Source organism: Poecilia mexicana, unplaced genomic scaffold (assembly GCF_051168715.1).
Source record: "Poecilia mexicana isolate PSO_F unplaced genomic scaffold, ASM5116871v1 scaffold_19, whole genome shotgun sequence".
NCBI classification, from domain to species: Eukaryota; Metazoa; Chordata; class Actinopteri; order Cyprinodontiformes; family Poeciliidae; genus Poecilia; species Poecilia mexicana.
Window position 1 is genome coordinate 3,826,576 of NW_028263388.1, and position 140,172 is coordinate 3,966,747.

A 140,172-nucleotide genomic window follows, 5' to 3' on the forward strand; every position below is an offset into this window, starting at 1 on the left:
TTTTTAGTAGTTGTAGTTGTTTCACAAATGCAAATTCTGACATTATTCTACATTTTTAACTCCTCAACTTGATCTGAAAATATGGGTTTGTCATTCATTGCAACAGTGTCATTTATTGTTATATTCAAAATGTTTTATGAAGCTACAGTTTTGTGCTTATTTTGTTTTCTTATAAATTTTAAGTCAGATCTGCGATCCCTTTTTTGTCCCAAAGTAGAATAACTTGTTGAACTTTCTACAAAAGTATCTATTCCATTTTTCTTTTTTTGCAACAGGTTGTATTTCTCTGCATTCATATGCAAAAAATAGACCTAGAATCGCATAACCTCAAACATCAGGGTGAATGTTAACCACAGCATGCCTTTATTCCATTTTCAACAGAATATCCCAGTGGTGAACTGACCTAAATGTTGCATGTGCAAACAATGTGGGTGGTGAGTGGAGGGAGCCCATGGAGTGAAGTCTGAAAGTGACGGAGGCCATAATAACAGGATGTTTACAGCCTGAGGAAACACTGCCAGAGCAGAGTGACCACGAGCAGGCAGCAACCACGGCTGGAAACTCGAGTGAAGAGGAAATGCAGGCCGAGCCAGGTTTCCCCCAGATATGCCAAATATAACCTCTCTGACAGCCGTTCAGTTTACACACACACACACTACAGTACCTGCCCAGGTTAGATCAGGTGGATGTAGCAGCATGATGTCAGATCCTCTTTTAATACATAATGCAGCAGTGGTTAAAATGACTGTCTGCAGGTGACACCAAACACCTGCAGTCAGTTTTGTGATAAAATACTGTAGCTATCATATATTATTCCACGAGAATTTGGTGCTGACCTCCTCATTGTTGACATTGTTACTTTATATTTTGTACCTCAAGTGTTTTCAGTTGCAATGGAATGGTTCCTTCCAGACTCTAAAAGATACTATACCTGTTATTTATAGCAATTAAATGATGAAGTCAGACTTCATCCAAAGCAAACATGTACATTTATATGTAAGCCTTTTTTGTTGAGAGGCTACACAAACAGTGACTTGTTAGGATCCCGAGTTGTTCAGTTGTTTTGGAGTTTGATTTATTTATCCTAGTTAGATTTTTCTATCTTAATCTTTTCTTTGATCTTTTACTTCAATCTTTTGCTTCAGTTCTTCTTAATGTTCCTAGTTATGTTCATTTCTTGTTTCCAGTTATTTTTAGTTGCTCTAATTTAATTATTTTTCGTTAGTCTAGTCATTCCCCAGTGGTAGAATTATTTCTTTGTTCCCAGTGTACTCTGCCTCATCCCCTGTGCTACTTTCTCTCTCTCTATCTCTCTTTCTCTCCTCAGTCTCCCTCCTGGTCTCCCCTCACACCTGCAACTCGTTAGCTCATCAGCCTAGGTCTTTTGTCTCAGCATTCAACCTCCCCAATATTTAAGCACCTCATCCTCAGTCACGCCTTGCTGGATTCTCTCATCTACTCCTGTTGTTCTTCCTCTCTGTTCCCTGTCATCCTCTTCCCTCAGATTTCATGTTTGTGTTCCTATTTGACTTTTTGGATCTCCTAGTAAATTTGTTAATCTTTTCATTGAAATCACAAAAACTCAACTCAACATTACACACCTGCTGCATATGGGTCCATTCTACAAGACATGACTAACAATGAAAGACAAAGTGAAGTCACCCTTTATGAAACACACTGCAAAGTTTGACTTAAAAAGTTGTAGGAAGTACTTGTCTGTAACTGTTTATAAATAGGTCAAAATGTTGAATAATGAATGCAAAATCAGTATTCAATGAGATAGCAAAGCTTCTTGATAAAATGACACTATTAATCAGGTGTAGTTTACATCTAATCTTACTGAACACAAACTGAGATGAGATAACCTTTAGATTGCTGACAAAAATATGTACTTTAAAACACACAGTTAATACGGCTAGAAACCAGTGATCAAGCCTGAAATCTGGGCTAGCGATGAACTAAGACTTGAACCTTCAAAGTCACATCAAGACATTTACAATTTCAGTCTTCTATCACCTGAAGAACATTTATAGGATTGAAGGACTAATGTTTCAGCAAGATTCGGAGGAATTCATCCATGAGTTTAACTTTAGTTGCATTGATTACTGCGGCAGCATCTTCACAGGTTTGTCTAAAAATTCAAACCTCCAGCTGCAGCTGATCCAGAATGCTGCTGCTGGAGTTCTGACTAAAACCAGGAAGATGGAGCACATCACCCAGTTCTACAGTCCTTCACTGAGAGAATAGACTTTAAAATACTGTTGTTAGTTTATAAATCACTGAACAGTTCAGCACCACAATACATTATAGACCTGTTGTCATGGTATCACCTCTAGTGCTGCTAGAATCACTCCTAAAGTATTTACAGGATCTCTGCATGTGTCATGCACATCAAACCATGAAACACTTTTTTTTCTAATACTAGAATTGCCCTACTCATAGGAAACATGTTGGAGTAGCTCTGATACTTTCATTCTGATTTATTCTTTTTGAAGAGTTTTTCTTCTATTTTTTGTGGTTGTTGTTTTGGTTGGGCAGTTGCACATTTGGACAATCGTTCCTTCTGGTTTTGAATGTTGAGCAGCAGGAGGGATTTTTACTACTTTACTTTTGGACAGACAGCTGTGATGTATTCCTGTGACAACCGGGGATTTCATGGATGTGGAGCAAGGATCATATCCCCTACTCTAACATCTCTGAGTACAGCTTTCTAAACACACAGCAAGGCAGATTTAAAGAAGAGCAGCAGAAGCAAATGAGGTGGATTAGCAGTGCTTGTCAACAACTGATGATGTCATCCATGTCACTGTGAAATATCGCCTCAGCTGCCCACACATTGTACAGTTATCATGTTATGACAGTCATGAGACAGTCAGAATTTTACTTGAAATTTTTTCAACAGTTGGGCTTTCAATATGGACGACATAAACATATTTTTATATGGTCCAATCATATGACTGTGAAATATGAATATGAAACTTATTGTAGATGGTTTTTGTGGTTAATCTTTTGGTAAATGGCTTTTCCAATTATTTTGACCACTCAAAGCATTTACACTAGAGTCACATTCACCCATTTGAACTCACAATCACTCACACAATTGTACACCGATGACATGTGGCAGGAGGAAGCTGGAATTGAACCTACAACCTTCCAATCACAAGACAATTATGCTATCCACAGAGCCACAGTCGCCCAAATTAGTCACCCCAATTTATTTGATGAATAAATTATTTCGAACAGGGTTTAATGGCTCAGTAACAGGGATTTCCCAGCTTTTTGACACCTCGCTCTCAAACATGGTGGACAAGAACCATCATCGGTGAGAACAGAAGTGTGCAGACGGGATCCAGCTGGATCTCTGGCAGAGGGGGGACCAGGAGGCTGGTGTCTGGCACTGCTTCCATAGAGTCTTGGTGCAGGGAGGAGGCCGGGTCTCCTGCAGTGACCCAGGGGAATGTCTGGGAACGGGGTAGAGTTTCTGAGCCAGCCAGTTTACAGGGCTTCTGTCTGGGAGTCACATTTATTCACAGCTTTTCTTTCAAGGTGGGGGACAGTGAACAAGGGGGCCACATCTATTTCTGCTTGCAGCATAACTGAAGGAAAAGCTGGAGATTTGAGCAAATAATTTAAATGTAATTGCCTAAAACTTACCTAAAACCAAGAACATCATAAAAAAGGATGAAAAACTGTTTGATTTAAAAAATGTACAAATTATTGAAAAAATAAAATAAAATAAAAAATCTCCCTATGGGAAATGCTCCCTATAAGTAGGGAGCATTTCAGAATGTAACAGGGATGTTCCTGCACTGTATAAAATTACAGTCCTGCTTGATGGGTGTCATTCCTGCTGTTAGATATTTGTAATCCTATCACGATGCTGAAGACAGGCAGGAATAGTTACAGTATCTGTGGCTGAGTCGTTTGAGGTGAGGACCTCATTTAACCAGAGCAAATGTTAAAGGCCAAAAATTACATGTAGACAGCTTTTAGTCAGAAAGCCAGGAATCTGAAGGAATGTATGTTTTACACAGGGAGAGAATAAATTTAGAAATGCTTCTGCATTTATCATTTTCCTCTTACAGCTGAGACCGCAGCAGCTAGTGCAATTCAATGATCTAAAATTTTAAAGTTGAGTATTTATAAAGCGATTCTCCTTGCAACCGAAATGGGATTATTTCACTACTGCCACCTAATGTAAAAAGACACACATAACAGCCTGGACCAGTCCACCAGAGCAAATATGGCAAGGAAAGACCCCCGTGCTACTTCCCATTTTAATCTCATTGTTTTGGTTCAGGCTGTGAGCTCATTATGTAATCCAGCTCTGGTGTCTATGTGATGATGAGGAAGATGATAATAGCTACGATGATGAGATAGATCATATTAGCCTTTAAAGATTCCTAAAATAGCATCACAAATAGTTTCATCCCCATAAGGAGGAATGGACCGAATAAGTGGAGCAGGTCCAAAAATAGGAGCTGGCACAAAGCGGTCCAGTGCCATTCAGTAAATGATGATGATGATGACACGGTTAGATTGAAACATTACTGTTAATCCTGCAGACTGCTGACCTAACCTTATTTATCCTATAGTTGCCAAAAGGATTAAGGGTTTCTGTGTTTGTTTTTTGCAACATAAACTTTATTTACAGCTAGTGAAATGACAGTATTGTCTTGAAAAAGTGATCATATCCTTGTAACTCTTTCACAAAATACTCTGAAATACTTCAGATAACTTTTTTGGAGTTGATTTGACAAAATGCATAGCTGTGAAGTAGAAAGTCTGGCTATAAATGCTGTTGTTTTATGCAAGAGCTCACAGGTGTGTTAGAGAAAGAAGAGCATCAGCAGACAGAGTGTTCCAGAGTGTTAAAAGGTTTCTTTAAACCTTTTGCCTCCGGCCTGTAGCTGTTGAGGTCTTTTGGGTGTGTGATCTTTGGCACTGGTACCATGCAGGATGTCTTCCACAGCTCTGGAACTTTCCCTAACCTCAAGCTGAGATTAAAGATGTACCCGGTCACATCACACAACTCATCTGCACAGGTCTTGAGAAGCCTTGAGCTGATGCCATCTGGACCTGCAGCCTTCCTGGTCTTTATCTTCCTGAGCTCACTTCTCACCTGGAGTGCTGTGAATGTCAGGCTGGTTTGGGGGCGTGGGGTGGTTGTGCTGGAATGTATGTCAGCAGGAGAGATGTTTGGAGGTAGCTGTGCATTGAGAGGAAGGGGGGTGAGTGTGGGAGAGGGGAGAGGAAAGCATGTCAGTCTTGCCAGACAGGAAGGTGTCAGCAGTGCCTGAGTAGGAGAGTGATCAAACCTATTGAAGAATAGATTGATTTCATTCACCTACTTCTGGTCCCCACAATTCTGGAATTGTGAGGACAATCCCACAATCGTGGGATTGACTGGGTCTGACTGACCCAGGGCTGTCAGTCAGACAAGGTTGACTCCGCCCTATGGACCCACTTCAGTTTGCCTATCAACCTGGCATTGGAGTGGAGGATGCCATCATCCACCTTCTACACAGCTCTCTTTCTCACCTGGAGAATACTGGGAGCACAGTGAGAATCATGTTTTTTGATTTCTCAAGTGCTTTCAATACCATCCAACCCATGATACTGAAGGACATGCTGGAGTACATGGGTCTGGACCACCACCTCATCACCTGGATACTGGACTACCTCACAAAACGACCACAGTATGTGAGGACCCAGGGCTGTCAGTCAGACAAGGTTGTCTACAGCACGGGGGCTCCACAAGGAACAGTCCTTGCCCCCTTCCTCTTCACTCTGTACACTGCTGACTTCCAGTACAGCTCTGCCAGCTGTCACGTGCAGAAGGTCTTGGATAACTCTGCTGTCGTCGGCCTCATCAAGGATGGAGATGATGGGGAGTACAGAGAACTGACTCAGAACTTTGTGGAATGGTGCCTCTTGCATAACAATGAATATCGTCCTTTGTCACACCGTCACCATAGCGAATCAAGCTGGTGGACAAATAGGATTCATTGGGCCTAAATGGTCCTTCCGTCACTTCAGGCCTAAAATAAAATTCACTTGTGACTGATGGGAATGATAAATTTCAACTTCCTCTGACTACCATACAATTTGTGTGTCATAATCATTAATGGAAAGTCAAACATGGAAGCATTCTTTTATAATTAAGCGCATAAAAACAGAAACCATATAGACCCATTCAAATTAATTTAATATTACTGAAAAGTCAATTATTTCATGAACTTTATCACTTACTGAAACACATTATATTGAATAATTACACACAGGAAGCCCTGATTCCTGTGTGTGTCTAACATTTGTGTTAGTTATGATGATTTTCTACTTACAGTTAATGAAAGCATTACATTTAAAATTTTAATACTACATCAGACAAATAAAAAACTACCTTTTACAGCATAAATGTGTATGTAATGAAAAGTATGTTTACCGTCTGCTTAAAAGCTGTTATTGTATAATGTAATTTATTAAATTGGACTGTAGATTGGAAATGTGATGCTTTGGATTTCATAGTTGCTCTCTTTTAAGAATAATGCTTTAACTGCTGCAGTCCTGTCACAACAGCAGCATCTTCCTGACATAGCAGGTTCTATATAATAAGTCAAACTGTCATTTAGAAGTCCTACCAAAACTATTTTAAATTAATTTGAAGACATTCGGTCAATAGTCAATAATTCGCCCTTCTTTTTGAGAAATATTAAATTGACTGCTGCTTTGTTTCATAGTACAGTAAAAAGCTTGTTGAGCGACACAGCTAATGAAGGATCCAGACTAATACTGCTGGATCTGGCTGATTATATCAACCACCTCTTGATACAACTCTAGGCCTCAGATCGCTCTTCACTCAGCAGCTCAGATCAACAGGCTGCTAGCACAGTGTGTTTTACCCAAATCAGCAGCGTTTATTATTAGCCTGATGCAATATCAAGCACTTTCGCTTGGGCCCACACTTGGCCTACCATTTAAGCATCTTCATTTATGTACTTATAAATAGAACGGCTCTGTCTACTTGACACATTTTTTCAAGCCGACTTCTTCGCACACGGTGTCCGTTACATGGCCTATGCATCATATTTCGGCGGAGCGGAGCATATATAAGGCGGTGAGAGCGGCTGGGGTGTTCACTGCAGTCGGCAGATTCATCTGAGCGAATCCTCTCTAGTCTTAGAGATAACCTTGAGGTGAGTTTCACTGGAGGGCGGCAGACCTGTAGGCGAATGTGGCCTCTGGTTCAAAGGGTGTTCCTTCGTAAAATGGGATATAAATCAAACAAAGGGCCACAGAGGTCTGTTTCCTGAACATCAGGGGCCTGGTGTCTGACTTTGAACTGAAAAAGAAACAAAATAGGGGGGAAAAAAAACTCAACCTGTTGAGACCAAAAGAAGATTTGATCTTTTCTCTTGGAGGGTTTGGTTTCGGAAAAACCTGGATAACCTGAAATGATCTTTTTTGTTTTCTTGGATTACTTACTGATCCGGACTACCTAAGATGCTGAAGATTACTTATAGTTGTGTAAACTTTGTAAACTAAAAGTACATTGAGATGTTCTTTGGTCCAGACTTAATCTGTTTGAATGTGTTTGATGTTCCTAAAGCTGATGTCCTGGACTGATGATTTTTCTTCTGCTCTTCTTCCTCAGTTAAAAATGGCATTCGCCGGACTTCTGAGTGATGCTGACATTAGTGCAGCCATTGCAGCTTGTCAAGGTAAACCAAGCAATAAAACTGTCAAGTCATTTTTGTTTCACTTTCTTCAAGCTACTTAGAAAGCTGTACATGTTAGTAGACCTGTTATGCAAGGCAGAAGATTTAAAATATTATTTCAACCATTAAGTTAAAAGACTGCAGCATTTTAAAACACTGAAAAAGATGCAAAACTGACAATGTGGCTAAGCTTGTTTTACATCTGGCTTAGCATCTGACTGATGCTGAGACAGAATTGTTACAAGTAAATACTAGACCTTATAAACAGAAACCTATGCACCAGCAGCAGGTTTGTGTTGAATCATTTCTTGACTTTCTGATGTGATCCTCCTCTCTGTTTCCTCACAGCCGCTGACTCCTTCAAGCACAAGGACTTCTTTGCCAAGGTCGGCCTGGCTGCCAAGTCTGCTGATGACGTCAAGAAGGCCTTCGCCGTCATTGACCAGGACAAGAGCGGCTTCATTGAGGAGGAGGAGCTGAAGTAAACATTCTCTCTACGTCTTTATACTTTAGCTTTTGAAGGTTTACGATATGAACTGTCTCAATGAGGGTAAATTCAGAAAAAATGCAACCAAAGAAACTGTGGCAGCAACTCAGTGTCTCTTTTGCTCTATGGTCCAAGAGAAATCATAAAAAATACTTAGAAATATTTAACTTTCAAGCACTAAAGGCAACAGGAAAGCTCCAGCCGGTAGTCAATTCAAGGAATAGCAGGATTTCCAATTAATTGGTTCCATAAATTATGTCCTCAATCAAACAATTTTGTAAAACATCCCCAAGCAAATGAGCTAAGACACTTGTTAGGCACACAATAAAACATGTTGTTATATCACTCAATAAACTTCCCTCCCTTTCTTTCCTCTCAAGGCTGTTCCTGCAGAACTTCTCTGCCGGTGCCAGAGCTCTGACTGATGCTGAGACAAAGACCTTCCTGCAGGCTGGTGACTCTGATGGTGATGGCAAGATCGGAGTTGATGGTGAGGAAGCGCCTCCTTAGGCCAAACCCATTTGGACTAATGAGGCATGAGTGCTGAAACAATACCTTCCTTGTCTCCTCCATGCAGAGTTCGCTGCCATGGTCAAGGGTTAAATGGACAAACTGACCAACATCTGACTTCACAACTCTAAAGGAACAACTTGAGCCAAAGACATCCTCTTCTTCTCTTCTCCTCTTCCCATTCACTCTACCCCTTGTAGACTCTGCAACACTTTTATATATTTGACCTGTGACCCCCTGACCAGACGAACAACTCTTTCTCTCTCTCAGGCCGTGCTCACCCCAGTGCTATCCACGATGAATGTACCTGACTAAATGTATGGCGTGGCTGACTTGTGTCTCTCTCTCTCTCTCTCTCTCTCTCTCTCTCTTTCTCACTTCTGTCGTCGTTTTACTGTGTGGGATTTGCATGCTGTGAGATCAACAATGATGCACTTTTATGGAAAACGGACGGACGATGAGACAATAAAGGTTCTTTTTCAATAACAACGTTCTGAAACTGGTCTTTTAATAGGCTGTTGTGGTAAAACTGATAATGCACCAGCTGGACCAAAACACCAATCCATCCATCCATCCATCCATCCATCCATCCATCCATCCATCCATCCATCCATCCATCCATCCATCCATCCATCCATCCATCCATCCATCCATCCATCCATCCATCCATCCATCCATCCATCCATCCATCCATCCATCCATCCATCCATCCATCCATCCATCCATCCTTGTCCCTTACTGGGGTCGGGAGGGTTGCTGGTGCCTATCTCCAGCTGATAAAAAATATTTAAATTTAAAATAACATTGAATAATACAAACTATTACACATGGGAAAACTATTATTTTTATAGTTGCTGCCACACAAATAATTGTTAATCTTTTCCTGCTTTTGGCTGCTTCTACTATTAGAGAAATATAAGACATCAAACTTGTTTATTGCAAATTTAGTGATTATTAGTGTTAATTTCAAATTACTAAAATAATATGGCCTGCTTAAAAAACACTCAGCACTTCAAAATCCAATAGTTTTGGGAGGTTTGCAACTCCTGTAAGATTAAAATCATAACAGTCATAACAGCAGTATGATACAAGCTAATTACAAACAATGATAATGATTGTAGATATTTTTCACAAGTGGAGCAAATTAGGAATGATGGAGCATCTGGTGATGACATGTTGGTTTGGAGGACCCCACATGAGAATCTGCTTAGGGCCCCTAAAAGGCTTGGACCAGCCCTGCTCACAATCCACAGATCTGTTAATATAAATTTCCTTAAATGAAGGAATGAATTTGTAGATTTGTAATCAATCATCTTAAACATTATGAAATCATAGGAACAGTATATAAAGCATATCAAGCCATACCCAGAATCGCTAAAGATAGATACACTGTGTGCCATGTAAGACATAACAATCATATTTGTTCTTCCATGAGGCACAAAGAGGATGAGCAAATTAGATTTGAACTGGGAACACAGAGAACCCTTTGAGAGTGACACATAATCTCTCTTTCTCATGAAGTTATGAGGAAGTGTCAAGGTCTGCTCTACACAGTCATTCTAAGTCCCCTAGTATCAGGAATACAATGTCAGGACATACCTTACTTTAGAACTTCAATTCTTTATCAGAAGTGTGGACAAGCTCTGCGTTAATGTAAAATAGCCACAAGAGGGTGCTAGTAAGTCACCTATATTTTAAATTGGTAGTTTTGTTTGGGGTTTTTTTTTTGTGTGTGTGTTTGTGTGTGTGTGTGTGTGTGCGTGTGTGTGCGTGTGTGTGTGTGTGTGTGTGTTTGTTTTCCAAAATTAAATATAAAGACTAAAAATGTACACATTTAGTCATCCTTATTTTGTGTATCGGATTATTAGGTGTAAGATTTAGGAAACTATGGTGGCCGACAGGTGCAAATGCGCAGCAACAGAGAAAACATGCAAACAAAAAAGAGACGCAAACAAATAAAATGCAGCAAACAAAAGAAGAGACGCAAACAAAAAGCAAATGAAGCAAACAAAAAAGAGACGTAAACAAAAAGCAAATGAAGCAAACAAAAAAAGAGACGCAAACAAAAAGCAAATGAAGCAAACAAAAAGAAGAGACACAAACAAAAACAGCAAATGAAATGCAGCAAACAAAAAAAGAGACGCAAACAAAAGACCCTCCTGCTTTGCTCGACCAAAACAGCAGAAGATGCCTCATCACTGCGGGATATTGTTGATCAGATCGACGGACTTTTGACGTGAGGGCTCAACAGACAACTTTTCGCAAGTAAGATGGACATAATATTGTGTATATTTTGTGATTAGAATATTACTTTACTGTATTTATGTCCACCGGCGAAATACCAGCTAATGCTAGCTGGTATAGCGCTATAGTGCTTGGTGTTCAGCCCCCGCTCTGAAAGCTAACCGAGATTATTTTAAAAAGTTTATTCTCTAACATTGATTTAGATTATCTGATACAAGAGCCTACTATAGAAATGAAACAATATAATATATATTACAAAAATCCTAACATTACATGTTATAACATTCACCAGCAAAGTTTACACAAGTGGCAATGGCTATTATTTATTTATTTCACAGATTTGGGAGGTAAGATACCTCCCAAATCTCCCGTTTTTGTTTTGAAGGTTTCCTAAAGACACGATGTGAGGAAGAAGGGAGAAATGGACAGATTCACTGCACAGCACGGATGAATCTCGCATCGGATTTTGGACCCAGTCACTCTTAACCTAGAACTCGTCGGCTGGAAAACATGAAAAAAAAACCCTGTGTGTGTATGTGTGTGTGTGTGTGTGTATAAACATGTATAGCCTAATATTATTCAGTATTAATCATTGTTTATGTTTATGTTTATATAAATATGTATTGATAAGATGAGAGCTGTCCATTAGGCGTCTGTCCTTTTATTATGTCTATGTGAGAAACGGCCCGGTCTACGGAAGACGGGTCCTTCGAAGGCCACGAATATGGACGACCAGAAGAGAGAAGCTGTAGCCTTCGGCTAGCTGCCTAGCCTCCATCTCGGCGTTATGTTGCTTAGCAACCGAGACACCGTCCCAGGTTCGGTGTACCGAACCTGGGGCGCCCGGCCAGCTGACAGCTGGCGAGGGGAGCTGGCTGTTAATGCAGCGGGAGCAGACATCTCCGAAAACGTCGGAGCAATATTGTAATTAAGTGAGTTACTGGTGAACTGAGCAGATATTTCAGATCTATACATCTACAATCTCGCCTAAAAACTTTGAAAAAATCATTTTGAGTAATTTTAAGTGTAACACAGCACAAATTATTTTGCCGCCATTGTTGCTTTTCTGAACACCCGTTTTAAAGGATGCAGACCCTAAATTTGGACACAGCTGTTTTTGTTCGACTCCCTCTAGTGGTCTGGAGCACTTCCGTTTTCAGCACTTTTTGTTTGCATCTTTTCTTTTGTTTGCTGCATTTCATTTGTGGTTGTAATCTTTTTTATTTGCGTCTCTTTTTTTGTTTGCATCTCTTTTTGTTTGCTGCTTTTCCTTTGCTTTTTGTTTGCATCTCTTTTTTTGTTTGCTTCATTTGCTTTTTGTTTGCGTCTTATTTTGTTTGCTTCATTTTATTTGCTTTTTGTTTGCGTCATCTCTTGTTTGCTGCATTTCATTTGTTTGCGTCTCTTTTTTTGTTTGCATGTTTTCTCTGTTGCTGCACATTTGCACCTGTCGGCCACCGTAGGAAACAGATTCAAAAAGAATTCATTCTGAATGTAATAACATAAAAGTTGGAGGTGGAGTGGAGGAAACAGGATTTATTCCCATGATTCTCATTAGAAAAGCAGTTTTGTTCCTCTCCGCTGTTGCCATCACTGCATTACTGCTGACTGCAGTCTCCAGGGACGGCGGAGCGTCAGATGGGTTGGCAAGTTTCCTCTGGCAGGCAACAAGGTCATCAGTTTAAGTGCCCAGACTTTGGCATGAAAGCATCTTAGATCCCATTCTACTTTCTGAACATACACTAGCGTTTAAATATAATGTCATTTCTTAAATTATGAAAACACAATTTCAATATTTTAAATATGTTTGCTTGTTCTGGAGCAGTTGTGATCTGACTTTTCCCACTGAAGCAGCATTTAAATATGCAGGCCACCTTCAGTATCAGAAAGTTAAAGGGGCAGTATCATATAAAATCCACTTTTTTGAGCTTTACATCATGTTACAAAGTTATTCCCTCATCAAAAAAGTACCTGGAGTGTTGCTTTAACTCTTTCATCCATGTTTGAAAAATTCTTTAATCTCCATGGCAACCATTCAGCTGTGTAATCCCCTGGGTGGAACTAGCCCCGCCTTCAAGACCCAGCTCCTCCTCAAAGCAGCTCTATCAAACAGCTCCCCCACTCAGCTCCTTCAGACTAGCAAGCAGCAATTAGCAAACACCTAGTGAATCTGCACATCTTATTATTTAATTTCCCTTTTGGATTAATGAAGTATTTTTGAATTGAATTGAATCTACTGATCTCATTATAGGAGCAACGCTGGTAGAAATGTTGTTAAAGGGTTGATAGAGGAGCCATGTTTTGATGATTTCCTGAAGGAGGAGTTTCAGAAAAGGCAGAAAAAGAGACAAAAAAAGACAGAGGCCCGATCTCAAGGTGCTAAATTACAAAGTGAAATTCCTTTTAAGTCATGTTTGAAATATAGCATTTGTGTAATAACTGAAGGTTAAATATTTACTTGATTGTGCTATAAAATAGCATTATATGTCTGGAAAATGTAAAGATTTGTGGGATTTATAGGATGATGGCATGGAAATTTACGGAGAATACTAATACGGGAGCACACCAGGACACAGGGTCACAAGGCTTCTACACACAGCCGACTCACTTCACAGCAGCCAGGTAAAAGATGTTACGATCTTTTATTTTAGTAGCAAAATCTCATGCAACCTTAGAGAAATCTAACATTTATTTTAGCAAAGCTTTGATTATTGGCATCCAAGCTAGTAATACTTGTAAAAACTTCAGTGTTGCCATCGATTTCAGTTTTCCAGGGATCTTGTGAAATCTTAAATTCTCACCAGAAAATGAAACAGTCCCACAGCATTACAGATCCTTCACCAAACCCAAAACTAAGGCTTTAAAGATTTTCAGGAGATTTTTTATTTCTTCCTTCTTTGTTCCACAAACAGTAGACCTGGAGTGTTTGTTGTAAAAATTGTCAGTGATCAAATCTGACCAAAACACACACCACACTTTGACATGAAGACCAACTATAAAGTGAGAGTAAAGTGTGATTTTATTCATTTTCTTGCTTCTTTTTGTGTCTCTAGCCGGAAACTAAAAACAGGAAAAACATTTGTACCTGAAACAGAACTGATGACAGGGTTTGTGAAAACTTTGATCCCTCTCTCTCCCTATTGTACTATAATTCCTGCATTTACAATTTTTTATTAAAGAATTAGCTGAAATCCCTACTATACTGAATCAATATTGTAAGTCTTTTAAAAAGGGAAATGTATCACAGTTATTACAGGGTCTGCTAAATGAAGAACATTTCTTAAAATGGTTGACATTTGGTAAACAGGTAATGTAGTTTTCACTTTCCTGCCTTGTTTGTAAATAACCAATGTAATGTCACAAACAGGATCTAATATTCAACATTGAATATCTAGCCTGTATCTCTCCCAGGGGCGCAACTACATATTATTCAGGTAGATGCGAAAACATAAATCGGCGCCCCGAAGGAAGATACGTAAGGGTGAAGGAGCGTAGAAAACGTACGGTCGCTCTATCCGTATGAGCGATCGTATGTTTACCGCACCCCGAGACGAAGACACGTGAAAGGTAAAACTCGCTTTACATTTACATGTGCGCGAGGTGAAGGAGCGTAAGGGCGCGGTGAAGTGTATGCGAAGGCATCATCCAGACGGGGTTTTGACACCCCCTCTGGTGCTGCGCCCCTATGCGTTGCATGCGCTGCATCCCCACTTTTTGCCCCACTGATCTCTCCACATTTAGGATATTATTTGCTAAAGGTTCTAGATGCACCTAAACAGAGGGAGGATGGACAGGCAACAAAAGGGAGGGGAGTGATACAGAGACCAAAAAAAGTTGATTGGATAAAATCCACCCAGTAGAGTTAAGGGAATGCAGGGCAGAGGCAGAGCTGCACACTGGATATAAACAGGAAAGGTTAATAAGACAGGTGAGACACTCGGGAATCCGAGAAGCAGGCTGCTGTGACTGCAGGAGAATTTGATCCCCGGATCCATTAGAAACTCAAGCACCTTCTGAGCATTGTGACTGGAATATATAAGACAACTGTCAGCAGGAACCACAGAGTTTTAACTACTGCTGTTCCTGCTGCTCCTGCTGCTGCTGCTGCTCTGGAGTTGGACTGAAGCGAACGAGTCAACAGTGGTGAGTCCCACAGCTGCACAGGAAGTTGGTCAGATGCAGCATGACATTTATTCTCAGCAGCTTCAGCTGAACTTACTTCATATCTAAAGCTTTACCTAGACTTCTTTGTCAACATGCAAATGAATTGAATTAATAACATGGTAGTTAACAGCAGAGTAGGTTAGGCTGACTGCTGATTATATAAAATCTGCTGTTAAAACTGTAAAGTTACTTAGAAATGTTTGTTTTTCAGTAAGTTGACTGCTGCTACATACATTTAACACAAATTATTGTTGATACATTTTATGCATTAGGCATCCAATAACTAGGAACCTCCATCATGGTCCAAGCCTGATTTAATGCATTATATGTGCTTCATGTGGAGGACGGATGAGCTTCCTAAAAAAAAAACCATCATGTTGTCAGAACTGAGCGACTTCATTTTTACCATTTTAAAGGTGACATACTGTTTTTTAAGTCCACATTTTACACTAAAAACATTATGTGTTTTAGTGTAAAATTTATTAGTATTTAGTTCAACCTATAACCTCTGCAAATCATTAATTGAATTTTACTGAATTTAATTTAATTTAATTCAGTTTATTTATATAGCAGTAATTCACAACAAATGTCATCTTGAGCCATTTTAAAAAGAGTAATTTCATTTTAATTATACAGACATTCCAACTAATCCTAGTTATCAAACAGTGTATTAAGTTTGGTACATTATTCAAATTAGTTTAAAAGGTTTTCTATCTGAGACTTAAAGTGTGGAAAGTTAATGAGGAAGCCCACAAAGCAAGCATAAATGCAAAAGATTTGATTACAGTTTTAAAACAGATAAAATACATATTTAAAATATATTTTTCAAAAGTATGTTCAGATGTAAACAGGTCTATGTGGATACTTTATGGGATCCTGATGTCAACCTAAATACAGCTGAGAGGTTAAAACACTGTGGTTAAAACACTGTGACACAAAATTAGATCCAGAGGAAACACATAAAGCATGACGTAGACAAAAATGAAAAAAAAAATATATATATAATGTTTTGTGTGGTCATGCTCATAATTTATTATTTTCTTTTGTATGTTACAGGACCAACATGTCACTCACCTCCATTCTTTCAGCAGAGGCCATTGAAAATGCAGTCAAGGACTGTGAAGGTACCTCGTCTTGAAAATACACCATCCTATTAAATTCAGACAATTAATAATCGTTCAGTCAGTAATTCAGCTTGATTTTCCCAACAAGATCAAAAGTCTTGTAAGATTAAATCAATAAAATAATAAATACTTCAAAATGTGATGCCTCAGTGCTATGCATATCTTAAACACACTTCCCATCATATAAGAGTTTAATCCTCTCCACACTTTGTTTTATATCAGAGTCTGAAAAGATTCATTCCGTTTGCGGCACCGGACACGTCTGTGGGCTTTTAAAAATGAAAAACAAGAACACAGCCACATGCTGGTTTAATCCTCACAACCGCGACCAACCAGGTGACTGTCAGGGTCATGACAAACTCTCTGTGTTTGCTTTACGTGTGTGCGTGTGTGTGCGTGTGTGTGTGTGCGTGCGTCTTTGAGCAGCTCCAGAATCGTTCTGCCATAAGAAGTTCTTCCAGCTGTGTGGTTTGTCCTCAAAGACACCCAAGGAGGTGCGAGACGTGTTCCAGATCCTTGACGAGGACAACAGCGGCTTCATCGAGGAATCTGAGCTCAAGTGGGTAAAAACTCACCTGGGAGACAGAGAGCTTGTTATTCCTCAGATACTGACAATCCCACTTAGTATTTACTGCAGTTTTCAGCCTTTAGGCAATGTTTAGCTATTGTATTTGTTTGGAAAATATGAATAAATTGGCTACTTTGCAGTGCAACATTTAACTCAGATTTAGGAATTGTCATGGTTTTTGGAATATTCCGAACCCACATGCAGCAGACACTCAGGAGAAAACTGAAGTTTTAAGGGTTTTATTCAGTAACGGAAAAAGGTGATTCGAGCGGGAGCGGCTTAGAGCTGCAGACAGGTCGGAAACGCCGGGGCTGGGTTCAGGGTCCAATGAGCTCCTGCTCAGGGGAAGTGAGGGAGAGGCGAGCGACTCGGTGCTAGCCGCGGTGCAGGGCCCTCCAGGCATCCAGATCCCTTTCAGCGGGCTCGACTGGGTCCGGATCTGCCCGGGTCCAGGGCGCGATCAAACCTGAGGCGAGGAGACGAGAGGTTAGAACAGGAACGTATAATAATTCGAGGCTTTTCAGATTGCTTTTCAGATGGCTTTTCAGATGGCTTTTCAGATGGCTTTTCAGATGGCTCTTAGTTACCACAAGGGTCAACACTCTGGCGTGTTGACCCTCCAGCCAAGTGTTGGCTGGAGGGTCCTCTTATAGTCCTGGAACTGATCAGATGATCTGCAGGTGTGTGCAGACACCCCCGCAAGGTGGAGCGTCAGGAGAGGGACTGAGGGGGGCCCCTGGTGGCGAGCTGGCGGTAGCACGGAGACGGAGGGCGACAACAGGAATGAAATCTGATGAACAATACATTCAGAGACCAGATTAACTCCCAGCAATAAATTAAATTAAATCCAGAATACTTTCTTCGTAAATTAAATGTTTTTGTAACTCATATTGTGCCATTTTTTTAAAGAGTTGCTGATGTTGATGGCTGAGGGCAGAAAGCATCTCCCATAGCAGTCTGTATTACTGCAGTTCAGAAGAAGCCTCTGACTGAAGCCATTCTGATGTTCTAAAACAATCTCATGAAGAGGAAACTCTGGATTGTCAGTAATTTTCTTAAAGGAGGAGAATGCTTTATTTTGATGCATTTTATTCTCTCAGTTACCATGGCGACATGTTCACTAATGGAGAGTGAAGAAAACATAAAGTGAGATATGAATGCTGTACAACTTTGAGCAAATTAAGTCAAGATTAAGTCAATAATCTTGACTTAATCTTGATTTAATCAATGTGTCAAATCCAATCTTGACATATTGGATTTGGCTCATATTAGATTTGAGCCAAATCCAATATGGCTCAAAAGCCATATTGGATTTTGAGGTCTGGGTTGAAGAGAAAACTGAGACTTTCCCAATCAAAATTCAGGCTTGGAACCATTCTGTTCATTTCTCAAACTAATTACTTGGGCTTTTCACCTTCACACACCAGGATAAGCACTCTTGTTATATTTTGTTATATAATTCAGCTGGTGTGATGAGAGCTCAGTGATGAGTGTTTCAGTGTCATGTTTTGTTGTGTGTGCGTGTGCGTGTGTGTGTGTGTGTGTTTGTAGGTTCTTCCTGCAGCGGTTCGTCCCTGGGGCACGGACCCTGAGCGATGCAGAAACCAAGAAATTTGTCTCATCAGCCGATGAGAACAGTGACGGCAGAATTGGAGCGGATGGTTGGTGTCTCATTTTTCACATCGTCCAGGTTTAAAATGACAGGAAACGCTGAGTCCATTAACTCTCCCATCATAGAACTAAAAAAAAAACACATCCAAGCAAATTTATGGCAATAAATTTGCTCGGGAAAATGTTGCCTGGTTTTCAAAATGTTTCACTTCAAATTGAGTCCCTTTCCTTTGATACGCCCAATCAGAAAGCTCTCCTTCCGTCAAGAAAACAATTCTAAATTCACAGCTGGAGTTTAAACAGAAAGGTTCAGATCAGACAAATTATAAACCTAAATCTGTTGCAGGACTGGAAATGTTGATGTTCACAGACATTCCCTCTCCAGTCTGACTGACCTTGAGCTATTTTGCAAAGAATTGGCAAACAATATCGTTTCTGGATGCACAAAGCTGGTTTTCACATTTTTGCTTGCACATAGTTTGAACTATACATTATTTTATTTACACTTTACAAAATGCATTAAGGTTTCTGGTCAATTTCTTACGAAGTTCACATATTATTCCTCATCACTGTGCATGCATTTACATGCAAGGTTAGAGGAGGAATAAGCATTTTACCCAGTTTGAAAAATAAACTGAACTTAACTGTTCAGTTTATCAAACTGTCATTGTTTGATATAGAAGAATTGTTATGTATAAATGAACAGAATTTACTTTTTTGTGAAATTTGTTGAGATGACGTACTTTGAATTGAAGCTAACTAAATTTACCTGAACTGGAAAAAAAAACAAAATGATTTTTTTTCCCACATAAACCCAAAAGCATTATGTGCATAGGACAAGTTAGACATACTAGTTTTATGTTTTCAGGCTATCAGAGGCCATGTGTATAAAAATGAAACATCATAATGTAGGTTTGCAAACTTTTCAGCAAAGAACATAATTAGATTAGAGACAAAAATTTTTGTCTTGTGGTTCATTTAATTCAGATGTTGAATGCAACATGGTTAACTCAATATGTTTCACTTTTCTCCAGAATTCCAGACAATGGTCCTGTCCTGAGGTCTACCAACAGAAAGAAGCCTCTGGCCATTCCCCGACCTCTGGAGTCCTCTGATAGGAGCGTCCATTCCCAGGAATTTCAGATGTTTTCTATTTAAATCTGTGTGTGCTCATGATTTTTAAATGACCTTACATGTCCTTTTCAAGACTCCAAGCTTCAGATTGTCTTTTCTCTTGGTCTGTTGTTTCTTGTCTATGCACATTCTGCTTGTAATAAAGAATGAAATAAATATAGATCTGAAAGCATATATGTGCATAGTCTTCATGCATTGATTTATTTTTCACACCTACCAGGTGTAGCAGTCAGAGAAAAGGCAATTTTTTATATTAAGTTTGATATTATAGACAGCTCAACACAGAGATACACTGGAACCAGGGAACACCAAAGTCATGTCTTCTAGTATCTTCTAGGTTCTTAAGCCTTTATATTCATCAGACCTTTTAGTAATTTAGTGCAAGCTATGGAATATATTTTTTCTACTGTTGTAAAATATGTCAAGGGTGAACATTTAACCAACTATTTTGGTTAAATGTCTTGATATGAAGACAGACCATATTTCTTAAATAGGTAATAAATACACAGACATACATGTGCACAAACAGTAATATTGCAATTTTTTGGAAATTATGTGTATTTTAAAGCTCCCACCTGAGGTGTACTTTTTCACTGATAAATATATACTGAGAAAAAAATAACACATCTGGAGAATGGAGAATACCCTCCTCCCCACCACCCCCTCACCAACTCCCACCCACCTGCAAGAAAATACAAGGAATCTTAAGAGCAATGAAGAACAAAGTGGTTGTGTCTCACTTGTTTGCACTTGGGTTCATGATGTCGCAAGAGATGCAGGAAACAAACTGACCAGCTAGCATTAGTTAGCAGTATGATGGAGGAGCAACATTTGAGTATTTGTGGCATCAATTCTGATGCAATTAAAATTGATTTGATTTGTAAGGGAGCCAGTCTTATGTTTCTTAGCCACAGTTTGACTTTGATGACCTTAAGTAAAAAATGGTCTCTCTAAATTCTCCCTAGGTGTGAATGTGTGTGTGCATGGTTGTGTGTCCTGTCTGTCTCTGTGTTGCCCTGCGACAGACTGGCGACCTGTCCAGGATGTATCCCACCTCTTGCCCGAAACATTCGCTGGAGATGGGCACCAGCACCTCTCCCAACTCCACTAGGGAAAAGCGTGTACAGAAAACGGATGGATGTATGGACCTTAAGCCATGAGCTGAAGTGGATGGAGAAGCTGAAGCAAACTGTAGTGATGAGAATGATCAACAGAACATGAGTTATTACTAATCTGTTTATACTCCTTCTTGAACTTTTCATTGGGATTGGTTTCTCTGTATAGTCCTTCCAAATGCTTGGCCTCTTTCGCCTTAAATAGTTGTGTGATTTCTCAGTACAAGGGCACTACAAGAAGTTTAACCCAATCATATTCTCTCTTTCTTACAGTTGAGCTTGAAAATCATCAATATGGATGCATCAACCAAATTCTTCATAGCAATATGATTTGAAATTGGGTTATTCCAGTCTGCTTTGGCCTCCTCACAAACCATATCATGAGTTTTATTGTTGCCAAACACATACATACATACATACATACATACATACATACATACATACATACATACATACATACATACATACATACATGTATGTATGTATGTATACATACATACATGTATGTATGTATGTATGTATACATACATACATACATACATGTATGTATGTATACATACATGTATACATACATGTATGTATACATATGTATGTATACATACATATGTATGTATACATACATATGTATGTATACATACATATGTATGTATGTATACATACATATGTACATACATACATATGTATGTATGTATACATACATACATACATACATACATACATGAAGTTTTTGCTGCAGACTTGCTGTAAGTCGTTCAAAATTCTCAGTTTGATTATGAAATAAATAGGAATATCAAGAACTAGATGAAAACTCGAATCAGACACCAGTCACTTACGGAAAGAAAGTTGTTTTTTGGGAGGGTTGAGGTTATCTTCATTGAATAATGTGATATCTAGCACTAACTGCAGACGATTCCAAGTGACACCAGATTTTTCAGATATATGCCTTGATCTAGATAAAACCATCACTGTTGGACAGTTCCTGACATTTTACTGCTAATACGCCGACTGGAGTCGGAACCTTTAATTCACTTGAAGTCTCTACTACCCGGACAACTAAGCCTGTAACCCTTCACTTTCTAAAGCAGGAACTGAACAATGGAAACTGCTATAATGTGAGCGACATGTCGTTTCATTAAGTTATTTCCATACTTTTCCCCTTTATTTACACAATAACTAGGTGCAGCTGGGCGTTTTGTTTGCATGCTTCGCGAGGTGAGTGTTTTTCATTGCGGTTGAGATGAGCTACAAGAACATGTTAGCCTGTTAGCCGGGGTGTGCTAGCTGTATCGGCGGCTGAGCAACAGGATTCTCGTTAAGCTCTAAACTACCTGACATCTGAATTCACCTTGTTACATTTTGATGCAACAGTAATGGTTTAAAGGACGTTAATGAATATTCTGTTTTCTTGCATATTTAGTTCTTTTTTCGTGAGATTTTGTCCCGGCTTGCAGGTTTTATTCCGTCTTGGACTTGATGACAACATTAAACAGCGAATTAACTGCTTACATGAGCAGATCAGTTCTTTTTAGGAAGCAGGACTTGAATACTTCGACATTAATAATGAGTTTTCATTCTGCGGACATGGAACTTCTGCCTTTAGAAGGGCCTTGTTATTTCTGGTTTACTTGCTCCCTCTTGAGCACATTTTGAGCACTTTTAAAGATATCTCATCACTGTTCGCGGATGATATTCAGTTCTACATTTCTTTAAGGCCTCATGAGGCAGCAGAACAGCAGCATTTCTTACACAGCTGCTTAGACTGTGTAAGATGTTTCTCGAACTAAACTAAGGTAAAACTGAACTTATTTGTGCTCCAGAAAAGGACACAACTCTAATGGAAACTCTTTGAATGTTCACCTCTTCTGCCAAGTTTTCCATCAGGAACCTTTAGGTGTATTTAGACTTATGAAATATTGCTAGGTTAAGTAGTATCATCTCTAGAACAGAACTGGAAATTGTTTGTTATGTATTTGTTTCTTCATAATGTCAATTTCTGCGAACAAAGCATCCCTGGGCCGTCTGCAGGTTGTACAGTGTGCCGCTGGAAGATTTAAGAGAAAATCACTTTTTTTCATGTCACATTGTTTCTTGTCCTGCTCCACAGGCCCCCCATCTATTCAAGCGCATCACTGTATGATCTTGGCTGTTAGCTATAGGACTTTGAATAGTAAGTTACTGGCATACATCTCAGAACGTTTCAATTTGAATGTCCCTAGGTCAGGGTTCAGCAACTTTTAACGTCCCTTGAGCCAGTCATGCTCCTTGCTAAATAAAATCAGTTAGAGCCTCAAATTAAATAAATAAATAAAACTATTCAAGCTGTACAACATGCCCTATATTGAAATAATTTTATTATGCTATTGTGTTAAAACTCAATAGCAACCTCATGTCTAAATAAACTCGCATAGATAAAGATCTTTGTTGCAGCCAGTCATCCTGTTGCATATGTATTAGAGACAACTCTTGTTTCTCTATCAGTTGTGGTCGTAGTTAAGAAGAGTGATTGTGAAGGGGCCCAGGGGCCACATGTGACTCTGGAGCCACAGATTGCAGATAAGGTCATGTGAGCACAGTCTCTGCCAGGGAGCAGGATCCCCAGAACTCTGAAGCCCTCTACCCTTTGGGGTCGGTGGATTCTGTTGAGCTTTTTGAAAACGCAACTAAAAACTCAATATACTTACAGGACTTTTGATGTTTACTGTTTAGTTGATGTCTGAGTGATCTGGCTGAAAAAGTGATGTAAATGTACTTGATGATTTTACCATCTTTAAGTAAAGATGCAAGTTATATTATAAACATTCCTCCTTCTTGTGCCAGTCCCAAAATCACTCATGGGAAAACATCAAATAAAGGTTAATGCTAGTTAATGTTGTCATGGGTCAACAAAGATGTGTAAAATTAAGATCACTTTTATCAGTCATCACATTTTGAGTGATGATTGAAAAAAAATACAATATTTGTAAATCCCTCAGTAGCCCTCCAACCCATTCAATAAATGAAAATATATAGATTAGATTACAGATTTATGTTATCAAGTTAATTGATGTTTCTGCTAACAGCTAATGAAAACATGACATTAAAAATTAGAATATTACATCAGACCAATAAAAACTATTTTTAAAAGCCGAAATATGGACTTAATGAAAAGTATGTTTAATAACTGCTTAAAGGTTGTTATTTACAAAAGGTACTGTTGATCTGATAAAAGGACTTGAATATTATATATATATATATATATATATATATATATATATATAGAGAGAGAGAGAGAGAGAGAGAGAATATGACTACTCTTCCTGCAGGCACACGGCATGGTAACAGGACTGTCACCTGAGAAAAGGAAACCATAACCCAAGTTTCACTAATGCTAATGATTAGGTAAGAAAGATTCAGTGATGGTATTGGGTCAGACTGGATGAAACTGAAGGTTTCCATGTCCAAACTCTTTGTCTTTGTCCTTTCCCAGTCCTAAAATGGCCTCAGGAGCACAAGACAAACAGTACACACCATCCCTTCTCAGCTTTTTCATTTATAACCCTACGTTTGGACCGCGGGAAGGAGAGGTGAGAGGGGGCTTTCAGTGGAGGACATCTCTTTGGCTTCTCTGCAAAACCTTGTTCTGGACTATGTTTCTCATATCACATTTTTTCCTTTCAGGAAGAGAAAAAGATTTTGTTTTATCACCCCAGTGAGATTGAGAAGAATGAGAAAATCAGAAATGTGGGCCTTTGTGAAGCCATTGTTCAATTCACCAGGTACAACACATCAACACTTGATTTCATGATGCCTCTGCAAAAACAATATTCAGGTCTTTTGTCACTAAAACCTCCAACTTCTAAGTAATTCAATGATTTAATGTGATGCACCAAGATGAAGCTGTACATAGTTGTGAAATGGAAATGGAATAGTTGTGAAAATCAGACACTGGGTTGTGTATTTGTATTCACCTCCCGTGAGTTAAAGGGGCATTATTATGTAAAATGTACTTTATTGAGCTTTATCTCATGTTATTCCCTCACCATAAACTTACATTAACTCTTGCTTTGAAAAATCAACAAAGCAACAGTTAATGTAAGTTCAACTTACATTAACTGTAATGTAAGTTACAGTACTGCTATACTGTTGCATGTTTGAGAAATCCTTTAATCTCCCGTGGCAACCATTCAGCTATGTAAAACACCTGGGTGGGCCTAGCAATGACTAGGCACCACTTAGAATTAAAATGAATATTTTAATTATAAAATATTACGTTGATTATCCCACCCAGCTGGACTTTCCAAGCTACCGAGCTTCTGTCTCACAGAGCATCCCCCAGCCACTCAGCTCCTTCAGACTAGCCAGCAGTAATTAGCTAACACCTAGTAGAACTGCGTATCAGCAGAGCTCATTATAAGAGCTACTCCTTAGTGTAACGCTAATAAAGTCGCTGTCAAAGGGTTAGTGGAGGAGCCATGTTGTGATGACTTCTTGAAGGCAGAGTTTCAGAAAGAGCAGGAGCTTTTAAAGAGACAGAAGACCACTTTCTAGGGGTTAAATTACAAAGTCAAATTTCTTTTAAGTCATATTTGACATATACATTATTTTTAACTGAAGCTAACATAATTACTTGATTGTGCTATAAAATGGTACCATGTTCCTGGAAAACGCATGACACTGCCCCTTTAAGACTTTGTACTCATTTTACTGCAGTTGCAGCCACAACGCTGCATGTTTGTAGGTACTTTGTGAAAAAACAAAAAGCTGGAGGGAATAGGGAAATATCCTTTAACATTTTAATCAATGTCTAATCAAAAAACCCACAATGGATCAGTTAGTTATCTTTTTTAATGCATCCTCTTTTTCACTTCTCTGTTCCAGGACTTTCTGTCCAACAAAACCAGCAAAATCCCTTCACACACAGAAGAATCGGCAGTTTTTCTTTGAGCCAGAGGAAAATTTCTGGATCGTCATGGTATACATCATCTACAGATTTCCTCGATTCCTCTGGACTTATTTTGATATTTAGTCAGAGTAACTTTTTTTGTTGTTTTTCTTGTGGTTTTGTTCCGCAGGTAGTTCGAAACCCAATGATTGAGAAACCGAACAAAGATGGCAAACCTCCCACAATAGAGTATCAAGAAGAAGAACTACTTGTGAGTTAATAAGGAATACCTGTAGAGAATAATACTGCAGTTTGCCTTCTTAGGGGTTTTTAACAAAAAATGTAAAACTTCCCATCTTATTGATTTTATTTAAGAGAAAAATTATAAATCATTCACTTCCTTCTAAACTATTATGTTGATTATCACAGTCATTAAATGTTATGTCTAAGGTTTAATTATTATATAGAATTAAATCTACAGACTACAGCAGAAATCTGTTAAAAATGTTAAAGGGTTAATAGAGGAGCCATGTTGTGATGACTTCCTGAAGGCGGAGTTTCAGAAAGAGCAGGAGTTTTCTCATTTCAATGTAATGCTATTGTTAGCTATTGACAAGCAGGTCAGGTTTTTGTGGAAACAGTATACATTTACCAAGGTTTAGCTTGAATTCAGAGATTTCTAAAATGCATCAATATTACAGCATATTCAGATTTATAAATATCTTCCTTCAACCAAGCAGTTTGGTTCTGATAGGAATTCAGACGGGCATCCCTTAAAAGATAAGGAAGAAATGTAAAAGGAATGTCAGTTTTTAAAAAAAGTAAGTCTTATTGTACTTTTTCTATATTTAAAAAACAACATGTTGAAAATAATTCATATCGTTCTTAATAATCAATGAATTGTTAGCAGTGAGCTCCAGCTCTTTGGAGTTGGAGGGCCTCCTAACCATCACTCTAATTCACAGATTGCTAGATTCAGTTCAGGGCTCTGGCTGGGCCACTCCAGAACATTAACATTACTACTATTAAGAGAGGAAAAATTCTAAAACTTAACACTTTTTAAAACCTTTTGACTCGTTATATCCTCTCTTATGCCCGGATTCAGAAAATGCTATGTGCAAAGACTGAGATCACAAAGAGATAACAGTGTCACAATAATCAGCATTTATTCAAGACAGATGCATACTATCACCAGAAAAGCACATCACAAAACATCAGAAAACTCAGAGCACAAACACATGAATTTACATGAGAGAGGGAAAAGACAAAAGATGGAAACAACAAACAAAAAGCAAATACGTCTTTGGAGAAATTGCAAAGATCCAAATCTGATTTGTTACTCCTGTGTACAAACTTTTATAGTAAAGGCGTATTCTTGTCTTCAATATATTCAAATAAGGCGTATCTTTGCTCATCCAACCAGGAGCTGTCTCAGACCCTCTTAAAAGTTAGAAACTCCCTGCAATTTGTTTTCAAGATCAAACACCAGTTGTCATCTTTATCTAAGCAAAGTGGAAGCAGAGCTTCTCCTCTACTGGCCTGAACTCATGCTGTTTTATGGCTTTTCACAGATTAGTGTGGAAGCTGGAACTTCTCCTGATTGTTTCCCACATGGGGAGTTCAAAAGATCTTAGCAAACAATCTGCTGTAACTACAGCTAACATAAAGGTAAATAGGACAGAAGTAGTTATTAATCTGAAAACTATAATTAGGCTATTTCAATCAAGACATGTTGCTAAGTTTTAAAACTAGCATATTTTAAATTTATTTTCTTAACACTACCAGTCAGAAAAATAATATGAATAAGTTTAGTCTCAACTGGAGCTGCTATGAAGTTTAATGTGGAACATGTTTGACAATACTGAAGCTGCTGTTGGTTTAAAACCACTGGAGTCACATGACAAAGATAAAAACATGAACTTCTGGTGGTTTATTTATTTTTTCCAATTTACCACCTTGTTCTCTTTTTAAAGGATACGGTTTACGGTGCGGTGGTCCGGCAGTGCTACAGTATGTACAAGGTGAGAGTTTTACACCGCCTGGTTCCAGTAAAAACAATGTTTCTTAAAATTGTAGTTTTAATCATTTTATTATTTCTCTGGTTCTGCAGCTGTTTAACGGGACTTTCGGTCGGGCGATGGAATCCGGCGGAGTGGAGCTGCTCATCCAGAAGCTTGAGAAGTTCTTCTACAGGGTAAATGTTGCCGACGTCTGTCCAGCTGGCCGCTGTTACTAGGTGTCTTTTTGTTTGGCCTTGTTTTGGATGGTACATATTGTCTTTGTCAAACTAAGTCCGGCATTGCTTCTTTTTTCAAGTCACCAGAGCCTGACGGTGTTTCCATAAGCATCTGCGTCTCAGTTCCAGAGACTTCGTCTGTGTGTGTGTGTGTGTGTGTGTGTGTGTGTGTGTGTGTGTGTGTGTGTGTGTGTGTGTGTGTGTGTGTATAAACAGCAGGACGCTGTTTGGAGTTGCGGTTCATTTCTCAGCCCTTAGCAACCTTCCTTGACTGTGTTCACTTCTCAGCATCAACATAATTGCCTAAGCCTGTTACATTGACCAATTAATCAATTAATTGCATGATAAATTTAAATAAGATAATTAATTCTCACTCTTTTTAATATGTTTGTTCTTTCTTTCCACTTCATTGTTTTTGGTCTTTTTTTTTTGGTTATTTAAATTTTCTGCAAGTTCCTGTGTTAAATGTTCTTTACAAAGTTGGAGCTTATCTATCATTTAGATGGTGAACTTGCATTTGTTTATTGCCATAATTTCTGGGACAATTTATTGTCCAGCTATATTTGTCATGCTGACAGGCCTACTCTTGCCTTAACCAACTCTGTATAAAAGTTTAAAAAATTCATTTTTAATTAGGGGAGACCTTAAATTGATCCAGGCTTCCCTCTCCACCGTGTAACCTAAACACAGAGAGAAAGTAGACGCTGCGGTGTTCTGTATCTGAGCTTGAATGTCAGCTGAACATCTTATCCCTTCTCTGATGCAGGAGCTTCTGCATCACATCGGTCAAGAACTTCTCAGTCTGCTCTTTTTCTTGCGTTGTAAACTAATCTTTTTTTTTTTTTTTGTCTTTTCTCGGCGCTGTCCAGTATCTGCAGACGCTCCATCTGCAGTCCTGTGACCTGCTGGATGTTTTTGGAGGCATCAGCTTCTTCCCCCTGGACAAGATGACCTACCTGAAGATCCAGTCCTTTGTCAACAGAGTGGAGGAGAGCCTGAGCCTCATCAAATACACAGCCTTCCTCTACAATGACCAGCTTATCTGGTACAAACTGTCAAAACTTTACACGCTCATCCAGCTAATCCGCTCTTTACCAGAATCGCCAACTCCCACTGCCTTAAAACAACCCTGCATGTCTGCAGCCACTTCCAACGGCAGAATCCCACGGTTAAGTCATAAAAACATGCTGAATAAACAGAGGTGGTGCTGAACAAGAAGTCTAATCTTCTTTATGGATTGCATGCGACCTGACAGGTCACACAATGTCAGCCTGCTAGATCAGTAGGTAAATACATGGATGTTAACTAACGGTGATTCACAGTAAACAGTCTACAGACAGGAGGGGGTTTATTTAGTTAGCAGACAAATACTCTGTCTACTCATAGTGTCCATTTCACGCCTCAGCTTCTGTTACAAGAAAAAAATATTTTTTAAAGGGTTTAAAAGTGATTTTTGTTGTTGTTGTCATGGTTGTGTGTGCAGGAGTGGTCTGGAGCAGGACGACATGAGGATCCTCTACAAGTATCTGACCACGTCGTTGTTTCCCAGGCACTCAGAGCCCGAGGTACATGGAGGTGAACCCTGGGCACAAGGCCTTGCAAATGTCTTCATACCTACTGGACGTTTTCACATTTTAGTGTTAACATGACACACTTCAAAATCACCAAGAAGAGAAGTGTCCTGATGTTAAGGACATTGAAGCCAAGTACAAGACAGTCAGCTCAGTTCAGTTCATTTCCACAGCACCAATTCACTAAAGATGCCGTCTCAAGGCACTTTATGAAGAAAGTCATTTCAGTTCTATCACACATGCATTCAAATTAATCCTACACTGTGAAAACACTAAATCTTACTAAGTAATTCTGGTCTAATTTCTAGAGCAAATATCTTAGTACATTTGAAATGGAAAAAATGTCTTTTTATAAATAAAATAGTCTGACAATAGATTAAACACATTTTCATCAATAATAAGGAATTACTTAAATTTCTATATCCTGCTGAAAATTTAGTTGCAAGTTAGTTTTGTCTTATTTCAAGTGTACTAAGATATTTTCTCTAGATATTAGACCAAAATTACTAGGTAAGATTTTGTGTTTTTGCTGTGAGTTTTCAATTAAGCTCAGTTTATTATTCAAATTAGTTTACAAAGTTTTCTATTTAAGAGAAACCAAGGAGATTGGATTGAGTCATTAACTTGCAGCATGCACTCCTGGATGAACATGTAGCGACAGGAGATGATCTCTTGTATTGTGTCGTTGACTTTTCAGCAACCCCTCATACTGAGCATGCATGTAGCGACAGTGGAGAGGAAAAACTGCTTTTTAACAGGAAGAAACTTCCAGCAGAACCAGAACCTGGCTCAGTGTGATCGCAGACACACAGAAAAGAAACAGATGAGCTGATATATAGATGTTTGTTTTGTGCTAATAACAGCAGGAGATGGAGAAGGTTTAGGTGAAGGCAGCGTTATGTCAGCTGATTCCCTCGTCCAGGAAGGAACCACAATCAACAGAACACCACACCAGGTGTAGCTTCAATGGAGAGAAAAATAACTGAGAGAACACAAAAAGTTGACAGTGAAATGACAGCAAATTATCCAAACTGGAGAGTAGTAGAAGAAGAAAGTAGCAAAGTGAGAAGAGAAGACTTGAAACTGGGACAAAGGTTCACCTAAAGTAGATACAGCCAAAGATACAGCTAGAGTTGCACTGGAATGCTAAAGATCAAAGCATATTCAAAGTCTGGACCTAAAAAAATTACAACTTTTTGTTACTCATTTCCAGACGTTTGAAGGTATGAAAAACTCCACGTCACCTCAGTAGAGCAAATCAGAATTCATATAAAATGAATTTATGAGGATTATTTCACAGGACGTTTCAATCCTGCATCAAGATCTTGCGCATTTAACAGTTTTTTTCATGTTCTCTACAATAACATGACTTTGTTAATGTATTGTACTTTTTAAAACTGAACGTTTTTGTGTTTTTCCTGTTTCCTGCTGCAGTTGGCTGGCAGAGACTCTCCTCTGAGGCCTGAAGTCACAGGAAATCTGTTGCATTATGGGAGGTAATTCCATCTTCTCTTTAATCCTGTCCTCTGTAAGAAAAAACATTTGAATTTATCTACTGCTGTGTTCCCCGTGCATCACGGCATGCACTGGATGTGCTAATTGAATTTTTGCATCATGTTTTTCAGCAGTCTGTTTGATGCTGCTGTATAGGCAGGTTTGGACAGAGGATGGGTGGATTATGCTACTGTACTAAAATATGGCATTATTCAAAACCTATTTACACATCTTTACCTCACTTGTTGATGTTACGGCTGCAGACTCCTGCTTTGGGCTCTGGACTATGAATGTTGAATATTTCATCATTTCAAAACCACTACATGTATTGTGTAACTTTTAACTCATGTAAAACTCCAGACCACCCAACAGTCCTCGCTCCCCTGTCTCCACTTGTCCTCAGGTTCTTGACAGGACCTGCTAACCTCAAAGATCCAGAGGCCAAATTCCGATTCCCCAAAATATTTGTGAGTGCAGAAGACGGCTATGAGGAGCTGCATCTGATCGTTTATAAGGTGTGTGTGGAATCAAACCTGACTCTGCTCTGTTTTTTGCTGTTGATCCATTCATATCCTCGCTCATATTATAAATGTATCAGTGACCAGGTCATTCATTATCAGGATGATTTTCTAACCTAATCTGTAATGGAGGGGATTTTGGTTCTTGTTTATCATGGTAGCTGTAGGATTAAATCTCTTCCTTCTCTATGGATGGATTTTTCTGGATTACATGGCTCAATTTTAAAATGAAGTACTTCCAGCAATGCTTATCATCCGATTAGTGTGAATTTTCAACCTTTTTGACCTAGATTCTGCATGAAACCTGCACTGATTTCCTTTTTTATTTCCATTGCAGGCGATGAGCGCAGCTGCTTGTTTTATGATCAGTGGTAAATTAAAGTCTACATTATTTATTTTAATGGATTCATGCTGTCTTCTTCCTCATATTGAGCTGACATAAGACATTTTATCCTGTTTCGACTGAATTTCTTCTGTCCACCATCTTTTCCCAGCCAACGTGGAGCTGACCAGGGAGTTCTGTGAGCAGCTGGACGGCTTGGTGGGCCCCCAGCTGACTCTGCTGGCATCAGATATATGTGAACAGTTCACAATAAACCGCAGGATATCTGGGTCAGTGCCTGCTTCTCTCTTTCTCCACTGTACAAAGATAGTTTTATTTAGTTTTCCTCCTCTTCTCAGCGGTATTTTTGACTCATAGCATGAATAACAATAGTCATGCAACTTATCATAAAGTGTCTTAGAAGCGTCAGTGTGACGTATGAACTGTGTCCAGTAATCGCATTGACTTAAAACTGGCCTTTTTCTTTTTGGGTCCTCAGTCGAATGTTTACATACTTACTGAAGACTTATGTTCACTTTGAGCTATTAAAGACACATTTAACATTTTTCACTGTTGAATACAATAAATTATTGTAATAATAGTAGCAAGCAAGAAAAGCGATTGTTTATTGCAGATATTCTGTGATCCACATCTGGTCTAAATCATGCAAACTGTCCCACTAATGTTGGCATAGAATTCACTTGGCAAGATGCAGACAAACAACACTCTTTATAGCAGTAGGTCATTGTAAACGGCATCATGGAGGAGTATTGATGTGATGACACGCTGAAGGCAGTGTCGGAAAGAACAGGAGCTTCTTAAAGAGACAGAGGCACAATTTTAAGGCATCAAATTACAAAATCAGTTTTCTTTTAAGTTATGTTTAATATGTACAACACTTTTATAACAACTTTTATAACCAACCCGGTAACACTTTATTTGAAGGGGGTTGAATAAGACTGTCATGACACTGTCATAAACATGAATAAGCCTTCATGAATATTTATGACTGTTGTCATAAAACGTCATTCGGTAAATTATGACACTTTTAATACAAAGTTGACATTATTCAAAATGTCTTTGTTATGACAACTTGACATTAATCAAGAAATCATTACTGATAAATTTGTTATAAAAGTATTACTGATTGCACTTTAAAAATGAGGTAACTTTATGTTATTAAAGGTAAAGTTTAAACAGTAATGATTTATTGGTTAATGTCAAGTTATCATAACAAAGACATTTTGAATAATGTCAACTTTGTATTAAAAGTGTCATAATTTACCGAATGACGCTTTATGACAACAGTCATAAATATTCATGAAGGCTTATTCATGTTCATGACAGGTGTTATGACATGTTTATGACAGTGTCATGACAGTCTTATTCAACCCCCTTCAAATAAAGTGTTACCACCCACACACACACACACACACACACACACACACACACACACACACACACACACACACACACACACACACACACACACAGCTTTCATAAACACTTAGCAGCTTTTACTTTTTTCTTCCTCAAACTGGCCAGTTAGGTGATTATTTTGTACTATTGCCTCTGTAGCCTATTAGCAAAAATAAAAAAAGACTCCATCAGGGCAGGAGAAATGTTTTTGTGGAATAATTAAATAGAGTTGGCATGCTGCTTTAACTTGAATGCTGTTGCTAAATCGAGGGCTTTGTGATTCCAGTTCTGAATATCACCTGTCATCATGTGTTAACTCTGCCTGGCTGGCAGACACAGACAGAACTCTAACATTACTGCAGCTCATCATGGAAGCTCTTAAAGGGTAACTCAAGCAAGGCAGCACTAAGGACTGGCATCCCGGTCCATGTGTCTTTGACCCCATCAGTTAGCTCCAGATCCGTAATCTTAGACCGGCCCTGGCAATTCGATGGGCTCCTCGTAATCAACTTAGTAAAGAATGTGCTGAATAAATAATAAGGTTCCAAATTCCTCAGCTATCATTCACATCTCCATCCTGAATTTGGGCTCCTGCTGCCTTCCACTCAGCAATCCACTTCCTGTTGGAATGAAACAAATTGATCCCAGTTTCAGAGGAATGACAAACTGCTGCTAAAACTCACGTTCAGCTGTTTTGGTTCATCCTGTCCTGTTTGTGTGTCTCCCATATTGTTGCTGTAGGCCAGAGAAGGAACCCCAGTTCAAGTTTATCTACTTTAACCACATGAACCTGGCGGAGAAGAGCACCATTCACATGAGGAAAACCGCCAGTGTGTGTCTGACCTCTGTCCACCCTGACCTCATGAAGATCCTGGGAGACATCAACTGTGACTTTGCAAGGTACAGCAGCAGATCCTGGAGTTTTATTAAACAAATATTCAGGGTGGTGTTTTATTTCCCAGTGGCATGTTGCCAATCTGCTCTGTCCTGAAAGCATCGAATAGATACAAGTTTCAGTTGGAGAAACTCAACCTTTTAATGCTCTGTGCTCGTAAGAGAACACCACAAAGAGCCACATCATTCTGAGAGATTTTTCATGTTGAAGATTCTATGTTGTGTGTTTTTACAAGTTTTCCAAAATTACTGATAAAATGGCTATAATTTTTATGGTAGAGTTTGTTTTTAAACAAACTCTACCATAAAAGCAGACATTCCACAAACCACATTCCACAAACAATTGCAGTGTACTTTACAGAAATGGGATCAATTCCTTGTTCTGTATTTTGAGCTGCAGGGTAAAAATGCTCATTGCATAAACAATGAAACCATATGTTTACATACACTGAATAAAAAGACACAAACACATTTTTTTCTCACTGTTTGAAGTTAAAGTCGACCAATTTCTTGCTTTAGGTTTGTTAGAATTACCAAAATTATTTCTACTTGCAAAATGCCAGAAAACCTGGTGATGAATGATTTCTTTTCTTATAACTTTCCTCAAATTCAAGTTTACATACATTTGGTCAGTATCAAGGGTAACTATGTAAATATCTGGTTTGAAATGTATGGAAAATTATGTTGAAGGAGGACAAAACCTACTTTTCTCGCACAGCGAGTTGTATGGAGGGGTTGTGAGCTTTTGTGTTGCCATTCGCAAAAAAAGTTGTTTTGTTTTTTGGAAATATATCAAGACGTTACATTTCAAGTTTTATTAAAAAATTAAAGAATAGCATAAATGTACAAAACCATTCAGCAGGACTTTGCTAAGGTCACCAAAATGGCCGAAGCTGCAGTTCTCCTCGTTGCCATCTTCTTAAAAAAAGAGATTGTTCTTCCATGCTTGAAGCTAAACTGTCTCGTCCAACTCCGCTGTCCCTGAAGGCGGTCTAAGGCAAGACTTTAGTTACTTCCATTTCTCTTGAGTAGAGCGAACATGAGCTGACTGACCGAACTAAGACCCTCCTCCTGGCTCTCATCGGTTATTTCTGACTGCTGTATTTCTGCGGATGGCTGTAAAGTCACAGGGAGACAGATAATCTGTCTCATGTTATTCAGTTATGACACGTTGACAATGTTAACAAATATGTAAAAAACATATTGCTAATGCAAGTTACATACTGCAGCTTTAAGCCTCAAAAAATCTATTTGTATACAAAGTACAATAAACATTACTGCATGTACTTCCTCATGCTGATTTCTACCAATCTGCTCCCAAGGGTTGATGAAGATGAGGAAATCATAGTAAAAGCTATGACGGACTACTGGGTCGTCGGCAAGAAGTCAGACCAGAGAGAGCTCTATGTGATCCTAAATCAAAAGAACGCCAATCTGATTGAAGTAAACGGTGCGTCCTTCAACAGGAAGTGCAGTTGTGTATTCTAACCAGAACATGCTGTCATGTTTTCAACCTTATCCATTTTCATTTTTGATTTCCAGAGGAAGTGAAGAGGCTTTGTGCGACGCAATTCAACAACATTTTCTTCTTGGACTGAGCAAACAAGATGGCGACTGATCACACTAAAACTGTCAGGGTTTCAGCGGCAGCATTAACGTAATGCAATAATTGCATTGTAAAATAAACAATATTGTTGAAAAGCTTTCTCACCAAGTTTTTTTTATTTAATAGACTAAAATTGTAATTTTATCTTGTAATTACTTGTAAAAAAAATAATATAGATTTTACTTTACATGTACTGCATCTCATTTTCTCTGTACATATTTGTTTGATTTTATCATCTGTTTTAAGTTCCCCCTTATATATTTGTGGATATTTTTATTGAGATCATGATGAAATTGTCTCATTTTAATTTAAAAACTGACATGTACTGATGTGTTCATTCCAGTTTTATTTGGTGATCAGTTATGGTTTCAAGATGTCATCATGTCAGAACTTGTTAGGGTTTGTATACAACTGCACTAACTTGAAATAATAAATGAAGTCATTTTCCTAAATGTATAAACTGCATTTTACTCTTAGCTTTAAATCACAAGTAAAGGCAATGAAACATGCATCTGTGGGTCACTATTAACAACATTAAGTTTAAACAGGGATTTCCTGGACACAGTAGATTACTGTAGAAAGAAATTGTGGCTTAAACACAGCAGCTTGATTTTTATACTTGTGATGTCAGCAAAAATACAAAGCTGAATCAGCTGTTTTGTTCTATTTCAGTGGGCTTTTTAAACACTTTGTATTTTGTGAAATACTTAAGTGAAAATATTTTTTATTAGCCAGATATTTTGGTGTCACTGTACAGTGGGGACAATATGCCCCAATGAATAGTATATCTAACTGGAATTAACTGGAAACAAATAAGCAGTTATATTTTGATATGGTAAAGTTGTACCTAAAATATAGAAAACACTCAATCCGAGGACCTATACTTTAAGTATATATTTTAAAAGATAGTTCTTAGCTCTCGGTCCTCGTCAATCTTGGAATTTAATTCATATCAGACAGTCTACCACTGGAACAAACATATTATCCAGCTAAACTAAACTTCCTATATACCATTCTGTATTTGATTTACTGATTCCAACAGATTCCAAGGAAGAGGATTACTTGTTGAAAATCTCTTCCTGCTTAGTAGTGAATTAACTAAAGAAAACGTCAAAGAAAATGCACCAGTCAGAAGTGTTTTATGCAACTAAAGGAGGATAGGGGGAAAGTAAGAGAAATACGGAAAGAATAGTTTAAAATAAATGTTAGAAACAAAAGACGATAAGGAGAAAATCAGGATGATAAAACATTTTTGTAAACAAAAATAAAACAGGGGGCAATGAGTTAAACATGTACAGCAGGTGGCAGTATGCACCTCTGAAGATCCGCCAAGAAAAAGAGGAAGATGAGAAGCACCAATCAGAAGCCCAGTCCTGTGGCAGGCAGCCAATCAGCGTCACTTTAACAGAATTTCAAAAATTCAACCGCCATTATTGTTATGTTTCTTAAATTAGGTTGCGTTCACTGTGTTCGTTGGGCTCGTTCGGATTTTAGATTTTAAGTTGCTATTTTGAAAAGAAGACACGGTTCTTGCGCATTATTCTTAGAGATAACATCAGGTAGAGTATTAATTTAGTATTTATTTGTTTGTTGGTGGCTGTTATTATGTATTATGTTAAAGGTATTTAAGGCTTGCTGTTAGTTTTCAATGAGTGGGCAGCTTAGCTAGCTTTGGGTTATCTTTGGTCGTCCATTATAAATAAATATATTCTAGTTTAATTTTATTGTTGTTAAATTACTGCAGCAAGTTTGAGTGAATTTAGACCGTCTTACCGTATAAGGGCTGATCGGGTGATGTGGATTCAGTCACATCTGCCCAGAGAGATGTGTTTTACTTACTATGTGGGTAGTAGGTAGTTGCATTTGCTAGTGTAAATAGCTACTTTTTACCTTTAGTTGACTAAAAGTATGTTGAAGAAGGGCTGCTATTACTGACGTATATATTTATATGACATGTAGCAACAGTGGAGAGGAAATCTCCCCTTTAACAGGAAAGAAACCTCCAGCAGCATCAGAACCTGACTTCATGTAAACGACCAACTGGGTATTTAGAGAACAGAGCAAATGCACAAAAACAATGAAGCACTCATCCAGAAGTATGTTTAATCCTAAATAAAAAGTAAAGAGAAAATAATTTCAGTAGTGTGTGGAGATGCAGTCAAACACCTAAAGGCAGGACCAACTGGGTCATCTATAGAAAGGGAACATGAAGTTATTGGCAGCCAGAGCTCAACCAACATTTATTTTTCCACTATCTGCTGTGTTCCACACACCTTGTACCTTTTGATCACAGCAGCTTACAGTAGATTTCCTTTATTTCATCAACATTTGTGGAAGCTGAAAGTCGGATACGTTCTGTCTTTCCATTCCTGCAGATCTCTCAAAAATGGATTCTCGATTTGCTGACCTTCGGCGGCGAGACTCGAGCGTGTCAATGCTCCGAGTGAAGCAGTCTCGCCGGAGATCTCAGTGCCAAAAAGAGAACCGGGAGCGGATGGTGAATACTCGCAGGCAGCTGGACAAACTGCCAGAAGCAGACGTGTCTTCCCTGGACGTCTCCATGGTGACTACCAACATGCCCACTGTTCAGGAGAAGACACGGATCAAGGCCACACCAGCTAACAGTATGAGCTCACTTTTCCACACACAGGCATCTCTAGAGATACTTTAAAAATCCATGTTGCATTCTGAATTCTTGGCTTCTTTGGACTTCTTTGCCACTAATTGTGGCTTATGATATTTGTTTTCCTACAGCCGCAGCAGTAGACAGGCTGAAGCGGCTGCAGAACTGGAAAGAGCAGAAGGAGCTGAAGAAGGAAAAGGAAAAAAGAGAGAGGGAGTCAAAAAGAGTGTTCAAGATTGGCCTCTACCAACCCAAAGACACGTTCAGTCTTGCTCCGCTGCCTGCTCTCCCGTCTGCTGCATCCAGACCCAGAGAGGTGCTGATCTACCCATCACACACACATCTGGCTTCTGTTTGTATATTAGATGAGCAAAAACACGTTTGACTAAAAATAAATGTCTGATGATGGCTTTCTTTCAGAGAAAAGTGAACGTAGCTCCACCCCAGAGCAGCAGAGTCACTCGCTCCATGAAACAGCCCCAGCAGGAACCACAGAGGGTAAATCCTGCGATTCTGATCCTGAGGATTTTCTCATGTCCACCTGTAATACACCAAGTAAAATGTAAAACATATTTTATTGCTCTTCTCTTGCAAATGTTTCTGTAGCCTCTGGCGATGCAGCATCAGAACACTCGAGCAAACAAAGGTAAGTCAGGAGCAAGCAGCTTATTTTAACACGACCAAGTGAAACGAGGGATTCTCTGATTTGAACATTTGGGCTGATATTAATATGCGATATATATATTACTGTTATAGCTGCTTCATGGGTGTCATGTAATACAAACTTTTTGAGAAACATAAGTTTGGTTCTTCCTTTGGATGTAGCCAGTAATCATCAAAATGGAAGGAGTGTATGTGACAACTTTTCCTTTGAGTTGGATGACTCCGACTCTTCCATGATGATGTTTTAAATCGATCTGAGCCATTAACTGACAGCTTCCCTCCTTCCTTTTCAGTCCAGCCGTGTGCTGAGCGCCCAGCCAGGAGCCGTGCTGCTGCTCTCAAACCCTCCACTGCCACCAATACCAGTGCAGGTAACCCTCTGGACGGGACGCCTGCCTCAGCAGCAGCTATAGTGTTTCCATATTAGCATGTCAATCTGTGTGTCTGTCAGGCTGTCCTGCTGCGTTAGGGCCAGGCGGCCGAGCGTTATCGACCAGATCGGCCAACAGGCCTCCGGTTACTAAAGCTCAGGCTGAGGTGAAAGACAATCCTAAGGCCAGAGGTACGTTACACAATCTAGCTGCTTCTTAAGAGCTGTTTGATTTGGTTGGTCCAGAAAACTGAATATGTAAAGTCTGTCTCTGTTCTCAGAAGGAAGAACCACAAGGAACAGAGCAGTTGTCAACCCTCTACCGCCCTCGTCTGGCGAAAGAAGGAACTGTAAAGGTACAAAGTATTTTCACAAAGGTCTGACCTGGATTAAAGGGGCAGTATAATGTAAAATGGACTTTTTTAAATCTATTCATCATGTTATAATGTTTCATCATCAAAAACATACCTTGAGTGTTGCCTTGATTCTTTCATGCTTACTTTAGAAATCCTTTAATTTTCGTGGCAACTATTCAGTTGTGTAAAACACCTGGGTGGATCTATCCCCGCCTTTGAGACGCTGCTCCCCCTCAGAGCTGCAGTTTCCAAACTTCCACTTCACACAACAAACCTCCCCACCCCCCTCAGCTCCTCCAGACTAACCAGCAGCAATTAGCAAACACCTGGTGGAACTGTGCATCTACTGAGCTCATTATGGCGGCTACTTCTCAGTTCAACACTGGTAAAAATGTTAAAGGGTGAATAGAGAAGCCAACGACTTTCTGAAGGTGGAGTTTCACAAAGAGCAGGAGCTTTTAAAGAGACAGATGCCTAATTATAAGGCATCTAATGTCCTTAAATTCTGTTTGATATATACAGCATTTTTCTAACAGCTGAAGTTAACATAATGACTTGATTGTACTATCAGATGGCTCTATGTGCCTGAAAAATACGCAATACTGCCCCTTTAAGACTGATTAAAACTTTAGGATAGATACATTAATTCCGCCTTGGGGATGTTCAGCAGCAAAGAGCAAAATTGTAAATTGTAATAAATAACTCACAACAACCATCAAATCACAATGAAAGACAGCATAAAATAAATGCAAGCTATACACCATTAAAAAAAAACAACAAAAACATATACATGTAAATTCTGGTGTTTGAATTTCTACAGCTCTGAGCACCACAGTCCAGCCTGCTGAGCACAAGGTGAGTGTTTTCCCTCAGTGTCCCGTAACACAGGATTACAGTGAGATTAAAGTCAGAGAGACACATCAGGTTGTTTGCCGCCATTTTCCTTTTTGTAGGAGACTGAGCTGACCGAACCTTCGGTCCAGGAACAAGAGAAATCAGTTTGTCCTCCACACCCCACGCCTGGCCCTGAGGACAGAGCCACGATGGTGAGGTCAGCTCCAGAGGAAGCTGCCCCTGCTCTTTCATTTGCTCCAGACGGTTTCGTCTTCCAGGCCCCTGCTGGCCTGTCGGCCTTCAAGTTTGAGCCTCTCACCCCCCGATCAGCAGACGCCTTCCTCACTCCAAGGTGATTGACATTCTAATTCGGTTCGATGCTTCAGCCTGAACATCGTAGCGCTCCGATGACCATAATCTTTCCCTCTTGTTGCCAGTTTTGGGTGTGTGAATGAAGGAATTTGGTCATGTGATAGTGATGCACGCAGGATGGTGGGGAGTTTACCTGAAGTCTGCTCTGTGTGTGTTTTTACAGTGACAAATGGGTAGAGAAGTGTAAACAATGCTGGTTATTGGCTGTAGCAGAAATGTTAATATTAGAGCAGGGGATACATTTCTACTTATATAAACTTGGGCTGGACAATAAATGTTTTGCGATAGACGTGATCAATATCCGTAGATATACTTCTGATAGAAAATAATGATTTCACTGAACTCTGATCCAGAACTGAACAGCATTCTGGGAGTTGTAGGCAGAGGAAAGGCTTTAGTTGCTTAACCTCTGACACCTTACTAAGATTGGTTGCCTAGCAACAACCTGCCTAGTAACTTGCTCAGCAGCAGTTTCAGATTTCAGCACCGTGCCTCATAACTCCTTTAAAAAAAAAAAAAAAACAATGTTATGGAGAGAGAACTGAAAAAACCAGGAAAAGGTTGTGGTCCAGCATGGAAGTGTTTCAAATATTTAAAACAAAAAAACTAATAATTATTGAGATAGACTGATAAAATAAAATCCTGACAGTTTTTCACCCCTGAAAAAGGGAAATTCTTCTTCTCACTAATGTCTGCTTGTTTTTAATAAGAATCCTGTGCTGTGGTTCTGTCCAGTCCCAGTTTCAGTCTCCCACCAGCCCCAGTGTTCAGTGATGAACCTCCAGCTGAGCCTGGAGAGCCCACTCCCCCGAAGCCTCCAGGCCACTCTCCTCTCCGCAGCGCTTCGACCTCCACCAGCCCGCATGAGTCAAAGCATGATGTGCCCTACTTCAGGTAGCGGCACTTTGACATTCACCGCTCTCTTCCTCATTTTAAACCTGGGAGAGTTGAAGCATCTTTTGGTTTCTGGTTCATTCAGATCAGAAATGTCCAGCGAGACGGACAGACTGACAGACCTTTGTCTCCGTTGGGAGTCCAGAGTGGAGGACGAGACCATCCCAGAAGAGAGTGAGTATAAACTTGAAGTGACCCAAACTTGTGTCGTTAGCTGAGTCGTTTTCACTCAGCGCTGCTGTGACTCTGTGACAGTGAGAGATCAAATGCGCACAGCAGTAGGCCAGGCGAGGCTGCTGATGAAGGAGCGCTTCAACCAGTTCAGAGGCCTGGTGGACGACTGCGAGTTTAGCCGCGGAGAGAAGCTCACCACCTGCACCGACCTGCAGGGCTTCTGGGACATGGTGTACTTCCAGGTACGGTTCCTCTGAGGGGCAGACAGGAAGTGGTTTTAGATTGAAACGCGGCAGCGTAGCCAGATGTGCGCTATCTTCCAGGTGGAAGACGTCAACAGGAAGTTTGATGCCCTGAGAGAAGCAGAGGGCCGCGGCTGGTTGGAGGAGCTGAAGCCGCCCCCACGACAGAGGAGAGCGGTGAAGGTGAGCTCTGCAGAACAGGCCTGGAAAAACAAATACCTCTGATGCATCGTAAAGTAATAATATCATACACACGGGATTGGTTTCACAAAGGTTTTCATCTTTCTGTTCCCCCCTGAGCATTTTAAACTGGAACACACTGATCCACTTTCTTCACTTTTGATACCGATACCAGGAGAACAACCAGTAGATAATAAAGAAACTGACAAACAATATGCTGTCTACTTTGGTCAAACATGAAGAAATAAACTGCAGCAAACCTTCTTTCAGTTGGCTCAATGGTGAATTCTAAATATAATGTAAAATGAATAATAAAGCATGACACTGCTCAGAGCACAAAGCATAGAACTAGACTAAATAGATATGCCCTTATGGATCGGACACATTGTCACCAATATCCATTATAGAACTTCTTTTTCAATATTTGGACTGATAGATATTAATATTGGATCAGTGCATCTCTAGTTTTAAACATTCTAATCCCATAGGGGGCAGCGTAATGCAAAGCTTAAAACCGATCAGCCAATCAGATTGCCACTGAAAAGAGCAAAAATTAAAAAAAAAAAAAAAAAAAAACTCCTCCTGAAATAAATGTTAAATTGGTTGTTCTTTGCACTGAAAACCTGCACAGCCTTCTGTACTGAACTCAGGGTCTAAACAGTAAAAATCCTAACTTTTCCTGATTGTTTTAAAGAAAACGTCGGCCGCTCCCACCAAGCCGACAGGAAACAAAGCTGCGGCCAAGTCTCGCCTGGCGGCAGTGAAAGCTGCCATGAAAGCCCGGCAGCAGGCAGAGGCAGAGGACACAGGGGCTGCTGCTGGCAGGCAGGAGCCACTGGGAGGTCTCACCCAGCTGGAGAGCCCAGCCAGACCACCAAGTGAGCAACAAATACAGCTTCACGTCTTTACACTTTATTGTTTATAATCATCTTTCTAATAGGCGCACATGTTTGTGTTTCCAGCCCGGCGATCCAGCCGCCTGAGTGCAGCGACGTTGCCCCAGACAGTGTTGGCCCAGGTTTCCCCTGCAGCAGCTTTCCCCTCACCCAGGAGAGTCACCCGCCGGTCCCTTGCATTGACCCAGACCCCCGTTCCTGCTCCTCCCGCTCAGCCTGTCCACTTTGCACAGAAACACCTGGACTACAAATCCCAGCAAGAAGCTCCTCAGGCCTCCCAGAACCAGAACGTTTCTCTCTGCTTCTCCCCTGTGAAGGAAGTTACTTCAGACGAGCCCCAGAACCAGACGAGTCCCAACCAGCACTCTGAACAGGAAACTGTGTCGGAAGACCTTCCAACTCTTTCTGTGGACAACAAACCCTGTGATGTCATCAGTGCCAGACTTTCCCCGTCTCCATGTCAAACAGCTGCAGTCCAACCACCGTCCCGTTCCCCATCCGATCAGGTTCCCATGGAGACCCAGCCGCCCAGCTCTCCCACTCCAGATGCTTCAGTCGTTGAGGTCTGATCCAGATACTTCTGTATTCATCAACACAAAGTCGTTTTTATGTTTTGTTGAGATTTTATTCTTTAACATTTTAAATGCAGGAAATTCCTGGTTTGGACTTTGAACGTTATTTCCAGCCGTCGCAGAGATGCAGTATGTCACCGGGGGACACTGTTGCCATAGAGCTGTCACCATCTGTGGGAGCGGATGTAGAGATGGAGAGTCCTAAAGGACAACCTGAGGAGCTTCCTGCTCATCTAGAACCGGGTATGAAGAACGCTGCATGAGCACCGACTACTGGTTCAGGCTTCATTAAGCAGGAAGCTACAACATTTATTCTATTTATTTGTTACAACTGCAAATTTTTAACTGCAGGGATTCTTTTCCTTCCACTTTAGCTATGCTATACTTTATTTAAATCCCCCAAAGATTACAAGTGAATAACCTTGAGCTGTATCAAGAACTTTACAAGAAAATTTATTCAAATTGCAACCAAAATTCTAATCTGTGTATTTTACGTTATTTTTCTGCTTAATGAATTCTGATTTTTTTTTCAAGTGTTCTCCTGCTTATTGCTGCCTGCCTGATTTGCTTTGGGGTTTGTTCACATTTTTTTTTTTTTGCTCATCTGTCACAACAGCACTCTCAGCGGTGTCGTCAGTGTTCACTCCTCAACCACCACAGGTCTTTTTTTTTTTTTTACTTTTCTTTAGACAAAAAAAACTACTAACTTAAATCGGCATACAATAGTTTTTTGTGGTTTAATAATTAATAACTAATAAATTCTGGTACTGGTTTCTTTCATTTTGAATCTATTTTTTGTATTTGTAGGTGCAGACTGCGCAGTCGGCCCTGCTGCTCTTTACCCCGGACCTGAAGGACCGGATTCGCCAGTCCACCTGTCCAAGTGACCTCATGGTCTTCACCCCTCCAAACATATAAAAGCTTCTCTTACAGTGATCTGTTTTGACTTAAATGTGTTCGTCTTTTTAAAACAAACAAAAAAAAAAAAATCTGAGTCATTTTTTTTATATTTGGTAGAAAATATTTCTTTTACTTCTTTTGAATTAAACGTTGTGTTTACAAACTGTCTCTGGACTTGCTTAACACGCCATCACATACCAGCTGTAAGCTTTTCCAAATATTTTTTTTGTACAATGGGGAGAACTCTGAACAGAAGCTTTTCTTTTATTTAACATGTCAAGTGTCCTCTGGTTCAGGTTGCTGATCTTCACATACGCTTATTATTGGCTCTGGTTCCTGCAATGCAATGATAGAAGATGAGCATAATTTAATATGCCCATAATAATTAGGACATTTAAATGAATGAAAATACTTATTGTTGTTTAAGCCAGTATAAAAAAAAGTCTGGAAATTACAGTAAGTACAAAGCTAACAATCGTTAGTTTTAGCTGCCCATGATGGTGTTCTTTTAGGAATTAAAACGTCTTAGCTTTAGTTTTCTATAAAGTGAAATACTTTGGTGTTTCGGGCTTCCTCAGCAAGCTTCTCCATCTCCCTGGTAACCAAAATGTGATGTTCAACTGCAGGGAAGAAGCAGTGGGTAAAAAACTGTTGGATAATCAGGATGGTGCTTGGTTCTTGATGGTCTCCGGATTCATGTTTGCTCATTTTCTCCTCGCTATGATCCTCCAAGAAGTCCTCTAGGAAAAAAATAGAATCAGACCAAATTTTTGCTGAATGAAACATTCCTGCAGATGATTTCTGAGGCAATCACAAGATTTAGCTCTTTTTAAAAACTGCTTTTTGATACTACAAACTAAATGTCTAATGTCCTTTCTATTCTCAATACAGTCTGTATAAAAAAGGATTTCTAAGATAAACTCCAGATGGAGGCAACACAACTAAACCAGGCTGAACCTGCAGGCTGCGGTTCCTCTGGCTCTTCAGGTTTCTCCTCCTCACTCTCCATTTTTGGCACAGTGGCATTTTCTTCCTACAACAACATGATTAGTTAGTTTATGGTGACTAATTGTGTGGATATTAATCAGAAGTATCAAAGATGGCATCCAGTAGAGTTTATTCTTTATTTGTATAAAGAATGTACACAGACAAAAAAACACAGCTGTGTAATGAAGTCTGGACTTCCACTACAAAATTTCACCAAATATGTTTCAAATAAAAGCATCCAGAAGGAAAAAAAATGTACTAATTCTGTCTTGTTTATTTGGGTTGACGTAACAAGAAGCACAAGTATAAAAGTGACACCAGACAGGAGCTGGTTTCAAAATGATTTGCATGTGATGTCACTTGAATGTGAAGCAACTTTGCTTTATTGTGATTATCAATAAAATACAAAACAAAATTTAACTTTATATATATATATATATATATATATATATATATGGTATCTAAAGTAGGTTTGATCAATTCTACAGAAAGTTCTAGCCAGTAGCTTTGCTCTTTCCACATAAAAGAAAATCAGTTAACCAGGTTTGAAAAATATTGATAGCTGCTGATCATATCAACATTATCTGATTTCCCACTTCAACACTTTCAAAAGGGAAATTTGCATATTAGACTGTCTGATGTGAAACACTCATCTCAGGAATTTTTATCACTCGTAAAATTTTTTATGTAGGACAGTTAACAGAAGAAAGATTCTCACTTCCTGAACATGTTGGGCTGCAGCCTCTGGTTCCTCCTCCCCTGTGGCTTCTTCCGCCTCAGGTGAATTCTCTGTAATTTGGCTGTCGGTCGCAATCTGGTCCACGGTTTCCTCCGGCTCATCAGAAACCTGCTGGAACTTGAACTCTGCACAGTCCAAAAGCACCTCGAAAAATTCCAGGAACACAATCTACAGATGAGATTGGCAGGAAAGAATTAGTGAAACGCTAAATGAGGCACATTATGATAATTGACTGGAAACGGAGAGGCGGACCTCCAGCTCCACACGAGAAGGCCAGTTGTCGCTTAGACAGTTCTCTGCAATGAGGAGCTGCAGTAATGTTGTTGTGGTGAGTCGCTGATCGAACAGTCTGAGGTCCTGGGAAGGAAACACAACATTATTAATCTAATGCCTTAACCATGTATTAGAGACATTGCAGGATAAGAAGACAATAACTGAAAACTAGATTTAAAGCCTATAGAGGGTGGTAGAGAGGTTCTTAAAGGGATTGATTATAAAACCATCTGCATTATATCAGTCAATCATCTGAAAATGACTGGAAGAGCTGCAGAGACAACCTGCAGGCAGGACGATGCTTCACTGCCCTGGGCTTTAAGGAGAGCAGTTCCATTTGCAGTTTGTTACAAACCATGTAGGAAAACCAGCAAACAGGGCTGAAACAATTAACCCCATGCATGGTGTTGAATTGATTATTGAAATAATCACCAACTAATTTAGTAATTCATTTATTATTAATTTAACTATATAGATTTTAAAAAGTCACATTTATTTGTAATCTGCTCTACACAGAACTCCTCAAGTGACAGTTTAATCCTGGTTCAAATTCTGTATAAAAAATCTAATATTAAGCACCTTTTGCTTTACAATTAATCACCAGATCAGCCAGCAGAAAGGGCAAAACTTTTCACATTGATGTCAGAATGACATTTTAGCTGCAGATGCATCCTTTGCCACAAATGATCAAGTGTTCAGTAAAGGAATGCTGCTTCTGCGTTTTAGGCAGTGACTTTTTTATTATTTGCAAAAGGAATTGAAATATTTGTTTATTTGTATTCTAAAACAATCCCAAGTAGTACATGAAAAATCTGCAGAAATTATATCTGATTAATCATCAGAATAGTCAATTACTAAAATGACACCCTGTGTGGCAGAAAACTAACATCACACACCACTCTGAAAAAACTGGATGGGCTTCTCTTCCCAGGAAACAGCCATATACTTAGAGGTGGCGGGAACTTTTTAACTTTAGCTAGAAGTAGCTAGAGCAGCAGTGGTTTTTATCAGAACATATTCATTTGTAAGAATGGTCCAGTCAAAGCACTAAATCTAATTAGAAAGCTGTGGCAAGGCCTAAAATGAAAGCCTCTCCGTCCAGTCTGACAGAACTTAAGCTGTTCTGAAAGAAGAACTGGCAAAAAAAAAGTTAAAAAATTAAAAAAATCACTCTGTAGGTTTACAGCACTGGTTATCAAACTAACACAGAAGTAAAAGAATGAATCAGTGTATGTGTGGTACTGATGTGTGTTCTATAGTTTTGTATTTGTGTGTGTGCTTTTACTGTTGTAAAGCACGTTGAACTGCCTTGTTGCTGAAATGTGCTATACAAATAAACTTGATTGATTGATATGCATGCAGCTTGTGGCACCTTGAACATCCACAGAAGGTGTCTGCAGGTCATGCATGTCTCATCGCTGTGGGTTGAGTAGATCCTGCAGAAATACTGAAAGATTTCCCAGCACTTGTTCAGGTACTTCAGAGCCTCCTCTGTGACGTCGGGCTGGCTGAACAGGAGGCCTGAGTTAAAACAGCTGCAGTTATTAAATCAGCTCAAAGACAACATGTAAGGCAACATGGGAATGACCTTTTGTTAGTATGAGTCCAACCATTCAATACTCTACTTATGTGTATTCAGTAAATGTGTTTATCATTGTTTTATGTAAACATTTTATATGCACAACTATAAAAAATATTCCAATATTTGGTAATATTTTATTTGCGGGGTGTGCATAACATGAAGTGAAGTGTCATTATTTACTGAATGACACGTCATGACAACGGTCGTAAACATTCCTGAAAACTCCTTCACCTTCATGACATGAGCCATGTCACGTTTATGACAGCGTCATGTCAGTCTTATGCACAGCCCATCAAATAATGTGTTACCAAATATTCATGAAGAAATTAATGTTGTCTGCATGAATACAATGCTGGGTTTCCCTGGAAACCTTAAACTAAACAACCAGAAAGGCTTCCTCCCAGCAGAAGTTAGACTCTACAACCATCACTGCTCTCAATAGAGTCTACCAGTCCAGCCATCCCTGCTGGCATTTACAGTCATTTACTCAATTTTAAATAACATTTCTGCTGTTATTGTACTTATGTTTTTTCTGCACTGCACTGATATGCTGTGTTGTAAGTAGTCAGTTGTCTTTAATGTTCCATACACTTACAAATTATGTACATAAAAAGAAAACTCATCCGACTGAGTTGCACGTCACTCGGAGTATGATGCTTCTATTTCTGATAATTGTAGTATTTTTTTTATGTTATAATCTTATATAGTATATTATTATTGTCAATCTTGTTTTAATATACGTTTTGATTTTTTATTTTGGGAACCAGTAAAATAAATCGGCACCTTTTACATTCCTGGCGTTTGGAAGGACATCGTTGGTCATCAGTTTGGAAAAGCAGGAGGCCAACAGATGCTTCTCAGACCTGCAGAGAAGACGTTGTGTTTTTATTTTTTTTTTATAAAGTTCTCACCTTGACTAATATTTCATCATGTCTTCTTTGTTTCTGCACAAATAAAAAGCAGGACAAAAGTGTTTCCTGGTTCAGTTTTATGCATTTCGGTCAGAACGTCTACTTTCGATTCTCTTTCTAAACCCAGTTGGATCAGAACTAAATGTAAGTTATTTTATTATTCAACAGGGCTGTGCTGAAGTATTTACACTGCTTGAACTTTTGATCACAGTAACAATGTGATTCAGATCACATTCAGATGAATGCAAAATTCATATGGTGGAATATTAAAACTGCACATTCCCAGTTGTAACACACGGCGGTGGCAGCATCATGCTGTGAGGATGCTATTTCTAAGCAGGTTTCTTGTAAAAATTATTTTCTTTTCTCTTCACAATATGACACTTTGGTTGAAGCTGAATGTTTTTACACAATATCTTCTGGAGGAGATGTTTTCCTTACACCAAATCTTCCCTGTAGATGTAGTAGGCCACTGTCACTAGACCCATGAGAAACTCATGGAGCGGCATGAATGTGAAAGGCGAGAAGGTCTTTTCTTCTGAAACACAGAAGGAAGACAACAGAACAAGCTTCCTAAATGTCTGCAGCAGCTACTGTAACCCGTCCTGGATGGTGGACGGTACAAACCAGACTCCTTCACCTCTGATTAAAGGGTCTATCTGTGTCAGCGTCACGCCGTGACGGTGGACATTGCAGTCCTTGAGCAGGCGCCAGAACTGCAGGTGGGACAGCAGGAAGATGTTGTCGGGAGGACTAGAGCGGCCGAGTCTGCTGTAGAAACCAAAGATGAGCCTCAGCTCCACATGTTGGCTCATCACCACAGATTCCACCTGACAGCACAGACGCAGCGTGAGGCGGGGAACAGCAGCGGAACGGGGTCATAACGGCGGAGGAGCTGACCTGCATGCGCTCAGTCTCACGGTCTCTCTGTGGGATCTTATTCAGGAGAAGTTGGATGTTGAAAGCCATGTCAGATCCTAGTATCTTGGAGTCGTTGTCTGACAGCGGAAGGACGCCTGCAAAGGCGACTGTAAAACCGTGAAAATTGTGAAATGTATTTTGAATGTTCGTTCAAATCAGGTATTTCTTTACCGAGGGGCGGTGGAGCTCTGTCTTCACTCAAGCTGGCTAAGATCAGATCATCATCAAACTCGCATTCAAATACACGGCCACTCCTCGCAGTGAGCTTGCCCTGAAATCCGAGGGACACACACATCTTAGAACGCTTCAGATATTACGGAAGCAAAATGATTAAAACTATTCCTGGCAGATTTGAGTAGCTTCACCTGTAGCTGCCAACAAGATAACTTCTTCTAGCATACCTCAACAAATGTATTGACAGCTCTGGTAAAGATGGATTAGTAAAGTCACCAGTGCATCCTCCTCAAAATGATATTTTTATACACATAGCTACTGAACAACCCAACCTAAAAGTAAAGCTTTCGTTTTAAAGACATTGTTTGTCCGTTGATAACAAATACTAAATACAAAATATGGAAGTGTGAGATTATATTACTCCAGTAAAACCTGTAAATGTGCTTACCAGGGGTACTAACACATCCGAGTCTGCATCTGATTTATAATCCAGATTTCAGTTCATTTTTAAAGCTTCTATATTTCTCAGATGAACACTAACCTGTCCGTGTTTTTTATTGTTCCTCCATTCTCCTGTGTAGATCGCACCGCCAGCGTAATAAAAGATTCCTTTTCCGTGACGCTGACCTTCAAAGAACTCCCCCCTGTACTGGTTGCTCTGGACATACTGGGATCCATCAATGCGCCTCAGAAACCAGGTGTGTGTTCCCAAACCATGCTGGAAGATTAAACATATGTAGATTCCAATCCAGTTCGTAATAAACATTAAAATATGGCATTGTTGCAAAATGACTAAAGTGTCCCGGCAGGTTCTTTCCAGGGTTAATTAAATAATAATAATAATTCTGTATCTACATATGTGTTCAGTTCACACAATGTAACTTTCAAACCTGCACTCCATCTTTCCAGCTCCCAACATACTGCTGTCCCAGTTTGGTCCAGTTCATAGTTCCCTCTCCATGCCTCAGATTGTTCTTCCACTCACCAGTGTACGTGTTTCCAGATGGGTAACTGTTAAAACACACTTAATATTATCTCACCAATATTAACAACAAGCTAGTAACCGAACAAGGACACGCTTACCCCCTCTCTCCCCATCCTTCTCTCTTGTTCACCACCCAGTCCCCATCATACCAGGAGGTCTGGTCCTCATCATAATACACTTTACCCTAAATAAACAGAGTTCAGGTCAAAAGCTGACATCCATCCATCATGGGGATAAGTGTCACATTAATGTTAAATTTATCAAAGTATGAATACAAAGTATGAATTATAAAAGGACCGGATGCACGGCTTAAATTTACCGAGGATGTTCCATGATCACATGGTCAAGCAGTCCAGTAGTAAAATTATCCCCAAAACATTTTTCGGATTGGATGAAGCGGGTTAATATTGAGCTGTAAATTTGAGGCCTACATTTAAAAGTCTGGTCTAGGTGACTAAATTAAATGAGCTTTACAAAATCTGTGAAGAAGAGCAACCAACTATTCAACCACGACCATGTCAGCAGGTTGTTGGTGGCTACAAAAGTCTGTCATATCTCTGTGAACTGCTAAGGAACATTTATCCAAACATCAGTGGGGTGTATGTATAATATGCCTGTGCATATTCAGTAATTTTGACATTCTGTGAGGAGAAAAAGAAACTACATTTAAAAATAGGAGGAAGAGTAAGATGAGTAAATCCTACCTTTCCATGCCTCTTGCCGTGATCCCACTGCCCACTGTAAGACATACCGGTTCTGGGACATTTGTAGGTTCCCATTCCATGTCTTATACCTCTGCTGATTTCCCCTGTATAGGTGCTACCATCCAGCCATGTGAAAGTTCCCTGGCCCATCGGCAAGTTGCACACAAAGTCTCCCTGCCAACATTGAACATTTTAACTCACTTTGTCATTTTTGTTGAGGAGATACAATGATTAAATCCACGTGTTTAGGCAGTGATTAAATGCATCACTTAGGGAACCTACCTCATATTTCACACCATTTGCCTGTGTGAAGGTACCAGATCCCTCCATGAGTCCTTTGGAGAAAATTCCCTTCACAAAACAATTTACATAACCGGTTACTCAAATTAAATGAAAATTATTTTGTGTAACGTGGAGGCAAATCTAAATATCCAACTTTTTGTGTGTCAGTTGATGCACCTTGTACTCATGTCCTCCGTGAAAAGAAGCAACACCTTCTCCATGGATCTGTTCTTCGCTGGTTTCTCCTTCGTATCTGTCGATGTTGACAAAATTACACACTCTATTTGCAGAGCTAGTCCAATGCACAAGCGAATTATGATGTTGCTTAGGGCCCCCAAACATTCAGGGGGCCTCCCATAAATGGATGAATTTCAAGAGACCATAAAGGTGCAGATTTGTAGATTTAGTTAGAATGAGATTATTATTACATTTGCAAAAGTATATTTTCAGCACAGATCAACAAAAAGTTTTTAAACTGCTTAGAATTTTTATTTAAGATGTAAAGGAATTGGCAAGTTTACTACAAAGAATAACTTCCCATCGTTTTGTAAATGTAGTTACAATCTGTTGCTGTTATTAATCTTTTCTTTATGTTTTGAGTTCGGTTAATCAGAAATACATCTAAACAAGAGATATCAAATAATCTGTAATTGATGTTAAGATCAATCAGTTCAACTTGCCTTCCCCACACCTTCTGCGTCCCAGAGTCCACCAGAAAGAGGGGCCCCAAATGTAAATCTTAAGGCCCGATATAACCTGGGGCCTCCACTGCCATTTTATCAAATCCAATTGAAAAAGTGAACCTTGCTACATTTAAAGGTTTGTCAGCAATTATAATTTGAGAACATTTTTAAACATTTTATTAAATGTTAATAACTATTTAAGCTACCTTTGTATTTCCAGGCAAATTATATCAGGGAGTTCATAAATGTCTTCAGTTTGGGTTCGGTCATCACTCTCTGAGTCCCGCAGCAGAATATTAGCTACTCTTTCTGATAAATTTAACAAGCTTTCATCTAAGTTTACACCGCCACTTTCGTTGTTTTTAATTTCTTCTTCTATACATATTTCTTCGTCGCACTGTTCAGCATTTAAAACCTCCATGGCTACGTTTATTCCCTCAAATGTCCTTCGTTTTGTTTCTCACGCGACCTGAAACATCTCTATGGTAACGGTCGAGAAAGCTTCTAACTACGGCAGCCCAAGTCAGTCAAAAAGTGCAAAACTAACGAAAGCTAAATTAAAGAAGTTCTTCCTTTTTAAAAACCTTTTTAAGCTGTTCATTTTAAATTGTACACATAATCAAGCATAAACAGAAACGTTTTACATTTAAATACAAGACGTTCACTTCACGCCAATTACATCAATACATAACGGCATATCAGGTTAGTTTTTGCCCTTTAACTTGAAATACATTTTAAGAAAAAAAAATACCACTTTACTTTTGCTGACCAAAACACGTACATTAAAAAGAACAAAGCTTCTATAAGTAAACATTTATGTTTATCTTTACATTAATTAACTTCCAATTAATCTAAATTTCACCAAAGCCTGCATTTACCTTTTAATTGACAAGAGTGAAGAAATGCTCGACCTAGCTTTGAATACAATTCAGGAATCTTTAAATGACACATTATAATCAATATCCCAGTTGAACCCACTGTTTATTCAGAATTACCGCTTTACAGCCAAGAATTGTAATAATAAATGATCTGTTACCTCAGTTCAACAAGAATAAGAAGCATGTGTTTGTGCATTGTTTATTGGATATAACAATAAAAAAATAATATAATATATTTAATATATATAAAAAAAATCAAACTAAATGAAAACTAGCATTAAAAAAAGAAGCACATGCTAGTAATTGAACCAATCTAAAAATCACAAGGAAAATCATTTACAGAAGTGTCAGACAGAACATTTACACACAGTCTGGTCTGTATAAAGTGAAAATATCAGAAGGTGTTTCACGTATTTCTGGGCTCAGTCCTGTGAGATGATTTCCAGGTTGGCGAGGTGTCTCATGGTGGGCCTGCCATGAGGACAGTTCCATGGATGCTCGATCTCTCCCATGTGAATCACCAGCTTCTTCATCTCACTGACACTCAGGGCTGTACCGATCATCACCTGGACGCGGATACCAGCAGAAACAAACAATCAGGGTTTTGAGAAAATACTGCGCCTTGAAACAACATCTATAAAAACTTGTTCAACTGTCTACATGTTGTTAGACAACTCAACAAAATGATGGTCTGACAAAGGGATTTTACAGTTCAGATTATTTCTAACTTATTAGCAATCTATATTTCTTTCTACTGCCTAACACAGTTACATCTACACTAGATTTCCTGAATTATTTGCCTGTCTGCTTTAACACACACTGATTTGAGTGATTCCCCATTCTTAGCCTATAGGATTGAACATTCTGATGGTCCACCTATTGCACCTATGTCATTCTTCCAGATGCACATTTGTGAGGTCAGACATTGATGTTGGACAAACTGCCCTGTCTTACAGTCTCAGATATTATTTCTTCCAAAGGTGTTCAAGTCGGGTTGAGGTCAGGACTCTGAACTCTGGCTGGTCAAATGCTTGCGCATCAAACTCTCTAATAAAAAATAAATAAAATAGATTATTATTATCATTATTATTATTATTAATCCATGTCTGTTGCAGTAATTTCTGCAATACTTTGAATACTTTGTTGGAGGGCCATTTCCACAGCATGAAAAAGTCCTAAATGTCTCTGCATGCTGAGTCTTTGAGAATTCCTGCGCCTGGACCAAAGGGGCCAAATTCTCTCAAGCAGACCCAAACCATCATCATTTCTGGACTGAACCTTAAACTTTGACCAATTGCAGCCAGGCGGAAGCTGCTCTCCTGGGAAATGACGGACCAGACAGAGTAGAATGATGACTCATCATTCTAGGGAACATATCAGCACTACTCTAGAGCCCAGGAGTAGTATGCTTCACATCACTGTATCCAGAACTCTGCATTCTAACTAGCAATGTAAGGTTTGGATCCAGAAACCCATAAAACCCATACCATCAAGCTCTCTGCACAATGTTCTTCAGCCAGTCTAGAGCTAATGTAAAGTTTGGTGGTTGATGTTGTAGACGTGTTGCCATGGAAGTGATGAGTGAACAAATGAACTCATTGATTGACAGTCATTTTTTATCAATTTCAGTCTCATAATTATGACTGAAGCAATTAGTTGAATTAATCCTGATGAACAATTGTTCAAATAATCGTCAACTAATTTAGTAATCGATTAATTGATAATTAGAGTATAAAGACTCAAAAAGAGCATTTGCTGACAGAACAATACAGTCAGAGCAATAATTAAGCCAAAACTGAACAAAATATACAAATATTTTCCATATAAGATAAAAATAAGCCTTATTTTGTATTTAAATATGCTCTAATTTCAGCTTCACATGATTTAAATTCTGTAAAAGAAATTCAAATAAACTGATAATCACATTTTGTGATCCAATTATAAATCAGTTAATTGAAAAAGAAAAACAGATCAGCCCAACAGTGTATAAATGTTCAGTCCAACAGAAAGGCCGAGCTTTTCACATGTTGATGTTAGAAGGATTTCTTTAGCTGCAGCTCTTTTGCTACAAATAATCAAGAGTTCACTAAAGAAATGCTGTTCTTGAATTTTAGGCAATAAGATGTTTATGTTGTTATTATAAAAAATAACAGAATTATTAATGTATTTGCATCTTATTATGTATTTTTAATATTGTATAAAAATACTTAAGTGGTCAAATGAAAACTCTGCAGAATGTGCCAATTTGTTTACCCGATTGTTAGCATAATCAGAATAATTAATTACTAAAATAATCGTTAGTCACAGCCTTACTAATAACAATAGCACTTGAATATCTGTCACAGAAAAACATTCGCACTTTTACTTTCATTATTTATCTCTATTAGTGTTGCATATAAAATGTAACTGTGTGAGGAATCAACTGGCTTTTATCAAACAAGGAACTGATAAAATAAATTGTAAGTTGTGTGTGTGTGTGTGTGTGTGTGCGTGCCTGTGTGTGTGTGTTAAAAGTGAGCTAAACTCAACTGATTTGCGACACGCTCTAGAAGCGAACATCTGCCTGACTCTAGACGGGCGGCACATGACGCCCGGACTGTCACTCAGCATGAAGATCAGCTCTTCGATGTCGGCCGGCCCGAAGGTCCAGTTCCTACTGGTGGGCAAGGAGACCAGCTTCACTCGCTCCATCACCTGGGCTAAAGGAATCACTTCACAGTGAGAACTTGAAGGAAAATTCTTCCTGCCTGAAGAACTCTGATAACAGTCATACCGTCTTCATCGATCAAGAACTCAAAGCCGTTCTTCTGGAAGATCTCGACGTTCTCTAAGAGCACGTTCTCACTGACTGCAGTCAGGTGGAGTTTCTGTGGGCTGGAGCCGGAGACACAAGATGGATTAAAGTCTCTGGACACAAAACCAAGTAGACTGCAGTATGCCAGCAGCTTACACAATGAGCCTCTGTCCTTGAAGCACAGTGTGCTGCTGCAGCATTTCAAAGTTGTATTTCTCATCGGTGGCGTGTTGGTCAATCATAAAGATGTCTGAGTTCAGCTTGGTGATGATGAAGCCCAGGTTAAACTGACCGATGATCTCCATTTCCTTAAACATGTCCTTACTACAAAAAAGTAGAAAAAAAAACAAAAAAACATTTGTACTCTAACACAAATTGCACAGAACCCCTGCTAAGAAAAGCCAGACATGTTGATTACAGCTGAACGTTTCCACAGTTGTCAGGTTATGACCCCAAACCTTTTATTGCTTAGTGGAATTTTATGAGATAGATCAACACAAAGTACTAATATTTGTGAAGCAGTAGTAGAGCAATACGTGGTTTTCTATTGGATTTTGGAAATAAAAATATGCTTAATGGTTCTCTAGCTCAGGGAGGTTAGATTATGATATATTTGGGATTTGACTGAGTTGTTCTGACATGAATATTCTCTCATCTAAACCAGAGCTATATTTTAGCATTAAATTAAAGTTGTTAATTTTACTATTTTCTTCACTCTTTATTCCATGACAGAAACAATAAATATCAGTAAAGGGAGAAAATATGAATAAATGCCATTACTGTGTGCAGTTTAGTGATAAAAATCACATTTTTTTTAAATAACTGGTTTTCAAGCAAATCATTTTACATGGAAATGATTTTCCCAAAATCGGATTTGTGGGACTATATGCAGTCATATCCATACAGTTACCTCAAACAGTAGGAAAAGAAAATTATTTTTAATCCTCATCAATATAGCAACAGAAAACATCACAATAAAAGTCTAAGTCCATATCGCCCAGCCCTGACTGAGCATCATTCAGTCCCACCTGATCTCTCTGCGGAGCTCGTCCTCAGCTCTCTGGTTTTCTCCAGGGCTGATGTTGGCCCTGAAGCGCCTGTAGCACAGCCTGTCTGCGGCTCGCCGTCTCTGCTGCTGCTGCAGTCTCTTCATGCCGGCTGCCAGGGCCTGCAGACAGAAATGCAGCGGCATGGTCCTCCTCTGCAGACAGACGGGGACGTCGGTCGTGGAGGAAGCCGAGTCGGGCGTTCGCTCTGCGGTGAAACGTGGATCGTCTCTTCTGGCTCTTTTAGCTTCAGGGATAATGACGGAGTCCTCGACAGGTGAACATGCTTCGGCCTGCAACTCCGGGTCCTCATGGAGGTTCTGGCTCACCGATGAGTCGTGCGTTACATTTTCAACAACTGGTTTGAAGGAGACTGGATGCTGTGGATCTTGTGATTCTACTGCCAAGCCTCTTTCAGAGTCATTCTCCCTGACTGACGCCCTTTCATTCCTAAACCTATGGAGCTCCGCCCACACTCCCAGGCTGCCTTTAGCAGCCTCTGTTCTGGGTTGTACTGGTGATTTAACTGAGCCCTTAAAGAAACACTGCAGCGTTTTCTGGCTTGGCCAGCTTTTGGAAGCTTTCCCCGTGCTTGACTTACTCCCAGAGAGGGCGCTGTTCTGGTTTGAGAAAGCAGCTTTGAGGGCAGCGAGGTTCATGGTTGACTTTGGGCTCGGAGTCCCAGGTTGGTTGGTCTCCGCAGGTTCTGCTTTGTCTTCAACGGGAAGGTGAACTTCTTTAGATGCAGACGATACAGCTAGAGAGAAACAGAAAACAGAAACTTTCAAAATAAGAGGCATAAAATGAAAAAAAGGACACAATAGAAGTATGAAAAGACAAGTTCTCACTCGGTGTATAGTTCAGGCTCATCTTATTTACTCCAGCTTCATACATGTTGATGAGAGAAGACTTTAGGATGGCGAGTAATAGCTTCTCCTCTTGAAGGAAAATCTGTCGTTTGTCAGGCGTTACATTCACATCCACGCAGTCTGGGAACAACAAGCAACCAAAAATGAAAGAAAAGACCCTGCAGGGTTACCACACTTCTTGTTAAGACTCAATCTACACCCTGAAAAAATGAGAATGTAAAGACAATGGATGGATCTAACTTTTAGAGATCACTAAGAAGACGTATTAGAGCCATTATAGATAGAAAAATAAAAAAGGAGTAAATTTCCATAGAAAAACTCAGACATTTTGAGAATAATATCAGAAATTTTATAGAAAAAACAAGAACATTTCTGAGTTCCAATGGGTTGAAAGTCAGAAAATTTCCAAAAGTCAAGAATTTTTGGCCGTTGAAACTCAAAGTTTTTTTGTAGAAAATTCCTGAGATTAACCTCAAAGTTTCTGACATTTTTGGGAGGAATTTTTTTTTTTACCGATAACGGCCCTACCAATACCAACACCAACATTTTTCTTCTATTTAACTACATTTTCATCTCACAGTTTTTTTTTTCATGTGAGGTTGTTAGAAGGTTTTGAACTGTTTGGACTATTATTACAAATGATAATAGTTCTAGCTTAAACTATTATGTACAGGGTGCATTTCATAAACAAATGTATCATTTATAAATAACTTGATTTTAATTAGGAAATATTTTATTCAGAAATGTTCTGTATCTAATTAACTGCTGTTAATGTAAGTGCATCTTTACCTTTATATTCAATATTTTGTTTATTTAACTAAATCATGTAATTATTGACCTTATTCTAATCTGAAAAAGTCAAGTCTCTCTTTCCTTGTCAGTCACAATGTGATTATATTTAGTGGACAATCTGCACCAGGCCCATGTTAGCTCAGCTCAGTGTGTCCCAGCCGCTTCATTCATTGTCTTTGTTAAATGTCTGAAGACGACGTTTAATTGAAACTGAATTGAATTGAGCTGGAAAACACTTCAATAAAATTTCATGGTGTTGTAGGAAGCGAATGAACCTTAAATTCAACAGTTCATTTCAGGAATAACGTTTTATTTTGTTAATTTTCTCACCTGAGGCAACAGCTATGTTCAGGGCAACAAATGGATACTGATGTCTGTTGTACATGTGGTACACTTCATTCACAAGTTTACTGACCTACAAGGTAAAAAAAAAGAACAAACAAACAAAAAAAAGTAGTCAGGCGGAAAATACAAACTCAGTTAAAAGCTTTCAACAATAATGACCTTCACTGGGTCACATGGGCGGCTGTTGATGAAGAAGAACTGCCGGTCTGAGGCGCTCCGCCCCACACCGTGGTCCCCGGTGGACACAAAGCCTGAAAGCCTGCACAAAGCATTTGGACTTAAAGCAACAACAAAAGGCATGGTGTCATTTAATAAAAACACGCCACTCACGTAAACAGCTGTTTGGGTAAGTCTCCATCTTTAAGTCCATATTCCTCCATGATATTCTCTGACGGAGAAACTTGCCGGAAAGGGAGAAGACTCTGCATCTGCAGGGCACGGAAGGAAAATCAGTGGTGAGGAAAACTGGCTTCGGGAATATCCTGGAGCTGCTGCCTTAAATTAGGGTAAAAGAAGCTAGAACCTGTTTTGGTCCAAATATGGCTCCGATGTTGTCTCTCATACTCTGGCTGCCACCGGTGCTGAGGACGGCGCTGCGCTTTCCCTGGCCCGTTTGGTTGGAGCATGTGATACGGACTCCTGTAGAGACGATGCAGTAGGCCTGCAGGACGTGGATCATTTTAGCAAACTCCTGAAAACACAGCAACATTTCAGATTAAGGATAAAAACAACTGGGTGGGTATTTACTACATTCAAATAAAAGGAAACGTAACACAGTTAAGGTCAAAACTGAGACAAAGCTGAGCACATTTCTGACTTCTAACCAGATTGTTTATTCAAAAGTTATTTAATTATTTAACATGATGACAAGAACAATCTTTAACTAGTGGGTGATTAAAGTATTATCAGTATCTGATGACAAGTTTTTAATCTATTTATACACTTTGGGAATAAGGATTGATACAGCAGGAAACTAAAACACCATCCATCCATCCATCCATCCATCCATCCATCCATCCATCCATCCATCCATCCATCCATCCATCCATCCATCCATCCATCCATCCATCCATCCATCCATCCATCCATCCATCCATCCATCCATCCATCCATCCATCCATCCATCCATCCATCCATCCATCCATCCATCCATCCATCCATCCATCCATCCATCCATTTATTTGTTGGATGACAGTCTGATCAAGCGGATGCTCAGGGTTGTCCAAAATGTTCTGTGTTTTATGAGGAATCCCTTTGAGCGCTGTCATCTCCAGATGCTCCAGAACAGAGTCAGACTGATGAGCCTCATCGTTTTGTTCTTTCTTTCATTTGTGTTTTTACCTGAAAGTTTCCTGGAACCTTTTGAAGATTTCTATGAAGCCAGCAATATTTTTGTCAAATAGACCTTCTGTTATACATCACATGTTGTTCTTAGTTCACATTGTGTAATATAATTCAGCAATTAGTTTTCTAATTGATTGATTGTTTTTTTTTTTTCTCAGAGGTTCATCACCAGATTATAACATAAAATCCTTTAAGAAGGGAAGCAACATACTGGATATTCTAAGATCTTTCCACCATGTTGTTGGTCATCAAGCTAACAAATTAACTCTACAACTAGAAGTATAAAAAAAAAGAATTAATTTAAATATGATGAGTTATATACATTCCACCATGGACATTCCAGCATAAACTGTTTCATTGCTGACCTTCTTGATATTCCGCTGGAACTCCTTGTGTCTGACAGGGAGCGTGTAGAAGAGCTGCTGTAGCGTTACCGTGGTGCCCTGCTGTCTGGGACAGGGGGACTGCTGCACAAGGTGACCTTTGTGGTCAAACAACAACTTGGTGCCTATTTGGCTGGACTCATGGCACGTAATCACACTCAGGTCACTGCAACCACAAGTTGAGACAAGGAGTGTTTATAATATTACTGTGGGCTTTGTGAACAAAATAAATGTGACTTTACCTGAGAGCACACAAAGAGCTCAGGGCTTCGCCTCGAAAGCCGAATGTTTCCACATGGATCAGGTCAGAGAAATCCCTCAGCTTTGATGTGTGATGCTTTAGTGCTGTGGAGCAGGCAGAAGAGGAAGACACAGCATCATGCACACACAGTTCATAGGTTGTTCAAAATGTCTTACTTTTTCTAATCCAGATTTCCAGAATTCAGACTTCAGTTCAAGTACAGTTACAGATCAAACTGACTTTCAGTTTGCTGCAGATAATTCTGTAGAAGTTTGACTTTAAAAATGGATGCATGGATGGATGGATGGATGCAACATTTAGACAATGCATAAGGGAACAAAGTCTGGAAATACTAGGAAATATTTGTCTATATATATCCAAAAATACCTAAATTTCATACATTAACAGATTTTTCTAAATTATTTAGAATTACAAAGACCCCACATACCCAGTCCTTCAAAGTTCGCCTCTTCGACACCTCTGCCATTGTCAGACACTTCTATTTGTTCAGCACCACACTCCTTCAGCTTGACCTCTGGATTAGAAGGAATGGGATGTTAATAAGGACAGACAAGTGGACATGTGCAGTCCAAGTTTCCTAGAAGCATATTAATAACACATCTAATGGTTTAGTAGAAATGTTGAGAATCGGATAAACAAAAAGTAAATCTGTAAAGCTTTTTGTTAAATACACAAAAACATATATATTCTAGAGTTTAGACTATAAGATAAAGCATCTGTTTTGTGTTTCAGAAGTACACTTTGTGCTCTGCTCACCAACGTTGGTTGCTCCTGCATCAATGCTGTTCTCCACCAGCTCTTTGACGGCCGTGGCCAGACTCAGGACTACTTGTCCAGAGCAGATCCGATGCACTGAGTGCTTGTCGATGGCCCTTATGGCTCCAGCAGGCTCAGAAGTGCTGAGAAGAAACAAGAACAGTGAGAGCTGCAGCTGGAAAACTTCTCATGCTAAAAACAGACCACAGACACCATGGCCTTTTACATGTTGCCATAGACAAAATTAGTAATAAATGAAGTTTTAAACAGTAATAACAATGAGATTAATTCATTTTACTTCAAAATGTCACCCAATTCATACGGACTCATTGGTCTGCATTGGTCTGATGAGACCAAAATTCAGCTACGTGCAAAAAAATGTGTGTAAAGGAAAACTAACAGTACACACTAGCCTGAACAGACACAACCCACGGTTACATGTGGTGGGACTGGGAAGCGAGTGTGAAGTTGATGAAATGAAGAATGGAGCTAGATACAGAGCACTGATGAAAGGAAACCTGTTAGACGCTTCAAGAGCCTGGAGAGCAGGGAGAATATTCACCTAACAAGACAAAGAGCCTAAGTAACACCCACTGTTATGGAAAGGTGTTCAAAGCATAAACGTATATAAGAATGGCCCAGTCAAAACCTAAATCCAATTGAAAGCATCTGATGACAAGTTGGTGCAGATGCAAACTGGGCTTGAAGAGAGGGCAGAAATTTCAGTCCACATTTACAGCAAGTAGAGAAATAATTAAAAACATCTGCAGTCCTAATTACAATGAAAACAGGTTCTAGTTTGTGATTTGGAGAATGAATACAATTTCACATTTTTCAGGTGTTTCACAACAAGGCAAATACAATTAAAACAACTCATTATTTTCCTGCTACTTTTCAGTTGCCAACCACCAAATATGAAAGAGGTCAAATATGAGAGAGTGTATACCTTTAGAAGGCAGTGCAAGATTTAGATAGCAAAGGCAGTTTCACAGAGTTAAGTCCCCTGGACTGTAGAGCACATTTTGACTTGAAGCACAGAGTGACTACAGCTTCAAGACATAAAAGACTAATAATTCTGAAGGGGGAAAACTAAAATGAGACGGCTAACTTACCAAACATCGGTCATCTTTCCTCAAATTTCCACTGGATCCCTCCTGTCCCCACAGCCTGAACTCAAACGGACCGCTGCATCAGCTGGTTATGTACCATGTAGTTTGTATTTACTTACTCTGGCTTCCCTGCGTGAGAAACACAAAAATGAAGCTCTCCCGCGCCGTTTACGCACAATGTTCGTGAGTATTACTACCGCGCAACACTGCGCAGCTTACTAGTACAAGAAGGAAAAGCATGTAAAGGTTAAGCTCTATAAAGAATACATAAAAAGTGTAATTAGAGCCCAAATATAAAACAAAGAATGCACCTTGTGGTACTTTTATTAAAACTATTTCCCAAACCTCTGTTGAATTTCATCATCGGATGTTAGGGCTCATGGATAATTGTCGTACATCCTAAAAATCGAATACTATTATGTTTAGTAAATAATTTTACCAAATATGCAAATTATTTTAAAATATTTGCTTTTATGATTAGATAATTACTTGAATGTTGGACGTGTTTCTTGTTTTGGAGAACGATTATTAAGGAACAGGCTGTTTGCTTATTATAGTGCACGCATTTTATGACGGTCCCTTTAAGCCGGCTGCTCCTCAAACATGGCCGACAGTTGACAGGGGACGTAAGGGACTTTTCCCACAGCTTTCATTTCTGACAAGTTCTATGAAAGTTTTATAAGCGACTCTCTATCCGTAGTTAGCGACTAACATGAGGTTAGCCGTTGAGAATTTGGTAACACTGTAGAAAAATGGTTTAGTTTTATTTTTTTTGTTATTCACGTTTAAAATGTACAGTTCGACGCCGGACAACGGTCTGATGCGCTCTGAGGAATGTTCTGGCAGCGCTAGCAACCTGTTGGTCCACCGGAACCTCAGATCTGTCCGGAGACAGCAGGTTGAGAGCAGCATTAGCTTGTTAAGTTTGGCGAGCGAAGAGGACGAAGACGTCCAGTTTGACAGTAAGGATCTTTGCTTCTTTTACAAGAGTTTCATTTTTGTCGAATTATTCGTTTACATCGCATTTTTAGATCTACTGGTACAATCAAAATAAAAAATAAAAATTTTCATTGATGCAGCTTTTCCAGATCTCGCGACGCTAGCTGCCACACATGAGACATCACTATGGCCTTATTTGATTATATGAATTAATTGAAGATATGTTACATTTAAAATATAATAGTTAATGTTGATATAACAAATGTGTTGTGCAGTTTTCTTAATGCATTATCTTAATTAATTCATATTTTTTGTGGAGTAAATAATCACAACTTTAATATTCAGCTATTACCTTTTTTTAAGGTGCAAGCTCTAAAAATCTTCAACTGTTAGGGAAATTATGAACTGTTTTCTGTATATTTTTAAATTAATTTACTATTTCAGAGGTGATAAAAAATTAACATAGATATATATTGCTCATAAATGGCATCCACAAAAACAACTTTACAGCATAAATGTTATTCATTATGGTTAATTAGCTATCTATATTAGGAATTTTATAGGCCATATTGACTAATTACTTTTCTTGATTAAAATTGTCAAAGTTGTGCATAATTTTATGTGTGAATAGACTGCCTGTAGTTGAAGCTCATGAAGAACATTATCCTGTTTGTCCTCTTTCTCCCCAGTATTATTAAGCTTAGTTATCCGTATTATTATTTTTTTTGTCTCATTTCATGACGCACTTTGGGCTTTTTGTTATTCAGTACAGGGTTAGGTAACGGATTAGAGATTATTATTCCAAACCAACAGTCTGCAGTTGGGTGTAATATCTACTATGTAATGAGATTTCCATGGTGATGGCAACAGTACCACTGTATCTTGGCATTTATAAAGTTCAAAACAAGTAAATGTACAGTTATAGCTACTGTTTAATTTAATTTAAAGCCAAACAGCTGTTGTTCAGTTGTGGCTGAAGTACCATTTTGAGAACCTCCTTCAGTGATCCAGATGGATCCTTCAGAGATCCAGATGGATCCTTCAGAGATCCAGATGGATCCTTCAGTGATCCAGATGGATCCTTCAGAGATCCAGATGGATCCTTCAGAGATCCAGATGGATCCTTCAGTGATCCAGATGGACAAAGGAGCGTTCCCAGGTGATACTCCTCTCATCAGGTGTTACACTGTGTAGCCATCACTCCCTCAAACTGACCTAAAAAATTTTCTACATTCCTATTCTTTGTACTGGTTTCCATACTAGTTAATAGTATTTTTGAAACAAATATTAAAAGCACAATTTGAAGAGTTTTAATATTCAAGTGTTCACCATTCATTGTGTCAGCATGTTGGAACAGCTCTGACTTGTTCTTTGTATAGACTTTTGTTACTTTTTTTTTGATGCAATAAAACTCTTGAGGAATTTTAGTCTTTTTCATTTCATTTTTTTTTTTTAAACTTTTGGACAATTATGTCTAACCATGGCAACAAGGTATAGTTTTTACAATTCTGATAAGCACCTGAAAAAGCTCAGTTCCCAGAGGAATTCAAAAAGAGACTTTGAGGATTCAGAGCAGAACGAGAAGGAGGAAGATCAAGCCGTCATATCCCGACTCCAATGTTTATCTGCCCGGGTTTCTAACCGTACGACCAGGCACAGATTTAAAGAAGAGTGGCAAAAGCAAATGAGGAGAATTAGCAGAGCTTTCCATGAACTGATGATGTCATCCTATATGCTACTGTGGAATCTTGTCTCTGCTGCAGGCAGATGGAGTTGTTAGGATATCATGATAGTTGGCTGTCATACACCAACTGTCTTCAGTCAGAGGCTTCTTCAATATTTGTTGTGAGACTGACTGCTACCAGAGATCCTTCCTGCCCACAGCATTCAATCCACAAAGCCTCTTAGAAGAGACTTGGACGTTATGAGTGATGACGACATTTAATTTCTCTTTGGTTTAGATAAGTATCTTTGAATTGAATCAAACGTCTTAATTTTTTTTATCTTAATATTTGTTCTTACAAGATATGTCTGCCATCATAATTATCATGTTTACATACATTTTGACATTACTGAGCAGCCTCTATTTTTTTTAATTTAAATTATTTACTTATTTACTTATTTTGCTACCTGTGTATCTCTGTTTACTTATTACTTTGCTTCTGAAACACTTAAATGTCCCCAGTCAGGGTCAAATGGAGGATTATTCTATTCTATCAACATTTATTTATTTTTGTTTCATTGCACAAATGCCAAGCTTAAGATTCAAAATTAAATATGGACTAAAATATAGTCTCATAGAATAGAATATTGTTTTAATTTGTTCCTCAGTTCAGAGATTTGGAACAGGTAAATAGAAGCACACATGTGCACACTTTAAAATAATAAAAAAATAGTATAAAGTACAGTAAACAGTCATACAAAAGCTGTACAGTACTACATAAATAGACAATTTAAATCCTAAATTATACAGCCCTATTGAAGTAAAACTCAGATAAACTCAGCTGAATGTAAACAGTTTGTTTATTCTGATATCTGCAGAGCATCGCTCTGTATCTCAGTTCTCTGTGAAGCCGGGGAAAGTTCTCGGTCAATCTGGCACTTCCTCTGACGTTTCTTTAACAGAGCCTGAAACTGTAGGATCTCTATCAGTGGATTTTAAAATGTTATGAAAAAAAAAAGGAAAAGCTTTGTGTGCTTTGATACCAGTAAGCTGCTTGTGTTTTTGTTGGTAAACTCCCATTTCTAAAGAATATTTATTTATTTGCTCCACTGGATTTTCTTTTTGTAGTATTTTGAAAACTTTCAAGACATACACACTCAATTGGTACACACATGCGCACACACACACACACGTAACCCTACCCTAACCCTAACCTTACCTTTACCCTTTTCCTAACCCTAACCATCACATACCTAACCCTAACCAAAACTCAATTCATACCTTAGCCCTAAATCTGACCCCTGACCCAAAAACAGGGTTTCCCCTTGTGGGGACCAGGCTCAGGTCCCCACAAGGAGCAATTGGTCCCCACAACGTAGTATATGTCAGGAAAATCGTCCCCACAAGGTATTACAAACAAACGCACATACACACACGAGTAAGCTGAGATGTGCCAAAAAGGGAAATAGGGTAGGGGGTTAAGGGGGCTAGTAAGGCACTCGCTCTCTCCTCATGATGCAGAATGTGTGTGTACGTGTGTACGTGTGTGCGTGCATGTGTGTTGAAGAGAGGGTGGGCTGGTCTCCACTGGACATAGCAGATAAGCCTGACTGCTGGGCGCTCCCTTATGTAAAAACAAGATGAGTTCACTTCATGTGCTGCAGTCAGAGGGAAGAATCATTAAAGCTTTCATTGTCAAACATGGACCTAGGAGACAGAAACATTGTTGAAATGATAGCAAAAGCAATTGAAGAAGGTATGTGGCTAAACTAAAAGTATACTGCGTTCCAAATATTACCCAAGGAACAGTTTCCTTTTCTTTTTTTTTTAACGAATATTCATTGTGTGTGTGTGTTGTGTCTATGCTCAGCTTCAGATTCGGAGAGTAACTGTGAGCTCCTGATGGCCGGCAGACATTACCCATCCATCCAAGAGTTTGCCTCTGCGATCCCCAACCACCTTCTCCTCGGCTCGCTGCTGGAACACTTGTGCTGTGTCTACGAGAGCAATCCGGCGCGCTCGCGGATGCTGTTCAAAGGTAGCCGCTCAACAGGCTTCATGTTTCATACACCGTCACATAAAGTAGCTATTCCAGTTGAATTGTTCTCCTCTGACAGTGATTGGCCAGCGTTTGGCAGCCTTGAACCTTCTGTCACCTTTGGCCATCAGTGATGAATTCAGCACCATTAGACTCCAGCACAACCGAGCGTTCACTGAGCTACTTAATGCCGCCAGCTCCTCGCTCTATCCACAGGTACTGTTCAGCAGTTCTGTAACGAACACATTATGTCTCATCACAACAGCAGAGTTTAATGTACTTTACTGGAAATCGATGTGATCAACACAAAGCATTGCAGGAATTGTTCACAAATAAGAATGTAAACACTATTTGGAGTTCACTTTTGTTCAGCACATCTGAGTTATTTATTTGTAGTTTCACAGTTTGCTGTAAATCTTGTGGGGAATGTAAATGCAGTTTTTGCTGCTTTGTGTTGCTCTGCCACTTCATAAAATGCATTGATGTTTGTGACAAAATATCAGGAAGATGAAGGTGTTATGGACTCTTAGATGTTTAATGAAGTTGTGGATATGGTGTTTGACACTTTGGGGTAAAGAAATGAAGTTTTGTTTTAACAAATTGGTTAACTTATTGTTACTTTTGTTTTATTCACAGGGCCAACAATGTCTTGGCACAAATCCACATAACCCAACTGTAAGGTAAAGTGTCTAGAGTTATTTGTGTTTTTCTTTGAAGCTGTTTTTTGTGCGCTCTAATAGCCTGATCTGACCACAGGCCAAAGGAGGGGCTGTTTCAAGCCCAGACTTCACGCTATCTTAGTGAGTTTGAAGAAATATGTCGTCTTGGAAAAGGATCATACGGAAATGTTTTTAAGGTATTACGCTGATCATTTCTTTTAAATTCTTTTAAAACTTTTTTCATGTTCAGATTTAATTTATTTTAATGTAATAGTCACTGTGATTTCTTGATCATCATTTTGTAGGTTGTGAACAAACTAGATGGTCAGAGTTATGCTGTGAAGAAAATTCTCATCAAAAGAGTCTCCAAGGAGGATTGCATGAAGGTTGGCTTCCCCGTCTTCTGTAAAACTAAAGATTTAAACTGCATTATATCACTTATAATGTAATATACCTCACTTTACTCAACAGAAAGTGTTTTTTTTCTTTCATCTTTACACATGGATTGAAATGATCCATGTGTTTGGTCGTCTGCTTCCCTTTTGGATGGGATCAACAGTGTTTTTGCTCCAGCTGCGAGAATTATTTGAAGTTTATTGATTGTAATTGTGAATTTTCTCAATTACTACCTCACAGTTCATTGTTTATTTATAGTTTTACTCAGAAATGACAAACTTTAGTATATTGTATTGGGGCTTTATTTAATAGACCAAACAAAGTAGTTCAGAATTGTCATGTGGATTTGACTTTAAAAATGTTTCACAAAACATTTTTTTTTGTTTTTTGGAAAGAACAGTTGGTAGAAATGTTTAAATGTTACTAGATGGACAAAGCTGGTAGAGGCATGTCCCAAACAGTGGTCCAGCAAAACTTTACCCAGAGGGTTTGTAAAAGTCTTAAACAATATTGAACAATAGTAAAATAATTGTGTGTGGGTCTTTCACAAAATATGTAAAAAAAAAAAAAAAACCTCAATGTGTGTGAATCTTTTTGGAAGGTGTTGTATTTCTAATGCCTGGTTCACAGATTTTCATGCAGATTTTTAGCGTTTGACCCAATTTTCCTCTTCTGACAATCTCAAGGATGCTCTGATTACTGTAATACTATAAAGATAATCTTTAGAGCACCACTCCTTTAACCAGCACCTTTTTTGTAGCGTTTTTGTCTCTTACAAATAGTCCACAAACTATCATCGTTGTTTATTCTCAGTCGGCCATGTTTATTTCCCCTGAACTCACATTTGATTTTGAGACTTTGTGTGAGATTTCCTGACTGTCATCTGAATGTTGGTGAGTGAAACCTGTGTGTGGTGTGTTGTCTTAGCCGTGTGGCTGAACACCACACACTGTAGAACCAAACCAGTTATATCTGTGATTTACTGTCATCATGTTTAAGCTTTGAAAATCAATCAGCAAATTTGAAATGTTCCCATGTGAACCAGGCACACAGCTACAAATTTAGATGGGGGTTTTATTTTTGAATTGTTTCAAAAGAAATGTTTGAGTTTAACATTTCTTCCAGATCTATGTGGGGCCTTAATCTAACCGGGCCCCTGTGTGTTCTAGGTCCTTAGAGAAGTTAAAGTGTTATCCAGCTTGCAGCATGTAAACATCGTGGGCTATCACACTGCATGGATGGAACATGTTCAGCCAACCGTCCGTGAGTCTTTATCATGAACAAGTTGACCCAACATTAACGAGAGAAGATTTAGACTGATCTGTCCTAACTCTGGCTTTGATAACCTCCTTTATTGTAGATCTTGAGTCCCACCTTCCTGCTCTGGAGTCCCCTGGACAAAAAGATGGGTATGATTAGTCATTATGTTCTCTCAATAACCTTTAGTTACATTAGCCTGCGGTTGTCCCTAATTGACAGTACACCTCCTGTGCTTTGTATCTTCTTTATTTCATTCCCAGTTTCGATGACAGCCTTGACAACAGTAGCAGCAGCAGCTCTTCTATAGTTTTCCAAAGCCACAGTCAAGGAGAGACTGGTGCTGCTTCCAGTGCTAAAGGACCGCCAACAGAGAGCCAGCCAATCAGAACGATAGTCTCAGCCCAGGACCGCCAGGTGGCGTGTCCCAAGACGGTGCGCCGCATCCCAGAGAACTACGTCCCCTGTGTGTTCCTGGGACAGGGGGAGCCCAGGAACGGCTCCAAGTGTCCTGCCATGGGCTGGGATCGGTCGGCCATGTTGGACGAGGACTCTAGCAGGAGCAGCATTGAGCTGAACAACAACTCCTACGTTGACAAGGACCATCAGCAGTGGGCTGAAATCCACACCAGAACATCCTCTAAAGATGTGGGTGTTTCAAAGGCTCATAACCACTACTTTGTCTTTTTTTTTTCTCCCCAATTTTTCTGTAAGGAAAACAACATAAACAATAGAGATGAACTGATCCGATATTAATATCTGTATCGGTCCCCATATTTTTCCAGATTGGGTGTTGGTAGGAATGTGTACGATCAGACGGGCAGATCTATTCAGTCTAATTCTATGCTTTGTGCTCTGAGCAGCGTCATGCTGTATTACTTATTTTACTTTATATTTAGAATTCCTAATTGCACTTTCTGAACCATTAGAAAGGTTTGTTAGTTTATTTTTTGAATGTTTGACCAAGGTACCCAACCTATTGATTTTATTACTTTATTTCTTTGTTATTTATTTTACATTGGTTGTTCTGCTCCAATTTGCACTGACTGAATATATTAAAGTTGTTTTTACATGTTTGGCCAAACTAGTGGAGCTGTTGGTGTATTTCAGTGTGCTGTACTGGTGCAGAGTTAGTAAATGAACTAGTAATTAAGTACATTTATGTCTGTTTAAAAAAAAAGAAACGTTTTGAATTAATTAATCTGTTTTTCTGTGTCAGATCGATATCGGTCGACACTAAAGCTCAGATTTTGAAAATGAAAAAAGTGGATCAATATATCCCTAAGTATCATTTAATATTAGTTTTTTTGTCTATGTGCAGGTTCAGTTCCACCTGATGCTGTACATCCAGATGCAGCTGTGTGAGCGCTCACTAAAGGACTGGATCTCTGAAAGGAACTCCAGGCCACAAGAGGAACACATCCCAACATGTAAATATTTTTACATTTTCTGCAGTCCACGAAAAATGCAGTTTCCTCATATCGATACAACTTGTTCAAAGTAGAGAACTCATTTCAATTTCCAGATTGCCATTTGGGAAATAAAATATTTTTGCTTAAATTCAGTTGCACTCTGGTATAAAAATGGTCTAAATATCCGTCTTCTGCTTGTGTCTGCAGCTCCTTATGACTGTGTTGATGCTGAACTCACACTGAACCTGCTGAGGAACATTCTCCACGGGGTCGAATACATTCACTCCAGAGGAATAATGCACCGAGACTTGAAAGTAACTGCTATCGATTTTATTTCTCATCTTATTCATTTAGGTTTCTAACAGCTTTAATTGTTTTGCAAAAGCAAATCTGGAAATTGTCCACAAATATGTGGACAATTATTTTTAATTTCTCCACACTTTGTCACACTACAGCCACAGATTTTAAATGAAGTTATTTTTTTAATGCAAACTTATGAGATAGACCAACAAAAAGCTTTGCTTTTGAGGTGGAAGGAGAATGATGCTTGTTTTATGGACCTGTTTTATAGAAAATACAGAGTAGAGTTAGGATTTCTCTACAGCTCCTCTATTAGTCAATACTCTGTTGATCCGCCTTTTGCAATTATTTGATTGATTTTGATTTTATTTTATTGATTCATTAACCATATCCACATTGATACTGATATGAATCTATGCATCTGTATATTTATGCCTACACACACACACACACACATAGTTGAACATATATACAAGAAAAAGAAAAAATAAACCATTGTAAGTAAATTTACCGTATTTTCCGCACTATAAGGCGCACCGGATTATAAGGCGCACCTTCAATGAATGGCCTATTTTAGGACTTTTTTCATACATTAGGCGCACCGCATTATAAGGCGCATAGAATAGACGCTTCATACTCTATTATTACACATCCACATTAATAAAGAAATGGTCCCCGAGTACTTTATATAGTAGGCTGGCCCAGCCGTTGTTTCACTCACGGTGTTGGTGTTGCGATATTATGCCCAACTGCTTTCTGGGTAACACAGACCAACCGACACGCTGCCGCTGCAGTCTCTGTCTCTCTTCCCCTGCCCCTCCCCCCCTTTAAATGTATTATCAAACTTTATTAACAAACCAAGTGTTCTGACAACTATCCCAGCATGCACCGCGCACTACTTCTTCCACGGGGGAAAAAGAAGTTGGCGGCTGCTTACCGTAGTGGACCAACTACGTAAGCAGCCTACTGCATGTCTGTGTAAACATGACGTCTTTCATTTCGATCTGAGTTAATTAGCGTAGCATTTCTGCCGGATTTTCACAACATATCAGCCACGACAATGGACAGGGGAACCAACAAGTTCATGTCATCTTTTTTGGACGACATCAAGGTGTTTGAGCCACTGGATGCCTCCAACATTGTGCGCGTCACAGCTAAAAGCTACCGATAGATGAGGAAAACAGCAGATCCTCACACCCTCAGCATAAATATAGCTGTGGACAAGATCACTGATGCCTATTGTTCTTGCAAGGCTGGGTAAGTCGGCATTCATGGTTTTGAATGTACATTAGCATATGTTTACTACTGTAGCTTGTGTTTGTGAGACAGTCACGCACGTGGTAGCTGCACTGTGACCTAAAATGGGCATTAGCCAATGAAACGCGGCCCCTGTGGTAAGGTCCGTTGCTGGACCTGTTGTGGCTCAATATTGGTCCATATATAAGGCGCACCGGATTATAAGGCGCACTGTCGGCTTTTGAGGAAATTGAAGGTTTTTAGGTGCGTCTTATAGTGCGGAAAATACGGTATATCAATCAATACATCCACTTTAACAGAATGCAGACCCAAATGAATTTCTAAAGTTTGTACATACCCAATGTGAACACATCTATCCATACATGCATACCCTTCTACATACACACACCCATCAATATACATAAATACAAAAATCCCATGTACACATGTGGTAGGAAGTGGTAGAAAGAAGTAACTGTTTTGTTACAGTTACATTTCTTGTAGGGTGCAGGGATTGTGACATTATCGGAATTAACTTCTATCTGTCCTGTTGACACATTCTCCCACCTGAGCCGTGAATCTCTGCAACTCATCCTGAGGTACCACTGGCTTCTTGACTGTCTCTAAGTCTGACTCATTCCTGTTGTGGAATCGCTCAGAGCTCCATGAGACGTTTAGCTTTGAATAGATATACACCTAACTGAGTACACATCACTGCTGCCACCAGCTGTTTTGGAGAAGAACTGCTTGTTCTGACAGAGTGAGTTATCTCCCCATGAGAACAACAATTTCCTTGCCAGTACTACTCTCTGAGGTACTCTGTCTTTTTTAATTCTGTGTCTTTAGAAGGTAAGTGGCTGTACTGGAGTCTTAATAGATGCATTAGGCCACAGGTCTGCAACCTGCGGCTTGTGAGCTGAAAGTAGCTCTTTGTAACATCCACAATGGCTCTTTACAAATTTGGCTAACACAAAAGCACCAAAAAATTTTTATTTTAATATAGATGTAACAACTGTAATTTTTTTTAACAGTTTTACAGTATTTAATCAATTCTGCATTGAGTTTTTACAACAAAATGACACAGCTGTCATTTTGTTGTGAAATCTTTTTTTTATGTTTTACATAATTTTCTACAACATTATCTTCCCGTAGAAGAATGATGCATCAGTTCTTTTTTGTAAATGTTTTGTTTTTTGTTGTCTTAAAGCCAAAAAACAGAAACAAAATCAGGATTCTTTAAGAACGACCACGCATTTCCCATGATTGATATTTATTAAAGCATTTAAGTTTGCCTTTCAGAGAAGGTTATATTACATCTTTTGGCTCTAAGTAGCTTTTATTTATCTGAGGGGAGAAATGGTTCAATAGAAACGCACCTCGGTGCTTAGATATTTTATTTGAAAAAAAAAAAAAAAAAAAAAAGTATAATTTGTCCTCCAGTTTAGTTATGTACTGCTCAGCATACAATTCAAGGAAGTTTGTGTTTTTAATGTGACAGGAAGTGAAAATCTCTAAGATGGAGGAATACTTTAGCAAAGCATTAAATCTTATCTCAGCTGAATGGATCAAATCTTGTAGCTCAGGTTCATGCACATTGCTATGCCGCCTCTTCACCCTCTGTCACAAACGGAAGGTTTTGGATCTCCCATTGGTTGAAGACAAAGTTGTACAAGCTTTCAGGAAGAACTTTTTTCAGCTCCTCCTTTCTCCCTCTGATGTGTTTCAGATAAATATTACTTTTGCAAATATCACGAAGTGTCTTTGGCTGCTGGGTTAGTTGGATCAGTTGCTCTCTCTGTTTAAAGAAGCATGGCTGAGTTAAGGTGGAGGGTAAGCGGCCATCGTGGCTGCAGACGGTGAGCGGAGTGCTCAGGGTGAGGAGTTTGATCAGCAGGGAGCCGTTCCTCGTGTTAGGCGTGTGGTTCAGGAACAGGAACAGACAGCTCTGCCCTGCTGCGCTCAGCTTGTTGACACTGGCTCCGTATCGCAGCAGCAGGTCCACCAGCTGCTCGTTTCCCAGGCTGCACGTTTGGTGGAATGGCGACATGCCGGCCTCGTTTACGATGTTTGGCTTTGCTCCGCGCTCCAGCAGTTCAGAGACGCAGCTCACGTCTTCATCCAGGACTTTGGTTGCTTTTGTCATCACTGCAACTGCAGCGAGGTGCAGAGGAGTGTTCCCAGAGTGATGCATCCTCTGAAAAACAAAGTTTCATTCCATAGATAGTTGAACATAGCATTCTTTAAAGCAGGGATATAATGTAAAATTAACCTTTTTGAGCTTGATGTCATGTCATGATGTCATTTCCTTGTTAAAACATATCTGGGGTGTTGCTTTGATTCTTTTATGAATGTTTGAGGAAGCCCTTGATCTCCCATGGCAACCACTTGGGGGTGCCTAAATATTTGCTTTCACAAAGCTCCTCCTCTGAGCTCTAGTCTCTACCTGAGCTTCACCCCCACCACCTTCAATTAGCTCCTCCAGACTAGCAGCAACAGCATTTGGCAACACCTGATGGAACTTCACATATGCTGAGTTTATCATCCCAACTACCTCTCAGCCCAGCCCTCCCAAGAAGAGAAGTACTGTTACGATGACGTGCTGAAGGTGGAGTGAAAGAGCAGGAGCTTCTTAAAGGGGCAGAGGACAACTTGGGGCCTGATGGTATGGCTGAAAAACATCACAATATAATTGCTTAATATCAGTTGATATTGATAGTTATTGATTAGTCTTTTGGTTTGAATATCTGAAATACTGCCACACTAGGGTCATGACCCTCCTGTTTTATCCAGTTTTCACTCAACACCCTTGTTTATTATTTTTAAGAAATGCAGTATGGCAGCCGAAACTGCTGTTCCAGCAAGTGTCTCAAAAGGTTGTTGCTAGGTAACCAAAGAATGAGTTAGTCATGCCACCCAGCTTGTTTAACTGGCTGACATACACAGCATCGTGGTTATGCTGTAAAATGGCACTATGTGCTTGGAATATACACGATGCTGCCCCTTTAAGACTTGTTTATAGGTATGAGTTGATATGTGTGAGTAAATACCGACCATGTTGACGTCAGCTCCGTGGCTGATTAAACTAGATGCTATGTCCTGATGGAGGATTGATGCTGCCATGTGCAGAGGTGTCATTCCACTGCCGTCCACCGCGTTCACGTTGGCGCCACAGCTGATCAGCAGCTGCACAGCAGACAGCGCTCTGTACCGCACTGACAGATGGAGAGGCGTTTGCTGACTCTGATCATCCATCTAGTAAGAAACAACAATTCAACATTGGCAAAATTCAGTTTTAAAAATGTTATTGTTTATTTTTTTATTTCATGTTCAGAACTTGCGTAGAACATGTTAAACCTCACCTGCGCGTTGACGTCAGCTCCGTGCTCACAGAGCAGCCGTAAACAGGCTTCAGCCTGACTGCTTGCTCTCGCCACAGCTGCCCAGAACTTGGAGGAGGGTTTTGTCGTGGTGATCGGCCAGTTGATGATGACCAAATGTAGCGACGTCCGACCCAGCTTGTCCCTGTGGAATAAACATAGTTCGTATCTTTGTTCCTAAACCAGACCAGTGCACTCACTGTCTGGACTTTGTGGTTTTGTTTCGTTTTTCGTGGTTGCTCTCTTAACAGGAAGTGTAAAAAATATGGTAGAGCACAGCAGCTCTCAGATTCTGGTCGCAACGTGTGTGAACTTGTAAACCTGTATCTGGGATGTTTGTACGCACTTGACTTGAGCATCGGCTCCAGCTGACAGCAAACTCTGCAGGCTGTGGACTCTTCTGTAGGTAGCAGCCAGGTGGAGGGGAAGGATGGCAAAGCCCTAACGCAACAAGAGACATCCATGGACCAGCTGTGTGCATGAGCTACCTTTGTTTTATTTTCAAGCACTAACGATGTAGTTCCAACATTTCTGCTAGCATTTAGCCTTTTTAAGGTGCTACTTGTTAATTTAAGTTTAAAATTGTTTCTCTAAGAAGCCATTTCCAAAAAAGGGCCTTACCTTCCAGAACACTCCTCTTGATGAACCGTCCTGTATCTCTATCTGACTGTTGCTCCCATACTTCTTTACCATGTTTTCTATTCCTCTAACATCTTCATCCAGCACAGCAGTGTAGAATTCATTTCTGTAAATATTAATAACTTTATCTCTCTTATCTCTGCTTTGGTCCTTGCTCATGGTGGAGGATTTCAGACTGACTCCATCGAGAGTCTTCTTTAAGACTTCCATTGGTTTGATTCTAGTTATTCTGGTTTTTCATAGCAAATACTAAATCTAAAAAGAAATGTCAACAACATCAACTTCCTCCTCCCTGTGTTTGGTGTTCTCATCAACTACTTCTCCTTCTGTGTTTGGTACCGAGTCATTCTGACCTAACATTGCCGTTGCGGCCCAGTCCCATCTGATAACCCAGGCTGCGTTCGGGGCCTGTGATGGGGGCTGTTGACACCCACCGGAGGAGTTTCCTCTTCTTGTTGTTGCAATGTTTCTGATGATTGTGTTTTTTATAGTTACTGCTTGACAAAAACTTTCAATATTGCTTTTGTTTTTTGTTTTTTTCCTTTCAAAAGTAAATTGATGGACGAACTGCTTTTTTGTTTTATTTCAACACTGTCATGAATGTTTGTCATAAAAATTGGGGCTGGAACTACCCATTATTTTACTATTTGCTTATTCTGACGGTTAATTGGATTATACAATTTTAGAAATCTATTTTATAAGATTCAAATAAACAAATGATTCATTTTTAAATAAAGAATAGAACATTGAACTGCCTGAACAGCATTCCTTTAGTGACTGCTTCATCATTTGTAGCAAATGATGCATCTGCAGCTAAAAAAAATCTGTCTGACATCAACATGTGAACAGCTCAGCACTTTCTGCTGGACTGAACATCAGTACACAGTAAGGCTGAGCTGGTGGTTATATTTGGAATTATCAGATAAATGTCTGAATAACAAAAGGTTCATAATAGGAGATTTTCTTTTTGCAGAATTTGAACCAAGGTCGAGCAAAACCTCTGCCACTGGAGGAATTCTGAGTAGAAGAGATTTACAGACAAATGAAGTTTTTTTTATTTTTTTTATCCTAAATGCAAAATGTATATGTGTCTTGGTTAAATTATTCTTCTGACTGCGTTGTTCTTAAATAAAATGGTTTTATGTTAACTTGCTTCACAAAAATATTCTCTATGCTGAGTAAAATTGCTGAGGCTAGCATTTATTTCTTACTATATTTATTATAAAATGTTGCTGAATTCTTTATCATTTCTGGCTAACGATATTAAAACCCCCAGTGGAGCGTCTTAAAGCCCACATGTAGACGTGGAGCTCCAGACTGCAGAGCCCTACTTTATAAAACTTAAAAAAACTTCTCTGGCCTTTCATTTAAGGATTTACAAACTGTTTGAAAGAATTCTAACTAGACTTAGAAAAAAGACTTAGATCCAGTTTTGTGGTTAAAATTTAAGAGTATTGTAGTATCTTAAAATTGTAGAGAATACTTTTTGCAGGGGCTTAAAAATGTATGTACTAATGTTTTATATCAATTGATCTTAAATTTACAAGGCCTTGAAAATATGAACTTTTAAGCAACTATTAGGGTTTAAAAAACTAAGAATAAGATCCTTTTTGTCAAAGTTCTGCACAATCCTACTATTTCATTATTTCTCAAAATGTGTTTCTCATGTCTCAGTGGTTACAAATGTCTCACTTTTTCTCTCTGAAAAACTGAATCCTACATGTGGATACATTATGCAAACTCAGCAGATGATGTGTTAGCAGCAGCATAGTTAAAAAATGTTTCCCTGAAACTTTGGATTTCTTCTCTTTTACAACTGATCACATGGTAAACTAATCCTAATAACTTTTCCTTCTTTTGGTTTTTCCAGCCCAGGAACATTTTCCTCCACGGTCATGAATGCCATGTTCGGATTGGAGACTTTGGGTTGGCATGCAGGGATATGATAGTAGATGACCATAAAAGAACAATTTCTCCTGGTGATGGTAAATTATTAAACTCTCGTCTTTTTACATTCTCACAACATACCAGTAGATGGCGCCATTTCCTCTGACTGGTTCTTTGTGTTTTCAGGTTCCACCCATACATCAGGTGTCGGCACGTTTGTGTACGCTGCACCAGAACAACTGAAAGGCTCTCATTATGATTCAAAGGTAATTAGAACTGTTACATTTTTTGTGTTGTGATTACATAGTTTATGAATGGATGATGTTTTAGATCAAAGGCATTCTTCTTTGCACATTTTGTTTTTTAAGCACTAAGTATAAATGTTGCTCTTGCAGTCAGACATGTACAGCGTTGGGGTTTTGGCTCTGGAGCTGTTCCATCCGTTTGGGACAGAGATGGAGCGGGTCCGGACCCTCGGGGACCTGAGAGAAGGGAAAATTACAGACTCCTTCTGCCACAGATGGCCAGTTCTGACTAAATACATCGTAAAGCTGACGAGCAAAGACCCCAGCCTTCGGCCAGCAGCCAGCCAGCTGCTAGAGAGTGAACTGTTCCACAATAAAGACATGGTAGTATGGGATAAATATCTGCCTAATACTATTCATTTATTTCTTCAGAAATCTTGAAGTATGCAGATATAGTTTAGGATTACAGTGCATGTGTATACAGCACATGTGTTTAGTTTGAAGTAGGTTTGGGCCAGATTCAGATATTAAGGCATAGTAGAGTTTACAATGTTACAAAATGACATACATGTGCCATCATCCAGTTCATTTAAAGTGTTTCAAATGAAGCGCCAGAGAAAGTTCTGGACTGATCAGTCTAGATCTAGATCTGTCTAGAATTCCCCCTCCCTAGGCTATTTCTGGACACTGTCAACTGGCTGAATGACAACTATTTCTACTACTACATTTTTCCCTCACAGAGACATTTTTTCTGTAGGATACACTACTGAGCATTGGGTACATCATACAGAAACGAGCTGATTCTTCTGAACGACTCTTTACCCTGTACTCTGCACACATTGCAGTGCCTAAGATTCTATTTCATTTGAAATTATATTTATTTTAAATGGCAAATAAATAAAATCCAGCAAGTTTTTTTTTTTAACTTAATACATATCATTGAACTTCTTATGTGAACTTCATCCACAAAACCAATTAATATAAAACTGTATTAAGGATAAATGGACTTATTAGAAAAATTTACCTTTTCAAAAATGAATCCTTTGAATGGCACTTTGAAGTAAACGGATCATGAAGGTTTGGTTCCTTTCAAAGAGTGCCATCACTAATTAACATTCAGCTGCAGGCACTGATAAGCTACTACTAGCGTTTTATGTTTTGCTTATGCCTCTTCTGTGTATCACTAAGAGATGTGTTGCCTTGTATACATAATGCTCCAGCATCACCTTCCTACACTTTCAGCACTGAAGCCTACACAGTTTAGTCACCACACAAGCCAGGCTGCCAAAAATATAGAAAAATTCCGTAGCTCTTACATGCCTTATATACTGTACGTTTGACACTGCAACAGTATTTACACAACTACTTCTCTAATATCACAGCAATGGCCAAATATTGACATTACTTAAACTCATGCGGCACTGTTCAAATGTTTGGTCTGCCCTAATCATGATCCACTCTCCTCTGCTTGAAACCGAAAGTAAAACTGTCACCATAACCTACTTTCCAGTATCACTGCTGGCCCAAGCCTAGTTTCAAGTTCTCAACTGTGACGCAAAAAAGTGCCATCTTTTTTGGATCAACAGTGCTTTGTTCCACTTGGAGCGAAGACACCCATAATAACTACCAACCAGTTGTAATATTTATTTTCTTCTTTTTCAGGTCATCCATGGTTTACAGAAAAGAGTGGAAGAGCAGGAGGAGGAGATCATGCAGCTGAGGAGGCAGATCAGTCAGCTTCAGAACTCTAAAGTCACTGTTAGCTTCACTGAACTGGACAAAACCTGAGCCTAAAAAACATCAACAGATTGTCTAAACTTAATTTATTGAGCCTCTAATTTCCTTGGTTTGACTTGATACAAATGCCTGCATGTGTGAACATCTAAGTGTCTTGTACTAGAGATGGTAGTGTTCTTTTTCCTTTTTTTATCCAGCTGCTAAATAAACCATCTCGGGTATTTCAAAAACACTGTGATATTTAATTTGATTTTAGTGTCTATGCAAAATGTCTTTCTTAGCCTGAGTCTCCCATTCTCTCCTGAGAATGTCAATGTTACGGAGCCCCGTACAATGTAAAAGTACTTAGATTTTTTTTCTAACATCTTTTTATGCTCTTATTGCTATTTTATTCAATCTCAGTTTTTAAAAGATGATTTTGTACAGGCTACATGTAATGCGATTTGCTCTGAACACAAAAGTTTTCGGAAAATATAATTTCATCGTAGTTGTGCTGAAATGTTCGTGTTTGTAGTGCTTGCTAGATTGTCACTGTAGTGCAAAAGGCACAATAAGGTCAGAGTTAAGAACATGCGTCGGATATTTCCGAAACACGTTCTTCACGGATATGTGTCGGATGGACCTATCACAGACGTCGTTTCATGGCAGGTACCCGGATGTAGCCGTGGGGCAATTAGCTACGTCATTGTTCACCGGCGGACACCCGCTGGAAATAAGAAATGGATTTAAAACCGCTATTAAGGTGTTCATAACAGACTCCAGGTGAGTGCTGATTTGTTTTTACGGTCTAATGTTAGAATTGGTGAGTAACAGAGGCACATTAGTTGACCCAAACCGCTGGAATTCGCTGTAGTAGCCTAACACCGGTTCTCTATGTCATGTCGGAGAGCAACGCAGTAAACGCACACAGCCACCGGTGTGGAGCCCATTCTTCAATAATCCTACTAGACAACCTGTTTGTAATCTTCACACGGATGAAACTTGATACAATTTAAAACCATGCCCGCCAAGGTCTCTTTAACATGCTACTTTTTGCCACGGGACTCATCACCGTGTCAGCTAGCATCAACTAAGACAGCTAGCTAGCTTGCTCCGTTAGCCCCATTAGCCGGATTGTGCCGCTGCTATCGTTTCTATCCTTCTCCTTTATAATGACTGGTTTGGTATCAGATTATTCATCACAACTCAGTCTTTTTTCAATGTTCGCAAAAAAAAAAAATTTTACACACTTCTCTGGACCCCTCCTCTTACGTGAGCTGAGCTTTACTGCGTGTTCTCTTTCGGTTTTAAAGACGCTGCGTGTTAAAGGCCTTGCTACCGTCTGTTAGCCAATGTAAGTCTGTCTGTTGGAGCAGGTGGGAGGGAACAGCTGCAGTTTAACGTGCTATGCTTCTAACAAGGAAATGTTCCCGTCTGGGTTGTGCAACTTCCAGGGGTAGTTGGGAAACAAGTTTCAAATTTAATAAATTTTAACAGGTAATATTTACTTTTTCTTTTTCATACGCCAAATCTTTACATAATTTTTTTTACAGACGCGTAAAACAAATTTAGACTTGCATACAGCTACTTTGCTCATTTTTCAATATTGTGATTGTGAAATAATCATACATAATTTAGTTTTGAAGGGGAAAAATAGCAAGTACTATGTAAGCGGCAAACTGATCAGGTCAATTACAGTGTTTTTTTTCTCCATGATGCCAAATTCAAATCTTGAATTGTCTAAAACATTTTCTTTAATCCAAATTTTGATTCACCATACTGCTGAATATTGCCTTAAGTGAATCAATACAAATTATCACAACAAAAATCTACATTTTATACAATCATACTGATTTAAAAAAAAAATAGCAACACATTTTGTCCCACTACTAAAATGTTGAATTAGAATTATCTTTACATGTAAAGTGATTACATGATGTTGTGATGCACTTATCAGTTGGCCATAGATGAGAATCGTCTATGGGTTGGCAGGTCAAATACTGATAAATCATTTGTTACTTATATTCATTAAATGTATCAAAATTGAGAACTCCTGCTTTGTTTGGGTTAAAATAAACAACAACCATAAGTATTTAATTTGAAGCTTTTTTGTGCTCTTCCAGTCTGTTTCTGGATTTTTATTCAACTGAATTTAAATTATAAGAACAGTATGACTGAAAATGCAGAAATTTTGAAGCTGTAACTTTTTAAAAAGTTTGCCATATTTTTATACCTGTAACTGGCCAAAGCTTAGTCCATCCATCCATTTTCTGCCCACTGATTTCCTTAGTAACAAAGCACAAAATGTCAGGAGAGCTGCCACGTCTTCTCCAAATTCATCTTCAGTACAGAAACACCATATTTGTCTTTAGTAGAGGTGGTTGTTATGGACTTAGTTTTATCACAATATTTTGTGGTATTATTGTGATAACAATATAAGTGACATTAAGATCTTTTTATTGCTGTGTTTTAGGTTAATGTGTGACTGTGACTGCATGGCACAGGAATCATAGCAGCACAAACACAAATACTTTTGAAAACATTCCCACTAGTAATCGGTCTCTTTAGGAAAAGTGATCTGTGTCACTACACTGCACACAGTAACTGCATCTAATCATATTTTCAGATTTATTGAATGAACAGTGTAAAAACAAATAGCATAACTAGTAATCCAAACAGTATGGATGGCTTTGGAGGGCAGGTGGTTAAACAACATTAAGTGGAATTCTCATGACAATAAATTATAATTATTATAAGAAATTAATCCTAATAAATGCCCACTGCTAGCCGTTAGCGCCCGCTGGTAGTTCCAAACCAAAGGAAGTTGTACCAGATGTCTCTTTTCTCCCAAAACAGCTGTAAGCTTAGATGTACAGCTTTATCTTTTTCACAGAAAATGAAGTCCTATTATTGGCCTAATGTCAAATTGTTTTGTTATTGATACCTTTATTCTTGCTGTTACTTCTTTCCAAAAACTACAGATTAAAGCTGCATTCTTGTCATCAGCTTTTAAAGTTGTATGATTCTGTGTCTGTCTCTGTGCAGCTATGAACAATGACCATAGTTGACAGATTGTCAGAAAAATCTGACCACGAGTCAGTTGGATTTAACCGATCCTTCACCAGTGGAGACGTGGGGATGGACGGCAGTTGTTCCAGCAGCTGGGCAGTGGGTCCCAGCATGCCCGGCGACTCTCCCAGGCTCAAGCCTTCAGGAGGCTGCCTGGGTCCGACCCCCGGTGCTGCCGTCTATAACGGCACACCCGCTTCTGTGGACCGCCCCAAGGACCAAGGTACGGGGAAACACCTGAACCTGCACGAGTGACACACACCTCTGTCAGAGCAAACACTGAGTTACCTGATGCATGTGGTCAAACAAGACTAATACACACCAAACCAGCTTTAGCTAATAGTTTGTTTTCCTAGTCTAGTGAAAAATGGTGATTTACAGTGTTGACTTATGCACAAATATACAAGATGCACTTCAGAAATACATATGCTGGTGTTTCTACAAAACAAAGTAAAATTAGTTGTATTATGACTTGTTAATAATTAAAAAGCTGCACTCTGCTAATGGTTTTCTCATGTGTGACACGTTGCTTCATGTGGGCGTTTTGTTCTCCTTCAGCTCTTTCATTCATCCAGTTACATAAGAGCTAGTTTAAAAACAGGAGCACAATCAATCAACTTAAGCCTGTGATGCAGTCGCTGGGTTGAGCTAAAATTAGAAACAAAAGAAACTTTCTGCACTGATTGTGATTGTAGCTCTTGTCATGTTTGCCCAGTGATGAGCAGTGAGGATGGCATAGAGCTGCCTCAGAAGGTCCTGTTTCCTCCAGAGCGGCTCAGCCTGAAGTGGATCCAGGTTCACCGCATTGGTGCCGGCCTGCAGAACATGGGGAACACATGTTTCCTCAACTCAGCCCTGCAGTGCCTCACCTACACTCCACCGCTAGCCAACTTCATGCTGTCAAGGGAGCACTCCAAAACCTGTAGGCTCAGTCTTTTGGTGTTTTTATTGCAACAGACTGACCTAAAAATAATCAGTTATCTCAGTTTTCTTGAGGTTTTTTAATGTAGTTTTATGTATTAATCTTTCTTTTTTAGGTCATGAGCCTGGATTCTGCATGATGTGCACCATGCAAAACCACATCATTCAGGTTTTTGCTAACTCTGGGAATGTCATTAAGCCCATTGGTGTCCTCAATGAGCTTAAAAGTAAGTAGGTGGTGTTGGTGCTAAAACTACTGTCACCTCTTTTCATTTATGGAGGGAAATCTTCTGATTGTGATAGAATTGGCAGACGCGAAAAATACTTATATTTTCAAGCCAAGTTTATTTGTGTAGCACATTTCAGTAAGATGATATAAACATAATACCAATTATGAAACAAGCAACATTGGAACAGTCCTGTATTTAATCACAGCCAGATATTTCCTTGCATTTTGATGATTTTGTTCTGAATGTACTCTTCCGTCCTTCAAAAGGAATTGCAAAGCACTTCCGCTATGGAAGCCAGGAGGATGCTCATGAGTTCCTGCGGTACACAGTGGACGCTATGCAAAAGTCCTGCTTACCTGGAACCAAGTAAGTGTGATTATCCTCGTGGCTAATTACTGCATTTTTTTAAAGGTGGTATTTTTACCCTCCAGAGCACCACATAGTTCTTGTTTAATTAAAGACCACTATCAAGTCTGTGTTTTTGGCCAAAGACACCATTCATAAATTTTCTTCTACTACTAATGGAAAAATCTTGAATGTAATTACAATTGCAGTTGAGGTGCTGAGTTCAGGTGGACACTTGTACATTTTCCAGTCAAAATGAATCTGATCCTCAGACTTGACTGATTTATAAAAAGCAAAATAAGTAGATAAATAGCCACAAAGCTGCTGCATTTGGGTAATTTCTTTTTATACTACAAGGAAACTTTAAACTTAGGACACTTTATTAGTGGTTTAAGTTACTCATCAATAAACCACAAACCTTTTGATTTAGTAAAAATAAATACTTCTGTGCTCCTTAGTTTTGGTAAGAGGCTAAAATAGGTATTTAGTCTCTAACCTGTTCAAGTTAAGATGTGAAAAATTAAAGACTTAAAAAACAGTTGTTTTTTTTTTATTTAGTCGTTTGGACAGAAATACTCTAAACTTTAAATTTTTATCTGAGAGCAATACTTCGTGTGCAGTTGATACAAGTTTGTTTCATGGGTATTCAGTGTTTTCCAATAACGTAAGATTGGGTCCTTTAAGGTGTATAACCTTATAACATCTGACAGCACCAGTTATTAAAAAAAAAAAAAAAGGATATGGGCCAACATCAGAATCAGCAGGTCAGGATTTTAAAGATCAGTGACAGAGCATAAAACTGCAATCAGTGCATCCTTAAAAAGAAAATCTATTAAATCAGTTGGCTGTTATTTTAAATTCCACTTTGTGTTCAACAAATTAATATTTAATTATTTTTCTATAGTTACAAATCTTTAGATTTCTGGAATATGATGATCGTATTTTTGGTTACGATCATTCTGTCATTGTTTATTTTGGGTAATTGTATCACATTATATATGATGCACAAAAACATTTGACATTTGTTAATTCTTCAATTTACCTAAACCCAAAATATTTCAAACAACACAAGGTGAAGAACTCTAATGAACTGCCTCTTCACTGTCTGCTGTGCCAAAAGGGTTTTATTGGGTTGTATTTGAAGGATCTCTGCCTGTTAGACATCCAGGAGACGTGCAGCTGTACTTCTGTAGCCACAAGCAAGTACATTTATGACTTACTTATGAAATTACTAATCCCGTTTTCCTGTGTGGCAGATTGGACAGGCAAACGCAGGCCACCACTTTCATCCATCAAGTGTTTGGAGGGTACCTCAGGTCCAGAGGTGAGATATTAATGCTGATTTGTTGTCCTGTTTTTTGATTTGTTTTTGGCAGAAGAATTGTTGAATCTTGTTATCTGGTTAACTTTCTAATGTTTCTTTTTCAGTGAAATGTCTGAACTGCAAATCAGTTTCTGATACATTTGATCCTTTTCTGGACATCACTCTGGAAATTAAGGTAATCTGACCACATTCGTTGAAACCATTGAAAATAAATCCAAAGAATTCATTGTTTCTTAATACTGAACATATACAATGTTTGTTTCTCCTCCTTGTAGACGGCACCCAGTGTCTCCAAAGCTCTGGAGCAATTTGTCAAACCAGAACAGCTGGATGGAGAAAACGCCTACAAGTGCACCAAGTAACTCTTGAAGCCTCTAAGCACAGACCTTCATTTTTTATGTTTCTGTTTATGTATCAATATGTTAATTAAAACAAATTTCTTTTTTTCAGGTGCAAAAAAATGGTTACAGCCTCAAAGAGATTCACAATCCACCGCAGTCCTAATGTGCTCACCCTCTCACTAAAACGATTTGCAAACTTCACTGGAGGAAAAATCACAAAGGTACAGGGCTTCCTGTATATTACGTCACATGCTGCACCGGCCCTTTAAGACCTTCATGTCAGAATAGTATTAAAAAGTATTGGCAGCAGTGGCAGTTGGTAGAGCTGTTGCCTTGCAGCAAGAAGGTTCTGGGTTATATTCCCGGCCACGGTCTTCCTGCATGGAGTTCGCATGTTCTCCCTGTGCATGCGTGGGTTTTCTCCGGGTACTCCGGTTTTCTCCAACAGTCCAAAAACATGACTGTCAGGTTAATTGGCCTCTCCAAATTGCCCCTAGCTGTGAGTGTGTGTGTGCATGGTTGTTTGTCTTGTGTGTCTCTGTGTTGCCCTGCGACAGACTGGCGACCTGTCCAGGGTGACCCCGCCTCCCGCCCGGAACGTTAGCTGGAGATAGGCACTAGCACCCCTCCCGACCCCACTAAGGGACAAGGGTGTAAAGAAAATGGATGGATGGAGTATTGGCGGCACTAACAATAGAGTGCAATAACGAGTCCCTCAAAAAATTATCATGTTTTTCAAATAAAAGTGATAATGAGGATTATAAAAAAAAATGTAAATGTAAATCGAAGCGTACCTGTCCCTTGTGGACGCTCATGGACCAGTGCTTTGTCAAAATACCTGCTGGTTAATGTGCCTTCTATTGCTGTTGGCTACAATATGCATTATTTTCATTAATGTTGTTCCCGATTAGCGAAACAAGGTAAAGTCAACAGTTTTTCTTGTCTTTACTAGGATGTTAAATATCCAGAGTACCTGGAGCTGCGGCCCTTCATGTCCCAGTCTCAAGGAGAGCCCCAGATCTACGGCCTGTACGCTGTGCTGGTCCACTCCGGCTTCAGCTGCCACGCTGGCCATTACTTCTGCTACATTAAGGTGAATCATCTATCAGAACGCTGCTTTGGCCTTGTACACACATCCACATACAGAGAGATGGAACAAAAACGCATCAACCTGAAAATGCATAGTTCAGCTTTGTTTTGTTTGTGCTGAATGTTTAGCTGCTTTCATTATGTTTTAACATTTCATTTCATTTTCTGGAACAGAATCAAAGTGTCCCTCTGTGTTTTGTGACAGGCCAGCAACGGTCAGTGGTACCAGATGAACGACTCGTCTGTCTCTGTGAGTGACATCCGCTCGGTCCTCAACCAACAGGCCTACGTCCTTTTCTACATTAAGTGAGTAAACCATGACTCAGCAAGGGTCCAACGTTACAAACAGGAAATGGACAGAACAGAATATTAATTGTAGGTAAAATGAATTGTGATAAAAAGACTCCAACCCCCTCCGATAGGTTAAGAAACTGGGATGGAAATATTAATATTAACAAACGCTAGGTGGTTTTTTTGTATTAAAATGTGTAGAAACAATTTAAAAATGATCAGATAATGTTGGGATGTTTATTAAGAAATGGCAACAATGATGCTTGTGAGATTTGGTTTCAGTTCATCGCTGCTCAAAGTGTTTGTTTTCTAAAGAAGTGATGTATGACCAGCACTTCCTCTTCATATGTAACACAGTTAATCCCCAATTTATCCACATTCCTGGCAGATTTAAATGGAAAGTTATTTCACCGAATCAATAAGTTTGTAAGTAAGTTAGAAAATGAGGTGGGCATTCCTCCAAAAGATCAGAAGAAAATGTAAAATATCTAATAATTTGATTGTCAAATATAATGTTGGACTGGAAATGAACAGGACAGGACTGGGTGCTGTGATAAGTGCACCTCTAAAAAAATAAATTTACTTCAAATTTTACAATGCAGACTGTAACCTTAAAAATTACTTGTAGTTATTAACATATTATTTCTGAGTTTGTCCTTTCTATTTAAGTGTTAATAAATGTAGATATTAACATAATCTACAAATGATTTACAACAAGATAATAAAATTAGATTTGGGGTTCAGCACATCACTAAGCAGTCAGGTTGAGAGGCACATAAAGAGTTTGTTATAAGTAACCAAACTGGATAATGTGTTAAATTATCTAAGGACTCTGACATTTTTTATTTTGTTTTCTCATTGTTAATGTCATATTAATTATAGTTTAGTAATAATAGATATTTCAGATGCAACTTTAAAAAAAATTTTCAAAAATGATTAATAAATATTTGCTTGCATTTTGTTGTGGTCAGGTCGTGTAATGTGAAGAAAACTGGGGAATTCAGCAATGTGAGCCATAACCCAGGTATGTCTGGTCAGTCGTCTCCCCGGCCGGTGGTAACCCCTCGCATCCACACCGCCGTTCACCACGGCAACACTGGCTTCATCGGCCCCCAACTACCACCACACATGACCAAGGTAGGGCTAACGAGTTCCCTCTGCTGTTTGAGGATGAGTTATTATTAAAGATTCAACCATGTGATCTTCTTTTGTTCTTTGTTTTCCTTGTGCCTCAGAACACTCTCCATGTTAATGGGAATGGATCTCTGAGGGACTATCCCAGCAACTCTAAGGCCAGCAGCAGTGCAGTTGGCAAACCCAGCCACGGCCTGGCTTCTTCCTCAATCTCCCACTCAATCAGCCGACCCACATCCATCCCAGACCAAGAGAAACGACAGAAGCTTTCATTTTTTATTGGACAAGGCAAACAGAACCGAGCATCTTCCTCATCCGCCTACAGCCACCCATCCTCCGCAAGCAGCTCCTCCTCCAGCTCGTTATCTTCCTCGCAGTCTACCTCAGACGTTCACTTTGTTCCGCGTCAGCTAAACCACTTTAACGGCACGCCCAGCAGTAATGGTGACCAACCCACCGGGGGCAACGGGTCGTCTTTACTGGTGCCGTACAGTCAAGAGTCCTCTGAAGAATCCGACCAGGAGAACAGTACCACTCAGGATGCTGGCTGCATATCCAAGTCTCAGACTAAGGGAACTAATGGAACAGGAGATGTGTGTGCCTCTTCTTCTAAAAACACAAACGGTGAAACAGATGTCTGTCATAACAGTAGTGAAGTGAATGGGTCAACCTCTGAATTTACTAAAACAAACCAAAATGGACAATTTAATGGGCACCACAAAGTTAACGGACTTAACACACATGAGAAGGTAAATTATACATGTATGATCTGTAAAATATGCAAAGGATCTATTGCTAATGTAGTGTAATGTCAGTAGTAACAGTGTTATGTGCTCCTCAGGGATCCATCCATAGTCAGGACAGGTCAGCTGTGAATGCTGTTGCCAATGGACTTGGCAGTGACCACAATGAACCCAAGTAAGATTAATGTGTCTGATTCATGTTTAAATTTCAACATATAACCACAAAGTCCCTCGCATAAGATGCCTCATGCACATATAAACATGTTGCAGTCCTAAGGCTCAAAGCATTTTAGGGATGTTTGTAAATAACTATTTTAGTAATCAGTAATCTATCGATTATTCTGCAGATTAAGTCCATAATCAAATGTAAAATTGTCCTGTTCTGTAGTAGCTACTGAAGTCAGTAAAAGAGAGAATGCTAGTAAGTAGTTCCTGTTTTAATAAGAAAACACTTTATCTATTTAATGTTTATTTTAAGCTGCAATAACAAATGAGAAATAAAACCATTCACAAGTTTTGTTTTTTAATAACAAAGCAAACTTAAATGTAAGCATTTAGTAAACAGCCTTTTATAACATAATTAATTTTGTCTCAAGCTTGAAGTATGGGAAAAGCTTTTTTTTATAAATATTTCTAATATAAAATGATTAACTTTCAGCATTCTTTCAAACAAACATCTGAAAAATGTGCTGTGCATATTCATTCAGCATTTATGAGTCGATACTTGGAAGAGCAACCATTTACTACAGTTCCATCTGCATAACTTACGGGGTATTTCTTTACCAGCTTTGCACATTTGACAACATTTTGTTATATTTTTATGACCGTATAGGATTGAGTTTTAATACTGAGATTAAAATACACATGATGGGTCTCTCCTTCTGATCAGGTGACCTCTGATGGGAGGCAAGCTCACTTCATTTTATTTAGACAATATGGGATGGAGTAAATGGGACCAAATACAAACTCAACATGGTTTGTCACAAACTCTCAAAAATATTTATTAATTTGAATGCTCTTGCAAGGTACTGAAATTAATATTGGCATTATGTTTTTTTTTTTTTAATTATTTTTCATCCCCTAAATCTTTGCTACCTAAAAAGCACCAATCGGTTATTATCAGTGTAATTGACAATGTGCCTGATCCATAAACACATCTATTCAGTCTAATTCTATGTTTTGTCCCCTGAGCGACGTCATGCTTTATTATTTGAAATTTAAATTCAAAAATACTTTATTGAGCCCTCAGGGAAATGAAATAACTACAAATTACCCACAACAAGAAACTCTTGTCCAAAACAAAAAAAAACACTATCTACTGATACTAAACCTTAGATATCTGTATTGGTAACGGAAGTGAAAAAAGTCCATCGGTACATCCCTACTACAGATACTCTATGAACCATGAAGCTTATCTGAACCAGTTCTGTTCTTTGTGTTCCCAGCAAAGAGCTCGTTGACCCGGCCTCATCGCAGACCTGTTCAGCTCATAGCGCTCCTCCTGCTGCTAATGAAAGAGAGCCCCTCTCTGCTGCTGTTGACGAAAGGGCTACAATGCTGCCTGAACCTCTTCCTCCTCCTCACCACACCTCATCCTCTGCTGTTGGCTCCTCATCTTCAGCTACTACTTCCAAGACGCACACTGTTGCACCCAGAGAACTGTCAGCCTTCCCCTCAGAGCCAGTCTGCTGTCAAAGTGCTAATGGGATCTCTGCAGCTGCTCAGAATATTAGCAAAACCGAGGAAGAAGTTAAGGATTCCTCACAGACCAATGGTCCATCAGCACGGCAGGACGGTGGTACGGAGAACAAGGAGCAGAGCCAGTCCAAGCCCAGTTCTAGAGGCCATGAAAGGCAGTCCTCCCATGACAGGGACAGAGACAGATTCTACTCTGACTATAGCAAAGATAGAGACAGACACTACAGGGACAGAAGTCCACCACGAGAAAGTTACAGCGATCGCCATCGGTATAGGCGAGACTACCGGGATCACCATCGCTCCTACAGAGATCGATTTCCTCCCGAACGGAGCTACTGGGACTTTGACCGCCGCAAGGAACGACTCGGCTCGCACTCCTGGGAGCACGATCGCGACCGGCGCTCGTACCATTCCAGCCATAGCTACCACAGGTATGATGGGAACCATGAGAGGAGGGGATACCCACACCCTCAAGAGTCTCACAGCTACTGGCGGTCGCAAAAGGACGGTCGGGAATACTGGGCAATGAAGGACAAAAGGAATGGGTGGGATAGGGAAGAAAGGAGTTCCTCCCCAGCTGCTACTGCTCTAGAAACAAATAAGCCCAAGGTTTCCCCCCCCTGGGACCGCCTCTGTAATTTTAACTCGACTCTTAAGAGGGAGGAGCCGAGTGATAAGAGGCCAGCTGCTCATCTAAGAAAGGAGAGAGAGGACAGCTCAGAGGGCCGCCGCTCCAAAAAACACAAAAAAAGCAAGAAGAAGAAGAAGTCAAAAGATAAAGACAGGCATCACGAGAGCAGGTAAGACCTGCATGAATAAAGGTTTGTTCCCCCAGCATGGTGCTGCCTAATGTTAGGACTCAAATGTCTTATATTTGAAATGTTTAGATGGCTCAGTGTAGCTGAGTCGATGAGATCTAGGACATGGTAGGACTCTCAGCCTTTTAGGTCAGGCTGTTGTAGACTTGTTCTGTAGAGTGGATCAGAATAGATCAACCCTACAACAAGATCCCCGACAACACAGAAAGGTAAAACTTTCACAACTTCCACACTTCACAATATTCACCTATAAAATCACAGTTACATTTTCCAGTCATCATGCAGCCCCAGTAAAATGTGAAGCACCACTGCAAATGTATGAACAAGTCAAAAGAGAGGAAATGGAGATTAAAGGTTAACATCCACCAATTTCTGAGAGTTTTTTTTTTGGCAAAGCATACTAGTTCAAGTCATGAAGAAACCAATCCATCCTTTAAATAGCAATTTCAGAGGTTTAAAAATTGTAAACATAATGTTTGAATTCAGTTTGTTTACAGAGTAAATTTGAGCTGTTTAAAGGTAAACTCATAGCTGATCAACATACCGTACTTTATTGGCTAAACACACGCTTTTGTTTTGGATTCACCCAATAAGTTGCAAGTCTAAAGTAAACACATGGCTCATGAACATCTCCAACACATCAGTCATCCCACTTGAAAACTGGACTTTATGTCGCTAGCACTTATCAGTCATCAACTCACAGGTGGAAGTGAAAGCGTTGTGCAACATAAATAATCACACGGTTGGAACATGGTGCACTAAATAGTAAAACATAATGTAACGAAGCTTCGAGGTAGATAATTTGCCCCAAGGAATTTTAATAATCGAGTTCTCAAATCATTCAAGGAATCGTTAGTCATAGTTTGACAGCACTGGAAAGATTAGAATCTACACATTCAGAATCTGTAAATAACTCAAAATGCTCCGAGTAGACTTGTTCATGTTATGTTTAATGTGTATTCCTTTATATGTATATTGAAATTCTAGAAAAATTCTACTTTTAGTAGTAATAATTAATTGTAGAAATGATTAAACATTTGTGTCGTTTGGCTTTCTATTGTAACAGAGTCAGCTTTTATTTCCTGACTTTGTATATGGGCCTTATTTAAACTGCATTACCTTATTAAGAGTGATAGGTGGCGCTCCTTTTGTTTCCATACTGACAGCTCATGGATTTTGTGAGCAGGAATAGTTCTAGTATGGCAGATTTTTTTTTCTTGCAAGCATTAAAGGAGTAGTTAGATTTTTCCAGCCGAGCAGTTGTGTACAGTAACATTTTTCTTTCCTCCATAAGGCCGGGGAGAAAAAATGATTCTATTTTTGGAAGGGGGTCATACAAAATGACTGACTCTTGAATTGTCAGATGGATTATTCTGTTTGTTTTTGTTTTTTGTTTTCTCTCTCTCTACTTGAAGCTCTGACCCGGATTCAGACAGAGCCACCGAGAGCAGGAAGAAGAAAAAGAAGAAGCGGCGGCACAGGGACAGCGACTCTGACTCTGGACAAGGCCACGCCAACAGAAGCAGCAAAGAAAGGGAGAACCGGAAGCGCCATCACTCTGACACCAAGGACTCGAGGTACGACAAAGACTTTTTACCGGAGAAACGTCAGCGCACAGACTGCAGCGATGGCAGCAGGGACCAGCCACTCCCACCTCACCACAGCGCCCTCTCAAACCATTCAGCTCACCAACATCTCAACGGTCACACAGGTACTGCCACAGTCACAGCTGATCACTGAAGTTAAACATGCTATGTGTCACAATTAGACCTGAGAGGTTATCCTGTTTCTCAGGAAATGGTCGAACGTACGGTGACTTCCATGGATGCTCCAGTGGCCTCAAGCAGTGACTGTGAGTACCGACCTGCTGTAATGATTCCACCTGGAGCTCAGCTCAGACGGTCAGTCAAAGTAACGACACCGTGTTTGTTTCTCCTTGCAGACCCCTCACCCACCCGCAACATTTGACAACAGCAGAAGAATGATATCACAAAACTATTTGAAGTGGTGCTTCTTCACTGGGAATAAATCCGTTTTTTTTTTTGTTTTTTTTTTACAGTACTATTGTTTTAAATGTGCAAAAGTACAAATTTTAACAGTGTTCCTTTATCTACGATTATTCTCCTACGGTTAAAAAAAATACAGAATCACCTGTTAAACATTTAGGACTAAAAGATGATGATAATATATAGTTATTTGAGTACAAACCAAGCCTGGAGCTTAAACATCTCAGTTGCTGCTCAGCGGAACTCAGGACTCAAACCCTTTGGAACAGAAATCACTTATCCACATACTTCAAGAAAGAATGAAACAAAAGGGAGAATGTGTTGTGTAAAAAGACTGAGTCGCTTCATGTTGTTTAGGTGTTGAAGATGTCACCATATCTGCACAGCTGCAATGTTTTTACTTCTCACCTGTTGTTTTGTTGTTGAATCCACGCTGTGGTCAAACTACCAGAGGGGGGCGTGTTTCTGAATGAGGCGAATGAATGCAGTGGTGTGAACATGGGTTTGTTGAGCGATACCTCCATGTTAACCCTGGACAGACTTGAGGACATTTATCTGCTTTATTTGTTTGTTTTTTTTGTTTTGTTTTGTTTTTTTTTGCAACAATGTCCATTTCCTCTCTTGATGCCCAAGACTCCCTTTTTAAACCGTTTGAGTTTTCTCTTTCTAAATTGCATTTCTTTCTTCTGTTTTCTTTTAAGGTGTTCAGAAAGAAAAGCATTTTATTTTTTTTCTTTCACGACTGTGGACCATTTGTGTTTAGTTTAAAAAAAAAAAGATAAAAATACAGTTTGTGTCTTCTAGCATCATGAAATATACTGTGAAGTTGAGTTTGAACTGTACTATCAGTTATTTTTATAAGTAAAAAGCCTGTATCAGGATCCCCTTGCTTTGTCTGTAGAAGGATTTGTGTTGATTTTTGACCATATTCTCTGGACATGAGTCACTAGTGGATATGGTTAGATTTTGGGGGTGGGATTGTGAGGGTGGGGTATGGGGGAGGGTATTTCTTTCTTTGTTTTTCAACTTTAGGAAGAAGTTGAGGAAACTGCTGTTATACCTTTTTATTTTAGCATGTCTGAATTTATACATTGTGTAAGGTAAAAGCCTTAAATACATTTGTTAATGTCAGAAATTGTAATTTCTGTCTTTGGACTTTGTTTACAAGCTGTGTTGAATGACAAGCGTTGATTGATATGTTGGATTTATTTACCTTTTGTATTATAGAGAATTGATTGATTGTACTGAAGCCTTCTTGTTGAACAAACATATTTTCTCGTTCCATTTAAATGTAGACGGTAAACTTTCCACACGTCCACTTTATTCAGGTTTGGTCAAATAACACACACGCTGTCTATCTCCCCCTGGTCAGTATTATAGCTCGTCACACATGTATTATTTCCATATATGAAACAACCAAAGACTGGTTATGTTTGATGAGTCAAACTTTTTCACTGAATTCACATGCACACAAAAGCTGTATGAGCATGTCCAATTTTTTTTATTAAATTGTAGATCTTTGCGCCATTTCCCCAACAAACCAATAACCGAGTTAATGTAACCTCTGCACCAGTTAGGTTTTGGCAGTTGTTTTTTTTTTTTTGTCTCTGCTCAGTAAAAACGGTGTAACTAGGCTTACGCTCTACCAAGAGCACCATACAGACCCTTTATTCTAACACATTAAGCTAAAATATTGAACGGGTAATGGCTTAAAGCCATGATTAATACTACATGACCATAATGATAACAAAACTGTACATTATATTGCATACACACTAAATGTAAGTGGGGGGGAGGGGCTGCCTCTTTTGTGAAACAAAGACAATAAAACAAATGAACTTCGATTGCAAATATGGATCTTCAATACAAAGTAACTATATATATATATATATATATATATATATAAAAAACTCACTGCAGTTTATATGCGTTCATATCACAACTGACATATCTAAACACTTTACAGGACATTCTTTTATAATCCCCAGTCCATTCAAGTGGAGTTTCTGTAAATCATTCCAGTGCAGTCTGTTCAGTCCAGCTGGAATGGAATCCAGTCAAATTCAGTTCATGATAAACCTGTTGTACAGTCAAAGGCTTGGAGAGGAAACTCAGCTCACTGCATTGAGGTTTTAGGAGGTCAGAGGTAGACCAGCTGTTCCCTGGACTGAGCTGAAACAAAAGAATAATTGATGGCAACAAAAATGCATTCATGCAGAATAGTGGTGGCCTAAACCCGTAGCCACACAACTGTAGGGCTAGTTCAGGATACCTGGAGCCACACCGAGCACGAGCTGCATCAAAAAACCTTTCCCAGTCTCAAAAGTAGACGGGGGTTTGCCTCATGGACAGGAAGTGGAAAAACCCATTCTACTTTTTTAAAACCATGAACCATCTGTAAACCTACATCCTGAGAGTACTAGTGCTCTGTTAGGATCATATGAAACATTCAGTTCTTTAATATAAGACAGAGTGTAGCTGGTCTGATTTTTTTTTTAGATTAAGAAATTTAACAGTGCAGAAGAAGAAACAATCAAATTAGAGATATATGTCATAGATATCTGTTTTTATTCCAGTCGGTCAGTCAAGAATATGGAATATCTTCTGAAGTTGGATTAAAAAGACATCCATGCCAAAGATACCACAAGGCACAAGAGGCCAAAATATTATCTAGAGTAAGTGTTTGATTAGGCTATTCATGTTTTTACTCTTACCCTGATCGCTCTGCCACATTTGGTATTGATAAATGTTCATGTTCATTCTGAAACCAGAGAGAGAAACCTCCAGAACGGGCCTCTGCAGCTGCAATGTTTCAGGTGGAACCAGAAGGCTTTTCCTGATCTGTCCCTGTCTCCCGAGCCAAGCTGAGTGACGGTACAGTGGAAGCTGCGTGAGCAGTGAGGCAGTTTTATCAGGAGGCTGAAACTCTGGACTCGGTGACGGAGTCTCTGCGACTCTCAACCTGGAGGCTGTGATGGTGAAGCTGGATCTGAAACGTTCAATTCCTCATCATGTTTGTCTTTCCTTACTCGGATCAGATGATGTACATTAGGGACAGAGCAAATGAATAAATATTTACATGTACATGTCACATTTTAGCCTTTGACTAATTTTTAGTTGTCCAAAAATAGTTTATGTGGGATGTGGTTCAGATGAATCTGGTCTAAACACATCTGTTATTTCTCAGACTGTGATATAGGAGCTTCAAACCTCAATAAATACCATCTATAGTGAACTTAAAAATTCGGTAACACTTTATTTGAAGGGGGTTGAATAAGACTGTCATGACACTGTCATAAACATGTCATAACACCTGTCATGAACATCAATAAGTCTTAATGAATATTTATGACTGTTGTCATAAAGCGTCATTTGGTAAATTATGACACTTAATACAAAGTTGACATTATTCAAAATGTCTTTGTTATGACAGTTTGGCATTAACCAGGAAATCATTACTGTTTAAACTTTACCTTTAATAACATAAAGTTACCTGATTTTTAAAGTGCAATCATTAATACTTTTATAACAAATTTATATCAGTAATGATTTCTTGGTTAATGTCAAGTTGTCATAACAAAGACATTTTGAATAATGTCAACTTTGTATTAAAAGTGTCATAATTTACCGAATGACACTTTATGACAACAGTCATAAATATTCATGAAGGCTTATTCATGTTCATGACAGGAGTTATGTCATGTTAATGACAGGTGTTATGACAGTCTTATTCACCCCCTTCAAATAAAGTGTTACCAAACATTCACACCTTACTGTTATGAACCAGAACATGTTTGAACTTTACTAACGCAAACCTGACAGCATGTCACCACTATATAATATAAATGGTAAATGTTTGAGGGGTTAATGTAACACTGCTGTGAAAATGAATCAGAAATACTTTGATGGAAGATCAAATCTGCAATCATTTGCTCTTCTTACCTGCAGAAGTGATTCTCTGAGGTCAGCTGGGTGTTGGCTTTTTGGGGAAATTGAGGAGAGGACTGACAGGAAAGAGTTCTGAGTAAATAACATGTTTGTCATTTTTGCCAGTTATGGGTTTGCAGTCAGTTTCCTGGTAAAGCTAACATTTTTAGAGTCTTTACCTGAAGGCTCTTCAGCATCTTTTCAAAGCAGTTTAGACATAAATCTGCAAAGAATTCTCTGAGCTGTGGGTGGACATGACGGTCAATGAAGTTGACTCTTCCAAGAACACAATGACAAAAACAAAATGGATGTACAGAATATTTTCTTGACAGATTCACTAGACCTCAACTGGATTACTCAACACATGAAGGAAAGTTTTTAAAATATAATCTGATAGAAAAGAAGCATTTTATCTGTGAGCAGACAAAAAAATGCAATGATTTCAATAGATTTTTTATGTATATAATTATTTTATTTCTCAGAATAAACTCTCATAGGAGTGAATGTGAGTTTAGTTATATGTGAGGCTGCAGGAGAAATTACAGATGCTCAGTCACCTGCTCTTTCTCCACTGGTATCCATAATGTCCATTTTCAGGTTTACAATTTAGCTTTGGTTGTATAAAATAAAGAATAAATCAACCTGTCCGCTGTCTGAGAAATCCTGACTTTCTGTCAATGTGCAGGAGATCCAGCATCCTGGAACTGTTCTCACCACATCTCCATCCTTAGTGCGTGTTTTAAATTCTCTGAAACTTAACAATTACTCAACTGCAATTGATTTTCTGGCACAAATTTTCTAGTTCAGGTAAAATGCTATTAAAAAAAAAACCTCTGCAGTGCTGCTGTAGTCACTGAGGAACTCTAGTTCTTTTTTTTTCTAGAAATTTCTGTGATTAATCTCAAAATTTCAGAGCTTTTTTCTCACAAATTTTTGACTTTTCTCATAAATGTTTTTGTTTTCTTCTTGAACATTTCAGAGATCTTAACATTTCTGAGTTTAAAATGCAGGATTAAGCATTTAACAGAGTGTGATAAGGATTATTAATTCCCACACAGAAACAAAACAGGAGAATTCAGAACTCAGACATCTACAGTTACCAATATGGTGGATAGTGATATTCTGTTTAATTAAAACATATGTGGTTGAAAAGGACAGGACATAAGCATTTCATATCAGTTAGTATCAATAATTATTTATTAGTATTTTGCTTTAAATATTTGAAATGTGACCTCTCCTGTTTTATCCATAGTTTCCCTTTGAGCTGCTGCTGCCATTATTGGATATTTGAGTAACAGAAAATGATCCATTTGGATTACGTGCTCATTTTTATTATTTACTGGAAGTAAAAAATAGGCACAAGTAAATTTGTTGTAGCGAGATACGATTTTTTTTTTCACTCAATATATAATCACTGCTTTTTTTTTAGGAGTTGTGTTTTGCAAGGAATATATCACAACAACCAAATATTAAAGAATATTAGTTGATATTAGAAAAAGAAAATAATAATCGATAATTTATTGGTTGTATTATGACTTCTCCAGGAGGAGCTACAGCGCCCCCTAGCGCCTCTGGTCAACACGACCGAATGGTTCTGGAGCTGAAGGGAGGGAGGGGTTCACTTGGAAATATGACAGGTAATCAGAATCACCCGCCACTTCTTCTCAGCCTCTGATTGGAGGGTAAATTCTATTCAGTTCTCTGGTGTTTGGAGGGAGGGCTGAAACCAAACTGTGGGTGGGGTTATAGCGTGCTACTTTAAATAAAGCTCTGTGGCTTCTGAGGAGCAGAAGGCGCTTCATTCCTCATATGCACCAGTTGTCCCTCCTCTCTTCCTGCCCTGGCCAACATGGCTCCTGGCGTCCACAGGTTGGTAAAATCAGCCTGGCTGCCGCTGCTGTCCGTCTTGTTGCTGTCTGAAGCTCGGTCTGTCCGCTGGACGCCAGGGGACTATGCGGACACAGCCTCGGATGCCTTGAGGTTCCTCAGTGACTACAACAGCACTGCAGAGGAGGTCTTCTTTAACATCACGTCCGCCAGCTGGAACTACAACACCAACTTGACGGAATTAAACTCCAGGCTGCAGGTAGAACATGGTAGTGTGATTTTTTTTTTTTTTCATTTTATTTTATTTTTTTAGACAAAAGCCATCAAACCACTCTGTTCCATCAAATATGGAGAAATAAAACATACAATATTAACTTGAGACACTTTGTGATACTTTTTTAACCTATAGAATTCACTACTCTACACTCCATTTAAAATTAAAAAAAGAAAAGGTAACGATTTGCTCTTAGTTTAGTTGGGTAAATTTAACACTGACAGTTAAAGTCAAATGCAGGTTGCATTATAATGAACAATCCTAGAGTTTGGTGGATTTTTTTAAAATGAACTTTTAAATGTCATAAATTCGATGTGTATTTTTCTCAGGTATTTTTCCTTCGCACGACACAAACTTCACATCACACTCAGAGCGCAGAAGTTAAACAAATAAATATAAAGTCAACAACTCTGAAACACCAAAGAAAATTAAATTAAATCTACCTGATATTAAAAATTGAGTAATTGTGACTTGTAATTTAACTACTTAATAATTAATAAAGGTTAACTTACTTGCCTCTGGAAAAATTCCACAGAATTGATTTTTTTAGACAAAAGTTTAAACCAACCTTTCATCAACCTTTTTGTCTAAAAAAATCAAGCCCAACCACAAGCCCAACAAATGGAGGCACAAAATGATCGTAGATGCTCAGATTCAAGTTGTTTGAACAGTATTTTAGTTTGGGGGCTGGGCGGGAGGAATAGTGGTAATAGGGTGTTTTTATTTATTTATTTATTTATTTATTTATTGTTTTTATGTAAAATTTATCTTTGAACCATCATCTCTTGAAGCTCCACAGCAGTCACTGATGGCTCCGATTCTGCTGCCCCAACAGGAGAGATGACATCTTTAAAAAGCTCTGATGGCACAGATCAAACTTTCCTCTAACTTTACCATGAGTTTCAAGGCGTTCATGTGAAACATTTGTTTAGAGTTTGACTGCGTTTCATTCAACCTCCCTATCTGTGATCATTGACTTGTGGTGCCTCTTGTTTTTAGGTAGCGGCAAGCCTTGTGTATCAAAATTTTTCAGAAGCCTGGGGAATGAAGGCCAAGCAGATCTTCTCTAAAGAAGTACTTAAATCTCTTTCTGAGAAGGACAGAAGGCTGTTTGCTGGTGTCAAGTTTCTGGGTAGTGCTAACCTTCTTCAGGCTGAGCGAGTGGAGGTACAGTAGCCCTTATGTTACTACAGTAACATTTAGTTACTATGTTACTACAGTAACATTTAGTTACTATAGTAAATGTTACAACAGTGAAGTTACTGTAGTAACATTTAGTTACCAAAGTAACTAAATGTTACTACAGTAACATTTAATCTCTTCTGAGCTATTAATGCCCATAAACTTGCTTCTCTTTGTAGTATAACACCATCCTGAACACCATGGAGAGTATTTATTCAACAAGTAAAGTGCACCCACTGCCAAATGTTACCTGGAACCTGGAGCCTGGTAATCACACATTTACAAGTGTCTTTTGTTAGCAACATCAATAAACTGCAATTTTATTATACTATGTTTTTGAGCTGGAAGTGGAGAACAAGTCATCATTATTTGTTTGTAAATTAAAAACACAAGTGCCTCGGCGTCAAATAATTACTAGAGGAGAAATGTTGACACAATGGTTTTTAAGCCCCAATCACTGGACCTTCTGTTTTGTCGGCTAAACAAGCTTAATGCATTTGGAAGGGGAAACTGCCATGGACAAGATGAAGGAAAACTGCTTCAGAGAATTACTGAGAAACTAAAATAAGATCCTTTTTGTCAGTGATGCATCTGTTTGTTTAGTTACTTTTGCAAATATAGGAGAAATCCAGTGTAACTTAAGATGCCATGTATCAACTTTCACATTTGTCTTAACCTGGTTGTTTGAAATGATATTTGGAGTCCTGACAACATGGCTCTGACATAACAGGACCTAATTTCTTGTTGCTAGGACTTTTATTCCCTTGATGAGCAGGAAGCTATACAATAAAGCTTTATAATTAAAATAAACATTTGTCTGTTATCTGACTCATGCCAGTATTGCAGAAACATGTTGGCTTTTCTATCTAACGGGTAACTGTCATTTATCTCAGAGCTCTCGGAAATTCTGGCCAAGTCCAGAAGCTATAAGAAACTACTCTTTGCTTGGGAGAGCTGGCACAATGTATCGGGTGTGCCTGTTAAAGAGTACTATTCCAGGTTTGTGGAGCTCAGTAACAAAGCCTCTCAAGGGGATGGTAAGAACTATGGGCTTGAAATAAAATGGCAAAAATCCAGACAGGATCTTTAAAAAAAGAAAATCATTTTCAGGCTTTAATGACACTGGAGCTTCTTGGCGCTCTTGGTATGAGATGGAAACCTTTCAGGAGGATTTAGAAAGGCTCTACAAGACAATTGAACCGCTCTACTTGAACCTGCATGCCTTTGTAAGACGCAAACTCTACAACCTCTATGGTCCCAAATATATCAACCTAAAAGGACCCATCCCTGCACACCTGTTGGGTAAGATGCATGTATAACAGACATGTGAAGCTCCATGCCACGATGGAGACATTTAATGGTCATTGACCCTTCTCTATGAAGATATTTCCATCAGTGCCAGTTAGTCTTTCACAGTAATTCAGGATTTCTCCACTACGTCTTCATCCTACTAGGAAATATGTGGGCTCAGTCATGGAACAACCTCTATGAGATGATGGTCCCATTTCCTGGCAAACCTTTCCTAGACGTGACTGATGAGATGGTCAGACAGGTGCGGATTGAGGACTGAGGTTGGGGAAAGCTAGTTCTCACGGTCTTTAAAATGTTCATTTATTTTCTGCAGGGCTTCAATGCTACACACATGTTCCGTGTAGCCGAGGAATTCTTCACCTCTCTGGGTCTAAAGGAGATGCCTCCAGAGTTCTGGGAAGGGTCGATGCTTGTTAAGCCTGAAGGTCGGGAAGTTGTATGCCATGCGTCTGCCTGGGACTTTTATAACCGCAGAGACTTCAGGTAAAATTTTTAACCTGTGACATTATGGTGGCTAACCCACTTGTTCTGCAACCTGGAAGACTAGCTGCTGGGGGTGTGGGGGAAGCAACTTCAAATGCCAGTAATCTGGTCGATGTTTCATTCCTGCAGGATTAAGCAGTGCACCACAGTGACCATGGAAGACCTCTTCACTGTACACCATGAGATGGGCCACATCCAGTATTACCTGCAGTACAAGGATCAGCCTGTGGGCTTCCGTGATGGAGCCAACCCTGGTTTCCATGAAGCTATTGGTGACCTTATGTCCCTTTCAGTTTCAACACCCAAGCATCTCCATGAGATTAACCTGCTGGAGTCTGTGACCTCTGACAATGGTACTGACCAGATATCCTCTCATTAATTCAGATGGACTCTTAAACAGAATAACCATTCTGTATTTTTTACCAGAAAGTGACCTGAACTTCCTGTTGAAGACTGCTTTAGAGACTATCGCTTTCCTTCCTTTTGGCTATCTTGTTGACCTCTGGAGATGGGATGTGTTCAATGGAAACACTCCTCCAGAGAAGTACAACTCTGCTTGGTGGAACCTCAGGTGAGACCAAATAAAACTTGCATTTTAGGATTGGTGGTTTTTTACAAAGTCACTTTCACAGAGAGTCTGAGCCACAACAACCTGTGGAAACTTTCTCTGCTGTCACTCTGACTGTGTGGTTCCAGATCTTAGCCTGACTTGTTGACCTATTTCTGTGATTTCTAAATTTCTTCACAGAACAAAATACCAAGGAATTTGCCCTCCTACCAGGCGTACAGAGGAGCACTTTGATCCTGGGGCAAAGTACCATGTCCCTGGAAACACACCATACATCAGGTAAAAGATCTCCCACCCATATGATGCTAACTTAAGTAAAATTAAGTAAGTGGTAAAGAATGTATTAATAGCTCTCTAATAACTCATTTCCCCCATTATTGGAAATCTGAAGCTTTTTTTTTTTTTTTTTTGTTCCCCAAACTAGGTGTTAGACTTCCACAAAAAAACACATGGGTGTTAAAATTGCATCTGGTTTTATCATTTCCACAACCTGTTCACTGAAAACAGTCCTGGGCCACACAGTGATTTCTTCCCTTTGTTGGCCTCATCTATCTTGGTCAACTAGTGTGAGTAGTCATGGCAGGCTTCAGTGTGGGTAACTGGCTGTAGTGTAGTAAAGAGCCAGGGGGAGGATGTGAGCGTCACATAAGTGTGATCGACAGCAATGAGTCCCTCCTGGTTTTGGTTTCTGATCAAGCCGTTTATATTTGCAGATAGATGTAGGAGCACAGGGAGGAGGCAAAAGAGCTTGGGGGATTTTTGTTTTCTGAAGTTCTTCTTTCCCCTGCAGGTACTTTGTTAGCTTCATCCTGCGATTTCAGTTTCATGAGAAACTCTGTGAGGTAGCCAATCAGACTGGTCCTCTGCACACATGTGACATCTACCGTTCTACAGAAGCTGGAGCCATCCTGAAGTAGGAATGAATTTTTGTTTCTGTTTTTCTTTTCTTTTTTTTATCCACAAATGAGTACATTTTACTTCAGTGTTGCAATATGTGTTCCTTTTTCCCTAGGAAAGTTCTCGAGGCAGGCTCTTCAAGGCCTTGGCCTGACATGCTCCAGGAGGCCATAGGCACACGTGAAATAAATGCCACCTCATTACTCAAATACTTTGACCCCATAACAAAATGGCTGGAAGAGCAAACTGCCAATGAGACCCTTGGATGGCCTGATCTCGACTGGGTTCCACCAATCCCTGAGGGCTACCCTGACGATATTGATGCACAATTACAAACCTCAACTCTGTAGAAAGAATTGAATGTGGTTTTATATTTCAGATGGGATGGTTTCTCATCTCAACTGACTCATTTACCTGGACATTAATGAAGCTAATAAGCAGGGAGTGGTGGTGGGCGGGTCAATTTAAAAGATGTCTGAAAACTAGACTGCTCCCATGCTAGCTGGAGCGCTACAGTTGCTGTGTTCTGGTTTTAATGCTCAATGTTAAGAAAAGCAGTTCAGCAACTTTGTCTCAGTGTGTTAAAGCCTAGGTCACCAAGCTCTCTTCATGTGCATATTATGAGGTGTATTTTCATGTTCTGTGATTGGAATGTAAAAATCCTCTTCATCATCATAGCCTAATTATGGGCTATTGGTGAAGACCACCCATATGTGGTTTGCAGTAGTTTTAGCCTAAAGCATATTTAGTTTTTCTCTAATTTAATGGAATGTTGGTTTACAATAAAGAAACTTCTGCTACTTAAGATCGATCTCTTTTAATATTCAAGTCTTGTTTTATTCTCAGTTGATGTATTAAGCGAGATACAAACAACTACCAGATAACATACAGAAATGCTTTACTGGTTCTAATATTAACGTTAGAACCAGGATGGTCAGGACAACCATGAAGAGAATGTGCACTTCAGTCAGTGGTGTAAGGATCTGGAGTAAACTCAGTCTACAATTGAAGCAATGTCCCAATATAAGTTTATTTCAGAAAAAGTTCAGACTGATGATTTTCATCAGGTAACGAAGATCTGAGATAAAGTTGAATGGATGTTTCTAATATGGCAAACAGAATTTTATATGTGTATGATGGTACACTATGTGTGGCTCATTTACCACAGCGTGCTTCTTCCTTCCCCTTTTCAGACACGTTAAATGGGACTTTTGTGTTCTGTATATTGCTGTACGTATGTAGATAGGTATGTATGGATAGATGAATACTTTGTCTCACGTGTATAATGGAAACGCAACTTATGACTTCAACAGCTCTACACAGGTGGTGTTCTTTAACAGCCTGTCGGTTACGTAGAACTACAACACCTAGAACTACAACACTAACCTGACAGAGCACAGCTTCAGGACTGGGTGCTTCCAGATCATGTCCCACCATGAAAAGGTCCTCACAGGTTCTGCTTGTGTTCCGAAGTGTGATTTCATTTAATATTTAGCAAAACAATTTCCATGATGGAATTGGTCATCATTGGTGCAATTGGTGCACACACTGCAGGTCTACACTGGCGCTCCATCTTCAAAGTCAACTATTAAGCAACATTGTGTTGCATTATTCAAGCTTAAATCATTTTGAAGTCCCATTAGACAAACAGGTGTGTCTTTATTGCAGAATGTGGTGTTGCAGTAGTTTTAAGCCGCAGGATGAAAATGCACATGATTTAAATATCTTTTTCTAAGGCTTGTATGTTGCAGAAGAGCCTGATGGGTTCACTGACCATGATTTAAAAAGCATGACTGAAACGGTTTCTAGGTTTAAAGGCTGTTATGTGTGGGTGGATTTTTCAGAGGTAAATATCTAGTACACTGTGTTTCTTTGACATTCTTTGTTAAACAGTAAATATAAAGTAACTATATCAATCCATTCATCCATGGATTGTCTGTTCCTCCAGCACTGGCTGGAGGAACAGACAGCTGCAAGCTGTGGAGAGAGAACCATCAGAGATGTCAACTTAAAGGTCCTCCGAAGTCTGGAAGCACGAGAGCAACTCCCACTGCCCTGTTACCATTTGTGAGGCTGACTTTGCATTTCAAAATGGCTGCTCCTCATGTCAGCATTTAGTACAATGTTGTGAAAACATGTTTATTTTACAAGACACCTTTGTGAGGGTGCGTCTAAAATCAATATCACATGTAGTGCCTGCAATTCTAAACTGAACAAATTAAAAGTGGTGTTTGCTTATGGAAAGTCAACATTAAAATGATGTTTGTAAGAGTTACTACAAACAATGTCTGTGGGTGCAACCAAGTCACAATTCTGACCTCTTAACTAGAACACTGTTACCTGGGGTGTGACGTCAAACCAGCTCTGAGTTCCCACGTCCCAGTTAACTGGAATGCAGCACCAGCAGCCAGGCCCGTTTGTTCAACATGTCAGGTGCTTCAGTTGCTGTGAAGTGCTTCCTGTTCCTTCTAGAAACTGAAAATGGGTTAATGCAATGCATTCTGGGATTAACAGTTGTCAGACTCTTTGTTTCCTGTATGTAGTTCAGTCCTTCATGGCTGGATCCCAACAGAAACACGTTTAACAATGAATGAAATGAGAAACAGGATGAATGTTGGGAACCAGAAGAGCTAATGAGAAATTTGTGGTCACATTTCATGGGACACTGAGTGACCATTGTTCTGAGCTAAGGAGCTGCTTTTGTCAGAAAGAATTTACAATATATGTGTAAGAATATATAAACGTATATTTTAATTTTGAAAATTTATCATCAAACTAAATCAGGCTACTAGCAATAATAAATATTCAAATATAGAGATAGCAGTTTGTTCAAATGAGCACAAAAACCCAGTGTACACCGTATCTAGGAAGTATTCACAGCACTATGCTTTTTCAAATTTTATGTTAAATTAATATTTCTTCAAAATTCTACACACAAAACTCCTACTTTGACAACATGGATTTTTTTGTGTGTTTTAAAGATAGGTAAACGTGATTTGGTTTCATCATCATCATCATCATCATCATCATCATCATCATCATCATCATCATCATCAAATAATGATACTAATTAACAACAACAACAACAACAACAACAATAATAATAATAATAATATATTAGTGAATTGTCAAGTGTGGATTATTTCTGGTTTTCGCCAGAAGAGGGCGGTGTTGTATTAGAAATGGCTGGTTATTGATGACTGAACTGGAAATACGTTTGTAAAAACTCTAAAGTACCTCAGCTGATTCTTGTATAAAGCTATAAAGAAAGTGAAGCCCTGTTTTATTTATTTATTTCATAAAATTAACTATAACTTTCTTGAGACACTTCTGAATTGGCGCTATGTTTTCCAACAGAAACCTAATTGCTAAAAAAAATAGATTTATCACTTCGTTACACAAGGAGGCGCTGTTCACCATATTATTAACAGACGCATAAGAAAAATAAAGACAGAAGAGCTGTTTAAATAAAACTGACTAAATATTTATATTATTTTAATGTGTAGAGGAATATCTCCTTTACCTCTGGCACTGTTCGCTTCAGTCCTGTCAACTTGTAGCAGTGCTGATTTGCATATTCACAAACAAGATAAGCAGAGCAGAGGAATTCACCCTCAGGACACATCAGTTGAACTATTTTTTTTTTTACCTTCTTCCTCTTGTTCTTCTCCTCCTTCTCTCGCATTTCACGCAAACTTCCCCGTCCTCTGCTGTCTTTAAATGACAACAGCAGTCAGTGGGAGGCCGGCTGGCAGTCTTTCAATAAAGTGTGATCTCTAGGCATTGTTAAGAAAACATTGCATAAAACATTAGGGAGACGGTCTGGCTGCAGGATTAGTCTTTAGAAAACATGCCCGCTGCATCATGTTGCAACATCACGGGGTTAAATCGGTGGTGACCTCGTTTTAATGTGTGCAGAGCCCGCGCGGTTCACAGGTAAAAGTTAAGAAAAATGAGTTTATGGGGGGCAGCGAGTGCATATGCGCCCCCGGCTGAAGGCTGGGTTCCATCAAGACTTCGCCCGGAGCGCAGAAGGAAGGAGGGAGGAGGGGGGCGAGCAGCCAATAGGAAGGCGAATTGCAGCTCGGCTCTTTATAACTCTGTGCCACAGAGGCTGAGCGATGCCATTAGAAAGTTTCTGCAGCTGGAAAAGTTTCAGTGGACTATATCCTCAGCAACACCCTGCACGTTCTTGGAGTGCACACACTGCTGTTCCTTGCGCAAAACCTCAAAGCTAATCAATCCAGCAGGAGGGGGAGGGAGGATTTCTTTTCTTCTTCTTCTTTTTTCATTATTTTTTTATTTTTTGTCTTCCTTTTTGTTGTTTTAACAATTCCGGAGCGCCTCTTTCATCATGAGCGCCGGACAGAGCTACGAGAAGAAGATCGCGAGTATTCTGACAGATCTCCCGGGATCTATGGGCTGCCACCCGAGCTCCAAGGACTCCCCGACTCTCCCAGAGTCCTCAGTGACGGACATGGGCTACTACAGCGGACAGACGGCCCACGGCCACCACGAGTACTACCAGAGCCAGCCGTACGGACAGCCCATGAACTCTTACCACCATCAGTTCAATTTGAACGGGATGGGAGCGGCGGGAGCGTACGCGACCAAATCCGAGTATCCCTACACGAACAGCTACAGACAGTACGGACATTACAACAGAGATCACCTGCAGGCCTCACCGCCCGGCTCAGGTAAATGAGAACACGACGCGCCAAACATTCCAGTGTTTCACCCTCCTGTTTTAATTCATTTATGCTTAAAGTGATTTTTATTCCAAATGTCCTCAGAGATTTTCGACACCGTTTCCTCTTAGAATTTTGGTAAAGAAATAAGAAAATATTTCATCCGAAATTGGAAAATATATTAGAACTATTTAATTGCGAATTAAATGAAATAAATGTTTATAACGCAGTTATAAACAGATGAAAGTGTTTAATAGGAGCTGTAAAAAAGAGACGAAATTAAAAATTGTGCTGCTCTGCTTAGTTGAAAATTTTATTTCAGGGAATTTTTACTCACAGTTTTAAGTGTTTTTTTTACTACTTATATTTGTTTTAGTTTTTCTTTCTTTTTGAATTTTCTTTTGTCAAATGTTATTAAATTTCATGAATATCTAATTTATATTTTTCATTTTATATTAGTGTATGACTAATACACTAATATATTAGTGTATAATAATAATAATAATAATAATAATAATAATAATAATAATAATAATTCTTACATTTAAAATCGCTTTGCAGAGAGGTTAGGCTTATTTTACTGTTCCCGTTCATCTTTCCTTCCTCTTAATTTTTTGACTCATCAGTTATGATGTGCGATCAGTTTGATTCATTCGGTCTTTTTTTTCCTGTAAATTTACAGTCAAAGAAGAACCAGAACCGGAGGTTCGTATGGTGAACGGAAAGCCCAAAAAGATCCGCAAGCCGAGGACGATCTACTCCAGCTACCAGCTGGCCGCCCTGCAGAGGCGCTTCCAGAAGGCGCAGTACCTCGCCCTGCCCGAGAGAGCGGAGCTGGCGGCCCAGCTCGGCCTCACTCAGACTCAGGTGAGCTGCTACTGACTGTTCCTGAATTAGAACCTTTTAAAGAAAAACTTCCCCCACGTGGACAAAAAACTGAATAAAACACATGTTTAGATTAAAAAAAAAAAAACTAGTTAAAATTATTACTTTTTTAACATTGTTTTTTTTCATAGCAATATTAGCGCAGCAAATGTTTTATTTATTTTTTTTTAAATTTTAGATCAGTAATTAACTCCCGTCTTTTTTTTTTTCTTTCTTTCTTTCTTTCGTCTCAGGTCAAGATCTGGTTCCAGAACCGGAGATCCAAGTTCAAGAAGCTGTACAAAAACGGCGAGGTTCCCCTGGAGCACAGTCCCAACGCCAGCGACTCCATGGCCTGTAATTCCCCGCCTTCCCCCGCCGTCTGGGACGGCAGCAGCACCCCTCAGAACACGCCGATCAGCCGGCCTCAGGTGCCGCAGCCGGCCCACAGCTCGTCGCCGCCCTACCTGGAGGATTATACCAACCATTGGTACCAGCAGGGATCCCACCTACAGCATCCGGGCACCGTGCACCACCCGGTGCCGCAGCAGAGCGTGGGAGCCGTTTACTAACTCGGACTCGGGCGCAGACCCACGTTGTGTTTTACGAGTTCTCCCCACAGTGACTCTGCAGAGCGAACTCTAATGGAGCCAGAGGAGGCCGGAAACCAAACACTGCTTTCTGCCTCTGGATGTCCGCAGAGAGTCTTCAGAGCTGGACTTCCAGATTTTTATTTTTAAAGCACATAAGGGATTTCTAATCACTTTTGGCAGCATATTTAAGGGACATCTGGCGTGTTTTATTTTTAAATTATTTATCACCTCTACCGTATAATCCTTTTGTAAATGATATGCAAAGTGTCTTTTTTTTCTTCTCCCAATACAAGTAGCCTAAACACAAACTAAATCACAAAACTGTGCTGCAACCAATCATGCATGTGGGTTTGTGGAGAGCTTGAAAAATAGAAAGAAAAAAAAAAGAACTCAGGACATATTTATAAGGATTTGTACAAAAATGCTGAAGGTTGTAAATAAATGTTTTTATATAAATATATATGCAGAACCACTATGATCATATTTGAACAAGAAAGAGCACTGTGGTGCTGTTAGACTGTTTTTATATTCATGTAATGAGTCAAACTGTTGCCTTCCTGTCTAATGAATAAAGGTGTTAAATGATCGCTGTGTCTCAAGCCCTTTTTAAAGAAACCCGTAAAGGCTCGGCTGAAGGATTCAAGACACCGTTTTAAAGAGCGCAATAGAAGCAAAGTTTGTCCGAAAACAAAATAAAGTGGTTTGGGAATTCAGAGACATCCATATGAACATGTTTAGTAAATGTGGTGACAAACTGGGACGTGAAAAATACGTCTGTTGTCGTCTAATTGTGGTGGGAAGGTTATTATTGTTGGTTGACATCAAAGCCTGGCCTTCAATGTCCTTGTTTAGGCAGAATTTGGAATGGATCCGTGGACTATTTGTGGGTACGAAGGCAAGATACGCCAACCTGAAAAACACACCAGCATGGAGCATGTACAGGGTATACATGCTCCAAGTATGCCCAGTACTTGGATCATGTGATTATGTATAAGAATAATTCAAAAACAAATAAATAAACAAACAAACAAACAAACAAAAAAACAAATATAAAAAAACCCCTAAAATCCAGTGGAAATTCTACTGAAGAAAAACACAAAGATTAAATGCAGATATTTATTGTGTAGCTTTTTAAATTTGTCCCCGATTCTGAAAATCGGACAATCTATAATAATAATAATAATAATAATAATAATAATAATAATAATAATAATAATAATAATAATAATAATAATAACTTTTTTCAGTGCTATTGCTGCAGACGTGCCGGAGTCATTGGATTTAATTGCTGTTCTGTTGCCGGATCAGAGGGCACGTTGGCAAGGAGACGGCGAGACGTCATAAACGCACGCGCACCTCTGAGGGTATTGGATGTGAATAAACAGTACAGCTACGTGCTTATTTATTAAACAATTTTGATTTGAAATACTACCTTTAAATACATACTCAAGGTTAAAAATGTATCTTTATTTCTACAGGAAGAGGACATTTTTACAGATAACAAAAGGCCGTACGACCGGAAGTAGGGGAGGTTTTTCATGTTATAATTGGAACGTGGGACACTGCGAAGCTCGGTAAGAAAACCTTTGATGTTACCGAGTTCTTTAGACACCATGTCACACTGAAAAAGGAAAAGACAATAAAACAGCTGCGCTCCTTTAAACTCCTATCGTTATTAATGTGAGCTATAGAGGCTGGTTGGCCATGACGTTCCAAACACTCTGAAAATAGAGATGATGGAGAAACTGCTGACTGTGAGTTCGTCCACATGGACCACCAGGGCGCCATTACACACGGAGAGAAAATGTACCCACGGTGGGTTTTTTTTCGTTCTTTTTTCTTTAATGAATCGTTTCTGCTGCTTTTAGTAGCTGCAGTGGTATGCGCTCACCCGTGGAGGTGTTGCTGTAAGACACCAGGGTCGTGTCTGTCACAACCCACTCCGTATCCTGGTGGTCTTTTTAACGGCTGTCCTTTTCTTAATTAATCGCAAAACGTGTGTTCAAAATGAAACTGTTTTACTCCACGGGTTTCGTTCAGACCGTAAAACCAGCTGAGCTTGGGAAGCTAATTTAATCAACCCTGACAAGTTGACTTTTTTTACTTTTCAACTTAATTCGACGTCAGTATTCTATTTTAACTACATATAGACATCATTAGCTATCAGATGACATTCAGCCAGCAGCATTTACAAATCCACTGGCATCTTTATATTTACTTTCAATTTTTTCCATAAACCACTTTTTTAGACATTTTCATAGAGATTACCTTTCAGTCTCCAACATCCATATTTTGACTTTCACCTTTCAACATATATATTTTGCAGTGTTTTCTGTTTGTATTTGACAATAATTTTCTAGACTGGGCAGGACACTTTTAACTTTCCCTGAGTTTTTTTAATAACCTAAAAATATGGCACCTATTGTGACCTGAGTGCCAATCCACCACTGTTCCTGAAGTGGCCTGCTTTTACAGGCAGCACCAGTGATAACTGTTATTACTGCTAATACTGTCAAAGCGTTGAATTATGATGCTATTTAAAATTAATTCTGAAATCGGTTCATTGCTGTCAGTCATGTCAAACTTCAAAAGATAATAAACCTTTGAGCATTTTAACAACTTCATTAAAGGCCTTTAAAGATGCTTTTTCAGCAGCTACAATGGTGACAAACGTGACATTAACACTCAGTGAAAGCCTTCACACCCTTAAATAAAATACGAAAGTGTTTAAACCTATCAAAACATATCTCCGTAACATATGAATGTAACTTTTCGTATCGCTCTGTTTTATTTTTAAAAAAGAAAAAAAATGTCCTGTTGTCACTTTTGTTAACAAGCTTTTTGTCCCTTCTGACCTGTAATTTTCTTAGCACATCTTTTTTTTTTTTTGCACATTCAGCTACAAACAGCTTAGCGTTTCAGAGCTCCTTAATCCCATCCCCCTGGTGTCCCCATCTTGTTTTATATCCATTGAACTCAACACCAGTTGTCTATGGCGTCAGTCAGCATGTAAATGTACCCAGTGCTGATTTGACAAAAGCGGCATGATTACTATTGCCTTTTGATATCAATGAAATCTCATCACAAAGTACATGTGATCCCTCCTGGCGGCTCCCTCAGTGTGTGTGGGCCTCCTGGACTGTGCGCCATCAGGGGAGACATTTGTGCCGAGGACAAACATGAATTCGCCAACAAGTGGGACGGGGGCCATCAGGCGTGTCCGTTTGTATCATCTCTGAACAGTCCAAGTGTGACAGCAGTGGAGGGTGTGTGAGTGTGGCTGGGGAAGAGTTGAACTTGAGTGTGATCCTGGACATTTGGGTAAAATTACCAAGGAAAAACGATGTAAACGATGTAAAAGACATTTACATAAAGACATATGCTAATGTGTGAATGTGGTTGAAAAGTGACAATTAAATAACCCAACAACAAAGAGGGTTGTCCAATATCTCCAGTGTCCAATGGGCTACAACATTATAATATGTTTTTTCCATGGCTCAATTAAATATAAGGACTTTCCAACCTTAGGTTGCTGTGAAATAGAAACATCCACAAATGTGGCATTTTGGAAGACCACAAATAAGGCCCTGTCCCTGTGACCCCTCTCTGCTGTCGACATGATGGTGTCAGAGTTTGTCTCTCGAGTGCATCTGTGTGGGTTGAGGCAGAGGTCGGCGGCTACGGAAAGACTCCCAGCAGCTGTCCAAGGCCGGGCTCGTCCTCAGCTGCATTAGCATCACTCAGGCTGGTCATTTCGCTGTAAACCTGGGTGAAGTGAAGGGAGGAAGGCACCGTGGACAGCTGTGGAGTCCTGAACCTTGGCTGACCTCTGTTTTCGGCCAATACGGGGCAAGTCCAGGCTGGAGAAGAAGAGAAGGCGCAGCATGCACCATTAGTGTGTTTTTGATGCCTCGCTTGCTTATAGGTCATGCTTATGTAAAAGCCTTCGTTCCACCTCCAGTGTATTTGTGCAGCATAGCCCCCAAACCAGAAAGTCACGGCCTATTTTATGAAACCACACATTCACATCTCTTCCTGCAGGGAAGCTGCTTACAATTACCCTACATGTCAGATCCTTCAAGTTAATAACAATAATCACCCTGGAGACCTGCTTTGCCATTCACCCATTCACAGCAACAGAGATTTAATAACAAGCTATTTTCCCTTCTATTGCTATCCTGCAATTAAAAGCCATCAGACAGCTCATATCTGATAACCCCCAGCATCCACATCATTGATACAGTCAGAGCTGCCTTTATCAGGAGCCTTCAGCCGTCAGCCCAGCCTTCCATCCACTCCTCTCAGCTTGTCTATTACACGGGGAAGGCCTTTTCACTTTTGCTTACGTGATAATTGGTCCCCCTCCGTTTGAAAGCTCCCACTCTTCTCTGTCCAACTCCACAGAGCCATTATTCTAATCTAGAGATGTGAAATTGCCTATAATTTTCCCCAATGCCCCCCTCCGTCAGCTTGGTTCAGCACACAAGCAGCGTTTGCCTCGTCTTCCCACATGTTTATTAACAAGGCAACATAATGATGAGGAGCGAGGAGGTAAAAAAAGGGTGCACAAAGAAGGAGATGTTAATATGTCACAAAACTGGTGGTTATGAGAGGAAAAATCAGCTCGGAAAGGGGTTCAAAAACTCGGCAGCTCTAGCGAGCGCTTTGTTCTTCACGGAAACACGGCAGATGGCTGAAGAGCTCCTGGATGAGGTCGCGCTCCTCAGGCGAGGTAAGAGCTGAATGAGTCAGTGTTCTGCTCAGGAAAGGCAGCGGCAGCCACTTAGAAATGTTGTTCTTCCTTGAACTTTACAGCTGAGTTGCATATTTTTGTTGTATAAAGCAGAGAGATATAATAATAAATATGTTTGTGTTTAGAGTGGTTGGAAATTTGCACTATAAAAATGTATTTTTTTTTAGGGATTAAATATTAGTGATAAAAAAATAGTGAATAAAATGTGTCAGTTTATAATTTGACCTGCAGTAACGGTTATATTCCAACAGAAAAAACTTTCATGTTTGGATTAGAATTTATCTTAAGACCAGGCAATAATTTTTTGTCGTCTACCTTCGGTATTGTGAAATAAGTGAATATATAAATTCAGTCATGCTGTTATAGGACTTGGTGTGGAGAAAGTCTCTGTTGTATCTCATATCCAGCTATAACTAGTTAAGTGATATCTCTAAAGTCAAAATTGCTACACTGAAAAACAAACAGTTTAATCAGTAAATTTAGTGTATATGTTTGCATGCATTTTATCTGAATATATTTCAGGCAATATTTATGAGCAAAATTTGCCTATTTAACGGGTAGAAAACTCTTAAATTGATTTACAATTTTAATATGCTTGTCTGAGCTTTAAGGTCAGATTGCTAGCAAATTTGACTTTAGTGCTGCACTAGATAACAGGAAGTAGAGGGTATTTCTTATATTAGTCATCAAAAATATTTAAATTGCAATCTACAATAGTTTGTACATTTTATGCTTTGTAATGTTTAGATTCTAAAAAATGCTATCAGCTTTGCTGTTTACAACTCCTAGCTAAACCTTTTGGTTAGAATTCAACTAAAGATGTTGGTTCAGTCAGTAATTTTATTTGTTGTGTTTGGTGTCCAGCAAAAAAAAAAAAAAAGTTTATATGGGTTACATGAATAATTAACAACTAAAAGTCAAGAATTTTCATAAGACTTATGGCTGAGAGAGGAACACTAATTTAAGTTTGTAGACTGGTTTAGTGACAATGCTAATTGCAAAGTCTAACTTGCCAGCAAGCTTACCTTTTTAATACTGAAGTTGTCTTGAAAAGCCAGCAACCAACAGCTAAGCTGCTCTGCACACTAACTACTACTCAGGGTTTAGAAGCTCAGCTTGCTAGCAGGTTCTTCTGTACATTAACGAATACAGAAATCTTCTTAACCGGAAGTCTTCGATACTTTTAAGCACAGAAATTCACTCACAAGACAACTCAGACTAAACAATCAGGTTACTGTTCTCTGCTGTAGCCTGTAGCACAAAAGTCAAATTAGAACGGCAAATAACTGACAGAACCAACATGTCTCAAGTATTACCTAGTGAAAGTTGTTAATGCTGATGGAAACTGACCAATTTTCAACATTAAGTTTTCAAACAGACATGGTTCATGAGCGATAAAAGCTAATGTTTTATACAATCCAGGATGATTAAAGTGATAGCTCTAAAGTCTTCATCAGATCTTTGGTGATCATTGCTGTCAGAAAAAAGGCTGACATGGCACCTTGTTTACTAAGAATAGAAAACTTAAAATGTTTCAGTTTTCTGCCTTTCTCTTCTGTTTCTTTTTAACCTTGGAGGTCAAATGAGTTGAGAAAAAAATATTCTAATTAGCTAGAATTTGAATTAGTTGAGTCATTTTACTCATTCATTTCAGTGTGTTTTAGCTCTTAAATCAAAAATACTTGCTTAAAATTTACACAAACTAATTGGCAAGCAGATTTTATTGGTTAAATTCTAACAGTTTGTTTTAACAGTGCCAGAGTTGAAGTCAGTGAACTCCTGAGCAGTTACTACTAATATTAGGGTAAACATCTTGGGGAAAACTGCATGCATAGTTTGTTATTCCTCTAATCCCTGTATGTGACATCAGACAAATTGCTCCTAATGTTTGCCAGACAGCCCGAAATGTTCGGGGTGATGAATGAAAAACATAAAAAGAAAGTCACTGGATGGCTCTTTAACGCACTTTTCAGCTTCATTAATCAGAAATCAGCTCTCCATTTAATCAAGAGCACCAGCGAAGACATAAATACCCCAGTCTGAGCCTGATTAAACTGTATGCAAGCAGCAAGAATGGGCAAATCAGTGCGCAGTCTGTTGAAGGGATAGCCTACTCGTTTGTCACTGTATTATGACAGCAGTGATTTTGTTGTTTGAGCTGACTGCTCAACATGCGCCCTTCTCCTCTCACGAAATGGAAAGAAAGATGCAAGCGTTTCTTTTCCGACGGAAGACGAAAAGGCTCATATCCAGCTATTAAAAAACGACGAGATATCCCCGTTAAACGACAGTTTGAATGCGTTTGAACTATTTAAAGTTTGGATTCGTGCGTAAAAGCTACATCAAATCTAAGCACCGCGCAGAGAGTCCGCTCCTTGGATTATGTCATTTCACTTTGAAATGAAGGAAAATGCTCAAAGATAAGAGTCAATGCATTGATGGAACATCTCGATTAAAAAAATAAATAAATAAAAAAATAAAGATGGAAACATCTTTCCATTTGAAAGATGTTTCTGGGAGTGCAGGCGGAGAGAGATAATCAGTTTCAGCAACTAACTGTTGATAAATATATCAGTAAATGAATCTGGAATAACTCAAACTTAAAGGTTCCGGATGCTTTTACAACAACATAAAACTGTGAGACTCTTAAATCCTGAACTCCTTCACAAATTATATCGGGATCAAAAGAGTAAAACTAGATTGCACTGAAATGATTTAAAATAGTTTTAGGAGAACAGCAGTAAGGTGTTTAAAAGCAAACTGCCCCCAGCGGACTATTCTTCCACACAGGAAGCTCTTCTTTCTTTCTTTCTTTCTTTCTTTCTTTCTTTCTTTCTTTCTTTCTTTCTTTCTTTCTTTCTTTCTTTCTTTCTTTCTTTCTTTCTTTCTTTCTTTCTTTCTTTCTTTCTTTCTTTCTTTGTTGCTGAAATAAATCCACGCACACATATTTTCACGACATTCCCTTTATGCAGTGTCTAGTTCAGCTTCAAATACAAAGTCCACATTCTAAGGACGTGAGGCCGTGCATGATGACGCTTGGAAACATTTTTTTTTCTTTTTGCTGCTGAATTTCGCAGTAAAAACTGAAGTCAAAACGCACGCGCACGAACAACCGTAAAGTTCATCCTCAGGACAAATGAGTTCATGTCGCCTGCAGGCAGTCCGTTCACTTCACATCAGCTGCGGCCTCTGCATGGCGTCCTGGTGAGGATGGTGGTGGTGGTGGTTCGGGTACCAGTGGCCAAAGCTGTTCATGTAATTGTTCGGGTGCATCGGGGCTCCTTTGGTCGCCATGGAGACCTCCCAGAGCTGGGGTAAGGCCGGGGAGCAGGGGGAGATGGAGCTGGAGCTGTGGAGATGCTCCCCCTCTGAGCCTCCGCCATGTTTCATGATCTTCTTGTACTTGGAGCGCTTATTCTGAAACCATATTTTCACCTAAAAAATGAAAAGAAGGATGAAAACAGGTTTTTATTGTTATTTTTGGGAGGAAAAATAACTCAATTCATTTCTCCAGCAGGTATCCAGCTTCAGAGTTACTTTTGTAAATCCCAGGCTTTTTTATGAGGTAAACAAACTTAATAGTTGAGTGACTCCAAACTTATTAAAACTGAGATCCCCTATTGTTGGTTGTTTTGTAAAGCCAGTGGTGCGTGAGTGTAACAGCTTCAGACCGAGATCAGGAGGATTAAGAAATAAAAACAAGCCCAAGGCGTTGGCGGCAAAATGAGATGCAAATGATTATACATATTATGCTTGTTTTATTTCTAACAATTAATACGGAGAGGTGAATATTACAGACGTTTAAACAGCCAAGCTCTGCTTTCTTAAAAAAACTACAGGAGATACAACAACAAAAAAATTGATCGATCAATTTCTGTCTATCCGTGTGTGTGTGTGTGTGTGTGTGTGTGTGTGTGTGTGTGTGTGTGTGTGTGTGTGTGTGTCTTTGTTTCTCTTTTCTGTTGAAAGCTGAATGCCAAATAAAAAGCTCGAGGACACCTGAAGATGATTAGTTGACATTGCACCTGCTGTTTTATGGGAACACGCGAGAACCCAAGCGCATGCACGAGACTGGCACCTAGAAACCAATTAAAAGCCCCCAAATGCCCTTCCTAAATAAATAAATAAATAAATTAATTAATAATAATAATAATAATAATAAAGTCAATGAATAAATAAATACATTTTTTGACTCTGACTAAATTTGGTATTTATTATTAATTTGGGGGATTTGCGCGTGCGGAGGCCCGCATGTCTAACAAAGGGAAAAGCAAGCAGCAAATTAAGCCCAGCAGTTGAGAGCTGCATTAAAGGATCGAGGATCAGGTTTGTTCCGTGATCCCTGATAATACTACTGAATAAAAATGTTTTCCTTTCTTCGGTTAGCAGAGCTCTACATTATTGTTCAAAGCCACATAGCTGCACACGCCTGATCAGATAACACAGTCAAACAACTCAGCCGTAAAACTCTGGCTGGAAAATGAATATCACTGCAACTAACTGGATCCCCTCGCAAACTCCTGACTTACGTATTGAAACGTGGACGTAGATCAGTGAAGATCAGCGGAGGAGCGGAAAACCCACCTGAGTCTGCGTGAGGCCCAGTTTGGCAGCCAGGTCTGCGCGCTCGGGCAGAGCCAGATACTGGGTCTGCTGGAAGCGCTGGTGCAGAGCCTGCAGCTGCAGGCTGGAGTAGATGGTCCGAGGTTTCCGCATCTTTTTCCCCTTGCCGTTCACCAGACGGACGTCCCTGCTCTCAGTCATACCTGATTTGTTGGGATCTAAAAGAGACCACAGAAAAAAACGAAAAACAAAATAAAGATAATTAGTAATACAAACCCAAAACAAAATTAAAAAAACAATAAAGTTTTATTAGACACATTTTGACATTTTGACTGACGGGCCTAATGCATGGCTGCAGGCAGGAGAGGTCACAGGCGACCCGCAGCCGTTTTATTCAACCAGAAAACAGAAGGTTTTATATATATATATATATATATATATATATATATATATATATATATATATATATATATATATATATATATATATATATATATATATATATATATATATATATATATATATATATATATATATATATATATATATATATATATATATATATATATATGTATATATATATATTTTTTTTTAAATCAAGGCGCCCCAAGTGCGCAGTTACACCTTGGCACTGATTTTTTGTGTGGAGTTTCTCTCTCATACCTGTCCTCTCTAATCTGCTGTGGCTCAGACCGCCGCTGCTGTGGCTGCTGTGCTGGTAGGGGGACATGTAAGCGGATGGCGGGTGAGCGTTCACCGTGCCCGGGTAGGCGTATCCCAGCGGGGGGCCATAGGACGCGTTGCCAGGAAAGGGACCTTCGCGCTGAGAATGCCCCGCAGCGTGGAGGCCATGCACGGGGTAAATGTGTGAGAGTCCCGGGGAGTGCTGCTGGTGCGCCGGGTGTCCGTGGCCGAACTCCAGAAAGGCCGACTTGGAGGGATCGGAGCCGTTCACACTGTCGGGCATGAAACCCATAGACATCATTTAGCTAATGCGCGAGTCCATAAAGCTGCCGCTCTGAGGAGGAATTCATGAGTTTCTGTCAGAAAGCAAAATAAAACTGGAGCAATTCCCCGCTGGAATCCAACGCGCCGTTCGAGAGGCAAACATCCACGCAGGACCAAGTCGCGCCGGGCATGTTTTTTTGGCAGGTGTCTCCGGGAGGTAGAAGGAGATGAAAAGCGAAAGGTGTCCCGGGTTTAGGTCAGAAGAGGAGCTGACATGGTTGTTCAAACCGATCGTGCGTGCAGCGCCTCAAACACGCAGCCTTCCATCACAGAGCGCTCTGATTGGTCTGCAGCAGTCGGCTGTCACCGGAGCTGCACCATTAACTTCATTAATATGGGATCCAGCCAGGGAACACCTCCCCCCATTGATCAGCGAATACATGTATCGGTCCCGGGTTAAACACACAGCGCTCCGGGAGAACTGACGAACACACTGTTCAAGATCAGATGAATAAAACAAAAATAAAATTCGGCAAATCTGAAAGGAAAATCCATATTCTCTCATGGAAAAGTGTAATAAACTGACATGAATTTCCACAAAAAAATAATATATATGTAAAAAAATACATTTAAGGTTTTTAATCATCAGTTTTGAATTTTATATAAAAAACTCTTCAAATTGTAAATAAAATATCATCTTTAGTCTACAGTATTTTATTTTCATCATCATTTTATTCGTGCAACCTAAAAGGTTTATGTCAGCACAAAACATGGCCAGATAATATGGCACTGTATTTTTGAGGAATATGAATATTTTTAATTAAATGAAAGTTAAAAAGCAAACTTACGTCCCAAAGCGAGCAGACATACAAACTGAAGCTCAGACTCATTACACCAACACACAGCAGAAATGAGAGAACAGATTTATCAGGACACCTTCTGCTTTTTCTTCCATGTATAAATATATATATATATATTTTCAAATCTACAACTCAATTCATTCTGTATCAGTTATTTCACACATTTATCTCCAGTACAAATCTATATCAATTAAAAATATTTTCCTTAAAGTATAACATTTAAATTGACATTTTGTTTAAATTGAAGCAATTTTTAATATTGTTCAGAGGGCTTTTACTGTATGCTTTTCTTTGTTACATTACAAGTCCAGCATTAAATTCCACTAAATAACAGAATTCATAAAATTTTGTCTACTTAATTCATTGCATCAGAGTAATCTAAGCCATTTATAGTTATTAAAGTTTCTACTTAGTGTGTACACGCATTAGATCAGTATTAGCCATTTACAATGCATAATATTTTTTGCTATAAAATGAATTTTTTGTGTTATTATTGTTAGTGCTTTAGTTTGTTCTACTTTAAACATTATTTATTTGTTCTGTTTTCCTTCCAAAATATTTGCTTTCATACACTGTTTCAATTTTACGTTATTATCACCTATTGCTAAATATTGCAAAACTCTATTTGTAGTCATTTTGTTAATTATTTTTTGAAGCTATCAGATGAATGTACACAGGCAGAAAAAAAAAACATTAAATAACAACCAAATAAGGCTAATATTTTATGACTCTTTGATGCATTGCATGTCATTTGTAATACAAATATATATATATGGTGGCTAGCACAGATCCCTGTGGTACACCACCACTGACCTTCAGTAAATCAGAAGTGGCAGCATTCATTTGTACATACTGATGCTTTAAGTTCCAGTATTGCCTTGTTTCACTATTAATATGCTGAGTTTGCAAAAAGTCTTCTTCAAATCTATGATCAAGTCTTAAGACATCAGGAACAGAACTATCCAAAAGTGCAAACGTCTCATTTTAATAAAAGGAATATGACCCATATAACTCATTAGTTACTATTTCTACTTAGAATTAGCAGAGCTAGGAAGGAAACTGCAGTCGCAGCAGTGAAGAATGCCCCTGTATCCACCTCTTAGCCTGGATTTACACTCTTTGGAAGGCTGAACAAATCCACAGGTGGAATAAAATTCCCCCACAGCGTCTGGACACACCGTCACATCGTGTCCCGGCTTATTCAGATACCTCCTCTACTCTAAAATAAATTACTCGACCTACGATGTGTGCTGCAGCGAAATTACTAACAGAACTTTGGTGGGTTGAGCGGCAGTGCCGAGCCGCTGTCCAACCCCATCATTTTGGTCATGTCCTACCCTGTGTGCTGCTACTGGGAACCCCGTGGCATTAAACTACGGTCCTCCCAAGAAGAGGAGGGGGCGGTTGAACCGTTTCCAAGCGTTTAAGACAGAACAAAGCCACAAATTATTATCACTGTAAAAAAATTTAGCCAACTTAGAGGGAAGGGGGGAGATGATTGTGGGCGACAAATTTCTGACTTCATCCATATGAGGCCTTGTAGATGTAACCCAAACCCGTGGCTGTGGGAACAGCGGGAATACACTGGTACAAACTAGTCTCTGCGTCACGTTTTGTTCAGCAGAACACTGTGAGCTGAAATTCCATTTCAGACACATGCATTAAAAGCAAAATAGAACTCTTTGAAGACCGGGAAGACTATGGTGGCTATCCTGAGGCGTCTTCGACATCTGAAAGCACAGGAACCAGACTGTGACAGCCAAACAGCGTGCAGAGGAGGTGTTCGGACAGAGACACTGAGGTGAGGAGGATTTTTTTTTTTTAAGGCTTGTAATTATGTCAGCATTACGGGTGGAGAACAAAGATGAGCCCTGCAGTCATGATGCAGGGCTGTGCAGGACCTGGCCCCAGTCGTTGCCCTGCCAACACACACCGAAAAGGGCTGGAAGTGTGTAACAGTCACAGTCCTGAATGCAGGTTAGACTTTCTGGCGTCTGTTGGCTGCAAAGTTGGCATGGTTCATGCAGCTGCTGGAGGAGTGTTTGATAAAGGTGCTCTCTCTCTCTCTCTCTCTCTCTCTCTCTCTCTCTCTCTCTCTCTTTCTCACACACACGCACGCACGCACGCACACCAGCTGATGCAGAGTGACAGTATTCTTTGTGTACAAACTAAAAGCACATTCCAATGCAACTGCTGCATCTTCTCCTCTGGTACGTCATGTTCTACAAGTAACCCTCTGTTGCTGGGGCCGAGCTTGGGCTCCCACCATGGAGACATATGCAGACCTGCATGTCCCTCCTGATGCAGGACGTTACCATGGTTTCTAAAGCAGAGGTGCATCTCTGTGAAACAAACTATGAGAAGCAGGAAGGTATCCATTTAATTGCACACCAAGTCTGGCTATGACTATAAAGCAGATAAAGCCTGTCCAATTTGAATGAGTGTGAATATCCTTTCTGTTCTCTTACTACTTTTTTGTTGTGTATGGAGGAAAAAAAAAACTTGACTGGCAGTGAAACACACTAAACAAGGCGGCTGTCAGTCCTTTATGCATCAACAAAGCCAAGGAAAACAAAAGGGCTGACATTTTTCTATGACTGTTTTCTGCTGCAGGCAAAAGGAGCTGAGGAGCTGAGGAGGAGCCGCAGCAAGGGCAGAGGATGATCGGTCCTAATCTGTCCTCCGGGCGTCTTCACACTGGAACACTCATGCTTCCATCGGCCCCAGTCCCATTCCTCAAGTGCAGCCATTTTTATCTACAGAAATAGTTCTGAGATGTGAGCCTGCTGGCATGTTGGGCCGAGGGCGCAAAGAGTTCAGCAGAATTGGATCATCACTTCTGTAGACTAATGTTTTTTTTTTTCTACATTCTGACTCATCTGAGTAAAAACAGGAATATGTTTTTTATTAGATCATGTGTGATCATGTAATGTTCTTCTGGAATCCTGCTTTACACTGCGAGTGACAAGTTTATTACCAAAGAAGAATCCAATTAATTCCATGAACTGATTTCCGTTTTCTCTTAGAAATGATTATTTTGATGAATCAAAATCTTCATGTTTATATCTATATGGAAATATGTATATAAAAGTCTTAGTTGGAGTTTAATAATGTGTTTGACAATTAGATTTTAGATTTTTCATTTATTGTTTAATTTTGTCCGCTCAAAGACCTTTTCTGTTTTTTGTTATATATATATATATATATATATATATATATATATATATATATATATATATATATATATATATATATATATATATATATATATATATATATATATATATATATATATATATATATATATATATATATATGTGTGTGTAATTACTGTAATTCTAATCTTCAGTATATCAGTAATGGTCATCTCACGTAATTGTTTAATGACTATTATTATTATTGTTAATAATAATGAACAATATCATATTCATATATTCATACATATAATATGTTCTATATACCTACAAGAAAAATAAACAAAAATATAAAATAAAATAAAACAAAGATATATATTTGATCTTATATTTCATATATTATATTAGTTTGAAGTCAAACTGAAAATAAATAACCCATAGCTTTATTCTGTCAATACAAAATAAAGTAACACTGTGAACATTAATGCTTGCATATATCCCGACTTTGTTCATTACTATTATTATTATTGTTGGCTGCTTGCAGCTTTAATTTCTGTTTTATTTTTGGTCCAGTAGTTGTCAGGCAGCGCGTGACAGCAGCGACACGCGCTGACGACGCTCACAGTTGTATTTAAACTCCTGACTGGTCGAATGAAGGCCTAACGGTAATGAAAAAAAGAAGAAAAATAAAAAAAAGAAAGGAAAATCTGGATTCTATTTACCGTAATCGTAAACTCAAGTCCGTCGTGCTGAGTCTGGTGTCACGCGGGGGAAGCTGAGTAACATGGCGTCATTAGTCTAAACTACGCGGGATTTGGTGTTTTGTGGAACCCCCGCACACGCCTGGTAAGGCCGTTACAGGTAGGGCTACAGGCCGTCACCCTTCCCTGAAACCGCGGCAGGGGGCCGGGAGAGTGAGGGGAGCACCGAGGGGACAACACTGGCACCGCTTTGGGGCTTACAACTCTGGGCTCCACAAACAGCTGTGTGTCTGCTCCACATCTGGAAGAAGGAACCCTGTCTGGGACCATACCCTTGGTGTTTACAGCCCTGTTGTTTTTTCACACTCACATTAAAAAAAAAAAAAAAAATCTCGCCAAAAAACACATTCCAGACTCATGCAGCTCAACATGGGAGAAAAACTATAGGCTATTTTCCACTGTAAATCCTGTCCACGGTGCATCACGAGGGGCTGGGAGGGAGACAACAAAACGTTTCAGCTGCTCAGGAGAGAGTGGTGGCAGGGGACAACGTGTGTGAATCCTGCTCCTCAGTTGGACTGAAGAAGTGGCATCTCATGCTGCTGCACATCGTTCTGAGGACTTTATTGCAGCATCACAGCAAGGTTTCCTTCAAATCATCCACCACGATGGAAATCAGAGTGAACAGTCTATAAATTTGCTTAGTAGAGGCAAGAAAAAGATTGAACTGTCTATAAAATCATTCAAAAGACGGACATTTCTAACAAACTACATTTGTGCGGATAAGAAAGCTGTTCAGAATAAAACTGTCATCACTTTCTGCTCATTGGGCTGACAGGTGGAGGTGCTAATGTTAAACACAAAGATTTCCCTAGGGGAATCACACACACGCACACACACACCTACACACACATCAACACACAATGACACACGGTTGAAGACCGGTTTACCAGGTCCCAGGATTATCCATCTGAAGTTACCTGCCCCTTTGGTAACGTGAAGCCCCCTCTTTTTATGCTCTGCAGGGTGTTAGGATGGGATGCCAGGGCTCGATGTGGGAAAACACTCTGGATGCTGTGTGTCGGCAGCGGGACGGGTCATCTCTGAATTGTTTCCAGGTTAAGTGACACGGCTGCAAATCATTAACATCTATCTCCTAACATGCATAATGATCATAAAAAAATTACTTTCTGTGGAAAGACAAATGCTTAACAGGTTACTGGTTGAATAGTACACAATCTTACCCATCTGCAGATGATATACTAAAGATATTTTTGAAAGTGGATAAATATTTGGTTGCACACAGAGCTTTCAAAACTGTGAGGTCAAAGCCTTTTCTTTATAGCTCTTCAATGAGAACAACTTGACAGGATCAAGTTCAGCTCCTGACAACAAGGCCTGACTCTGTCAAGTGTTAAGTTCCATTGTGACCTACAATGGAACACAAAGGCCCCACAGGGCCCAGCAGCTAACATGCTCCCTATCAGGTGTCCCCCAGAAGAAGAAGAAAAAAAACTTGGCAAATGGATATCAAGATATGCGTGCATGTGTTTAGGTTTGAAACTCATGACAATATTTGAACGTGTTACAAAATAAATGTCTTTAAGATGCTAAGTAGCCTCAGATTTTCACCACTGGACACCGTTTCCACCAATGAAAGTTGTTTTAGCTAACACACATCAGTGGTTCTGGAGAACTGACTGCTCTCTTAAGTAAGAAAACACCAAAAAAGTGAAAAATAGAGTTAAACTCAGCAAACTTAATGGCGTCTTAATGGCGTCAGTGATATATATATATATATAAATCTTTCCAAACACAGTTTTACATATTCATCAATGTGACTCTGTGTACAATCCTAATATGTGTTCAATTACAATATTTAAGTAATATACAAGCAGACTTACTAGGTCGTCATGGACACCTGTTGCATATTTACTAAGAGGAAAACATAGGATGAAAAACACTGAAACTTTTATGAAGATCCCTACAAAAACATTTTGGCCATGTTTTTTTTTTTTTAAATTAAGTTTAAATATTTGTTTTTCTTCTTAGACATTTTTTATCTGTATCGACTGCTGCATTGGGGAAAAAAGCTGGTTCCTTAGTGGCCAAGGGTGTTTTTCAAAGAGCTATGCTTTACCAGTAGGTGACAATAATCCAGATATTAAAGAAATCAACATTTGAGCAAGTCGAACATGGCAAAAGCAGTGCTAAGTTAAATGTTCTCACAAAGCTTATATTTTCTTCCATGCATTTTAGCATTTCTTCTCAGTCTTTGACGTCTTCTTTGGAACTTGCGTGGACAAAGTGATTCAGATGGTGAAGATGCCCCATCTTAGCATACAAGACTTTGTTTTTCTTCTTTTTACAAATGAATAAAAGCTGATTGATCAACATTTCAGATGGCTGGACAAACCAAGAATCAGAAGCATAAACAGTGTAAACAGGGTGTAGTTAAAAATTATCAGACAATAATAGACTTTTTTTGTTCTATAAATTACGTTAGGCAAATTTAGCTAACGCCATAATTTATGAACTACCTACAAAATAAATTGGTTTGTAATGAGCATGAAACAGAGGTAGAAACTAGTAGAGAGGGACAATGCCTCGGGTACAAAATGAAGGTACAATTGACAAAGAGGAAAGTTGATATATAACCAACGCCTTGACAGTGTGACCAAGTTTTCAGTTTTGCTAGAAAGATAGATCTGTTTGGTTAAATGATTCAATCTGAAAGATCCTGGATTACATAGAAACAAGTTTAAAGATGTTCCAAACAGTCAAAAACAAAACAAAACAAAACAAAGCAAAACAAAAAACCACGGGCAGGGCTGGAGCCCCCACCCCTTGTTTGGGAAGAAGTGACTAACTTCTTTGGAAGTTAGTCACAACCAACATGTTCATTTAGTTTAACACTAACCATGTGATCCAGTATTTATCTACAGGGTACCGGTGGTAGTAAGTGAAATGAAACTAAAGACAAGTTAACAGTGATATTCAGCTCCAGAGCAAATTGAAGGCGCTCCAGTGACCCTGGCTTCATCGAAACATTCTGCTGCAGTGCTTCAGGTAGTTAACCTTGTCATATTAAAGTGTTTGTCTCTGGAGGGGTAGACGACAGAGGCCGGCATTCAAGAAAGACATCTTCCACCCCATCGCAACCCCCCACAACCCACGCTCAGATCAGTGGATTGTCAGCGGCTGCCTGAAGCCTGCCAAGGAACATCAAAGCCTCCGATACTCACTCAGTGCATCTTTGAACCTCACCAGAGCCACGCCTTCCCAGCTCCCCTTCCTGCCTGCTTCCATGCACCACCAACTGCAAAACATTCAAGAAGAAGGAGAGAGGGGGAATGCGATCGGAGAAAGTCCTTCACGGATTTTGTTGCTGCTTTTCATGTTTTCTTGTCTGAAAAATGAAATGATTCAGATGGTGCCATGTTATGGCGAGGGGACGGCCCAGGTATGAGCAAGCCCATTTCCAAAGGGTTGGGAGGCCCATCAGGTCCCGGCCAAGATTGATGGCTGTGGAAGTGCGACCTGAGGCAGAGATCAAAGTCAGACAGGATACATAAGCCTCAGCGTTTAACTCTTCCATGTCTTGCCTCTTTTACACAAGTCATGTCCGTCTCTACCCTCTGGGTGCCGAATGCTACTGTCATCAAACATCACTGGACAAAAGGTAGATTAGTCTAAAATGAAGTGATATATATAAACTTACAATTTATTATATTTATTCAGTTTCCACCATTTCAGTATGAGGATCTTTTCTTTTCACAGAGGAGCCCAGCAGTGGCAACTATTTGCATTCCAGCTGTAAGAGAGAGGACAATTAAGCCATTTCCCCTCCAATCTATCTCCTGCCAGCCAGTCATCCCGGCATCCTGGGACATCAATGGGAAGCCCAGCTGCACAGCTCATGTGTGCCAGGCTGTGGGACGAGAGAGAGGAGAAGATTGGGGTTAAAACCTCCCCTGGCCCCAGATTGGCCCATACCTGAGTCAAAGCTCCGCCAAGCCAACAGCTGTTGCCAGACAGAAGTTCTCACCCCATCTGTGAAAGCACAAGTCTGTTTCTGGATTTCACTCATTTGTTTTCTTTAAGACTTGAGGTTAAAACTCTGTATTTCAGAGTTAATACACTGCACCTGAGAGCCGGGCGCTAAAGAAGTTGAAGCAATAGGTTAATTTTACCCAGGGTCCTAGTTATTTCCCTGCGCTTTCTCCCCCTGCAGGCGCTTTTAGACTGGCCACTCCAAAATCAATTAGCCAAATCAGATTTCACAAAAGTAGTTGGGTTCTGCTTTCAGTGGCCACGGGCCCTCAGGTGTCATAAAATCAGCTTAAAGTTGCAGACAGTGGGGCTTGGTTTTACTTAGGTCAGATTAGAACAAACAAAGAGCCACAGATATCTCACCACACCTGTGCAACTTGCTCCTCTACGGGCTTTAGTTAGGAGAAGCTTTGCTCGATGCACAGAAGTTAATCTCCAAGCTCTTTATGGGCCATCACAGGCCCTGTTCCCAGTAACTGTCCAGGACTTTGGCCATAATCGCAGAGTCATCCTGTGGCAGGGACTTCCATCTCCACCGCTCCTCCGTTGAGCTCAGGTGATCAATCATTTACATGTGTAATTAGGAGCAGGTGTCAAAACAGAAACTGTACCCTCTCTCTGGGACCCTGTGTGTGTGCTGGCCTAACGTCAGACTTGGCACGCTGGAGGTAAACAGGCTCAGGGAGGAGGACACAGAGGGAAACAGGAGGAGAAATCAGCTGCTGACAAATTCAGCTTCATCTTATGCATAACGACCAATGTAAGAACATGCACTCACCTGATATTTTATTAGGTCCATCTTACCAGTGCCAGGTTGAGCTCCATTTTGCAATAAGAACTGTCCATTATCGTTGTCTGAAGCAGCAATGTAAGGACATGCTATTCATAGCATTTTAGCTAATTTTATTCTAATTTTTAGAATGCTGGATTGAGTCAACATGCTAGTGATAGCAAACATACTAATGTAGCATTTGAGATAACATTAATATTTTAGCTAATTTTACCTTACACATGGTTTTTGCACACTAGACAGAGTATGTTACTGTAGGTCAACATGCTACTGAAAGCAGGGGCTATTGGAGAATTGAAAGGTGGCTGCCAGGAATCTTGGGCCCTCTGAGAAAAAATTAGATTGGGACCCCCAAGCAGCTACTGTTAAAATCTTTTGAGTCTATTTAACCCATAAAAAGCGTCACAATTATAAAGGCTTGCATCTTCCTTGCTTTCTTTGGTTCAATACTGATAATTAGCACAATATTTACTGCTCATAAATTTAACATCCAACAGTCTACATCCAGTATGCAAGTAGATTGCTCAATTTTTTCTAATAGTTTTAGATACAGAAATGTCTCTCCCCATGAGCAACAGTCAAAAGCAATGTGCAACTACACATAAAACAATCTAGACTTCTCAAAAATGTTATGTGGTTGCATTTTATTCAAGCTGCAATATATATAACTTTAATAAAAATATGTTTGTATGATGAGCAACACCACATGAGATTGTGATTGACAGCACTAAAACTCTCCTGCCACTGACTGGTTGTTTCTAGCACTGGGAGAAGGGAAAGGAAATAGATTGTTCACAGATTACCTCCCATACCATACCGTCACAACATAATGACAGTTTAAAAAAATATGTGGAAAAATATTTATATAAAAGTGACATACTGCAGCTTTAATTTCACTCAGGAGAGAACAGGTCAGGAGGGACGTGGGTTAGAGCTGCTGCTGACTGACTCATCTGTTGTTAAGTGGTAAAAGGTACAAGGTACAAGTTAAATATATGAATATGTTGGTAATTTCTTTCCTTAATTCATTAAATGCTAATGAAATGGAGGCAAACAGTAGTCTGTAGCTAAGCTAATAATGCTAAATAGTTGATAATCTCACACAGTCTACCCACCTCTCAGAGAAAAACTGGGTTATAAATTAACACTTACGTTTTTCACTCTCTCCCTCTCTTTTTTTTTGAGAACCTGATTTTATAACTTTTCTTAGCAGCATAGTAACTGCCACAATTGTTTGTGTCTTCCACTGTCTGCTGCTAACAGCATCACTCTCAAGTGCTCCAAGCAGGAACGAACCATTTAACACAAATATAGGGGTTCAGGGTAAATATGGATGTGTGTTTTTTGATCTGGGAGTGGTAACATTACATTTCTACTTCTAAAAGCAATCTTTGAAAATACAATATGATTAATTTTGTAATTGACAGGGCCCCGATTGTTTTTTTTAATTTCTATGAACAAAAAATAAATAATTAAAATGTGCAGGGCCCCCTGTTGGTCAGGGCCCCTAGAATTGTCATCAATTTTCCCCCCTAGACCGCGCCCCTGACTGATAGTCAACGTGCTATTATGAGCATTTTAGCTAACATTAACATTTCATATAATTTTTTTAAAAAGTTCAACTTAACATGTTAAAAGGAATAAACAATTTTAGTTTATACAGAATTTTTTGCTTTGTTTATTTATTGATTGAATCTGAGAAGCATGTACAGCTTGGCAGGCTCCTTTTAAATTCCTTTAGATTTTTTGTAGTAGGTCTATAGATTCAATGTGCTTTCAGAACCATTTCTTAGAGAGTTTATTCCATATTGATATGATAGCATCATGGAATTGCTGCAGATTTGACTGGTGCACATCCATGATTAATGCAAGTATTCCACCACAGCCCAGAGATGCTCTGATTAAGTTATGGTGACTTTCTAGCCTATTTGGGTACCGTGAACCCATTGTTGTTTTAGAACTCAGTATGAGAAGATCTGAGCTCTGTAGTATGGGGCGTTATCCTGATGGAAGTACAGTAATGGAGTCTTGACTGAAGTTCAGGCTGGAAGACTCTTTTGGCGCACCTGGCCCTGCAATCAGTGCCTTCCTCTCCGCAACCCGGACCTATCAACGCAGGTCCAAGCCTCACTCCAGCCAATCATCGTCCAGGCTCTGGTTCAAAAGGACCTTCACTCCCAGCCTCCTCCGCTTACCAGCCCCGATCAACCCACCGCCACCCCACCTTCACCTTCAGCTCCCGGCTCTCAGGCCTCATCATCCTCTGACCGCCGCCACCAGCACAGGCCCCGGGGGGTTTACATTCCCTCGCTGCATCAGGAATGTTCATCGAGCTTATCGAAGTCCAGCTCGACGTCCCCGGCCGGGGCCTGATCGCCAAAGAACTTTGTGTTTATTTTCACGTTATTTTTGTCATTAAACCCTTTTAACTGCTTCCCTCTCTCCGTCTGAGTCTCTCCAGATTGAAGTGAATGTTTCACTTTTATCATAACGGGATAGACGTGGTCAGCAACAATACTCATACAAGCTGTGTCATGCTCAACTGATATTAAAGGACTCAAAGTTTGGCAGGAAAGCATCCACCACATCAAAAGCACCAATCTGAACTAGTGATGCAAGGCAGGCTGGATCAACACTTTGATTTTGTTTTCATCAGATTCTGACATGTTGCAGCTAAAATCATAACTAATCAGACCAGAAACCGTTTTCCAGTCTGCTAGTTTTGGTGAGCCTGTTTGAATTATAGCCTGTTGTTGTTTTCTACTGCTGTGGTCCATCTACTGATGGGTTTTCTTGTTACCTCAGTTGTATCATCTTCCTTCACCTTGAACAACACTGTTTATTATTTTTTTGCCATGTGATGAATCTCTGTTCAAAACTGAAATCCTTTCCCCCCAGTGTTTGTTTAGGACAGCTTTGTATTCTCTAGGTCAAATGAAGTTAATTATTGTTGACAAAGTAGCTGCTGGTCGACAGCATCAATAACAGAGGCGTTACACTGCTTCTGTTTGACTCAAGTGGCTCAATTGGCCATAGAGTGGCTGAGAAGTCAAGCATCTGAGGTCATAACAAAGGATTACAAAGCAACAACAAATATCCAGTTGCAATGTGATTTGATTTATTGTGGTTACACAGGAATGAGGAACTGAAACTGGATTTCAGACAACTATGTTAATCTGCCTATAACACAGCAGCACAATATGAGTTTACATTAACAAGCTGGAAAAGCAAATACCTCAACAGGTCCCAAGCTTTCCCACACTCCGTAACAGTGTATGTGTGTGTGTGTGTGCGTGTGTGTGTGCGTGTGTGTGGGGGTGTGTGTGTGTGTGTGTGAGGGGGCTGTGGGAGGTGGTAGTGCTCATACCCAGGCAGGATAATGCAGAAATACCACTGCTCAATAATACACCTGTCACCTGAGGGGGATAGGTGTGGTGCTGCAGGGTTTAGGAAGGAGGGTGGGATATGTGCAGGCTACCGCGACTTATGTGGACTCATCCAGCCACCACCTCATCGCCCAGAGGGTGGCGGGGGGAAGGGGTGGAAGATGAGGGGGGTGAATAGGCATTTAAAAGAGCCTGTCTGGGGCCTAAGTTTAGTGGCTCCCAGTGCAGAGTGGCTGAGCTTTGAAGAGGCAGGTCTGGTAATGAATTAGAGTATTGTCTTCTTGTGAGGAGAGGCCTCTGGGTGGGACACAACATCAAAGGAGGCTGAGCTTTATTAGCTACTGCGCCAATTAAGGCATGCAACTGGACAGGGCAGAGGGAGGACACGCTGACCCTTAAAGGTGAAGGTTTATGTCCAGGATGAGAGACATCAGAGTGCCTCACCTTGTTTTAAATTTTCATGGATATTTTTTATATTGATGGTAGAATTTCTTTTAAGGCTGCTTGATAATAACTAGGAGCTGCTAAGGCAGACATTATGACCTTTTGGTTCTGATAATTAAGATGACACACTACTTCTTGTCTAGCCTAGCGTCTCAAAATGGTATGTTGGTATGTTGGTCCAGTAAACCCATCCAGAATCTCAACAGATTCTTACTTATACAAGGAAAGACATGTTTTTTAATCTACTGGGTCTGTTCAGTTTCTGTTCAGGTCTCTGTTGTCCTGGGCCTGGGGCAGGACGGTCATTCTCCCGTGACATTCTTGCAGAGTGGAGAGGGACCAACATACTTGAGCTTTAATATTGGATTCAGAGGACAGGGCAATGTTGCTGGAGACACTAACAGCTGGACGCAGCAGGGCTGCAGAGGAATGCAGCTCAGCCTTTAGAAAGCAGATGTCATATCTGTCAGGTGTGGGGTTTCTGCCTGTGTATTTATTAGTTTTCTATGTTTATTTTTAGTTCTGTTCTGTGAGCCCCTGTGTTGTCATGTCTGCTCCCTGATTGTTTCCCAGGTGTGTCTCATCTCGTTGATTACCCTCTGTGTATTTAAGCCCACCTGTTGTGTGTGTGTGTGTGTGTGTGTGTGTATTTGTGTATATATATATATATATATATATATATATATATATGTTTATATTCTAAAACCACAAGATTGTTTAACAGCTTTGACTTAAACCTGGTGACTTCGAACAACAATTTAGAACCAATGAAGCATGTCTTGTAAGTTGCAACATAAATTATGTTGCAACTCAATACCAGTTTGTCAACATGAAAATGATTCATGTTTCATGTTTCTCCATGCTGAGGCATCCTTTATGCTACAAAGGCAACAATGTATCAACCTAACTAAAACACATTCATATTAAGCATAAATATGTAAACTAGTTGGGGGACGTTCTCATCAAATAAAGGAAGAAAAGAAGTAGAAGAAAATGTGTCATGGATGATTTTGGTCATTTGATTATGTACAATAATTACACCTATCTGGAAGCATTTCCTTTATATTTTTGTCAACACAGCAGGAGCTGTGGCTGATTATGGATCTATTCTTACAGAACAGTTTACATCTTGTGCAGCATAATATTATGTAATATCATGATATGTAATCATGATATTAATAGCACAATAATCATATCATATCATGATATGTATATGATATGATATGATATGATATGATATATCATCCTGACAGAAGTGCTGTATAACAGCCTCTTAACAGGTTTTCTACCAGGTTTTCTTTGTCTTTACTTCCATCCATCTTCCAATCAGCTGTGACCTGTTGTAGAAATGCATCACCACAGCATTAGGCTGCCACCGCCATGCTTTACAGTGAGGAAAGTGTGTTATGGGTGGAGTACAGTGTTAGTTTTCTACCAGATAGAGCGTTTTATACAAGTAAAACATTGTGGTCTCATGTGAACAAAGCCCCTTCTTCCACATGATTCCTGTGCTCCAAATATGGTGTAAATACTGTCAGTGGGTTTTCTTTTGGCTTTCTTATCAACATTTCACCGTAGTCTGAGTTCAGGTTCCTGGAGTCCAACATTGATAGTTGTTCAAATGTTGGAAGACATTATTTTTCCAACATCTCTGCAGCTCCTCCAGAGTTAATGTGTGGCTGTAAGATGAGAAAATATCAAATGAACGATCCATTTACAACTGTGGTTTTTCTAACATTATTGCTTATAGAATACTTATAATAGGAAAGAGGGCATGTGCATGAACTACTACAAATGACTTTGCAGAAGTCAATTCTACACTGTAAAAAAACTCCGTAAATTTACGGTAAAATGTGGTAAAAATACCAACAGTTTCTGACCGCAAAATCCAAAACATTTTGTTACCATAGAAAATACATGGAATTACCATAAGTCAACACTGCAACAAAAAAAAAACAAAACAAAACAAAACAAAAAAAAATATCCATAAATCTATGGTAAAAAATTGTAAAATACGAACAGTTTCTGACTGTAATATCCAACGCATTATATTACCGTAGAAAATACGTGGAATTATAATAACTCAATAAACATATATTCTAAGTAATTTTGACAGTCATGAAATGTAGAAAATTCAGAAATATATTGTAAAAATATAAGTAATTGTAAAATTCATAGAAAAATATTGTAATGTTCAGCCAGCAGTTAGTTACCCTAAAATTGACAGCACTATTCGGTCAAAATTAAAAATTTTGCTTTTATTTATATATATAATGTAAATCCGTAAACCAGACTGCAAAAGTCATTTTTCCAAAGAATAGGATACTGTTGTGATATTTTGGTTTCTTTTTTTAATAATGCCTTTAATACACCAAACTGAAATCTCAAAGGTAGACCAGGGATTGAACTGGCAATCCACTGATTGCAGGGAAAACTCCTACAACTGTCGCCACCATCATTTATGAGAGTATTTGATTAAATGATGTATTTGGGATTATTTAATTTTATGCCGACCATAGATTTGTCATACATTAAGAGAACTGCATGCTCGGCCCTGCTGCTTGGATGAAGCTGAAGTTGGTTTCCAATGGCAGTAATGCCATTGGAAACCAACTTCCACCTAATTTTTCCACCTAATTTTTGTTAATGGCAGAAGCAACTTTATTGCTTCTGCCATTAACAATTCATTTGAATTACTTTGAGTGTGAAATGTTCATGTATGCAAGTTAAAACTGTGAAGAACACATTAGCTTTTGTTTAAATACTTGGAAGTATAAAGCTTGGCATCAGAGCTAATATTTAATATTTTCCTTTGACCTCTTGACTGTCACCCCAAGAATACTGAATTAAAGTCACTGGGTCCATGACAGTTAAAGCGTTTTAAGATAAGGAAATTTAAATATAAAATTTTTGGTAACACTTTATTTGAAGGGGGTTGAATAAGACTGTCATGACACTTTCATAAACATGACATAACATCTGTCATGAACATGAATAAGCCTTCATGAATATTTATGAATATGATATTTATGAATATTTATGAATATTACTGTTTAAACTTTACCTTAAATAACATAGAGTTACCTAATTTTTAAAGTGAAATCAGTAATTATTTTATAACACATTTATATCAGTAATGATTTATTGGTTAATGTCAAGTTATCATAACAAAGACATTTTGAATAATGTCAACTTTGTATTAAAAGTGTCATAATTTACCGAATGACACTTTATGACAGCAGTCATAAATATTCATGAAGGCTTATTCATGTTCATGACAGGAGTTATGTCATGTTAATGACAGTGTCATGACAGTCTTATTCAACCCCCTTCAAATAAAGTGTTACCAATTTTTTTTTTACAGTTTTACAGTTTTTCTCAGTTTGGGTGCATTTCTCAGAATAGAATTAAAATTCTTAAAACTACTTGTTCAATTTTCTAATTATTGTGTCACTTCTGCACATCAAAAAATGAGTTTCTCATTAGTTTGAGCAAGTTGCAAATGCTTTTGTACATCATGTAACTGATTATATGCACTTCTCTGCTTTTCCCCCAATTTTAATTTGCTTATCGTATTGATCAAAATGTGTTAAACGTGTCTCTGTTGAATTGTCCCAACTTTCAAAATAGCATGAGTTCATTGTGTAAGTCTTAACATGCAAAAGTCTTGAAGTTGTGATAATGTCAATCATATCTTAATTTATTTATATTAGATTTCTTTGTATTTGTCCTGAATTGGTAAATTGCTCCCAAGTGAGTCCTGAGTTTCTCTAACAGGTAAATGTATGAACCATTAGCTCAACCAACGATCAACCAGTTTTCTGAAACAGATTGAAGGTGGATCTTGTGAACCATCAGTTGGCAACAATATGGTGTATATAGCCAGAACACAACACAATGTTACATGTCTGAGAACTGATGAACAAGTATCTGGACAGAGTGAACAGCCAGAGAGAAGAAGAGGAAGAGGAGTGAGGCTGAGGAGGAAATAGTTGGGAGGAAAACGGAAGAAGAGTCAGAAGAGGCTGAGGACATCTGCTAGTTTCCATCAGTCCAACATCAGGATATGTTTTGCGACCCACAACACGATGCTGATGGAGGTCCTCCCACCCTACTTTTCATCCTTTAACCCCACTTTTGTCAGCATGATGATGGAAATTAAAATGTAATGTAATTTTTATAGCACTGTACAGTTTTCCATGAGGAAAACTGTACAGTGCTCTTATGGTTCCTTTTCTACTTTTTTTGTTCTCTGCATTTCTGTTTTTTTCTTTCTGAATCACCATGGCATGGTCCATCAATAAATTACAGCAAAAGCGTAAATGTGAATTTTGTAAAGTCTCTTATTATGACTAATCAATTTGACTGTCTTATGTACATAGAGAAACAATAACTTATTATTTTGAGTCACTGATATGTTAACTGACAGAATTTTGAGAGCTGATCTAAGAATTTTGCAAGCAAACAAATACTATTTTTTGCTGTTTCTACAAATTGTTTTGAGAAATGCACTTACTGTTTTTCAAATGTCAACAGTAACTTGAGAAATGCACCAAAAGTGACTGAGAAAAACTAACACAGCATAAATTGTGTTTGCCTGTATGAAAAGTGCACACATTTTCAGCTTTGGTGCTGCTAGCTTGCAGGAATTGTAACTTACAT

At 39.2% G+C, this 140,172-nt stretch overlaps 12 protein-coding genes across 17 annotated transcripts; 8 read left to right on the plus strand and 4 right to left on the minus strand.

Moving 5' to 3' along the window:
- The first annotated feature begins 7,073 nt into the window (after nt 1–7,073).
- LOC106903238 (parvalbumin alpha-like) lies at nt 7,074–9,204 on the plus strand. 2 transcript variants are annotated; one of them, XM_014966900.2, is made up of 5 exons: nt 7,074–7,196; nt 7,655–7,721; nt 8,067–8,199; nt 8,586–8,695; nt 8,783–9,204. In XM_014966900.2, exons 2-5 carry the CDS (start codon nt 7,661–7,663, stop codon nt 8,806–8,808), a joined length of 330 nt encoding a protein of 109 aa, XP_014822386.1. In that variant the 5' UTR covers nt 7,074–7,196; nt 7,655–7,660; the 3' UTR covers nt 8,809–9,204. The 2 variants fall into 2 exon arrangements, with proteins under 2 accessions (XP_014822386.1, XP_087872675.1); XM_088016549.1 differs by lacking the exon at nt 7,074–7,196 and having other exon boundaries at nt 7,471–7,721.
- Nucleotides 9,205–14,812: 5,608 nt separating this feature from the next.
- Nucleotides 14,813–19,734, plus strand: pvalb9 (parvalbumin 9). Its single transcript, XM_014966899.2, has 5 exons — nt 14,813–15,102; nt 16,180–16,247; nt 16,674–16,806; nt 18,367–18,476; nt 19,461–19,734. Exons 2-5 carry the CDS (start codon nt 16,187–16,189, stop codon nt 19,484–19,486), a joined length of 330 nt encoding a protein of 109 aa, XP_014822385.1. The 5' UTR covers nt 14,813–15,102; nt 16,180–16,186; the 3' UTR covers nt 19,487–19,734.
- A 1,985-nt stretch (nt 19,735–21,719) lies between these two features.
- Nucleotides 21,720–36,056, plus strand: ccz1 (CCZ1 vacuolar protein trafficking and biogenesis associated). Its single transcript, XM_014966895.2, has 17 exons — nt 21,720–21,887; nt 23,978–24,053; nt 24,142–24,238; nt 24,333–24,430; nt 25,533–25,626; nt 25,727–25,807; nt 27,510–27,557; nt 27,647–27,730; nt 28,642–28,817; nt 29,256–29,337; nt 30,778–30,839; nt 31,241–31,352; nt 31,693–31,726; nt 31,850–31,967; nt 33,838–33,996; nt 35,313–35,440; nt 35,533–36,056. The coding sequence occupies exons 2-17, from the start codon at nt 24,040–24,042 to the stop codon at nt 35,586–35,588; spliced, it is 1,443 nt and encodes a 480-aa protein (XP_014822381.1). The 5' UTR covers nt 21,720–21,887; nt 23,978–24,039; the 3' UTR covers nt 35,589–36,056.
- A 968-nt stretch (nt 36,057–37,024) lies between these two features.
- dlgap5 (discs, large (Drosophila) homolog-associated protein 5) lies at nt 37,025–44,835 on the plus strand. Of its 3 annotated transcripts, none has more exons than XM_014966875.2 (19): nt 37,025–37,155; nt 37,972–38,220; nt 38,351–38,535; nt 38,640–38,717; nt 38,826–38,865; nt 39,176–39,253; nt 39,310–39,444; nt 39,534–39,608; nt 40,429–40,463; nt 40,562–40,794; nt 41,550–41,708; nt 41,794–41,882; nt 41,964–42,124; nt 42,206–42,307; nt 42,999–43,182; nt 43,267–43,763; nt 43,850–44,015; nt 44,389–44,432; nt 44,580–44,835. In XM_014966875.2, exons 2-19 carry the CDS (start codon nt 37,983–37,985, stop codon nt 44,688–44,690), a joined length of 2,610 nt encoding a protein of 869 aa, XP_014822361.2. In that variant the 5' UTR covers nt 37,025–37,155; nt 37,972–37,982; the 3' UTR covers nt 44,691–44,835. The 3 variants fall into 3 exon arrangements, with proteins under 3 accessions (XP_014822361.2, XP_014822362.2, XP_014822364.2); XM_014966876.2 differs by having other exon boundaries at nt 39,334–39,444; XM_014966878.2 differs by lacking the exon at nt 44,389–44,432.
- A 79-nt stretch (nt 44,836–44,914) lies between these two features.
- Nucleotides 44,915–53,737, minus strand: rsph10b (radial spoke head 10 homolog B). Its single transcript, XM_014966886.2, has 18 exons — nt 53,120–53,737; nt 52,408–52,483; nt 52,231–52,299; nt 51,949–52,122; nt 51,343–51,428; nt 51,150–51,270; nt 50,801–50,977; nt 50,257–50,356; nt 50,065–50,180; nt 49,805–49,994; nt 49,606–49,702; nt 49,037–49,116; nt 48,044–48,192; nt 46,651–46,755; nt 46,378–46,566; nt 45,630–45,705; nt 45,228–45,412; nt 44,915–45,008 (listed from the first exon to the last, which is right to left on the minus strand). Exons 1-18 carry the CDS (start codon nt 53,332–53,334, stop codon nt 44,949–44,951), a joined length of 2,265 nt encoding a protein of 754 aa, XP_014822372.2. The 5' UTR covers nt 53,335–53,737; the 3' UTR covers nt 44,915–44,948.
- A 138-nt stretch (nt 53,738–53,875) lies between these two features.
- On the minus strand, nt 53,876–63,826 carry pms2 (PMS1 homolog 2, mismatch repair system component). The gene is made up of 15 exons (XM_014966880.2): nt 63,495–63,826; nt 62,383–62,525; nt 62,054–62,140; nt 61,607–61,709; nt 61,347–61,530; nt 60,161–60,328; nt 59,968–60,065; nt 59,797–59,896; nt 59,623–59,707; nt 58,480–58,620; nt 57,614–58,388; nt 56,742–56,909; nt 56,565–56,665; nt 56,321–56,490; nt 53,876–54,357 (listed from the first exon to the last, which is right to left on the minus strand). The coding sequence occupies exons 1-15, from the start codon at nt 63,506–63,508 to the stop codon at nt 54,214–54,216; spliced, it is 2,481 nt and encodes an 826-aa protein (XP_014822366.2). The 5' UTR covers nt 63,509–63,826; the 3' UTR covers nt 53,876–54,213.
- Nucleotides 63,827–64,070: 244 nt separating this feature from the next.
- On the plus strand, nt 64,071–81,506 carry eif2ak1 (eukaryotic translation initiation factor 2-alpha kinase 1). 3 transcript variants are annotated; one of them, XM_014966888.2, is made up of 15 exons: nt 64,071–64,453; nt 67,964–68,131; nt 68,211–68,347; nt 68,768–68,811; nt 68,888–68,987; nt 69,096–69,176; nt 70,356–70,449; nt 70,547–70,595; nt 70,707–71,091; nt 71,765–71,873; nt 72,063–72,169; nt 79,278–79,392; nt 79,481–79,560; nt 79,690–79,926; nt 81,202–81,506. In XM_014966888.2, the coding sequence occupies exons 1-15, from the start codon at nt 64,282–64,284 to the stop codon at nt 81,325–81,327; spliced, it is 2,004 nt and encodes a 667-aa protein (XP_014822374.2). In that variant the 5' UTR covers nt 64,071–64,281; the 3' UTR covers nt 81,328–81,506. The 3 variants fall into 3 exon arrangements, with proteins under 3 accessions (XP_014822374.2, XP_014822376.2, XP_014822379.2); XM_014966890.2 differs by having other exon boundaries at nt 64,072–64,453; nt 79,690–79,923; XM_014966893.2 differs by lacking the exon at nt 64,071–64,453 and adding an exon at nt 67,672–67,849.
- LOC106903236 (ankyrin repeat domain-containing protein 61) lies at nt 74,645–77,806 on the minus strand. Its single transcript, XM_014966898.2, has 5 exons — nt 77,390–77,806; nt 77,115–77,209; nt 76,751–76,913; nt 76,443–76,643; nt 74,645–75,585 (listed from the first exon to the last, which is right to left on the minus strand). Exons 1-5 carry the CDS (start codon nt 77,615–77,617, stop codon nt 74,989–74,991), a joined length of 1,284 nt encoding a protein of 427 aa, XP_014822384.2. The 5' UTR covers nt 77,618–77,806; the 3' UTR covers nt 74,645–74,988.
- Nucleotides 81,507–81,653: 147 nt separating the features above from the next.
- Nucleotides 81,654–97,115, plus strand: usp42 (ubiquitin specific peptidase 42). The gene is made up of 18 exons (XM_014966874.2): nt 81,654–82,038; nt 84,301–84,547; nt 85,040–85,246; nt 85,362–85,472; nt 85,742–85,841; nt 87,077–87,144; nt 87,249–87,319; nt 87,420–87,502; nt 87,595–87,706; nt 88,438–88,578; nt 88,780–88,880; nt 89,837–90,002; nt 90,101–90,748; nt 90,841–90,917; nt 92,188–93,240; nt 94,674–94,969; nt 95,053–95,110; nt 95,201–97,115. The coding sequence occupies exons 2-17, from the start codon at nt 84,310–84,312 to the stop codon at nt 95,106–95,108; spliced, it is 3,528 nt and encodes a 1,175-aa protein (XP_014822360.2). The 5' UTR covers nt 81,654–82,038; nt 84,301–84,309; the 3' UTR covers nt 95,109–95,110; nt 95,201–97,115.
- A 3,545-nt stretch (nt 97,116–100,660) lies between these two features.
- On the plus strand, nt 100,661–106,538 carry ace (angiotensin I converting enzyme (peptidyl-dipeptidase A) 1). Its single transcript, XM_014969153.2, has 12 exons — nt 100,661–101,277; nt 102,292–102,459; nt 102,654–102,741; nt 103,368–103,511; nt 103,585–103,776; nt 103,929–104,026; nt 104,099–104,268; nt 104,398–104,621; nt 104,695–104,839; nt 105,017–105,115; nt 105,627–105,749; nt 105,849–106,538. The coding sequence occupies exons 1-12, from the start codon at nt 101,041–101,043 to the stop codon at nt 106,081–106,083; spliced, it is 1,923 nt and encodes a 640-aa protein (XP_014824639.2). The 5' UTR covers nt 100,661–101,040; the 3' UTR covers nt 106,084–106,538.
- Nucleotides 106,539–109,729: 3,191 nt separating this feature from the next.
- Nucleotides 109,730–112,464, plus strand: dlx3b (distal-less homeobox 3b). The gene is made up of 3 exons (XM_014969152.2): nt 109,730–110,430; nt 111,104–111,288; nt 111,540–112,464. The coding sequence occupies exons 1-3, from the start codon at nt 110,088–110,090 to the stop codon at nt 111,855–111,857; spliced, it is 846 nt and encodes a 281-aa protein (XP_014824638.1). The 5' UTR covers nt 109,730–110,087; the 3' UTR covers nt 111,858–112,464.
- Nucleotides 112,465–119,578: 7,114 nt separating this feature from the next.
- dlx4b (distal-less homeobox 4b) lies at nt 119,579–122,456 on the minus strand. The gene is made up of 3 exons (XM_014969158.2): nt 121,858–122,456; nt 121,216–121,412; nt 119,579–120,066 (listed from the first exon to the last, which is right to left on the minus strand). Exons 1-3 carry the CDS (start codon nt 122,177–122,179, stop codon nt 119,803–119,805), a joined length of 783 nt encoding a protein of 260 aa, XP_014824644.1. The 5' UTR covers nt 122,180–122,456; the 3' UTR covers nt 119,579–119,802.
- Nucleotides 122,457–140,172: the final 17,716 nt, after the last annotated feature.

What these genes read in the sequence shown, in the direction of transcription:
- LOC106903238 (XM_088016549.1), top strand. Translation starts at nt 7,589, where the DNA reads ATGTGTTTGATGTTCCTAAAGCTGATGTCCTGGACTGATGATTTTTCT. An exon ending in ATTGAGGAGGAGGAGCTGAA is followed by an intron (nt 8,200 to 8,585) that starts GTAAACATTCTC and finishes TTTCCTCTCAAG; the next exon opens with GCTGTTCCTGCAGAACTTCT. An exon ending in TGGCAAGATCGGAGTTGATG is followed by an intron (nt 8,696 to 8,782) that starts GTGAGGAAGCGC and finishes TCCTCCATGCAG; the next exon opens with AGTTCGCTGCCATGGTCAAG.
- pvalb9 (XM_014966899.2), top strand. Translation starts at nt 16,187, where the DNA reads ATGTCACTCACCTCCATTCTTTCAGCAGAGGCCATTGAAAATGCAGTC. An exon ending in TGCAGTCAAGGACTGTGAAG is followed by an intron (nt 16,248 to 16,673) that starts GTACCTCGTCTT and finishes GTCTTTGAGCAG; the next exon opens with CTCCAGAATCGTTCTGCCAT. An exon ending in ATCGAGGAATCTGAGCTCAA is followed by an intron (nt 16,807 to 18,366) that starts GTGGGTAAAAAC and finishes GTGTGTTTGTAG; the next exon opens with GTTCTTCCTGCAGCGGTTCG.
- ccz1 (XM_014966895.2), top strand. An exon ending in AATCTGTTGCATTATGGGAG is followed by an intron (nt 30,840 to 31,240) that starts GTAATTCCATCT and finishes ACTTGTCCTCAG; the next exon opens with GTTCTTGACAGGACCTGCTA. An exon ending in TGCATCTGATCGTTTATAAG is followed by an intron (nt 31,353 to 31,692) that starts GTGTGTGTGGAA and finishes TTTCCATTGCAG; the next exon opens with GCGATGAGCGCAGCTGCTTG.
- dlgap5 (XM_014966875.2), top strand. Translation starts at nt 37,983, where the DNA reads ATGGATTCTCGATTTGCTGACCTTCGGCGGCGAGACTCGAGCGTGTCA. An exon ending in CGAGACCATCCCAGAAGAGA is followed by an intron (nt 41,883 to 41,963) that starts GTGAGTATAAAC and finishes ACTCTGTGACAG; the next exon opens with TGAGAGATCAAATGCGCACA. An exon ending in GGGACATGGTGTACTTCCAG is followed by an intron (nt 42,125 to 42,205) that starts GTACGGTTCCTC and finishes GCTATCTTCCAG; the next exon opens with GTGGAAGACGTCAACAGGAA.
- rsph10b (XM_014966886.2), bottom strand. Translation starts at nt 53,334, where the DNA reads ATGGAGGTTTTAAATGCTGAACAGTGCGACGAAGAAATATGTATAGAA. An exon ending in ACAATAAAAAACACGGACAG is followed by an intron (nt 50,357 to 50,800) that starts GTTAGTGTTCAT and finishes CTCGGATTTCAG; the next exon opens with GGCAAGCTCACTGCGAGGAG. An exon ending in GTGAGACTGAGCGCATGCAG is followed by an intron (nt 49,995 to 50,064) that starts GTCAGCTCCTCC and finishes CTGTGCTGTCAG; the next exon opens with GTGGAATCTGTGGTGATGAG.
- pms2 (XM_014966880.2), bottom strand. An exon ending in TTACCCAAACAGCTGTTTAC is followed by an intron (nt 59,897 to 59,967) that starts GTGAGTGGCGTG and finishes TGCTTTGTGCAG; the next exon opens with GCTTTCAGGCTTTGTGTCCA. An exon ending in GAGCTCCGCAGAGAGATCAG is followed by an intron (nt 56,910 to 57,613) that starts GTGGGACTGAAT and finishes ACTTTTTTGTAG; the next exon opens with TAAGGACATGTTTAAGGAAA.
- eif2ak1 (XM_014966888.2), top strand. Translation starts at nt 64,282, where the DNA reads ATGTACAGTTCGACGCCGGACAACGGTCTGATGCGCTCTGAGGAATGT. An exon ending in CCAGAACATCCTCTAAAGAT is followed by an intron (nt 71,092 to 71,764) that starts GTGGGTGTTTCA and finishes GTCTATGTGCAG; the next exon opens with GTTCAGTTCCACCTGATGCT. An exon ending in AACAATTTCTCCTGGTGATG is followed by an intron (nt 79,393 to 79,480) that starts GTAAATTATTAA and finishes TTGTGTTTTCAG; the next exon opens with GTTCCACCCATACATCAGGT.
- LOC106903236 (XM_014966898.2), bottom strand. Translation starts at nt 77,617, where the DNA reads ATGGAAGTCTTAAAGAAGACTCTCGATGGAGTCAGTCTGAAATCCTCC. An exon ending in CAAGAGGAGTGTTCTGGAAG is followed by an intron (nt 77,210 to 77,389) that starts GTAAGGCCCTTT and finishes TTGTTGCGTTAG; the next exon opens with GGCTTTGCCATCCTTCCCCT. An exon ending in GGAGCCGATGCTCAAGTCAA is followed by an intron (nt 76,914 to 77,114) that starts GTGCGTACAAAC and finishes TTTATTCCACAG; the next exon opens with GGACAAGCTGGGTCGGACGT.
- usp42 (XM_014966874.2), top strand. Translation starts at nt 84,310, where the DNA reads ATGACCATAGTTGACAGATTGTCAGAAAAATCTGACCACGAGTCAGTT. An exon ending in GGACCGCCCCAAGGACCAAG is followed by an intron (nt 84,548 to 85,039) that starts GTACGGGGAAAC and finishes ATGTTTGCCCAG; the next exon opens with TGATGAGCAGTGAGGATGGC. An exon ending in AGGGTACCTCAGGTCCAGAG is followed by an intron (nt 87,145 to 87,248) that starts GTGAGATATTAA and finishes TTTCTTTTTCAG; the next exon opens with TGAAATGTCTGAACTGCAAA.
- ace (XM_014969153.2), top strand. Translation starts at nt 101,041, where the DNA reads ATGGCTCCTGGCGTCCACAGGTTGGTAAAATCAGCCTGGCTGCCGCTG. An exon ending in TTCAGGCTGAGCGAGTGGAG is followed by an intron (nt 102,460 to 102,653) that starts GTACAGTAGCCC and finishes TTCTCTTTGTAG; the next exon opens with TATAACACCATCCTGAACAC. An exon ending in GTCTGTGACCTCTGACAATG is followed by an intron (nt 104,622 to 104,694) that starts GTACTGACCAGA and finishes ATTTTTTACCAG; the next exon opens with AAAGTGACCTGAACTTCCTG.
- dlx3b (XM_014969152.2), top strand. Translation starts at nt 110,088, where the DNA reads ATGAGCGCCGGACAGAGCTACGAGAAGAAGATCGCGAGTATTCTGACA. An exon ending in GGCCTCACCGCCCGGCTCAG is followed by an intron (nt 110,431 to 111,103) that starts GTAAATGAGAAC and finishes GTAAATTTACAG; the next exon opens with TCAAAGAAGAACCAGAACCG. An exon ending in TCGGCCTCACTCAGACTCAG is followed by an intron (nt 111,289 to 111,539) that starts GTGAGCTGCTAC and finishes CTTTCGTCTCAG; the next exon opens with GTCAAGATCTGGTTCCAGAA.
- dlx4b (XM_014969158.2), bottom strand. Translation starts at nt 122,179, where the DNA reads ATGATGTCTATGGGTTTCATGCCCGACAGTGTGAACGGCTCCGATCCC. An exon ending in CAGCAGATTAGAGAGGACAG is followed by an intron (nt 121,413 to 121,857) that starts GTATGAGAGAGA and finishes GGTCTCTTTTAG; the next exon opens with ATCCCAACAAATCAGGTATG. An exon ending in TGGGCCTCACGCAGACTCAG is followed by an intron (nt 120,067 to 121,215) that starts GTGGGTTTTCCG and finishes TTCATTTTTTAG; the next exon opens with GTGAAAATATGGTTTCAGAA.